Source organism: Aphelocoma coerulescens, chromosome 2, assembly GCF_041296385.1.
Source record: "Aphelocoma coerulescens isolate FSJ_1873_10779 chromosome 2, UR_Acoe_1.0, whole genome shotgun sequence".
Classification (NCBI taxonomy): Eukaryota; Metazoa; Chordata; class Aves; order Passeriformes; family Corvidae; genus Aphelocoma; species Aphelocoma coerulescens.
This window is the reverse complement of record NC_091015.1, coordinates 105,653,491-105,796,362: the sequence shown is the minus strand read 5'-3', so window position 1 is coordinate 105,796,362 and position 142,872 is coordinate 105,653,491. Positions and strand designations below refer to the sequence as shown.

The window sequence follows — 142,872 nt, the reverse complement described above, 5'->3', positions numbered from 1 at the left end:
TAATCTCTTTAATCCTTTCCTCAGCCACCTGTTGGAACCACAGAGAACAAAGCACCTTTTCTTTTTGCTGCATGCTGATGAAGCATGGTGTCTTCATTACAAACATCTATCCCAGAGGGAGACAGATTACCTCTCCAGCCCCACTTCAGCATGGAAGAGCTAGCTGAGCTCCAATCACATTGATCCCTGTCCAGAAACCATATTCACCTATGCTGCCCTTAGTTTTCTGCTTGTCTTTTAAGCTGAAGAATACATAGATACAGCACTTCATTAAAAAAACCCAAACAAACCAAACCCAACAAACACAACACAAAAAACCTGATTGTGTAAATGTTATTTGAAAAAATCTATATATTATATTTTTCCCGCTGCCATATCTTTTCTCTGATTTCCTTCAACACTCCATTCATTCATTTACATACTACATGTAAGTCGGTATGGTACCAGCTGGTACAGATATGGATTAATGTTTTAAACTGTCCATTTGTAGTGGGTGCAGCTTTCTTGAAAAACAGCTCTGTTTAATTGCATTTGGACAGTGGACATTAAGACAGTACTCTCCGGTATCCGGTTCAGGCTCAAGTATGATGTGAGTGGGGGCACTCTTCCTCAAAAATCCTCTTTAGTAAATTGAACTGCTTCTAGGGCTTTTTTTTATACATACTGTTGGGCAATTCAGTTCTTTACACTGAATGTGTGACTAAAGGCACAGCAGAGTACTCTGGTACCTGAGACTGGGATCTGTTCCAAATGGCAGGAGGTGGAAGATGGCTTGCCCTGACCTGGAAGAGTTTAAAGTACAAGGCAGATGTGGGGGTTTTAGAGTTTAAAAAAATGTATACGTGGATGGACTTCATAAGAAAATCTTAATTTTGAAATAAGGTTAGAGGAGACCCAATAGGTCATAATAACAGTTTCTAAGTTTACCTTCCTGTTTGTCATAAGACCACACACAAAGATGAATGACAGGCAGCGGCCTCATGCTGACAGTTCGATAAACCAAGGCTTTGTGTGTCTTATCACGTTTAATTAAGGCCTGAAAAACTTGTGGCCAACAACACTTGTTGTGGCTGTGTTCATTTGTAATTAGCATGTCAATCCCTTCCACTTAGCTGGCTGCCAGTCTGAAAGTCCATAGCAGGCCACCATCCAAAACACGGACTTGTGGGTGGTGTTGGCTGCTAAGTCTTTTATGTCCCTGCTTGAAAGGAGAGGTGCCCTCTATGGTGTTCTTCATAAATATCCCTGACTCTCCCTGCCTCTGTTATTGTGTCTTGCTCATGTAGGATTTGATTGTTCATTTCTGAAGGCAATTTTAAAACATCTGGAAGCAATTACTTTGCTTTCAGGACTTTTTTTACACTCACCCTTTTTTTTGCACTTCAATCAACTTCATTCGGCCACTGGGGACTCCAAAGAGCCCTTTTCTGAGCACATCCCAGCACGTGTGAAATAAAACATCATACTTTGCTTACTGCCACAGGGTAGGTTTTGTTTCAGCTTAATCCTTAACTGATGTTCTGAGGCCTAATCCTGCTTCCCCTGTGTGCTCCTGTGCAGGGAATATTGTCCGGAGCAGGCTGCAAAAGCCTGGTGGATGTCTGTGCACTCATCCAACAAGACCCATGTGCCCAGAACCAAAAAGGACTGTGTTCATTCATGTTTTCTCAATACCTCCTTCCAAATAGGTGGCCCCAAGGACTTCCACAGTGACCTCCTCCCCAGGTCTTCTGAGAATTTCCCCATTACAGCCCACTGTCCCAGCACAGTATCTCCCATTGATGCAGGGATCTTTTCAGTTGCATCTGTGCAGATTCACCCATAACTTCTCTCCTGGTCTCCTGGAGCTGGTGCTAGTAAAAAAGCTGAGGGAAAAAATGCCACCGGCCACTTGTGACCTCTGAGCTTTTTGACTAGGGTTCCTGAGCACAATCACAGGGTAGCCAGTGAAAGGTCCCATACTTCTTTTCCTGCCTGTAGGCACCATCAGGAGTTCCAGATGGAAGTGAAGGACATGCCACCACTCCCCGTGAGAGGCAGTTTCCAAAGGTGCTGCATGCTTTGTGTTGTATGCCAATACAAGAGTGCTTGTGGCCCTCTTCACAGGACTCTTCATCCTTGGCTGCTTGATTCTTCAAAAATCCTCTTGTGTGAGCCCAGCCTGGCCAATGTGCCCTGTTTGCAAAACCTCTGGTCCTGTGTGACTCCTTGTGCACCAGGGCACAGAAAGGCAACAGCACATTGCACTGGAGCCCCAGATGTAGGGAGCATTCTTGACACCTGTATGTGTTTTCAGTAACTATTCTCATTCTTATTGTTCTCTTATGTTTTGATGTTTATTTTAACTCTTATTTAACACATCCAATAGCAATTATTAAATCTTGTAAGAAACATACACAAATTTGCTGTATTACGGGAACATTTCATTTGTTCCCATTGAAGAGATTAGTCTGGAGAAAGGGAAGAATATTTCTGTATACAAGATTGCAAACACTTCTAACTTTCAACCATATAAATAACAAAAAAAGAGTAATGTATGATACACAACTCATTCTCTGAAAAAACTGCATCTGTTTGAAAAAATAACTGATTCTGCATAGTTTGGGATTCTTACTTAGTTCTTCGAATCATCTAATTCAATGGGGCTTTTTACATCTTACTACTAATTTTTGAAAGTTTTAAAATATGCTCATTCTGACCCATGGAAAAGGCATCTCAAAGCATCACATTGTTACATATAAGTGTATGTGTACACACACACATACACAGTAAGTCCATCTATTATAACACATATATACATATATTTCAATATACTTCCAGAAGCAAAACCGCCAGGAAAATCTTCTTGTCTTCTTGACAGCTCTTCATCTTTGACAGATGTTTCTAATAAAGCAAATGCAAAGGGTTAAACAATAGTTCTGTTGAAGTCAGTGTGGCTTCTGCCATTCATTCCTTGTAGGGCCAGTACTGCACTCCAGTCTCTGCCCAGACCGAATTAACAGAAATGTTAACACCACAAGCTTTCCACGTGGGTTTAGATTCAGTGTGAATATCAAATCGTCTGTGACACACCCCCCCCCCACGAGTGCTGCTAACAGCTTGAAAGGATCATCTCTAATGTTATAAGAAAAAGAGGAAATATTTGAATAATGTAATTTGCTGTTGCTTATGCATTTGTCATATTTTCTGCTATTGCAATATAAAGAATAAGAAGATACACTTTTGTATTCGCATATTATGTCAATTGAACACTTTTATACAACACATTAAATATGTTTCTCTAGCTTTATCTCCAGGAGACAGAGCAAATATCCCCAGATTGAGGGTAACATAGGGCACTTGGCAAAGTGTCTGAATTCAGAAATAATTTGGAGAAGCGCTGCTGCAGAATGTAATTCTCTTACTGCCTGCTTTTTGCTCCTTTCCCTCCATGGGGAAAGAAATGGGGGGGTATTAGAAATGTTTCTGTTACCCATTTCTGAAATAGTTCTGTGTTAAAGCTAAAGGGAGACAGGAGATGTTTCTCTCCTCATTACCTTCAGAGTGACCTCGGCATTGGTTTTGCCTGTGGAATGCAGGGGTACATCTGCTCCACATCAAAGTTCATTCCACATTTTTCTGTCCTCTGTCATTCCATATTTGCAGTACATTCCCCTCTCTTTCCTTAATTTTCTTTTGCTTTTCCCCATTCTTGGCAGACTTCAAGGACACTGGAAAATTCACCATAGCATGTGTTACAAAAACAAAGAAGAATAAGCCTTTGTTATTTGAGGATCATCAGAACCATTTCTGATGAATTCTCAGCACTCTTGCATGTGGCCTGCTTTTCTAATGCTGTTATTGATATAATTTCCAATATAAACTTTTTCCATCCACTGTTTATTTTATTAGGTTTTGGTGAGCTCTGCTGCGCATGGGTTGCAGTTTGGATTGCAAAGGTAACTTTAACCCTGCAACAGCAAACTTTGCTCTGTAAAACATGAGTTTTTCTTTTATTTATGGTGCAGAGGTGCTAAAATCAACACACAAAAAAAAGAAAGTATGACAAACCTCAATAAAGGTTGACTCCTCAGCATAGCACACAAGCACACATTTGCTAAAATGAGATGCTGCTGTGCTCTCTGCTAGCATATATGCTCCTCATATGTTCCAAGAAGTGTAGAGGCAGATCTCTGCAGTATTTTCCCCACAAGGATGGAGCCAGAAGATTACTTGACTCTGGCCTAACTAACCTATGAACAAGTAATGGTCAGAGTAAATTTAAAATGCCAGACTATTTTGTTGTCTGGTCTGCAACTTTTAACCATCTGCACTGCACAGGGGATACGGAGCTTCTTGGGTTTCCTTTTTAGCAAGTTTTCCGATTTCCTGTAGGACAAAGTCTGGAGCTCATCTTCTAAAGGACCAAATGATTCATGTTCTAAAGAACAACATTGGAACTACACAGGTTTTAGTCCCACTCACCACCACAACATTTTGTACTCTCAGGCCCCTGTGCCACAAGTTAGTGCATGCAATGTGCAAACTTCAGCCTCCTGCTATTAAAACCCCCACTCTGCTGCAATATATCCATTTCAGATGCACTGAAATCAAAGGTATTTTCAAGGTGCCACATTGGGCATAATAGAACCAGCCCACATAACTTGCAGGGCTGCCTGGGGGTGGCTACCATGAGCAGCATGGATAGCACCTTCTCTGTGCCACTTGGCCTGGCCACACAAGTGCTTCATGTCCTGCCATAGATTCTGTTGTGGCTGCAGAGATGCATCTGAAGATACTGAAAACTGCTCCACCAGTGATGACAAGAAGCATTATTCCTTCTTACTGCACAGTGAAATACATAACATCCTCGAGCATCAATTTTGCTGAGCTAGAAGTGAATTTGGCTTCTATGATGGGCATATGGGTAATCAGAAAAGTTTTAGGCATCCTCCCTATCCCTTCTACCCCAGACTACTCCTGCTGAAGGCTGGGTTGGTTTATCCCATGTGTACATGTGAGCCTCTCAGTACCCGAACACAGCACTAATGGTCACAGCAGGCCAATAATTAGGTCTGCTTGTAAAATGCTTTGAGAGAATAAGATCTTTTCCTTCTCTTCACACAAATCATCTTACTCATCCATAACTAATTCCCAAATTACTTCACTATTTGTCCCCAGCTACCTAAGCCTCTGTACAGAATCTGCATGCATAATTTGCATGGATTTGAGACAGGAGAGGAAGATACAATTTTAGTTTTACTCAAACTCTTGGATTTGACTTTGGTATAGGAAGCTCAAAACCAAAGGCCCGGAAGGGTCGGCTGGGTCCTACTTCATTTGCACATCTTTTATCCTCTTCGGGCCTTTTAACAGATATCTCTCTTAGAGAACAAACTTGAGTCCTTTTTCTTTCCCTTGTGTTGCATTTTTTGTCCAGGAAGGCCACTCACTGGTGTAACACTGGATCAGAGATCAGTTTTCAACAGCTTCACCAGTGTGACGAGGACCATTGCAGTGCTGAGATCACTATAAAGCAGGCATGGAAGAGAGTCTGTGGCTCTTCCCAAATTCATTGGTGTGCTTTTTTTTGTAGTTCCCATCTGCATTACATTTAGTGCCTCATTTTCCAGTCGCTTTTGTTTCTGAAAACAGAAACAATTTGTGCCATCACATTGCATTTCTTGTCTATAGTTAGACAAAGGGTAAATGGAGAGAATCCATTGTGAGCATTCACTGAGTCTTGTCTGAGCTCCTCACTTCTCTGCCTTTGAATTCCAGGGAAAAAAACCCTGCTATTCTCTTTTGACTGTGAAGAAACATTTCAGTTTCAATCTTGCCTTTTAGGTTGTTCTGCTCTCCAGCCCACTGCTGGTTTCACAGAACACAAATAGTTGGAATATGCCATCTATGGGCCTGAGGAAGGCTTGCAAGCTTTAATAATGGGTTACAGAGCTATTTAAAGAGGGAGGCAAGCTGTATATTCCATTAAAGAAGTAATGGCAATGTTTGGAGGCAGCGCCCATCCCTCATCTTAAACCACTCCAATTCTAAATATAAACCTGCCTGGCCACACAAGTGCTTCCTGTTAGGAAGCAAATGTTGTTTGTGTCTGATTCAATACCACTTTACAGTGGTGATAGAAAGGAGAAACAGAGGGAACAAAACTCTCCTGATGTTGTTTTGGTGTTTGGTTGGGTTTTTTTAAAGTAAAATATAATTGTGTTATTTATGTGGATTAATGTCCTACTTCACACAGCTCCTACCCAAGTCCCAGCTGCTGAGCTGGCCTAAGGTTGTCTAAGACTAGAGCTGGACTTTCTGTTACTCCTATCAAAGTCATATTTGGGGATAAATAAGGCTTATTTGGCTGGCAGCACCTTTGTAAGTGAAACATCATTTCAGCCAATAAAAGGCCACAAGGTGAAAACTTCAGATAGATCTAACTGACTGAGCAAAGGAAGCTTGTCCTGAAAGTGCACAGCATGACAAATCGTGAGAAATCTCCATGTAACCAAACCTCAGCAGCAGCAGTGAGAGGTACTTAGGAAGGGAATAGACTAATGTTCTTATTCACAAGGCTGGAATCACTGCTTTTCACACTGGAGCTGCTCAAGTGTCAGTAGAGCCAAAATTCAGCCCTGGTCTGTGGCGTGCTCCTCAGTGACACACTGGAGGAGGAGAGAGGATTCAAGGTACACAAAGTAGTCATTGTTCCATGTAATTTGTGGTAATTGCTCATGTGCATGCTCTAGCCCAAAGTTGATTGAATTACCCCTCAATGAGAGACAGTTAGCTGATCAACTCAAATCACCTGAAATTTATCTTGACCTTAGAGCATGCACAGGGACACTCATCATGAGCAAGCACAACCTGTGGCCGGGGTTAACTTCCCCTCACCACCCAGTGGTGCAAATTCTGCTCTGTGTTACACGTGCCTGTAGAACCAGACATATCAGGGACTGAGATGAGTGAAAAGAGGTTCATGTCCCAGTTTAAGTCATGGCCACCAGGAACTAACCCAGTGAGACAACAACAGTATCAGCCAGCACTTTCAAATCTGGAGTCTTTGGTGCAGACCCTGAGACCTGTATTTAGCATCTTTTGACAAATTAAGGGACATTGTCTGTCTAGCACCTCTCAAAAGAAAGCAACTTTGGTTTTTAAATATTCTAGGCATTTAAGTCAGAGGACAGCTGTTATTCAGAGCTTGCCTATTAACTGCATGTCAAGTCAAGTCTTTACTGGAATGAACCTGTTGCTTTGTGCTAAGAGTTTGCATTAAACCTGTGTAAACCTGCTTGTTCATTGATGGCCAGAAAGGTTGTGTCCAGAGCAAAATCAAACATAAAAGTCCCCAAATTGTCATGGGGATAGTGCTCAGAATCTATTTCCTGAAAAATATTACAAGGGCATACAGTAGAAAAGGCAACCTAGTCAAGAGACAGCCACTAGCAGGCACTTTACAGTGGACACTAAGAACAAGCAAAGAAAGAGGCCTCTGGCCAGAGACACTGAAGCTGCTCATGCCACAGGCAGAAGCAACCTCTGAATTAAATCTGCTGCCACCTTCTTGAGTAAGGCTGACTTTCACTGATGTGTTGGTGTGGTTCACTAGATGCTCCCTCAGAGTAGAAGTGATGCAAAGCCCAGATATTCTCCTCAGCCAGCCTCCAAGTGATTCTTGGTTATGCCTCCCAGTGATGTTATCTTGAGGTTAGTGGCCTTGAGAAATAGTGACCAAGTCAATTACACTCATTAAAGAGAATGGCAAGGCTGAAAGCAGAAGGTTTTAAGGGTGTGTGAGCGGTTTCTATAAACAGTGAGCTAATCTAGAAGGGGCAGCTGCTCTGCACTCTCATTTAATTGTTTCTGAGTAAACATGTTCTTCAGCAAAGTGTGATATCAATTCTCTCGCTTGCTGCAGACACCACTGCAATTAGGTTCCTCTCATACATCTCCAGCTTATCCATGAACTGCTACTTTGACCTGCTACTCCTTCTTCATATCCTCAGACACTGACAGCATCTAAATCATGCCAATTTTCTGCACAGCTTCTTGCTCAGTTCATACACATATCTAAATATTCATCTTTCTCTAATCTCCTAAAGTTCTCCTCCAGGCTTCTTTGCATCCCTACCACGGCTCCCACTTCTCGACAGCATCAAATATATCCATTTTCAAAGCTCTTCATAAGTGAACTAAGGATCTGGTCTCCCTTTCTGGATATAGACAGGACTCTTGAAGACCTTCAGTGATGGCCAGAGAGGACTGTGGGTGTCCACTTCTTGTAAGTCAAAAACATAAAACAATAAAATGATAGTTGCTAGCTGTACTCAAATGAGTGCCAGTAGTCTTCCTTATCACATAGCTCCACAAGGAGCTCCAGGAATTACTGGGGGGGAGACTCCTCTGAGGAGCACAACTGCATGTCTTCCCTCCTTGTCTTTCTCTGAGTGTAACTCATAAAAGAAAGTGAATGCCAGGAGGATGTGAGGATCTGTCACAGCAGTTTCTAGTGCTCTGTTTGGCTTGAAACACGTCACTGCTGGTGTCATGGCATTATGAGATTTGTGCTCTGGTGAAGCACCAACATGTGCTCATGCAGAAGTCCACAGTTAAGTGGGAAAACAGATTCCAGAGGCATCAGCCGCAGTTTCCCGTTTGTTATTCACAGTTTGTTAGATGGGACAGGTAGTTCACTGCGGAGTTCTGCTTTTCAAATCCGTACAGTTGCTGAAAGTGATGGTTACATTATTATGCCAGGTGCAGAGGGATGAGTAGGAGTACTTAGCTTTTCATCCACAAATAAACATTTTTCCAAAACTTTTTTGAAGTAGCCATCCCAGCATTTAGCTTTCCTTGTGCTTAATTCCGTTGTTTGTCCTGTGGGTTTGTTTAAAAACAGGAGAGAAAAAGGAGAGGAAGTTCATAATGTAGTAACTACTGTAACTTTTTCAAGGACAAAAAGGAGATCTGAGCATGTGTGTGTGCTTTTTGGTGGGACACAGGAAGGCAAAAGAATAGATTAGTCTAGACTAGACTAGAAGCTCAGTTTGGAGACATAGTGGCTCACCTTTATCCACTATAAATGCTTTCTTCCAGATACATGCCCTAAGTCTGATATGTGTAAACCACATGCTGTGAACCGCTGGGCCTAACAGTCCAAAATATCTAAGAAACCACAGAATACATCTCATTATGGCCTGGTGGCTGTTGTGCAAAGCTTTAAATTCATGTTTTGTTCTTACCTTAGTGTTTGCTGGCTTCGGATGGGGAGCAGAATGTTAGTATTTCCTTCACTTGGCAGGAGATGGCTGCACACCCCACACCATCCAGCGCTTGCAGGTTTTGTTGCTCGATTTGTTGGCTGGCTCTCTTCTTCCACTGCATTGGCACAAACACCAGTGAAATCCAGCGTTTCCAGCTGGCTGAGTGAATGAAGCCTCTAAAAGAGCTTACTAAAAGAGCAGCCCTTGGAAGGGTGAAGCAATTAACAGCTTCACGAGGGTGATAAAAGAAATAATGGTGATGGGGACAAAGAGGTTTCCCAAGGTCACAGCAGGGTCGGGGCAATGCCAGTGGCAAAGCCTATGGCTCTCCCTTCCAGAACTTGGCTTCAGTCACCTCTGCCCCGGCTCAGCAGTGCTCCCACTGGCCAGAGCACAGGGTACATGATGCTCTGTGTAACACGGCCACCTTGGTTCAGAAACAAGAACTTTGGGGTTTAATTCTGCTTTCTTTGACTGGCCCAGATTCATGCAGCAGTTCCGGCACATCAATACTGTAAATAAAAGGGAGACATGAAACTGAGGGGGTTTTAGGCTGCTACCACAAATGGTTATTTATTTTCCTTTGCTTTGTGGTCTCACTGGCATGCTGCCTGTCTCATTTTACAGTTAAGAAATGTGGACCTCCATCACATGGTACTTGTCACTTAACTCCAGACAAGCTCTGACATCTCCTTTTGTTATTTATAGATGAATAAAACAGAAGAAACAGCTGATGTATATGGAGAAATTACACATGTGATTTCAAAAGAAATCTTCATCTGGTCTTTATGGGGAAGGTTTTGCTGCTTCAGGAATCCTTGGACATCTTCCATTTGAGTCTCAGTGATACCAGGTGCACCCAGTGCCTCCCTGCTTCCCTGTGCTGAGCTCTCTATCGGCTCAGTAAGTTTTACCAGTGCCAGAAATTCAGAAATGGTAATTTATGCTTACTCATGGGAACAAGCATTGCCTGCAACAAGAGCTCCTGCTCCCATGTAAGGGACTTTCCACTTTGCAAGGTGATCAGTCCTGCCCATCCTTCCTTCCTACACTATAGTACCTGATTTGGTGTTGCCCCAGAAATCCTGGTTTAAAAGCTTGCACTGTGCTGGAGGATGGACCACTCTGAGCCCTTCAACATACCACTGTAAGCCAAAGAAAAAGGATTAAGGCTTGTGCTCCAGGTGTGCAATAACTCTACTCATGAGAGGCTGAAAGTCCAAACAAAGTCAAGGCATGTGCTTCCATACATTACATACATTGCATAGTGAAGCACCAATCTTCACTCTCATGTAACAAAGTGCAGCAAGTGTTTCATGGACATAACCTGGGAGCAGTGAAAATGGGGATAGAAAGTACTGGAGCAGGCAAAACAGGGTAATGTCAGTCTCAGGGAACAAGTTCTAAGAAAGTGGGACTAGAATAACACTAGGTTGTTCTTTAAATTGCTATTTACCAGATAGGATGTATGTCTATTTGAAATTAACAGCAGCATTAGTCAAAAAAATCTATTTAAATCTGCTGGAGACAACAGGAAGGACAGTTGGCCACTGAAATATCTCCAGATCACAATTCATGTCTGAATAGGAAGGTAGATTTGGGATTTTAAAGGATGGTCCATACCAAAACAGGGAAGTCCAAATGCCATGTTAAATGCTTGTTAAATAGAATTTTCTTTCCTTCCTGTTCCCACTTGTGCAAAAAATTGGTAGGTGGAAAAAATAGTGTATGGCTCTTTTCTCCCTTGGATACCTCTGCTGCTGGCTGGAGACAGCACAGCACTCTTCAGATGGCAAAAGCAGGAGAAATTCCTTTCATAACATCTGCCTACGTGAGGGTCCTGGAATTTGCATCTTCCCTGAGCCTGCTTTAGCTCACCTCCCTGCCTTCTTGACATTCCCCTCTTGCCCAGCAGATAAGAGCACATTTTCAGAACCAGTTTTGCAATTACCCATCTTCTCAGTTTTCTTTCCTGACCTTTAAAGGGGATGCACCGAATAAATGCCTTTGTACAAGCGCCAGACTTTCTGCAGGGTGGCTGTTTCAAAGGAGTAAATATGATCTTTTCATAAATACCATGTCAGGCCCACGTAACTCACAACTTATTTATTACAGTCCTAATGCACACCGTGGAAGCCGGGGCTAGTGTTGCACAAGAACATCCATCTAAAGCATTTCAGAACTGCAGAGCAAGGTAGACAGCTGAATTCTTGTGCAAGCTGCTTGGCTGTTGTTGAATCTAGCTTTTACCTGAGTTTCATGAAGCGTTTAAAGCTGCTCAGAGTTTAGAAGAAAATGATAAAAATATTGCAGCCTGTGAATTGTTTGTTATGCATGTGGTCTTGGCATTCAAAATCCAAACTAGTGACCTAGGTATAAGGACAGAAAACTCTTCTGTGACATTGAGTGTATCAGTTTGTCCCCTCTGACGAAGCCTCCTTCAAAGCCTTTTGGTGTCTACACATCCCCACAGGGCTCACCTGAACTGGACAGAAAGCAGCTTTAATGAAAAGCTTTCCCACACTTTGCTGGCTGTCATGGTATTCTCGGGAGGGAAAAATGGCACCTGTCTTTGGCATGTATCAGTTCCACACTTGTGTCCCCAAACCTGGGCAGCAGGAAGACAAGAGGAAGTCCTTGTTTTGCTGAGAAGCTCAGCATGGACCTGGGGTGCCTTTACCCAGATGGCAATCAAAAAGCAAAATTTATTGGGAAGCATGGCAGGGCCACAAGTGTCACTGCTTTGATTTAACCCCTTCATTTCCCAAACACGGCAGCATATGGGAGGATTTCACCCAGTATGGAAGAGCCATGGGTTCAGAGCATCACACCCTGTGGCTGGCTTTCCTGCCACACATGTGTAGCATAAATAGCTAAATCTTCCTTCACTTCTCTGTCTTCCCCTGGTGCACACATGCTTGGCAGACTGTGAACCTTGAGGAGGCGGTGGGTCCCTGTGCTTCAATGCAGTGTAGACAATGTGTTTTTGTGCCTGTGCTCGCAGTTTCTGCTGTGGAAACTTCGTGTGTAGCTCTAACAGATCAGGGACAAATATTTTATACTTAGCAAAAGCAGAGAAACCAGCCGAGGGGTTTTTTTAGTCCCAAGTATGCCTTGGCATTTTTACACGGCTGTATGCTTCTTGAAAATGTGGTTTTAAGACCTTTGGTGGAAGCAATTTATCCTTAAAGATGCAAAAATTTTCAAGGCCCGTTCTGTCTGCTGTCATCCTGCACAAAATCAATAGCATTTGATACTTGCTGAGACAAAGGCTGCCATACCAATAGTAAATGAACGAGATAAAAACAGTTAATGAGCAAACTGCACTTGCTTTGCTCTGTGCTTTATGGTAAGTCACAGACATAGTCATAGACAGATCTTAACCTAAAAAGCTCCGATGTAGCATACACTGCTGCTGAGGTGAAAACACTGGCATACTCCTTATCTCACACAGTCTGTTTTTGTTTATCAAGACACAAGTAGGTATCAGCACTGGATGCTTAGCTTTCACCTCCAAATCTGGCTTTCAGAACTAGTGGCCAGATTGCTTCCATTTTTGGGGGGTTTGAATTAAACATCAATTTTTTTCTGGTGGTGAAAGTGCTGTAAAAGCAGCAACTCCTCCAAGAGGTTTTGAGAGTCAGCTTGCTTGAGAGCAAGTATAATGAAATTGTGAGTAACTGTGCTTTTTTACTGTAATTTTCAGATGGGAAGAATAAATCAGAACCACGAAAGGGATGTTAGCAGAGCCAAAGTCATTTAGAGTTTAGGTTTCATTAAGCCATTGGCAAGATAAAGTCTTTTGTGGCTCTATATCAACCTTCTTACAAATAATCCAGAAAGCTCTACTATCTGCTGAGCCCAGGGGTAATTTCATTAGTACTCACCACATCTTATTTGAATTACACATACAGTTGGGTGTTTAAATTACAGGAAGACTTTGTGTTTAAGAGTTTCCGCATCATGCCGAGGCTTGGGAAAAAAAGTCAGGTTTGACACATAATAGGGATTGATGTGCTACTTCAAATGCTGGTTATTACTGGAAAGGAAGGAACTTCCACAGGAAGAGCAAAGGAAATTATACAGGAATCAATAAAGGATGCTAAAAATAGTGCTTGACTTATCTTCCATGTGAGTCAAAATACCCTACTAAAGGGATACACACGCTATGACTTGGCTGGTATACCCAAACTGCTCTTACTGGTGTACAGGCTGTCAGGATTTCCTCATAAGTCAATGGAGAGAGGTAAGAGTCTCTAGAGCATGGTTCATCCCACTTACCTAAGGAATTGCCAGCAAAAAGAGAGTGCTGTAGAACCTGCCATTTTCCTAATTGCCATCAGCTTCACATGCTTAAAGTCAAGCATGTGCTTAATTAATTTCCTGGGGGGAGCTCAGGGAGCTGAGCACCTGGAAGGAATGAACAGCTAGCTTGGAGGAAAACGAAGAAATTTGCAAATATTCTGGATGAACCTGATGAACAAAACTGGGAAATGAGGAGAGCTTGCCTGCAAGGATGACTAAGTTGCAAGCTTGGAAGCGTAATAGGTTCCAGGAGAGAGACTATGATTAGTCAGGTAATTTACAGGTAATATGCTTTCATCGTTTTCTACTTAGCATTAATTTTCTACAACACCAGGCAGGGGCTTGCTCAGAGGGGAGGAGGGAAGTAGCGGTGGAGCAAGGGGCTGGGGTGGCATTGTCCTGGGGGCTGCCATGCCATGCAGGGAGCAGAGCTCTGGTCCCTGAATCCCCCCATGCCTTGTCTGGCTATGCTTTTGCTTAGACAGAAGCTCTCTGGCAGCATCCACAAGCATCCTCTTTCCATCCACCGGGCCCTTCCGACAGCATCAGCACAGGGCGGTCATGCTCGGAAAGGGGAACCACCAGCCACAGCCATTTGTCTACACACACCGGAAAAGACTTGGTATTTTGGGATTTGAAGCAGAAGCTTCAGCTCAGGAGTTCACAGGGATTTTAGCTGTGCAAAGCAGAAGCAAAACTGAGCAATGTGAGTTGGGAGATGGTGTTGTTAACCAAGGTACTAACAAACAGTGGAGAATGCAACAAGGAAAATGACGGGTGCACGGAGAATTCCCACGGGGAGAGAGGATATCACTTGTCTTAATTCACATTTGGGATTAACCTTTTTATGCTGTAGTGGCTGTTACATCTGACTAGGCAGCTGGTCAGATCTGTTAATTAGATCTATTTTAAGCCCACTTTAGATGAGTGTTCTTTAAGAACAACAGATTATATGAAGGACAAATACACTAGTACCCAAGGTCCTTCTGCAAAATGTGAGAAAAGATGGTTTGGGCAAAATTAAGGAGGAGATTTTTGTTTCTTAGATGCTATTAAAGCCTATTACACAAATTCCTCAGGGCTCTTTACACTCCTTAGTGGGGAGTCTGTGACTAGATTGAGAGCAATACAGGGCCCTAAATTTAAAGATTATGGCCTGTAATATGTCACAGAAAGTTTTTAACATCGCCCCTGTTAATCAGCACCAGACAAACATGTGCAAGGAATAATACCCTCCCTACATGCCTCCCACCTCCAACCTCCCCATCCTGCAAACAAAAAACTACAAGAGCCAGCAGATCTGTTCTGGCTTGTTTTAGTTCACTTTGAGCTTATTAAAATGCTGTGTTTGCAGTTTACATTTCTTGGCACACTGTTATTTCAACGACATTTTAACAAGAACTGCATAAGCAACAGGCAGATCAAGAGAGTAGCTTGTTTCATTCTGTGTTTTGGAGGGATCCTATGTAGTCTTATAATCACCAATTACATTATCTGTGCTACTTACTTGCTTTTGATTTACTTACTTCAGAGGATGAACACAAACTCATCTGTTTCTCTCTGTTCTCTACTCGTTTCCACTTTCAGTTTCTTGAGTACCAGTATGACAAATAGAACAACAACCAAATTAATCTACCAAAAGCAAGTGTTTACAACCCTAAAGGATTGTCTGTGTGGAGGTTTAAATTAAATAGGAAAAAAAACCCCTTTATTAAAAACAGTGTTTATAATGTGTGTCTTCACTCCCTTCTCCTCTACAAATCCAGACCTTGGTATCCAAAGTCCCTGGCACGGAGCGAGTACTGCTTCCATGGCTGGCTGCTCCCCAGCTGATAGGTGCTCTCTTACTGGTGTGAGGTTTGGACAGGGCAGCAGCAAAGACTGCCTGCAGCCCTTCATGGGTTGGTATAATCCAGAGCATTGCTGCAGGCCTTTTTTTTGGCTTGGTAAACACCCTTTTAAAAATCATTGCTGGTTCCCAAATAGGTTGTTCAGGAGCACTCAAATCAAGCTGTTACCTTCTCTGTGCAAGCTGTATCTGTGTCTGTACAAGTAAATTCACTGTGCCCTGCTCCACTCCCTGGCACCAAGGGCCCCATGACCACATGTTTAAGCTCTGCTACCCACCAAAGAGTGTGCCTATACTCAAGCTGCCTTTTGGGAACAGTTTCTGGGTCTGGAGATCTTTGGAAGATGCTCTTTCGCAGGAGCTATGCTAACAATTTAACAATACTTTGCAATTGTTCAACAATTGGAACAAAATTGTTTAACAACAGAGCAAGCAAGTTCTGCCTCCTGGGAATAGTCCCATGCATTGTTAGTGGTTGTGTGCTTGGAGTAGTAAATTAACGTTTGCATGTGACTCCTCTTCCTGCTGCTCAGCAAAGCTTGATTTGGTCCCACCCCAAGTTCCAGCCTTGTACTCCTTCATCCCAGAACTGAATGTCCATAGCCAGGCAGCACAAACGTGATGCCATCCACAAACTGCCTGAACTTCACCCCCTTGTTGTGTCTCTCAAACGATCAGCCCATCCCTTGGGAATCTAATTTGATGTCCTTAAAAAATGTGAGTCTTTTTAATTATGTCCTGAGCTCATGTAATTCTCAGGCAATCCATACAACTTTTTCCTAAATTCTGGAACCAAAATTCAACTGACTTCAGTAGTACAGAGCTAGTATCACAGCTCTGTGGATGCTCTGCTTCCCTGGATACGCCGGTGCCTTCAGATGGTGAGGAGTTGGGCTTCAGCTGAAAACTTTTAAGATAAATTCATCTTCTGTGAGCTGCACAAGGCAGCTTTAGCTCTACCTCCTGAAACCAAGCCAAGATGACAAGGCAAAATGTTCCTTTCCCATAGTCCAACAATGATAACATTTTTCATATCAGGTTCTTTTAAGGAAAAAATATACTATGCCTGAGTATATGGGAAATAAGTTCATCTGACTATTTCATCTCCATAATTTCTTCCCTTTCTTGTCAGCTTCATTTTTTCCATAGGCTCTGAGAAATGAGCAATGCTTCCCTCTTTGTCCCTGAAAATAAACAACTATTCCGTGTGAGCGTTACCATCAGGAAGCAAAGCTGAATCTGCTATTCCCCTACACACTGATTATTGATTGTTTGGTCTCTTGGCTGTAATGGTGCTTTCTCTGTCCTGTCAAGGGTGATATCAATGGTGACACCTCTGACAAAGGTCAGTGAAAATCTGAATGCTGTTATATATATACAACCCAGAATAATTCTGGATCAGGCTTCACTGTCTACCAAGACCTCTCTCATCCTCACTGGGAGCCCTGAATGCCTTTCCTGTTCTCCACTGGGAAATACAAGCTAGTCATCTTCTAAAGGTTAAGGAAGCTGGAGTGACAGTCAATCACTCTGCAGCGGACCTACTGTAGCTTAGCATAAAAGTGCCAAAATGAGTCAACACTTTAACCACAGGGGAGCTTTGCCTTCCTCTTAGAAAGAGAATTGAGAATGGTTTACACCAGATTACCCAAATAGGCAGGGAAATGGGGAAAATAGTCAGAAATTATTAGGGTTTGGTGAAACGAACACAAGGCATTTGGACAGAAAGTGGTCCATGGCCTGAAGGAAAGAAAGTCCTGTATCAGGAAATGACAAGATGATGTGCAAATGCAGATGAAGAAGGGATGGTAAATTTGTGGCAGTATGTTCTTAAAAGTTGGAGGAAAATCTCATCATGATGCGGGGTCTGGTATCAAAGGCTCATTCTGAAACCTGAGGAGGTGAATACAAGTCCAATCTGATGTCCTGACACTGAAAAGGCAGAAGAAAACATTTCCCACAGCTTTCTTTTCTAGGAGAAGGAAGTCTTACTGATATCACAAAGCCACTGGGTTATCCCCAGCTGGGGAAACAGGAGGTGAATCAAAATTTCCCAGGCTTCCATATGGAGAAGAACAATGGTGGGGAATGCCAAGGTAAAAGCAAGGAGCTGCTCCATTCTGTGTCAGGCTGTGCCCAGCCATGGCAGTCATTTCAGTGCCATCAGCAACCTCACAACAAAGTGATGCTGGGCAGTAGAGGAGGCAAAATGTGGGGTATCTGGAAGGCAAAGTTGCCTAAAGCCACCTATTTCCACTGGCAACAGGTTTGAGGTCCCTTATTCAGAGATAGGATGATCTAGTTGAATCCAGAAGGCAGTGTTCTAAGGAGCTTCAGACAAATTCCTACAGGAAGAAATAAGCAAACAAGAAGGACTCCTGGCCTGTTTTTGATGTTCTTTCACTCATACAGGTTCATTAGCAGACAAAATTGTCTTACAGGCAGCACAGGCTCTTCTTCCTCACACTGCTTTTCCAGCTTCTCTGACAGGAGATAATGACTTGTCAACTGTCTGAGGCTCATTAGCAGCATAATTTCACATTTTAACTTTCCTGCTGCTATGTTTGAGGCCCAAATCCTGGCTTCCCTGTCCCTGTGAACTAACTCTTCCTGTTATAGAGAAAACCCTTGGCAGTGTATTAAAGGGAAAAGATACCTTTGGAAATTTTCTTTTTCCCTGGATCACTCTTCAGTCATTCACTCTGAAGATTATTTAAACTGGGAGACCTGCTTATGCAATCTGGTGGCTGGGTTAAAAACTCACAGGTTCCAAGGTACTGCTTATCTTCTCAGGAGTACTCAAATTGCACACGACGAGCTCAGTGACACAGGGTTCACCATTATTTTTTTATGTTTATGTCTGTCACCTACTCCTTTACTTAGTCTATTTCCAGAACACCTAACTGGTAGCACATTTTTCAAAAAACAATTTTAAATAGCAAACCTAGACATTTCCCATGAGAATCCCCAGGAAGAAATATTTAGGTTTTATCTGTATTAATTCTTAGCTGGCACTTCCTCCCAAGAATTATTGTTCCACTAGGAAATGGTTTTGAGGCAACTACACAACGTAACTTAAAACATGGTGCCATTACTCCAATCTCATCCTTTTCATGAATAGAGAAGACCAGCAGCCAGCCAAGCACTCTTTGTACTTGTCTTGCTTATGGCTTTTTTATAGACTGTAACCTTCCTAAAGAAACACAATCCACCAAACCTAGCTGGAAGGGACTAATGCTCCTAGCAGCTGCTTGTAGTAGAAAATGAACAGTACAAATTGACGCCTGACATAGCCCTGCTGCTGGGGTGTTAATGAACTTCCAGCCCAGAGAACCCTGTCTCAGACATGTTTTCCATTTACCTCAAATGATAGATGGTGCATTTCCCCAGTTGTTGCACTGTAAGTAGAACAACCACCTTATGTGTAATGCCACTCAGCCTGTAGCCTCAGAAAAATGTTAGGATTGGATACAAAAGGAAGAAATAAATAAAAAATAAACGAAGGATTGGGACCAGCATACAGTACTGCTCCTCATGATGTGTTGTTCTGGCTTCTAGCAGCTGGCAGACAGAGGTTTTTAGAGCCAAAGAACATATCTGCAGCTCTGTGTTTATTAGCCCTGATAGCATGTCTTCCATAAGTCTAAGTGCTTTAGAACTAATTTAATCTTTCAACCTTCACAGCATCCTACAGCATCCCACTGTTTAATGAAGTGCCATGGGGGAAAAATACTTTCTCTCTGTGCTTTAAACTTCCATCTGAAGCTTCCTGATTTTTGTCTTATGAGCAAGTGCCAATAATTACTCCTTATTCACCTTCCTGTCCCCAGCACAGGAAGGACATCAACCTCTTGAAGTGAGTCCAGGGCCACCAAGATGACTGGAGAGATAGAGCACCTCTCCTACAAGGAAAGGCTGAGAGAATTTGTTTTGTTCAGCCTGGAAAAGAGAAGGCCTAGGGGTGACCTAATTGCGTCCTTCCAGTAACCTGAAGGGAGCCCACAAGAAAGATGGAGAGGGACTATTTACAAGAGCATGCAGTAACAGCACAGAGAGTAGGTTTAGATTAGATATTAGGAAAAAATTCTTTACTGTGAGGGCAGTGAGACACTGGAACAGGTTGCCCAGAGAAGCTGTGGATGTCCCATTCCTGGAAGTGTTCCAAGACCAGGTTGGATGGCGCTCTGAGCAACCTGTTCTAGTGAAGGATGTCCCTGCCCATGGCAGGAGGCTGGAATTTGATGATCTTTAAGGTCTCTTCCAACCCAAAGCATTCTGTGATTCATTCACTTAATGATATTATAACCTCTCCAGTTTTTCCTCTCAGTCCTCTTTTTTCCCAGACTGTGGAACTTCAGGTTCATCTTCTGTATTAGAGAGGCTGTATCACACCTCAGGCCAGATTTTTTGGCCCTTTATGCACTTTTCAAATTCTGCCATGCCACTTTTGAGAGATGGGGCTGGGACCAGACCCCAGATAATTCAGACCAATATTCACTGTGGGTTTATATAATGACATTGCTGAAGCTTTGCCCTTCCCCTCCTAATGAACCCAAGAGTCCATTTGTGTTTTCCGCTAACACTGAATCAATGTCCCAGGAAACTGCTGATTTTAGAAACCAGTTACCAAATCTCTGCACAGTTACTACCCAAACAGCCTCACGTAGTCCTTACTACTTCACATGCTTCAAACTATTTTTCATTTTAAAAAAAAGCTGCTGTACTGCTTTTCAGGTGCAGGCTTGCCAGCAGGAACTCATAATAGAGGCTACCTGCCACACACAGCCAAGGCACCTGGAGTGGGGTGCCAAGTGTCCAGGCCAGCTCAGCGGGCAAGATGAGCAGCCTGCCTCAGGTTCAGGTTGCCTGGCATTTCCTGGCATGAGATCCCGCCTTTGCTTCCTTATGGCCCTGCCAAAAGTGAGCAAGCTGAAATCTTCCCCAGGTGCCTACCTCAGGCTAGTTTAGTCTTGTTGGAAGTTGATTTCAGTTTGGGATTTTTGTGGTTTGGAGGGGGTTGTTTGGGATTATTTTGTATTGTTTCTCCCAGGCAAAACAGCTCCACCATTGCCAAGGAAGAAGCTAGGGAAGGTACCTCTTACCCATATTTAAAAGAATCAAATTGTGGGATCTTTCATTTGGAAATTACTAACACTAGCAGTACTTGAGAGAAATATTGTATTCATCCCGATGACATTTATGCAGCGTTTTGCTGAGTACACTGAGTAGGAGATTGATGGCATTGCCACTGACATGTAACTAATTTTTCCCAAACATGTGAGGAGTCCTAGTTTGAACAACTTTCAGAGATCTGAGTGGTTACATTTTCAGAAAACCTTTCCTGGTTAGCCACTCACAGATCCTGCAGGTCATGCTAGGCCAGGGCACCCTAGTGGGGTAAAAGCCCCATCAGTCCTGTGATCAGCAAGGACCCCAGGCTTGGTGGGAAACAGCTCCAGGCTGCAACAGAAGAAACAAACATCCAGCTAAGGAGGAGGATCAGTGAAGCAAAGCAGGCAGGGAACTTCAAAAAAGCAGTAGGGGAAGAGCAGGAGAACCAAGATTTACCTTGATGGTAAGGAGTGACTTGCTCTGGAGAGGAAGGAGAAAAATGAGGGAAGTTGTTATTTACAGGATCCTGTTTTATCTCTGTCCTCCAGCCTAGATCCAGACCATCGAGCTTCCAGCCCTTACCTAGCGTTGGTACATTCACCTCCCTCCTGTCCATGTGTGTCACTACCTCAAGCAGCACAGGTACCAACAGACTGGATCCCTGCTCTGCAGACAGGCTTTTTTTCTAACAAGTTTCAAGTTTGAAACATGGAGCAGGCTAAAAGCAAGTATCATCACTTCCCCCTGAAAATCAGCTGGGGCCCATCAACATTTCGCTGACTCCTCCCAAACACCCACCCTCCAGGGACTGCTTTCTCCTGGCACTCGGGGGAATAATGTCAGATCCCAGCCAGCTGCACGGCGCCAGTGCAAAGGGAACAAAAGCCAAGGCAGTTGTGGGAAAAAGGCCATTGTTCCAAAAAATTTAAATGATGTCACTCTGCTTCCTAACAATGACAGTAAAGCATGCTTTCCAATAGCGAGTGCCTCTCTCTGCAGTTGCCTGCAGTGCGGGTACAAGGCACGGAACAAATTAATCTGCTTTGCAGAGGCTTCATGATTATCATAAACCACCATTTTTCAGCATAGTCTCCCTTTCCCCCTGGACACAGAGCTGAGCAGCACCGTGGTGTGGGCCTGGATCCCTTGAAGGGAGCTCACCCAAGATGAGGATGTGTGGGCAGCAGCGATGGCGTGAGCGTACCTGTCCTCAGAGGCAGGAGAGCTGCTCGTGCTCCTCGTTACTGTACTCCCACTTAACAAGTCATCGCCATTTGCATTGTGACATCTGCTAGAAATCTTAATCATGGGTTGTGGCCCCGGTGGAGTAGTCCTGAACAGATGTAAGAGTCATGTTTCTAATGATCTTAACACCTTTCCTGCAGGGTGGCATCAACATAAGTTAATTAAGCCTCGTGCTAAGCCTGTGATGCAGAGTTACAGCTATTTCTCTTCATTCTGATTTACAAAAGAAGATGAGGGACCAGCTTATACCTGCTGCTCAGTCCTAAACCCCAAACCCTCTGCTGGCCTCTCCACTTTAGCCACAAGGTGCTCTCCCACCTGCCAGGTCATCAAGTTTTGACCTGTTGCTGATAAAATTAACAGACTACATCCAGTGTCCCTGCAAAATCATAACAAAGTTTTATTACAAAGATGAAAATCATGAAAAATATCAATGTTTGTTATTCTCCCTACATCACTGCCCTGGAAGTGCCTTCCCCCTTTCAAAAACCTGGGAGCTCACACTCATACCCATATGAATCATTAGGCAGGTGAGGGATGACTCTCAATTGTCCATGGGTTGTTTCTCTCTGCCACTGCCCAGCATGTGGCCCTCATGACACCTGCACCTACAGATGAATCCAAAGAGTGAAAGCCAGACATATCTCCATTGCATGCTACAGTCCACTCACGCCGAGCTGCCTGCATTGGGGTAAAACCCAGCCAGCATGAAAATCTGTGCCATGGGTGACAGCTGTAATACTTATGTTTTGTGGGAAATATCTTGGGAGATCAGGATGCTGGCACCCTCAGGTGATGCATCCCAGAGTTGTGTGCATAGGAGGACTACAGGAAAGAGGTGGCTCTGCTGAACCAGATGTGCTCAGGTGGACTTTGGGCAGGAAGGGATGGAATAAAGCTTGATAGATATCCTGCCTGCCCTCTGAATCTTTACAGAAAAGGAGAAAACACTTCAGCCACTCTCTTGACATCTCCCTTCAGCCCTCTTGCTACTCTCCATGAGCTGAGTACAAGTATTTCCAGGCTCCTCTAGCCTGGAAACAAGGGAGGCTGGGATGAACTGGGCTTGGTGGGCATCACTCTTTGCCCACAGGCAAAGCATGTGTACCAGCAAGGCTGACTCCCCAGACTAACAACAATCCCTTTCCACAGGCAAGCATTGAAATTGCATTTATTTCTCAGATCAGATTCTCTAAGGAAAAACACAAGCAGAGCTGTCAAGAGAACCTCAGTCAGATGGAGTAACTGACTGAGGTGACTGACTGGAGTGACTTTAAAGTAACTCAAAGCAGACACTTAGAAATGGAGATATGCAGAATTAAACAACTAAAAACTCTAACCTGGAGTTTCCATAAGTTCTTCATTGCACTTGCTGAGCAAAACTTGCTGATGTTCATGGTGATGGCAAAAATCCCAGACAACAGTCCTCAGTTAGAGGAACCTCATAAATTAAATCCTCTCTCTTTTATTTCATAATCTTTTTATTGCAGAATCACTCTAGTAAACTAGCCTAAAACTAGAGTGCTGCAATCAGGCACCCTTCATTCAAAACTTTTCGAGTTGTCAAGGGAAAAAATAAAGAAGTCTATTTTAACCCAATTTTAATCCATCAGTTCTGAGATTAATGTTTTGTTTTGTTTTTTTTTTTTTTTTTTTTTTTTTTTATTCATTTATTGTGGATTTGGAAGAATTGGCAAAACTGATCACAGGGAAGGCTTGATTTATGAGTGAGTGCTCTAGTGCTCTACTACTCTGCAGTGCCCTTAGCAGTCAAAACAGTATTTAAGAAAATACATCTTGGCAAATGTGCAAATTATTATGAAGCCTTTCCTACTGGTGTCTTGTATTTTGAAGAAAACATTATCATTGAAAACTGAGGCCCCTTTGTTGAGCTGCTTATGCTGGTGAGCTACAGGCAGAACTGTACTTAGTGGGAATGCTGTTGAACAGATGGGATCCCTGTTTTGCACATGATTCTGGAATGCAATAAAATTGTTTGGTTCTGGGAAACAGTTTTTTCCTCCCATGACACTGTCAAAATGACCAAAAGGTCTGATTCTGAAATCCATACTCCCATGAGTAATTCTCATTCATGCTCAGGAAGATGCAAGTTATGAAGGGAAAAAAACTACAGGAACATCACCTCTACTTAGAAATATTCTCATTTCCTGATCTTAAGAGGGCAGAAAAGTGAACTTGCTTTGGGAGTAAACAGATATGAAGAACCCACATACACTGCTAGCAGCAGAAGCACGGGAAGGAAAATATGTAAATGCATCACAACCAAAAACCTGTGCTTACTTCAGCAATCTGGCCTGGAGAAGAGGTGTCAGGAATCTGAGAGATTTCTCTTTTCAGCACCTTTGGCCAGCAATCCCGAACACTTCCCATCCCTTCTCACCTCACAAAATCATGCTCTTCAGTAGCAGAGGTTGGGGAAGTCAATTGGCTAAAACACAAAGGGCCAGATTCTTGGCTGGAATAAATCATCGTGGCCCCCCAAAAAAGCCACACTGAGGCTCTGTTGCTTTACACCCACTGAACATCTGGCCCTCAGCCTGTGGGAAGAGAATATAATGTGCCTCATGCTTCATGCATTTCTAAACAGCTGCTCTGAAGGACTTCTTCAAGCCTCACACGAGGCTGTTTGCCTTCACTGAAAGCTCTGGAAAGGATTGATTATGCACAAATGACTTAAATTTCAGTGTTTGCAGGGCACAAAGGCATGCTGAAGGGCATCTCCAATGTAGTAAGCTGCTTCTTGGCAAATCTCTTTGCAAATCAGGTAGGTGAAAAAGAGATTATGTCCAGTCCCAGCCAATTAGAGCTTCACAGTGCCCTTCCATACAGGAGTTTGCTTCAGTTGTTCTGACAGGATCAGGTGATTTCAGCCTGGTAGAGCTATGTGCAGTAAGCATCAGATGGAGTTTGCTATGTGAATATGTGACCTTTACCTCTAACATTTTTTTATTATTATTTTTAATCAGGAATGACATCTTTGAATCCATCTTTATCTTAACACTGCCGCTGGTCCAGCAAATCTGCCAAAGAAATTTTGCAAAGAGCAGACTTAAAAAATCATCTGACACTTTATCTTTTTTTTTCTAAGAAGCTTTCAGCTGCAGCATGTTACATTTTTCAGGAATTCAAGTCAGTAAGCAAACAGACAAGATTTGTTTGTTGTATGCTCACATGGCTAGGACAATTTCTTATTATTTTCCTTTATTAGCAGGTGAGACCACAAACCACCACTTCTGAGAGGGCTTGACTTTCTAGTTAGACATAGTGCCTTACAAATTGCCTAAAGCTGCAATGCAGGAATATTGAGGTTGCTTCTTTAAGGTGACAGTCAGTCACTTCCCAAATGGAAGTTCTCAATAAATTATATTCTCATGAAGATTCTGGTCGCTCCTTGCAGTAAATTGCATTCCATGCAAAGCTAAAAACCTCTCTGTGCTCTTGGTGAGGGACTGAGTCAGTCTGGGCAAAATTCATACTCTCTTACCCTGTTACCAGACCCTACACTTCAGCTGCCAGGAAACAAAGATGGTAGACAGCATTCAGATAAGTTAAATTGTTACCCAAAAGAGATTAAAAGCAGTTTGTGATTGAGAAGAATGGCAGAAAGGTTCCACAGACAGGATTCTCTGTTCACTGAGCAAGTTAGATAAGCACTTCAAAGGAAGATGTGATTATATCTTCATGATAGCAGTTTTCTCTTACAGACTTTAACTTTGAAAATTAACAATACTAATTTTCTTTCCAGATCTGGTCAGCTTAACTCCATTAGAAAATTTGGTAACTACTGCAGAAAAATTACTCCAGTGTCATAGTGTGTTTCAATATTCATAGTTTCACACAGAAAAAGTGCTTGGGAAGATAAAGATGATGCCATCTGCATAAATTATTTGATAGCATTGGACTAATTAGAAGATGTGTGCTGCACTTGCCAACTCCCAATTATGCTTCAGTTTCCTGTAGAAGTAGGACCAACAACAAAGGGAGAAGAGAACCAGGCAGACCCTTGCACACCCTAGGCCTGTGATCAGCAGTACTGCCTTTAAATCAATTCTATTTTTAAAGTGTTTGCAGTAATCATTCTAACATCATGAGTAGCTGCTATCTGCAGAGCAGCACATCGTAAACAATGTTTTTAACCCACAGGAAGTAGAAGAACCTACTTCTGGACACTGGCAGAGGATGATATCTATTTTTCTGCTGCAATAAATGACATCTGGGAAACATTACTGATTTTTCCTGTTTTTCTCCTTGGTAAAGAACAGAAAATCAAGAACCAAAGCAATTGAAAGGGAGGTAAAGATCATTAAATTCAGCAGATTCATGTACAGAACAAACACAGTTTGAATATTTCTGTATTTCGTGGGAAATGTCGAATCCTGGCGAGTCATGTAGGTAAAGCATACTATGGATGCAGAACAAGGAGCATGATCCTCTCTCTTCCTTCCTCCCAATCCTAAACTCATCTCTGGCAATGAAACTCACCTTTCCCATCCTTGTAAAGTACTGTTGCTTTTAATCCCAGTAGAGGTGTAGTTTGGAAAGAGGACAAATGATCTCATAACCCACCTTACTCCCTCTCTTGTGATGCTCAGAGTTTGGCTGCTGGGATTGTGGAATCCCAGCAGCTTTGGTTCCTGAATTATTTTCACGCTGATACTAAAGCATAACTGGTTTTATAATATTCACCAGTAAAGCCAAATGGGAAAATTTTCAGCATGTTGGTCTGATCTGCTGAAGCCAGAGTACTGGTGTGCAGACACCCTGGGGACCTCAATCCACTCTCCCCAGCACATCTCTCTGGATAAATAGTGGGAGCTGCAACGGCAAATGCTCATCCTCCTGCTTGCTTGTGAGCTCTGTATGCAGCTCAGCAGGTGCCATTCCCTCAACTACTGCTCTGGTCTCCCCTCTTCAAGTGTTTTGTAGTAAAGTCACATAAGATGTTTCCTCAATGCTTCATCATCCTTGGTAGAAAAGAAGCATCAAGTTCCCTACCCGTTGAGAACAACCCCCCTCTCTGCTCTTTCTCCTCTTGAATGCACACACATCTCTTGTAGGCCTGAAGGCAAAAGCTCTTAAAAGAAAAGAAAAAGAAGACATTTCACTACCACAAGGGATAGAACAATGGAAAACCATTGGAGCAGCCGGTCTCTTGTCCTGGAGCATCCATTACTGCTGTGGCTGGTGGCATTATTCTTCTCACTGCCCTCTAGGTAACTCCTGCACTAGGGCAATGGATGTTCCCTGGCATTGTAGTGTGAGTTTGATGAAGAGAAACCATCTTCACTGTGGCAGGAACATTGCTCGCTATGAGCAAAACAATACTTGTCATCCCCCCTCTTCCCTTCTTCGTGCTATGCTTCATTTTGGTTCACATTTAAAGAAACCAAAACCAGTCTGTCGTTGCAGCAGTTTCCCCAAGCCCTTAGGATGTGCTCTTTGTAACTCTTGCAAATTCAGTGCAGGGAGTAGAGTTAGAAAAATAACTCCTCGGATGTGAGTCTGGGTATCTTTTCCTCTCAGAGCATGTAGATGACTTGTTAATACTGATGAGGCATGCAGCAAGTCAGAGGGAAGTCCCTTGCATGCTGAAAAACATGATTGCAGGAATGTGAGTCTGGCACGTGTTGCAGCACTTTTTGTTGGTCTGATAAATAAAAAGCAGTGAAAACAGGAAAATCTGAGTATTTTTTTAATGGCCTGTTAGGATCCCTGGGCTGTGGCATCCCTGTCCAGTTTAAGGCAAGAAACAAGAGTATTTGGTGAGGTGCTGTAGGCAGAAAGGGGTTGACAGCAAATGTACCCCCACGTTCCACATGCATCTGGGAACAAGGCTGCAAGGAAGGGCTGAGAGACGGGCACCCGGGAAGAAATGGTGACTTAAAAGCTCTGCAGGTCAGAAACGGGGTAAAGTAACCACAGATTACTAAAACAGATGAAGATTTATAGAAATTGTCAAAGGAATGCTGTGCCCTTGGCAAGCGATGAGAAAAAAAAACCCTGAAAGGTGGCTGAGCAAAAGCAGTTAAATTAAAACCATCTTTGTGACCCAGTCTGAGGAGGAAAACAGCTGGCAGGGGCTGCAGCGCCTCGTGCAGCCCGGGCTGGGGCGGCCTGGGAGCACACCCAGCGCTTTGGCTCCTGCTGGTGCGTGGAGCCGAAGTCACTGCTCATTACAGCGCAGCACGGGCATGCAAAGGGGAGGCAAGAGAAAAAGGAATTTTCTCAAGCTGTCCCAGTCGTCCCTCAGCTCTGCTCTGGAGGAAAGGGACTAAAGCTGCAACTAATTTGGAAATAGGGAAAAGAAAAGTGTATCCCAGAGAATTTACAGGAATGGACTGAATTGGATTTCAGTGAAGCTTTGTTGAGAAGCATTCACTTTTGGTAAATTATTACATGTCATTAAATAGTATTGATAAACCATACATAATTTATAAATACTTATGTAATATTCTATTTCTCTACTAACAAAAGAATACAGCCAGTTTTTCATACTGTGACCCCCTACTTTAGTCTAAATAATAATCTCTCGAGAAATAGATCACTTCTCAGATCAGAGTGGGTTAAAGATGTCTGCACTGATCTACAAAAGGATGGATATTTAACTCAGATTGAGAAAAAACAGCAGAAACCAGATTTTACTGAAGTAATTTGAAAGGAACCTTTCCTGGCAGTAGTCTCTTCGGAGGTATAAAAAGCGTATTTCCTCATATCAGTGTATTCACCTTGTTTCCTGTAATAATTATTTAATGCAAGGTTGAAAAATTGGGAAGGAATGGAACAGCCAAAAAGCAGCTTTTCTTATACGTGAATTTAAAAAAAAGGAAAAAAAAAAAAAAAAGGAGAGGCAGTAATCCACCATTTCTAAACTCTTGTAGAAGAAATAGAAAAAAAATACTAGCTCCACTCCTCAAATAAAGTAATTTTTGTCCTCAATATACCTGTTAGCTTCAAAGACAGGGTAGATGAGAAGAAGAGGATTGTCTATTCATGTGGCAGTGGAAATATGAACAGGATCTGCAATTGCTGGGGAAGGGAGAGTGGAAGTCCCTTTAGCTCTGCTGGTAAATAAACCCCTGTTTTATTCTTTGAAACATATATCTTCATTCTTTATGAATTCAGTATGGCTTACCAGCTTTTATCTCACCCAAAAATATTTATTTTTTATTCATTTTCATTGTGTCCTCATTCTGGTTACATACAGCTTGGTAGGCATTATTAGTTTGAAGAGTCTTTATTAATATAAAAGAGATGGTAATGAAACATTTGCACTCCCTGAAGTAAACATAAAATAAAAGAAGAGCGAGTTTAATCTGTACTTCTCAAATGGGCATCACAAATACAACAAGTACCAAATTTAAAATTAATACTAAAATCACTTTGTTTCTTAAAAAACACCAAAAAAAAAAACCCCAAACAAAAAACAACAACAAAAAAAACCCCAAAGAAACTGAAACAAAAAATTAATACAGCTCTTCCTCCTCTGTGCTTGTGACTCTAAATTCAGCCACATCATCACATGAGTAAAGTGTAAGTCCCAGGACTGTTTCCTGACCGGGGAGGTAATGCAAGCAGCAGGGTCCCTTTCCAAGGGTCAGCTGGAGGACAGGCAGGCTGGAATACCATCCCACCCGACGTCCCTCTGCTGCTCCCGATGATGTGAGCAACACCAGCACTAGATCAGTCCTTCAGCTCTTGATTAACTTCATGCCAGTGCTGGCCTTGTTGCTCCAGATGTTGAACCCCTGAGCCACATAGATCCAGCTGGATTTCAAGATCCATCTTTACATAGAAACATCCCAAAAGGGGTGTTCAGCCTCTGAGCAACCCGGGGATGCTGTATCTCCACAGCTTGGCCTTGGCTATCACAGCAGGAAAGCAAAGCTGCTGCATTGCTCATGCTAAGATGAAAAGAGGAAAAGATCAAGTTCATACAAACATTTCTTTTCTCAGCTCTCTAGACTTTATTTTTCCAGTTTAACTTACAGCAAGCCTTCCAAACACATTGCAAGCCAAAAAATGTGGCAAATGTTCATTTCAGGTTCATTTTCCAATAAGATGAAGCTGGTTTGTATCTGGGGCATGTGCTTTGATCCTCCTACTTGGAGTCACATGAAACGTCAACTCAGTTCCTGTTTTTTGCCCCTAAATTCGTGAGTATTCCCATCAGTGCCATTGACACCTGCGAGTCTGGAGAAGAGATGGGTGGCTTGTGATGTCTATTAGGACTTTATGCTCCTTGCTTAGATGGGCAGACGATCCTAGGAGATGTCAAGCAGCAGAAAACTGGTTGCACAGGTCTGTGCCGTGTCCTGAGCTTCTGTACATCACGACTGATGTTTTGGGCAGGATTGTGTAGGAAAAAAATACCACTTTCAAAGGCTCTTAGTGGCTAAAAGAAGTTGACTGAAGGAAAAAGATCTGTTAAAATTAAAAATATCCTTGGCAGGAGATGGAAAGAAGTTAAGTTCCTTCGAGATTCTCAAATTAATAACCTACCTAATTAGAAAGAGCTGCTAGCAGAGGGAGGCAGTCCACCGATTTATTTCAAGGAGGGCGTGGTGGAAACTCTCCTCCCAAACCTGGTGATCTGTGGTCTCAAATTAATGACTCGCAGCACTTCTCAGATCCCAACCCTCTTTAAAGATTAATCAGCGTTGTCTGGAAAAGTTTGTGCGGGTCTCCTTTGTGGCACACAACCCGCACCTCCGAGCGCGGGGGGCCGCCGTCCGGCGGTACCGCGGGTGCGCTTTGTGCTCCGTGCGCGGCTGCGGCAGCGGGACCCTCCGGCCGCCCGAGACGCCGATTCCCGCACCGATTCCCACACCGATCCCCGCAGCGCGGCAGCTCCGCCGGGAGCGCCCGAGCCCCGCGGCCGCCGAGGGGCGTGTCCGGGCGGCGCGGGGGCGTGTCCGGGGCGTGTCCGGGGCGTGTCCCGCAGCCCAAGGCGCCCGCCCGCCGCCGGCCCAGCCGGAGCGCGAGCCCCGCGCGGATCCTGCGGCCGCCGCCGCTGCCGTTGGCGCGCGCGCGCCGGGAACAAAGTGGCCGGAGGAGCGGAGCGGAGCGCGAGCGGGGCCGGCGGCTCGTGCGGGCGGCCCGCGGCGGGCGGGCGGGAGACGGCGGCGGCGCGGGAAGGGGAGGCAGCGGGGCCGGGAAGATGAACCGGAGTTTCAACAAATCTCAGACTCTGCGGTATCTGGAGTGCAGCGCGGTGGAAGTGAAGAGTAAGGTGAGCAGACCGCGGCGCGGCCTCGGCCGGGAGCGCCCCTGCCCGGTGGTGCTCTCGAAAATGAATGGAGCCCCCCCCCCTCCTTTCCCCGTATCTCCGCTCCCCGCCCGGTGCGGCCGGAGCCGCGTCCCAGGCGCAGCCCGCAGAGCGGTGACGGGCTGGCGGCGGCTGGCGGAGAGGCGGGATCACCGCTCCGGGCGCAGCTCCCGGCGAGCCGCCCCTGCCCGGCCGGAGGCGGCGGCGCGACCCTTCCCCGCCCTCCCCCGGCGCGGCGCCCGCCGCTCCTGCTCCATCTTTTGTTTCGCCGCGGGGACTCCGGCGGTAACTTCGTGGGGCGGCTCGGGAAGCGCCGCTGGCCTCGCCTGGCGGGCGGGCTGGGGCTCGGCCCGGGGGCAGCGGGAGGCGCGGCGGCGGTGCCGCTCCCGCCCCAGCCCGGGACGTTTCACCCCTCGGTGCTCCGACCGGCTCCCGCTGGGCGGGATGGGTGCCCCGACGCGTTCTGAGGAGAGGGGCGGAGGACCGGGAGGGAGATGGGCCGGGTCTCCCCTCCAGTCCCGCTGTAGGTCCGAGCCGGAGGAGCCAGAGAGAGACCTGCGGAAAGCTTCCCCCTTCCTGCGGCGGCTGTGCCGGGATGCCGGCACCGGCATCAGCTTGTGCACGCCGGTGGTGTTGGGGAAGGAGCCGAGATCGGCAGGGTTGCCGGAGCTGGCCGCCTCGAAGGATGGTGTCGGGTGGCTGTGCCTCACGTTGGTCTTGCTGAGCTCTCGTCTATAAGCTTTGGTCGCTCTCGGTTGAACCAGCACGTCAAAATCTTGCCCGCGCCTCTGAGGTTAAAAATAAGTAGCATTTAAGCAAAAGTGAGAAATCTCCCTGGAAGCCCGCGTTTTATACACATATAACAGGCAAGGTGTAGGTAGTGCATAAGTTGAAAAGAGTATGGATAACGTTAGCCTTTCCTGGAGTCCCAATCACCTGCTGAGATGGTGTTGAGGGTGATGTCTTTGGGACTCTGTGTTTGATGCTGCTCATTTTTGTCCATTGCTGCTGTTAGAATTTGCATTCAGATCAAATGGCCTTGAGCAATGCGTAGAGCAGAGATGGCTTCAGCGGGAGAAGTACCTTGTGTGCAAGGGAGCCTCCAATCATTTCTAAACATGACACCTGAAATGTGGGTTCAGGCCCTTATTTCCTAACCTTCTGTTGCTGCTTCAAATGGTGCAACTGGCCTAGAAAGTTCCATTTTGCTTCCGTAGCAGGAAAGTTTTGGTTCGGCTTCTACTGGTTCTAAGATGTAACCCACCCACGGCATTCCTTGTGGCTCCCAAAAGCTCCAGATCCTGTCTCTGTCTACTGAATTATACCCCTTACATTCTGTTGGCTTTAAACTAAAGCCTTGACCACATACGAGAACTTTTAAGTTCATCCTCTCTCTTCTATTTCAATATTGCCATAGCTTGAGTTTGTTCTATTAACAGAAAGCAACCTTATAGTTAGCTTCCCTTACAGCTGCAGGAATTCTGTAAGTGAATCCTACCTGGTTCTATAGGCACAGAGTGATATATAGGGAGGTTGTAAGCCTGTGAATGATTGTGGATTTTTAGAGGGAAGGAAAATAAACTGGTATGGGTGGGAGGGGTTGTCACTGCTGATAGCCCAGAAGTTCCTATAGAGAACTCTACTGCATTGGAAGAAAACTTCATATAGAGGCTAAATTCAAAATACCCTCTTGAGGGCCTACACCCAGTGATGATCCATGAACCTGCAGTGTGTGTCAGTGGAAGCTGTGCTGCTGAATTTCCTGGTGCTGGTGGGTTTTACTGTTAGCATGCCTTGGGCACAGTAACAGCTAGGCTGTTGATGCAGCAGGCTGTTGGTGCTGACATTGCAAGATGGTTTTATTTTGCCTGTAAAGCTCGTAGGTTCCCTGTCACAGAGTTACTCTTCAGTGGTCTGAAGGAGGTGCAGTGCAAAGCTCTGGCCAATGGTACCTGGCAAGGTACTGTATAAAGACCTTATACCTGTTACAAAAACACGGTGATCTTGGAGGGTCAGTTGTGATGCTGGCACCCTTTCCCTGTGGGTCACTGTGGTGTTGTGCTGTGATCATCTAGAAATAGGGGTTGTGGAGTTTTTTTGTTTGCGGGAACTATCTAAAGCTGGGGAAACAGAAAGATTCAGTAATGCTACTTTTGGTAGCCGTACGTAGTCACCCTTTTAAACACTTAGTTGCTTGGGTTTTGTAAATGTGAGGCCTGTCTGGGCTTGCCTGAGAACTTGAAAGTTGAGTCTGAGAACTCATGATTTTGCAGCTATCGCCTGCGAGCGCAGGCTGCCAGGTGAGCGGAGGTGGGTGCAGCTCAGCCTCTGCGCCAGGGCATGCTGCTGGCCACGGATCAAGGGATTCTTGGTGGCTTTTCAAAGGCTGGGGAAGTGGCAGTCCGTGGGCAGGTGGAATCCCTTTTAGCGGAGGAGCTGAGTGTGAGAGAGTGCTGCTTTTACACAATGGTGTGAAATAGCTTTTCTCCTCTGAAGATCGAGTTTGATCAGAGGGAGCTCTGGAAAAAATGGTTGTGGGGAGTTGGATGGGAGATAGTTTGCAGATGCTGGGGTTTTGATATCCCTGCCTCTGTTACGATAACCAGGTGGTTCCTTCCTTAAGGATAAACCAGCATCCAGCTGGTATCTTGCATTAGTCATAACTCAGAAATAGCTCCTGTGAAATCTGATTTTCCTGGATTTTCTGATTTTCTTTCCTTTTCTCCAAAAACAAGTTCTTGAAAGCCAGTTTATGCCTTGATTATTGGAAGGGGAGAGTTTGTCAGCACTGAGTATCGTACTGGGTAAGACATTTCTGGAAATCCCCAAGTATCCTCAAGTTATAAGATTCCTGATGTGTGCCAGAGGGTTGTTAAAAACAAAGCAGGATGGGGGCTGGGGAGGAGAAGGAGGGACCATCTTGGTGTCTGAACTCACTCTAGTTTTCAACATCCTTCTTGTGCCAAACGGCCAAAAACTGCAGGCGGTATTCCTCTTTTCTTGTCCAGTAGACCTGTGAGGTTTGTGGGTGATCGGATTTCAGTGGGTCCGAACCAGCCTGCACCTCTGCTGAACCTAGCTTGACCCATCCCCCCTGCTGGGAACGTGGCCCAAAGCATGCTTCAGCTCACGATTCTTGTGTCCATGGATTTTTAATGTCTGTGACTACGTGGTGGGGACACTGGCAGCAATATGTTCTCTGGCTATGTGTTACTGCAGAAGGATGAGCTTTGTGGCACTGTGTTGTACTTTTGGTGTATGTCAGGTCACTTTTTCTCTGTGTGACTGTAAGGTGCTGCAAAAGCTTCATGGATCTCTGTGCTGCAGGAAATACTGAAGGGGAAAACCCTCTGCCATCCGTGCACACCTCTGTTTTCAGACATGGCAGTGGTGGAAATTGCTGCAGTCTTCTGCTTTAAGAAGTCCCCTTCTGTCCGGCTCCCTGCTTTCTCGCTTCCTCTGCCTCATTCTCAGAGAGCTGGCCTTAAAATCAAAACACTTCAAAGCTTATTGCTAGATAGAAAAGAGGAAGGGTAAAGAGAAACCTGCTTAGAAGTTGGCACATATCATAGGAAAATATTAAGTGAATTGTGATTACACCTTAGCCCTTCTGTCCTGTCTTTCACGACAAAATAAATTAGAAGCTGCGTTCTTATCTAGGTGTTGTCTCTGTAGCTCAGGATTAATGTTTCAGCCCTTTTAGACAGGATCTGAAAACACATTATCTTGCTGGCTTAGAACAACTGTGTATTCTCATGTGTCTAGTACTCACTGGCTCCTTTCCTCTGTTGGGTGACAAGTGAAGTATCTGTCCCCTCTCAAGAAACTGCCTCTAATCTCTGAAAAAGGTTTCCAGATGACCCTTTCTCTCCCCTTTTTTCCCTTTTACCAAGAGCTCCAGTGCAATGTGTGGGGCTTTTTCTGTTTGTTTTGTTTGGGATCTCGTGGCCACAGGCAGAGTTCTTAACCTATTTTTCATTTTCTGGCTTTAGCTCTACAGAGAGGTTACAGGCTTCTTTGCTCGTCAGTGTAAGCCTACAGAAGAACAAATGCTTTTAAAATAGGAATTCCTACGTTAGGGGTGGGACTTCTCTTTGATTATAACTCCATGTAGCCAGTCTTCTTTCATCTTGCTGAGTGAAAAGAGATTTTATTTTTTGTTCCCTTGAATTGTATGCACAGCATTTCAAACAGGAGGGTAGCTATCAGCCCAAATGTGTATTTCTTTTCCAGTCTCTTAGATATGTTGGAATAGTAGAAGTATAAGATTGCCTCAGGCCTTTAAATGATAGCACTTTGAATTGTTTGTGAAAGTGTGTGTTGGGTTTTTTTTCCCTTTGAAACTGACTGCTCCATGCTTCTGGCTGAAAAGCAGCAGAGTACTGTTTTTCTGTTACTGCTATATGAATTCTTGTAAACTATATGTACTAGTAAGAATTAATTTTCATGATTTCAAAAATGGCTAAATGTACTCATTGTTCCCTGATAAAAGTCCTTTGCAAAAGAACCCTTTGTTGTTGATGAACCCTCTGGGACAATGGAACTTTTGATAGTGGCTGAGGAGTGTAAAAGCACAGCTACCTGACTCACGTGCTGACTGTGGCATTTCTGCCTTATTAATAGCGTCATGTTTTCTTGCATTGCAAACTGATTTACAAATCAACAATAATGTGACTAACATCCTACTACTATAAACAAACTCATTAAGATAAATAGAACCATTTAATTATAACCATATTTTTTTATACTCTCTTCTCCTATCCTGTTTCAGCTCTCATTAAATGTTGGTGTTTAGATGGGTGCTGCAAATGGATTTTTAATACATTTTCAATAATTTTCTGATTATCCTGAGTAGACGTGATACTGTTACGGTGTTCGAAGACAAAAAGCGTGTTTGGGATCAGCTGTGCTCTTACAAAGTCACTAGCAGCTGAAAGACTGTGTTTTGGTCTGAGGCACGTGTAGCCAGCCTGCCCAGCTGCCAGGTAGGTGTAGCATTCGAACAGCTTGTGCGTGCTTTGTCCTGCTCAAGTGCTGTCTCCCCGTCTTAGAAGAAGTGTGCCTGTGCTGTTACATACAGATAGCTGGTTTAAACCTTTCGCATCTTCCCCTCGCCCCTGCCAAAGCTGCTGGTACTGCCTGTCCACATGACTGTTCAACTGTGGCAGTGCATGGTATTTGAAAGGTATGAAGTATAACACGAAGCAGTGCTAAAACTGCAGCAATAGCAGTAGAGCAAGTTTACTTTTAATAGGCCCCTCTAAAGAGATTTTAAAGGTCTGGTTCTCCACTGTCTGGTGTTAACTGAGACAGGTCCACAAATTGTGTTTTCCAGCCTTTTGTACTTTGATTTCACTCTAACCCTGAAGCTGTACAGGCCTTCTGAAGTTTCAAGAAAAGTTTTCCATGTGTAGCACACTTCAGAATAGATCAAAAAGCAGCACTCTTAAAATGCTACAGAATGTTAAAACAGACTTTAAGTCTGCTTAAAGTTTTTAAGCAGTACTTTAGATTCTTCCAAGTTAAGGTCATACTTGTCATACCTGGAGTAAAACCAAAACAAGTGCAGTAAAAAGCCCTGTAACCAGCTGATTTAACTTCTGTTTTTGAGCTTGAAAACATATTCGATTATATGCAAACCAAATGTGGCACGGACTCAGAAAACCGCAGTACTTCCCCCTCTCAAATGAAGACAGTGTGCCACAGTAATAGCAACTTGAGATGGTCTGGATTGTTGCAAAACATGTCAAGAGAGAGACTGTAAACATTAATCTCTTAAGAAGGGTTGCCTCTGTTCCTTTCCCTCCCATTTTGCTGGGCTTCTCACAGCAGCTATTGTGCTTATTCTGATGTGCTAAATAGCACCTACTAAACTCCCGGTTCCCCTCTCATTACAAATATTTGTTTTTCATGGTAGGATAGCTTTCTGAAGTGGTCATACCTAGTAACCTTAAGTCTGTCTGCTAGGTGCCATGAGAGAAAGTGACCACAGCTTTCAGATGAGCCACAACAGTGCATTCTGTGCATGCTTGCTGCCCTTCACGGATGAGAGGCCAAACCTTTCAGCTGATAAGTGTTGCACAGACAAGTCATCTTGTGATAGTTCTGTTCAGGAGTCAGCTGCAGTAAGCACCAGTGCAGTGTTACTCTCTTCTCTAACCTGTACTCTGGCACTGTGGGAGCAGTAGTGCCTGTAGGAGATACAGGGAAGGCTGGAACACACGCTTTGAGCTACCTGGTGTCACAGAGCATTTCTGTGTGTAGTGGAGGATATGCTCTGGTGCTCAGGCTTGTGTAGTCTCAGGTCTGTCTAGTCACGGAAAGATGGTAGTTCCTCCAACAGTATTCCTGAAGCAAGTATATTGGTATTGGCTTGGGTGCTAGCTGTGCTAACTGGATGGTTGGTACTGACCAGAAGGGCAAAGACTGCTACCTCGTGTTCCAGTATTCCCATACTCTCCCATTCTTGATCCTGCCTCCAGCTTCTCTCCTGTTTGTAATACTTTTTAGTCTAGTAACCTGGGAATTTCTGATCTGCTTAAAACTTCGTCCAGCCAGTCTGTCTTATGTGAGTAGTCTTCTCAAATTTAGTCTCGCCACACTGAAACTGTCCTAAAGGACACGGAACAATGGACCTTTCAACTTTAAAGAGCTCCTCAGAAAATTAAATATTGTTTACAGCCAAGTCAGAAAGGAATGTCTCCTGTGTGAGGTTAAAGTACCTGTGGAGGCTCTGTCTAACAGGCTCCAGGACTAGCCACCTCCAAGGAGTTCTTCAGAGGTGCAATTAATAGTGCCTTCCTCTGTAGTCCCTTATCATTCCCTTTGTGAGAGACTTTGTGTGCACTTAATCGGAGCTTTTAGGAACTAGGAAAGGTTTTCCAAGGATTGACCGCTTGCCCCTAATTATCTTTACAATGGCAGGCCAGGAGTTAAAAGATGAAATGTACCTCGGGAGACATTGCCTCCCTCTAAGTGAAGGCAAGATCTCCCGGTAAGAGGTAGTCCCGTTCCCATTGGAAATGCCTGAAGTTAATTCAGGCAGAAATGTCTGGGGAAGGGTGTGGTGCACCAGCCCCAGGGCCACCCAGCCCTGTGCCATCCCTCCTGCTTCTGCCCTGCACAGCTGTTCCCAGTCCCCCTGCAGGTCTGGCCAGGGGTGTTCGTGCATGTGCATCAAATTACTTCTCTGCAGCTGTTGCTGGCACCGAGCTCATGGGGAAACCTCTGGCGGCAGCTAAAAGAGTCTTAAATGAGTTTGTAACCAGCCAGAGCCCTTACTGGTTACAGGTTTCCTGTATCCATGTAGATAGCTCTCAGCAAACGTTCCAAAAGTGGTTTGCTCTTGCTAGAGACCTGTAGCAGGGCAGGGCTGCCTTTCTGCAGGAAGCTAGGTTCACGGGCTTATCTCAGTGTTGACCAGACCTGATTCCTTTGTCCCTCTGGGTGGCAAGAATCTTCCTTTTCCCCCTCATGCTGGTGGTGGCATGCCGTGGATGTATGCATGCTGTGCTGTATTTGTGCTTAAGCTCTGTGGTGTGATAGAGCGTATGTCGCTTGACAATACAGGACCACCTCGGTCTATATCATTTGCAGACAGACTTTGGTTTGTTCCCAGAGATGCAGGGGACTGGAATAAAAAACGAAAGAGATTTACTTTTGGAAAGGTAGACTTGGCACTTAAATCACAGATTTATTTTAAGGGCTTTGCTTTCCTGTGAATGATTGTTTCTTGAAGGAGAATGGCACTGGGGGTTTAAATATCAAGAGGTGAGGCAGTGAGGAAGGCTGGCAGTGTGCTGCTTGGAGGCAGTGCTGGCAGAGATGGCAGGCATAAAACAGCTGTATGGGTGACCTGATAAGAGAGGAACTCCTGGAGCAAGGGTGGCAAAGAAAGGGATGATGGGTTCAAACAAACAGGCTGATAAAATTGTTTTTGTGGATAACTTACTTTCACAGGCTGCCGTGTGGCAGTGAGTCAAAATAGGCAGTGTAGTGGTCTAGTTCCGAAAAATTGTGAAATAAGGTAACTGAGGCAGGGGAAAGGGTAACCTTGGCTTTAAGTTGCCCTTGAGCTGACAGCTGAGCACCTGTGAAGAGATCTATGTGAGAATGAATGAGAGGTGCATCTCATGAGCAGAAGATGATCTGAGGGTGGTGGGAATAGAGAAAGAAGAATTTCTAAGTACAGGCCACTGGAGAGGGTTGAAGGAGTTACGATGGTTGTTCTTCCAACGAAAAACAGAGATGTGAAGCATTGTGTCAAAGAAGCATGAAAAAGAAGGGGAACCACTGGTTTTCTCTGGTAAGAGAAACTATTCTAAGCATTTAAGATACTAAAGCATGGCTGTGTTTTTCTGGGAGAGTAAAAGGAGGGAGTAGAAGGGAGAAGGGTAGAAGTATGGCATGATGTCAATCAGGAAAAATGTTTGGGGGAGAAGGTAATGAAATTGTGTCTCTGATGGGATTTCTGTGAAGGGTGAATAGAAGACAGGCTGTCTTGCTCCTGTGACTCTCTATTGAAAGAAGTAGTGAGATGTGAGCAGGGGACTGAGCAGAACATGAAATTCCACCAGCTCGATCATTTTAGTGAAGCAGAGCTGCTGTGGAGCAAGCCATTGAAGAGAGAACTTGTTGCAGAGACCATCTGCTTGTTTGGTGGCATCTTGCCACTAATGACAACCACTCTGACCCTGGGAGCAGAGCAAGAGAATGCTGTGTGAGCTGGGGAAGATGTAACTGTGGGAGAAAAAGGGGACAGAGAAACAGAGACATGAATGTGACAGCAGAGCTCTGAAGTCCCTGCTGAAGTCAGCAAGTGCAAAAACATTTACATTGTCTTCCCTCCTCCTCTTTCTTGCCCTCTGCTCATTCTCACTGATAATGCATCCCTGACTAGGCCTTCCTAGTTTTGAAAATTTCACATGTAAGCAGAAATTACAGTCTGTGCAAGGATGAAAGTGTTTAGTTTTCTTTCTGTTCTTGAGTTTTTTATTCCATAAGAGAAGTAGGTGGCTAATGTAATTCATGTTTATTGCTAAATGTTGTTCTTTGATGTCTTCTTATTACAATAGCCTGATTTCAAAGCCAGCAATAAACTAGAGGGATGGCACCTCATAAACACAGGCCTTCATTTTTGGCCCTGTAAACATCTTGAAACTTAAAATTTAAAGAAAAAAAAATACTTGCTTTCTTTTGCTTGCAAATAACTCTTTCATTTCACAAAATAACAGCTTTTTAAGTAAACAAACCTCAAAATTCTGCTCTCTCCTCTCCTCTGACCTCTTGTACCCTTTAGCCAGAAAAAAAGCCAAAGAAAGCAGTTGATTGCTCTTGATCACCCTGTGTAAGTTTTGATCAGCTAGCTGTGTCTTCCTTCCTCTTTAACAAAACTTTTATCAGAACACTTTTCTGGGCATCTGTTTTTGCTTGGGGTTCCTGCCTGATGTGTTGTATTTTGTTGTGTGCTTTTTGTCATGAAACTGCAGACAACAAATATAGTGGTTGGCTGATACTTTGAGGATCTTGGGACAGAAGTTATTTTTGTGAAACAAAATGTACAATTTTTTCTAAGTTGGATTTTTCAGTCATAATAAGCTCTGTCAGATTAAATTTCTTTTAAGTGAAATAGGCCTGAGTAATTTACTTCATTATGGAAAACTAATCTGCTTGTTAAAACTGTTAGTTTATCAAACAGTGTGGTACAGTATTGTTCTGGCAGAGACTTTGCTGGCAGACACCAGTCCTTGTGTATCTTTCTGTGAAGGGATATGATAAGATGAACTTTGTGACTTCGAGAAGCAGGCAGTCGTTTTGGCTACCAGAATGTGTAGTTTCTGTAAGATACACGGTGGATGTTACCTTGAAATCCTGGCTGAATACAATGCAGAGCACCCGATCTCCAAGCTGAGTGGTACTGCAAATCCCATTGTTACTGTGATACTCTCTATCAGCCTCATTAGGGATGATGAATGAGCTGAAACATTTTTTTTCCCCTCTTCTGAAAAGACCTGCTGACAGTGGTTGCTGTCTGTGTATATGCACAGGGTGAATAAATCGGCTAAACTATTACTACAGTAATACTAACCTTTAAACAAAAAGTCATTCTCATTATCTGCTTAAATCTCTTGACTCTTCCCTTCTCCTTACAGAATCACCTTCTAGCTCCCTTGCCTCAAAAAGCTGGGTCATGCAGAAAGCACAAGTGAAATCTCTTGCATTTGTTTACCATTGTGCTGTTCCCAGGCAAATGAAATTGACTCTTGGGCTTTCCTAAGGCTGAACATGTGAACAAGTCAATTTGACTGTACAGCATTCCTGTCTGACCTCAGTGCCCCAAGCCTGCAGTGGCATTCCCACATGTCAGGCTCCACTGATCCAGTAGTTTCCAGTGTGCCTGCAGGGGCTAGGCTGGGAGGCTTGGCCCTTTTGCCAGTTGTCTTCTCATGTGGCAGCTTAAGCTGAGCTTTGGGTCATACCAGCCAAGTGCTAGTAACCATCCTTAGTTCTTTCCTCTGTCCTTTTCCGTGTCACTTTCCTGCTGGATGCAATGTCCCTGCACAGGACCTGACCTCTGCCTTGGCTGTGTGTTTGGCAGAGCAGGATGGATGGGTTCCCCCAGCAGACCATGGGTCTGAGGGGGCTGTGTAGGATGGGTGTTGTACTGCCTGGGGTCAGACTGCACAGCAGCTGCTTCCTCGAAGGTACCATGCGCGCTAATGGTCCTAAACAAGCTGTCCAGTAAACAAATGGTTACTGCCATTGGCATCTGAGCACCCTGGCGTTTTGGCTAGAGGAATCCCAAGGAATCCTGGGTTTCTGTTCAGGTGTGTAGAGCAGTAGATGCAGCTCTAAGCAAAACCTTCAAAGACCTTGTTCCTGCCCCTTTTGTTTATCATGTAGATAGATATTAAACTTGACAGTTGAAGATGCCTTTTTCTAGCTTGAATCTAGGAAAAAGAAAACTTTAAGATACTTACTAAATAAAAAGACTTAAGCTTTTTCTTACTTGGTTTGAAGTGTGTCCACAGAAGTAAGATTCCACTTGGATTTTTCTGGGGAGGAGCAGGGGGTGGAGGACAAAGGAGGAACGTTTTTTCCTCCATTGGAACCAGCTGTGGTTTGTTCGCCTTTTGTGCGTTTGGATGGGCACTCTGGAATCCAAACTGGAACTAGCAGTTAATATTACAAACAAGCAGCATAATTTGACTAAACAAGCTTTCAGATGATCACAACTGGGCTTTGATGCTCAAGAGTGGGATTTTCATAACTGCGGAAGTAATTTGAGAACATGCTTGTGCCCAAAGCCAGTAGGTTATGTTGGCTTCTTTTTTTTCTTTTTGCTTGAAGATGATTATGGTGATGATTCATACTTTTGTTAGTCTCAGCAGAAGAGTGGCTTGCATATATGGTTGATTTAACAGCTGAGAACCTCTAAGCAAGTCATTCTCCATTTTGAGGAAGAATTTGTCTGGAGAGGATTCTCCCCCTTTTTATTTCTTTTTGTGCTTGTTAGTTTTGTGTCTTTGGTTTCTAGCCCTGGTATTGGCTGCCTTTGCAAATAAGAACTTCCATGAGGTCCTAGTTACAGCCTTACTTGTTCTTGGATATGTGGCTGTGGTTCCATATGTGCAAGAGTGAGTTAGGATGGTTTTAGAGGTTTGGTTGATGAACAGTAGTTTACTCATATTCTACAATCTGAAATATTGAATGTACCAGAAAGGTGGTTTAAGCTGCTTAGTCTGACTAGATTCCTGTTTTCATTATTTTAATTTTCTGAAATAGAGGATCAGATTTTTCCCTCCTTAATAGCATATTTTGTTTCTAATATCAGTCCTTTGAAATTGTCTTCCCAATCACTTTGACTTACTTAAAACAGCTGCATGGATTTATAACATTTTCTATTCTCTTGCGCCAAATCGCACCCTCCTCCTCCCATTTTTTTTTTTTTTTTTTGACAACCACTTAATGGTCTATAAAGCTTTAAAAATAAAAACCAGTGGAGTGACAAAAAAACTAAAGCCATGAAAACTAACTTTCCTTCTGCTGCATGGATTGCCAGGAAATTCAGGGGTCATGTAGAGTGAGTGTATTTTCTAATAACAAGCTGTGCGCTCACATACCATGCTTCTTTAAAGGTCTTGTGGTTGGGATCCCAGTGGTATTGATGGGAAACGTGCAAAGAATTTTTATAAGGTTGTTTGAATAGCTGAGTAACTTCTTTTGAAAGCAGTAGAGTGAATACTTCTGCTTTGGAGAAGAATGGCTCTGTGGATGCCTGAGATGATGATAATGAATGATGGACCTTCAAAGTTAAATCCTACAAATGCAGTTAACCTCTAGAGGATTTAATGAAAACTTAATATTTTAAAAATGTGATTTCTTTTAAGATGGAACACTTGAGTATACCTGTAGTATCTTGGTAGCCATAGTTATATTCTAATGGGAGGACCTAAAAGGCCATTAGTAGACTTGTAAGCACCATGTGTCTGTATTCAACATGGAATAGGTTTGAATGGTAGAAGTTGGACTCAGTGATCTCAGGAGTTTTTTCCAACCTGATTGATTCTGTGGCTCTCTAATTCTGTGAAAAGAGAGGTGATGTATGCCACATTCAAATGCCAAACTGGAACATTGGCCTGTGGTGACACATCTGCTGACGCTGTGTTTGCTTTCTCTTGCAGTTTGGGGCAGAGTTCAGAAGGTTCTCTCTGGATCGCTACAAGCCAGGAAAGTTTGAAGACTTCTACAAACTAATTCTTCACATTCATCACATAGCCAACCTGGAAGTGATGATTGGATATGCTGACGTGCATGGAGACCTTCTCCCTATTAATAATGATGACAACTTCTTCAAGGCTGTTTCAAGTGCTCATCCACTGCTCAGGGTTTTTATCCAAAGACAAGGTAAGATGCAGTTTCATTTCAGTGCCTCAGAGTGTGCTGTGGCAAGGGGAAGAGTGGGTTTGTGGCACCCATTTAAAGGCTGAAATTACGTAAGAGGCCTCTAGGAGCCATCTTGCTCTTCCTCACAGGCACTTCATTGCAGCTGTCAGGAATGTCATGGCTTCATAGCAGGTAGAGGGACTGCATTGCTGCCTGTAAGGTGTTTGAAAGATACCATGCTGAGAATCACCATGAGCCCCTTTATTTTCTGAGGGGAATGTGCCTTCTGCTGCTGGTACTATGTCATCACTTGAGCATGCCAAGTGCACCATTCCACTTGGTGGAGGGAGGGGATCTTGGTACTACTACTACACATTTAGAAATCTTATGTGTCCATCTTGATAGTCAGTGTCATACCCAAGTTTTTCATGCCTGGGTAGTGTGTGAATGCAAACAGATGTGTAAGTTCTGAAAGGAAAAAAAATTGTCACAAATGACATCTTGTTTGACTTAGTTAACCTGGCAAACAGGCAAATGATGACTTTTTTTCCCTCTGTCCTTACACTAAGGAGTGCTGATTATTCCCATTTTGAATCATCAAGCAAACTTTGGGCAGAATTGCCTGAATGTCAAGATGACATCAGGTTTAAGTGGCCTGTGTGTTGTTCTCCCTAAGGACCATGTTTGGCAGTTGCTTCAGAAGAGGATTTGCTTTTATAGCAAGGTGTCTTCTCACAGAGCTCCTTAAATCCCAGGGGAAGCTAACACTGTATTAACACTTCCTCCAGTTTTGGTTTTTTTTTTCAGCCATGTAGTGATTTATAGCACAGGGCTTTTGGAATTAAAGTCTCATCAGCAACAGATTCAGAAACAAGACTTGATTTGAGACTTAGAGCAGTCATGTAGCTTTTCTTGGCCTGGACTCTTGCTGTGTACTGATAAGGATTTAGCAGGAGGCTCCAGCCGGCTCATTAGTGTGAACTGGTGTAGTGTGTGGTTTGATTTGGTGTTATCAAATACATCCAGGGCTGTGTGGCTCCTGTCTGTTCAGAGCATATTGTCTGCCACTTTTTAGATGTGATTTTTTTTTAGATGCGCTCTTTTTAGATGCTCAAGGAGGCAATTAAGAGGACTTAGAGCAGTTTAGTTGGTGTGTCTATTAGGTGAGTGGAAAAGTCTATGGGAGAAAGCTTGCTCCTCCTTCTTGTGCAGAAAGTGCAAATGTGGATCACAAATCCAATTAGGTCTTCCTTCAGTGCCTGTTAGGGCTTGTGAATGTTCATGGTGGGTCAAGTCATGAGAAATCCTTTGTGTGACTTTGTCATGCCTACTTCAGTTCAAGTTTATTCATGTCTCTGGATCAGTGCTGTTCAGAATACAGTTGTCCCTGCTCTGCTTTGGACAGACTGCTGAAACTGAGTATTCCTAACCCTGCGCTGGGAGGGGGTTGCCACTGAAATGCTAATCACAGAAGTAGGCAAATCAGAGAGCTGTTGTCTACATACAGAAAAAATTCTCCCTCTTCTTCTAGGAGCAGTGTGCTGGTTATGAAGGTTTCTAACTTGTAACCTTAATGGAAAAGGGCATTATTTCCTTTTTTTAAAAGCTTTTCTTTTACCTGTTGCTCAGTGAGATGGATCATGCTGGCAAGTGAAGGAAGACAGGCCTGTTCTTCCTCACGTGTGGCAAAGCCTGAAAGCTTTCCCAACACACCTTCTCCCTCTGTAAAGCTGAAGGGAACAGTAAATTCTGGCCCATCCCTTTGCTTAGTGCTAGTTTTCATAAGGGACTCCTGAGGTTAACATTTGAGATTCATACTTGTGAATGGTCCCTAACAGTCATGCTCATTTCCTTTGCTTAGACAAAGCTTTTAGAAATTCTTCCCTTCCAGAATGAAGGCAAAATCTTCATCTCTTTTTCCTTTGCTCTGCTGCTCTCTTTGTCTTCAGACTGGGGTGACAGAGCAGTGCTAGTCCTTCTGTTGGAGGCCTGCATAAGAGAATGAGGTGACTAGCACCAAAAAATCGTTGTGCCATTGTGGGGAACGTGGTGTGCCTGCAGAGCTTCAGCTCACACCCTAAATTCTGACTTCAGAGGCAGGAAATCAGGGTGACAGGGATGCTAGTAAAATATGTGAGGAGTGCTCTCTTGGGACTTCGAAGGAGACTGCAGAGCCGAGGCTCTCTATAGACTCTCTAAGATATGGGATCGCTGCTTTGCCATGGGAGTAGTCCTGGGAGCTGGCTGCCAGAGGTTGTTCTCGCAGTGTTGTAGAGTAGGGAGGGTTTCAGGGAACATGGCAGAAATATGCAGGCATAGAAGGACTGAATAGTTGAAGGTCAGGTCTCTTTTTCTAGTGAAGCAAACTGTTTATCAACTGCATGATTAGTCATCCTGTCTGTTTTCCCTGTTTATAGCTGAGTTATCCTTTCTCTTGTCAGGTCAATTTTACAACCATGTTAAAACACTTAAAACATTCTCAGAGGGGCAAAACAGGTAACTTAGTCTTTGCACAGTAATAGAGCAACAACTTCCTAGTTTGATGTTTCTGTTTGCCTAGGTGTTTTTCATCTGAGCTTAGTCTTGCACTTTTTCAGTTCAAAAGCCTTTCTCTCGCTTGTCCCCAGAGGCAAACATTGTGCTCGTTGCTTGGACTCTTCATGCCCGGTTGGTGTCCAGGTATAGGATGGTTGTTGTATCCCCTTTTTTTTTTCCCCCCAAAAGTCTCCTGAGTGCCAGATTTTTCAGGATCACAGTAGTCCCACGCAGGGGATGTTAGTGCTTATGAGCCAGCCATTTTAATAAGGACTAGAATTGGTGTTCCCAGTATGCTTGCAACAATTACTGTTGCTAGTTTTCGGGTCTTGAAGAATCTGGGACATTTGCAGGTTATGTTTGAGTAAATTCAGCTATAGCAAGTTTTTATAGCTCATAGTGATTTGTCTGCTGAAAGTGTATGGTGCTCTTTTTTTTTTTTTTTTTCCTTCAATACCAAATTACAGTGCAGACAAAAATCCTGATTAGAGAACCAGGCTATAAAAAGAAAAAGCAGTTTTCCTTTGACTTGCTTTCCCAGGCTGCAAGTGTGGGTCATGTCCTGTGTTGCAAACTGATGTGGCTCTTTTGGCTTCGTTAGTACAGTAGTGATTTACATCAATTGATGCTTTGAGCATGAGGATTTGTTCACTCAGCTGTAACTGCTACCAGACATACACAGAACTCCCTACGGAAGGTGCCTGCTGGTGTGGAAGGGATGGATGTCCCAAGGACCCCAGAACAATGCAGGAACTCTTAAGGATGTGTTTGACTTGCTCCATAATAACTGACCTCTTGCATTTTAGCCAAGAACTGCATCAAGGAAGAACTTATCTGATGATGCTGATCATGTTTTTCAAGACTGTTTGGTCTGTGTCTAAACTACAGCATTTGAGACAATCTCTTGTATACTGCAAAAATATTTAGGTGTAAGCTATGAATTCAAGCAGAAATATAAAACAGAAAAACTGAAAGGAGTTAGGATTGCATACTGTGAATGCATTACGTTATTTCTTGTGTGATTAAATGGAATGAAATTATCATCAAATCTTGCTTTAATGCCTCTCAGGCACAGTATGTGTTCAAACTGATCTGTGTTGGAGCATCTTAAATAGAGTGGAATAAATAGCAGAATTATAATGAGTTCTTCATGGTAAACCTGCCTCAAACGACTCCTTGAACTTTGCAGGGGAGGTATAAGGATGTAAATGGAAGTCTACCAAGTAAAAGAGATTTCAGAATTTCTCCTCTTTTGCTTTGGTTACCTACTGAGGTGTGTTCAACCTAGAAAGTTCAGAAACTCAGGGAAGTGTGGCAAAATGAACAAGCTGATCACCCTGTAAGTACTCTGTGCAGTGCTTTTTTCCCAAGGTTTATTTTTTTCCAAGTGGTGTGTCCAGGACCAAGTACAGCAAGCAGAATGAATGGAGTGGTTAACTGAGCACACTGCTCTAAATCCAGGCTAACAATTCTGATTCTGGGAGAACTGATGCAGGCTGCTGCTGACCAGACCTTCACTTCCTACCAGTCGTCAGGGTTTGCATGGGCAGTAACAGAAAATCTGCTGTAGCTCAAGTTGCAAAGGAGGTGGGAGAGGTGGTGCACAGCCTGTCTGGTCTCATCTTGATCCCAGACTGAGGTCAAATGAACTTGCCTGAGAAGCCGTTTTGTCCCCATCACAACAGGAGGTATGTTCTGATTCTATAAAAGTAACAATAAATTAATGAATGTGAGGGCACTTTGTCAATCATAAAGCAAATTCTTGACCAAATTCATAATCTTCCATCAGTAAAGTTAATTTTAAAGCTTTGTAAAGGCTTAAATGATTTCATTGTAAGTGTCCTGCAAGTAGGAGACAGATGAAGCACTGAAGCGTCAGGTGACAAATTTGTATGTCAGGTTAATTTTGTCAAGTATTATTCAGGAACATGAAAGGCAAAAAAAATCCAAACAAACCTGAAGAGCATTCTAATAGCCAAAACCCTAAACCACACTCCACAGCTAAATGGAGCAGGGCCTTACATCATAAATTAGTAAATACCACAGACTGGAGCTGTTAATTGACGTGTATGGAAGTTAGAGAAGGCTGATGATTTCTGATACCTGTGTTGTCTTGCATTCTGCAGTCTGGAAAACCGAGTGTGTAAAAAGCCATCAAGTATCATCTTCAGAAACTTGGTATAAGTCTATTTTCTCTTGTAGTTAAGTCCATTACTGTTACAGTAACCCAGTACTGAACACCAGCCATTGCTTTCCTCCTTGAGTGGTTAGAACTGCTGTCTACCATCAGTTCTCACTTAAAGGTTGATCCAAAATCAACAGGGGAAAAATGTGCGTTTACCTGGTTGGGTTTTGGATTTGGCTTGTTTTAATGTAAAGATTGGAAGATACTGTTTTTCTTCAACTGCATATAGTGACTGATGTATTTAAACTGCTGTGCCATGCAATATATTTGTGCATGTTCAGAAGCAGTTCATAATTCTGCAATTTGTTATTTACCTGGCAAAGTTTTGTTCAGCTCTAAGTACCAACATCTGTGCTTAGCTTTCTTGTATTATAAAATCAGAGCAATCACAGTCAGTTTTAAAGTAAAAATGTGCTAATGGGAATCATGCCCAGGTCTGCCTGAAAAACTGATGGTGGGTTGTTTTATTGTCTTTCATACTCTGAGCAGATAATCCCTAGGAATGGTTGTTGGCTGTCTAACCACATGTGTTAAACACAAAAACTGGCTTTGAGGCAGCAGCTACCTAAAACTTTTAACTCTCTGCTCAGCCTTCTGGAGTGGGTACAGTTATGAAAGTTTGAGTTCAGTTCTTTCACATCATCTTTTTGGTTCTTCAGTAACCCTCCTATTTGTTTTGCAGCACAGGCATTGACTACGCTTTCTCAAAATGTTTTATTTCCAAACAAGAACAATGTGATTTTACTGCTCTTGTCAAAGGTATTTGATATACTAAATAATAAAGCAGGTTGCAGCACGTACGGAGGGAGAATACTGAACTCCTTCTGGTCTTCCTTGTGGTTGAGCTGAGCAGATTTTCACAATGGTCTGCTAGGAGTCTGAGGGAATAAAATAAATTTTAAGTGCACAGATGGTGATGAGGTCTTCAGTTTGTCTGCTCCTGTATAAGGAGGGTGTGAAGGTGAAGAAGAAACTCTGCTGACACTCGGTAGCTCATGGGTGCACTGGAGGGATGTGGCTCTGCTGTTGGTCAGGCTGTCCCCAGGCTGCTACCCTTTGGCCTCTGCCCTGGCACTAATGTGACCCAGTGGCTGAGCTCCCTGAGCCAGCTCTTCAGCAGAAAACAAGTTGCTTGAGTGAGGAGCTAGCATGGGATGGGCAGATTTAGAGCAGCTTAACACTGCCATGAAAAGCGAGTTCTGTCCTGGGAGGAAGAACTTGCCTGCTTTGGAAGTGGGCAATTCCACTGGATTTGGAAAGGAGGCAAAGCATCTTGTCTTAGCTTTGACAAGATTAGAGGATGGTGGTAAATTTTGTGTTTGTATAATAGGAATTGCTGCTAGGCTTATATTAAATCCTTTTATGATTTTCTTCAGAAACATCTCTGGTTTTGAGCTGGAGGGGTCTTTGAAAGCTTGTCAAGCCAAGTAATCTTTGTCCCATTCAAGTCCTTTGATATTTGAAGATAAGTAAAATGCAGCTGTTTGTTCCAGTGAAGTCTGGCAACAAATTACTGTAACTTCTCTGTTCTACCTTTCATGTGCAAATGATGAGACTGGGTAATCATTATGTTTCTACGGGTTTATTAAGCAACTTTAAAAACATAAAGTTTTTAATCTGGCTTGTCAGACATAAACAAAAGCAGGCTTGGATTTTGTTGCTGGCATGGTTAGTGATACCTGGTGGCTGAGCAGAGCCATTGCGGGTCTGCTTCCTCCCTTCTCCCCAAAAACTCAATTTCTAGAGTATGAGGATATTTGATTTTCATCACCAGTTACTTTTAATTGCAAGCAGAACAGCTGCTAAGGAAGAATTTTCAGTGAAAGAGGGGTGGAAGTAGCACAGCCTACAGCTAAGCTTTGTGGGGTCGGTCGATAGCTGATAGTGGGAGCTGTCACAGAAATATGCACTGCATAAATATTTGCAGTTGCAGTGTACAGTAAGCACAGAACAGAAGCCTGGCAAAAACAGCAAACATTTTTTGCACTTCCATGTTAGAGCTACATGGGATTTGTTTTCAGTTTCAAGGTTTAATAACTTAATAATAAATACACATAACCAGCTATATTAAGAATAAAAATAGACTTTCACAGTCTTAAAAATTGCATCAAGCTCATACCAGCACCACAGACTGTGCTGAATTTAGGCTAAAGAAACTTGTTTTGAGTGGGAACTTGTGCAGCCTTTAATAGGAGCCTCTCCTCAACTCCATGCCTATCTTCAGTTCATAACCCACATAAGAACAAGCAAATAAAGGCTCTTCCATCCCTCCAAACTTCTGTTTGTTGTCATATAGGTGTGGATTGCTGCCCTGAAGGTACTTAAAAAAAAAAAAAAACAAAATACAAGAACTCCCCAATTATGTATACTCACAGATAGTCTCAAGTAATGCTATTTCTTGTTTCCTTCCTTGGTCTGATGCTTTTTATTTAAGATAGTGAAGCTACTCTAATAGGTGGCTTGGCTGTATAAAAACAGTGGTGAGGAAGACTTGTCAAATGATCCACCTCTGTTATGGTCCCTGTATGAGGGGAATTTTCCACTATTTACCTTTTCTTACCTTAGTAGTCAAAACAAGAGATTCTGTTTCCTGCTCATGGCTCAGGTTTTTTCCTGTTGTGCCTAGCTGTCATTTCCCTTCTGTGAGTGATGGAAACAAGTATAATATGCAGATAATAATGAGAACGGACAGTCCCTTCTTTGACACCAGATTTTACCTGACAAGACCTCACAAGTTTGAAGTAGCTTTCATGTAGTGAATTAAGGTAGATAGCACAATAAAAATATTAACTCAAGATTCAGGCCTTCAGGAGCAGATTTTCTGCTAAATTTTTGAAGTATTCTAAACTCCCAAGTACATTAAAGGTCTTGGGATGACTTAATTGGTAGACTCTTGCACTGAAAACAAGCATGCAGTGAAGGATATTTCTGCTAGGTGTTTGTAGTAGGCATTGAAAAATTAACTCCAACTATAGTTCAACAAATATAGCCCCACTCAAACTATTTTTTTAAGTAAACGAAACCTTCTCTTTTGTCTTCAGTCTACCTGTGTTGTTGGGATTGCATGTTTCAAATTTAAATGTGTCAGTATTAATACTGCATAAGAACTCTGGATATTTTTCAGCACCAAGAGAGAAAGCAGTTTGCAGGAGGTTGAAAGAACCCTTTCTTGAACCTGCCCCTGATGATGATCTCCTTGGATCTTATTTTTTCCTCTGTGCTATGTTTAGAGTAGTAAAGAATCCTGTGGGAATATTAAGGAAACTATTAACCTAGAAAACTTCACTGTTGTTCTTGCTCTTCAGGCCCCTGCCATATGCTGATATTAAGTAACCTCTAAAAGCTCCATGAATAACTTCTGCACCACTTATTTCCTCCACCACCCCCAATTTTTTTGCAGTTTTTCTCTTCTTTTTCTTCCTCTCAGCTGTCAGCTTTCTACTCCTTGCCTCAGCTTTTTAATTGCTCTGCAATGCTGTTGCTCCCTGGGCAGGAGAGTGTGTTAGGTGAAAGTACACAAGTGCTGGTGCTGTTTTACTCCCATCACTAGAAAAAGACACCGAGAGCAGTGACAGAACAGGTATGGAACTAACACTTAGTGGGGAGAATTGGCCTTTTTCTGTGACTCTTGGACCAGTTAGTTTTCTTCTCTGATTATCCCTTTGCATTAGAAACAATACATTACTTGGGAATTAAAAAAAAAAGGTAAAGTTTTGAAGGAAAACGATTATTTAATTTGATTTGATACATAAATAATAAATTCCATACTGTTTAGTGTCTTTGGAAATCAGCTGGGGTTCAGTGGAGTTGGGGAAAAGCTCCATCTCTGCATGGGCACTGCAGGGCTGCCTGGCTGCCGGCAGTGGCGAGCTCTGAGCAAGCCTTTCTGCCTCTTCAGCTGCTGTAGGTGAACACAACTGTTTCCTTTAAAGCTGAGTTACCAGCTGAGGATTTGAAAAGGGCTAAAGCTGTTTCCCTCATCCCTGCATGCCATGGAGGTGTCCTAAGAGGAGGTCTGTTAGTTATGACCTCAGGATGGACGCTGGTGGCAACCCATTTGTTCACTTTATTAGCCTGGTTTATCGTGGCTTTGTTTTCATTCTGACAAGCAATTTGGTAGTTTTAGTAGTATTATGCAGTGATTTTGTTTACAAAATAATGTAATCTCTACATTTTTGCTTTTGTGTGCTTACTAAGGTCTAGTTTTAAATGCAGCTGACATGAGTAAAGGGGAGGAAAACCTGGTGCATTAACAAAATGTGTTGTGTTAATCAGAAAACCATAAAGTTTCTTGCCGTTTGGGAGAAATTCTTTCTGACACTGAGTGAATAAATGAATGCTTTATAACAGAGCCCATAAATAAGTCCAAGGGTAGTGCCTTTGTGGCTAATAAAAATTAAGAATGGGAGGTTCCTAAGCTTGTATTTCTTGAAATAGCATAACTCCAACATGCCTTATCCTTTGTGGAGGGGGGCGGGGTGAAGTATAGCATGTTTGGAGTACAACATGCAACAAGAAATGTTAAAAATTTTGTTTCAAAACAATTCTTAGCTGAGACGAAGAATATCAGTAGCAGGCAGTGTCTGTATCTGCATTATTCTTCAGTCACTTAAAAGCGCACTGAACACTGGTTCAGTGTACTCACTGCATTTTAAAGTTCCCTGCATGTTAGAGAGGAGAAGGTAGGACATAGGCAGTCAGCCTTTATGCATCAAATTCTGGTACAGGATTTATGTGTACTGCTTACAGAACGTGGGATCCTTGTTTCCAGTGTTAGACTGAACTTGGGTCATACAGTGCTATGGTTCAAAAGTTGCTTCTTCATCCATGAGGTTCTTTAATGAAGGAGTTACTTTTCTGTAGGGGTAACCACATGATGTCTCCATTTATCAGCTTGTACCCAAAAGTATCCCAAATGTTTGCCCTGGACAGACAATAATTGAGGCCAAACAGTGCTGACAATGATCTGCTAGTGAGCTTAACATGTGCATGGGTGACTGAAAATGCTAATACTGGTCCTGACGCTAGATCTGGCTGACACTTCTTGTGTAAATAGACCAAGCCCAGAGGCACATCAGATGATGTTTTTTTAGTTGATTTCAGTAGTTGTGTGGCTGGTGCTTTTCTGACCTCATTGAGGTATCTGTGCTTGTAATGGGCTGTGACTGGAAAAAAAGGAAACTTTTAAATTTAACTTAGTTTTCTGTTCACATCTCTTGCCTTTTGCTTGTGGATGCAAAGGTGCTGGTGATAGTGTTGTGGAATTTCCCTTTCTCTGTTCTTTTGGCTGACTTCAAAGGCAATGTGACAGCATTACCTGGCAGCTTTTGTCACCCATGTGTAGAGTTAACATTTCTTGCCCTGAAAGAGAGGAATTGAATAGCTGTCTTCAGGCTGTCCTGAGGGTCCCAGCTTCCCCCTAGAAGAACACTAGTTCCCTGTGCTGTATTTTGCTTAAAGTGGGATTTAAAGTGGGACTTAATTTCTCCTTCCTTGGCCACCATACCATAGTACACCTTCCCCTGCCACATGCAGTTTCCAGTCCCCTGGCAGGGGACATGCTGAGTAACACAGGAGCATGGTACCTGTGGGTGTAATAGAGGGTCTGTGTTACAGGTTGTTCTTTGCTGTATGCTGCTCTCTGTTGTACAGAGCGCTGCTGGGCACTCTGGGGTGCAGGGAGGTTTATAAGCTCATCTCACAGGCACGCCATGTCATCTAGAAGGGATGGAGGGAAGAGGAGAGGGGGAGCTCTGGGAGAAGCGGCAGACTGGGTATCTGTTGTGATTTAACATGTGCTGCTGTGGGCAGAGTGGCTTGGCAGTACATCAGAACCCATCTCCTGTCTCTGAAACATTCCCAGAAGCAGCTGGCCACAGGAGCCAGCACATGGGGTGCAGATCACAGGAAACAGCTTGCCACAACAAACTCGTCTTCCTTTGCTCAGATGACCCCTCAGCAAGGGTACGTGTCATCTGCATCAACTCTGGCAAGTGCACAGTGATGGTGAGCAAGAGGAAGGATGTTGTTGGAGGTGTGCATAAAGCCCTGTCTTACAGTGGACTTCACTAGTGTTGATCACCTGACCATGTGGAGAGCATCCCTGCAATTAGCTTGTCCTGCCTCTGGATGCCTGGAATAATAATTTCCCTGGTGTTTTTTTTAGTGCTGTACCTCATTTGGTCCCAGTTCAGCTAGTAAGTGGCGGCGATGTCCCACACCCTTCCTCTCACCAGTTGCATCCTGAGATCCCAGAGCTGTATTGCATCATGAGGAAGTACTGGAGCTACAGAGTGTGGTGCAGGTGCCTTTCTACCGTGATGGGTGTCATACGGTGTGTGGGTAGCACCCTCCTGAGTCTTGTTGATCTGGTTTATGGGTGTGTGCTTATCTTGGAAAATCGGAGTTACTAGCTCCATCTGTCTGCAGAAATGTTATTGCCTCTGTTTTAGACCACTTCAGTTCCATGTGGATGTCCCAAGAGAGCTGAAAAAGATCAGTGTGATGAAGGTGCTTAATGGATGTGCATCAGCAGCAGCTGTGAGAGGGAACCTGCTAGTGTAACCTAGGTTAGCTAGGCTGCTTGCCAGCATCTTGCTGAATGGTACCTTTCCTTGGTGGGGTCTCACAACTGGTGTGAACTGGGCAATTCCAGCAAACCAGGTCTCCCTGCCTTAGAGGCCTCCTGGCCCTACGAGGCACATCAGTGTCAGTAGCATAAATTGCTGGCTAGCTGCTTGCACACGGAAGTAACACGCAGAGGTTGCATCCCTGCTGAGGAGGGATCACTGTGCAGGGAATGCTGCTGGAGGTATTTCAGGGGTTGTGCTGAGATCCAAAGGTCTGAAAAGATGGCTTGCTACAGTCCCATGTCTGTAAGGTGCACAAAGGCTCTGGCATGGCTTTGCATCCCTCCTGCATGATAAGGCTGTGTCAGCTCTGTGCCATGCAGTTATGGCATCTCTGTCCCTGCTTGTTGCAGGGGGGTTGGACTAGATGACCTTTAAAGCTACCTTCCAACTCAAACTCTTCTGTGATTACTCACATTTGATTCCTGCTGTCTTGCTGAGACATTGTTCCCTGACTCTTAGTGTTTGTACTGTTTGAAGGCAAACATAAGATTTGCTTATGTTATTAGCTTTCATGCAGCCTAAAATAAATCAGGAATGCTTGTTATTGCATGCAGTGAACCCTGTCCTGTTGAACACGGTGTTTGGCTACAGTGCGCGTGGATGGGCTTTGTGAGGTGACCCAGAGGTTGGTGCACTTTGGTGCAGAGCACTAGGGCAGAGTTCAGGATCAAAGGGAAAGTGCTGTCCCTGTTCAGATGCAGTCTGGGCCTCTTTGGGCTCACATGGCACCTGACTTCTGACTGTGCACTTGGCTGCTGCATCAGCTTGCAGGAGGTCTGATGGTTCTGAGATTGCATCTTCATATCTCTGAGGTTTCCTCCAGAATCTACCTCCCACAAACACAAAGTTTTAGTAAAATTCGAAGTGCAGGGGAAGAGAGAATGCATAGGAAATATCTATGAGAAAGGGGGGGGGGGGGGTGGGAAAACTGGAGGGGGGAAAAAAAAAGGCAAAACCTCACTGGTTTTAGAAAGACTTCAGTTCCAAATTCACACAGATTTTATCTGCAAAACCTTGCTTCCTAGATCTTTTGCCTAAAGACTTTTCCTTAAATGTAGTTAAAACATGAATAATTTTAAAACAAATAATCAGTTTAACTCTATAGCACTTACCATTCTCAACCAGCTGGCTTGAAAATACAAGTGCAGAAACAGTAGCTGTTCTGAACAGCAATTTGAGAGCCTTAGGTAGCTGATATCCCACAGTCTGGCTAGAATGGCTCTGGAGAAACCCTACCAGGGAGGACATCACAAGGAGGGTGGATGCTGAATTTGGATGGTAAAGTGCAGTATACAGTACAAGCATTTTATCAGTGTCAATGGCACTGAGAATATTGGCATTTGGAAGAAACAGAGTGGTTGTAATATTTGTCTACACTTCTTGTGTTTATCTGAATCTCGACTCAATCTTTGGCAGCTTGAATGTCAGTAAAATAAAGTTCTGTTGTAAGGCATGGAAGAGTAGAGTGACTGAAGCACAGCCCCCCAAGTTGCTTGCAGTGTAAAGCTTCTGTGGGTGGGGGAGCTTTGCTTTTCACTCTTCAGAGTGGTGCCTTTTTGGAAACAGACCAATGATTGCCAAGCTGCCAGTTCACACAGGTGGTGTGTCTGCCAGGGTGGTGGCACAGTCACTGCCACCAGCCACTCCTGAATAATGTAATCATTTCCATGATAAATCAGATGAGATTTTGCAACTTGCAGAATCCTGCTTTCCCAACAGCCAGAGGTGGGTAAGCTTTTTTTTTTTTCCTCTTGTGATGTGCAAGTTGTATACCTAACTCTTTATCATCCCACTAGGAGCTAGGTGAACAGCTTTTGCACTGCTCTGATAAGCTTTTATTGAGGACAACAATCATCAGGTGTTTTAACGACTCTTAGATCCTATGCTACTTAGTTGTTTTTAATGATGAGGAAAAAAAACTGAGTTTGGGTGTGTTGTCTAGTGCATCTTCAATTGGGAATCCAATCAGCTAGAAAATAATTGCCAGCTAATAGTTTAAAAATTGTTATGATGAGTAATCTGCTCAGAACACGTGTATACATTTCTGAGTGGTTTACTTTGATTTAAAAAACTGTCAAAATCACAGTTGCAGTATTTTTAAAACGTTGTTTGCTGTCTGACATTTTCTCTCTGTCTCCAAACACCAGCACGATACCACTGCTACACTGTGCTGCTCTTTATTTGTACCCTGATTCCCAGCCCTCCCAAGGGGGCAATGACCAGTAACAATCTGAATAAGCAGCAGCCCAGGACTTTGGAGGAAGGTGAGGTTCAAAGCTGACGATGGGCCAGGTTCAATTAAAGCCCTATAAAGACTCCAGGGAGAAGAATTGTTTCTCCAAATTGGTTTTGGTTCCTCCAAATTGATTCTGACTCCTCATAGATGAAGGTGGTTGTGTCTGACAGCTCAGAGGATCTGATGTGACCAATGCAAGACAAAAACTCTCATGTCTGTGGGAACTCTCCTGCCCAACAGATATGTAAATTGGGCACTGTTAAACAGCTTCTTCTCTTCAGACATGGTCTGTTTGTTTTCAAAGCTAAAGATGGGGTTTAAAGGGAAATCTACAACCACAGCCATCTTCCTCATGGTCATCTCTGTGTGCATTCCTCTGGAAATGCTAAATATGGTACCTTATGCCTGAAATTTAAGTACCGGTTTATAGGGAGGAAGGGAGTCTTATTTCTGTTTTGAAACGGTGTGGTACAACCTTTTTTGTACTGAAATATATTTACAGGAAGTCTTGGGCATATGTTAGTCCCTGTGCTCTTTGTGTGGCAAAAACTGGAGAAAAACGTCACTTCATACATCCATTCCGTAACTTTTTGAGCCAGGTCCGCTTTTTATTTTTTTAAAAAAACCAACCAGACAAACCTAACAGTTGTTTTTTTATTTTGTATGTTGACTACCTTCTGCAGCTGTGGGAGGTGTTACATGTCCAGTTTTATTATCTCAGCAGAAGCTGGGTAAACAACTCCCGTGCTAGCGTGACACATTTAAAGCAGGCAAAAGCCGCTTCAGAACGCATCACTTCTGTAGGTAAAGAGAGGAGCTGTGCTGTGGGTGTGTTGTCTCGTGTACCTGCATTATCTTTGAGAGGCAGGTGAGATACTGGCTCCTTAAATAACAACTCTGGTCTTAAGCAAGTGTTTCATAATGAAGTTATTTGACTCATCAGCTACTGGGAATAGCGCAGGTCCACTTTGCTTGTGGGGAAGCAGGGCTCCATGGGAAAGGCTTTGTGAAGGCTTAGCACGATTCTCTGCCTGCAACTGCATTAGTCTGTGTTTTCTCTTGTGGCTGGAATGCAGTGTGGTGGTAAATTGGTTAAGGTTGGGGCATGAGGTCCTCTCCTAAGCTGCTTGTGCAGTTCCCCAGTCCTTTTGCACTAAAAGGAGAAAGAGACCTTATTTTGGAGTGCTGCCACTGTGTCTGCTGAATCATGACCATGAAAACTGCTGAAGGGGGTCTGTGCTAAATAACAAGTGTTGTATGCCAATGGTTATTTTTGGTGGTTTCAATTACAATCCTCCTTTCTCCAAGAACCACACTGGTGTTTGTATAAATGGATGCTGAACAGCAACAGCAAAGCCATTGAGTACCAGAGCCAAATCTGAAGAAGAGTGGACACGTTTGCAGCAATGTGCCTGCTCTTCTCAGCTGTTCCACCCTGTGACCCTCGTCCTCTTTCTTGTGTAAACATAAATGGAAGCAGTCAGGGACATCTGTATTTAGGAGCAATATCAGGAGCTTAGCTGGGAAGAGGGAGCACAGAGGATGGAGCAGTTGTTAGGCTATTCAGGCTTTGTCTCAGTGGGAAAGTATGAATGCATTTAATACTGTATTTGCACTCTTGGCTGGCTGGGACCCAGCACTGACCACGGTGCCTGCTGATGCTGCAGGGATTGCTTTGGCTTTTAGTACATGGATGAAGGAAAAACACTTAGGGAGCTTATTAGTAGGTTGAGAAGAGCAACCTTCTTTCTTTCCTTTCACTTTTCTAATTTTGTTTTTATTTTTTTTTCCGTTCTTTCAGCAAGACTCACTGTTTAGACATCTTGTGAATAAATGGAGGAAACTTTTTGACTTCTGTTTTGAGGGGAAGCCAGGAGTGACTAACATTCCTTAATCTGATTTTATTGCACATTCTTGTCTTGGATATGTTTTCTCTTTTTTCCCTAACCAGATGAAGAAAACAATCCCTGATGCAAGTGGCTTCTAAGCTCTGTCTTCCTGTAGCTCCACATGTAGCTCTCTGTATCCGTTTGGGAACTGACTTCACATATTGTTTTTCTTTTCATGCTAAAAATCTTTCTGCAAAATGTGGCTTGAATAAAAGCAGGAGGGAGTTCAGATACTGGGAGTCCCTAGTGTCAGCTGAGGCAGGCAGCAGATAATCCCTGCTCTGTTCTGTACATTCATTAGCATTCTAGAAATACCTGATGTGTCTGTTTCCTGATTAGGAGATCTCTAGTCAAATGCTTATTTTCTCACATGAAACAAAGTATTCAGAATTTGTCTGGAAAAAATTAGGAATGCCTTTCCATGTACATAACTGGCTTTTTTCATTTGCACGTGTTGCTGGCCCCTGTTTATCAGGGACCTCTCTGCATCCTGGTAAAGTTTTTGGCACACAAACAAAGCACACTAGCTTGCTCCCTGCACCCCCTTTAATTTCAATTTCTGCTTCTTCCTTTAATTGGCAGATGTGGGACATAGGCTTGACAGGAGTTGAGAGAATTGAAAGTTATTTGAAGGGGAGGGTTATCCTAAAGAAATGTGATCTAAGCAGGCAATTATCACTGAAATATGATTGTTGCTATTGACACTTGTTTACAGCTTGTTAAGTCTTTCGTGTGTGTACAGTTTTCATTTTGTAGGCAGATGGCTTTTAAGTCAAATAACGAGTTCTGAGTGTGCTCTCCTAAAGTGAAACACTGCTTCCTTCCTTTCCCTCTGCCCTCCCCCAAAGTGAAGCTTAAAGTCTGCAGCTAACCAGGAGTGCTCCATTCTACCAAAGACAAAATGTGTCCTGTTTGTTTAATAAATAATCAGGTGGCTTTGATTTTTTGGCTTAATTTAGTCCAAGTGCTTGGGGGTGGCTAGATGGGAATGTGGTGTTGGGGGTGGAGACTTCCAAGGAAAAATTCAAGGAGTAGAAAACTAAAGTAGCCAAGTGTATCCTCTGTGCAGGCTGGGGAGACAGCCCTGCAGCACACACTGTTGCTCATAGTTTCAGAGAATGAAACAGCGATTTCCAAGAAAGTATGTTATAGTTAACATGCTCTTAGCTAGGTAAACTTCAGCTGCTTTATTTAGCTCTGTCAGTGCAGGGTGTTTTTATTTGCAAAGCTCTTGCATCCTAGAGCCTGTGGTCAACTTCTGAGACACTTCTGCAAGTTGTCTAGTTTTCATAGTTACCAAGGAAAAAAAATTGACCTGAAAACACAAGCAGTGCAAGTATCTAAGGGCATAGTGGTACAGGCAGCTGCATTTTGGCTGCTCTGCTTTCTTGGCTGAACATGAACTGGTTTTGCTCCAGAAGCCACATAGCTGGGTTAGTGTGGTGCCAGGTTTGTACTCCTGTGCCTTGTGTCCGGAGTGGGCTGGGAGAGCAGCCATTCACTGTGGACGGGAGAGTAATGCCTTTGGCCTTGGTCTTTTGTGGGGAATTTAACAGAACTATGTATATTTGTTTTATTTTCGCTGTGCTGTGCCCTCTTTCTGGGTGAGGAAGTGGAGGAGGGGAATTTACGATGTGTGGCTCACACCAGTTATTCACTATACTACAAACAGATATTTTCTTTACTGCACCTCAGTTTTTGTAGTGTATGTGGTGTGAACAGTTCTTTACCAGCATTAAAATAAGCACCTATGCAGCCAAAAGGGTCATTGGGTGACAGTGATCAAATGCATTGCCCTCAGGGCAGATTTTTCCTGAAAGTTTGTGTGGTCTCTATCACCACACATTACAGGAAGGAAGAAAATTGGCGGTTTCCAGAGGCTAACCTCAGTCCTTTGATGGTGACTCACAGCAATGGGGACTAGAAGGAAAGGTGGCCTGAGCGAGGAGTGGGACTGATGGAGGCTGCTGTTTGAGGGCAGAGTCAAACTCTCCTGAAAGCACAGGGGTCTGGCTTTGCTACTCACACTGTTTCCTAGCTTGATTTGAATCCCCCTTTGCATGCACCAAGTTACCCTGGTCATCGCTTCCTGAACCAGCTGGGGAGAGCGATGCAGACGAGTGCTGTCAGCCTTGAGAGCATCAGTGACTGTGGCGATGGAGGGAGGAAATGAAATGCCAGTGTGTTGTTGTAAAACTCCTTTGGAAAAGGAGGAAACCTTACTTGATGTAGTTTTTCCACTTACACTCAGGTTTTTGCCATTCTTTGCCTGGCAGTGTTTTTCAGGTTGCTGTTGCACAGAAGCTCATAAGACTTTGCATTATAGTATGCACACTAATAAGAATTTATTGTTTTTTTCCCTTGAAATGAACAAAAACACTCCCACTTGGTCTCTCCTAGCTGGAGAAAAGCACACTGTTCCCCTTGTGTTTTCCTCTTCTCTATCTCAAGCGCTCTTTTGTGCTGTGAGAAGTTGCTGCAGATCTGCTGTGTGGATTGTGCAGCTTTGTTCGCCCAGCTGCCAGAAGTGTAACCCCTGTCTGTCTTCATGTGGGCAAAGGTGGATCTCTGGAAACCTGGGGAAGACGTGCATGTGGGAAGAGGGAAAAATATATGGTCCTGTATTAAGCTATTAAGCTGAGACAGCAACTGGAAGTCTTGGGAGAGTTTCGAGTATTGCTTGAAGCTCTTCAAGGCATGTAAGGGTGTGTGTATATGTGTGTTTATGTGTAATTTACATTCTCTGCAAAGTCTCCCAGAAGTGACAGTCTCTTTTTAAAATAAGTCAGGTTATTATATTGCACCAAGTTGTGCTTTCAGACTCTGCAGCCTAGCAAAGCGTCAACCTTTTCTTGGCCCATGGCCCTGCACAGCACTGCCCATAAGCCTGGTGCAACTGGTGGTGATGCCCATTTTCTGGAGGAGGTTCCTCAGCCAAGGAACTCTTGAGTGGCTGCTGATACCCCTCCCACTCCACCAGTAAGTGCTCTCAGCTGGATTCTTTGTGCCAGGGTCCCTGTCCTGGCTGCTTCTTCCCTGCTACTGGCTCCCTCCGTGCTCCAGCAGCAGCCCAGCGCCTGGCCCAGGCAATGGACTTGTCAGTGCGGTGTCATCTTCCTCCTTCACCACTCCCAGCCATGAGCCATTTTGTAAGCAATGCTGCAAGTGGTGGGGGAGCACTTCAAAAATAGTTGTAAAAGCTGTTCTTCAAGTAAGTGGCTTCATCCAGCATTGTCAATGACAGACTAGAGAGCAAGAGTGAAAAACATGTTGCAAAGACTGCATTCATCAATAAACTAACACACTGGCATCTGAGAAGCAATTTGGCATTGGGGGGAGCCTTTATTTAATGTGCTGTGTCCTTTTTTCGCTGTTAAGGGCCCAGAAGTATGCAGCAAGAAGGCAAAGAGGCTTAGGCAACTTTTTTCTTTCTTGTTTCCCTGAGTGAGCAGATGAATTGAGGGGGGAGAACAAGTGTCTGATACTGGTGTGGGGTAAAGGCATGGAAAGTTTGGTATGCCTGCCTTTTATATTTTCATTTGGATGAGGAAGGCACTTCTGAAGGCACTTCTGAAGTGAACTTCTTACCCCACTTCTTGCCCTGTGTGCTGGCTGGCATTGCTGAGCAGTGTCAGGAGATGAAAGCTAGATTCCTTCTACCTAAAACAAAACCAGAGGCTGCATTTTCAAAGCCCACCTGACTTGCCTGATATGCTGGGTGTTTGATCAGGGGCAGGAGACCTGGTCTGAAATAGAAGCCTCATAGACCTTTAATAATCTGGCTGTTGCTTGCTATTTTCTCTTCCTGAGAAAGAATTGATTTTTTTTCTTTCTGTAGAGAATTGAACTAAATGGTCTCTTGAGGAGCTTTCTCAGTCCCTGCATATCAAACAGGTGGTGTATGGTAGGAGTTTTCCTTGGCTGCTGTGTGCTCCTGTAGAGATACTTAGAGATGCCTGTGTGCCTTTCACAATAAGTGTATGATTTCATTGCAGTCTTAGCATATTTTGGCCAGATTGAAATAATGGTTAGGAGAGTGAATAAGACAAAAATCGAACATAAAGTGGGGGAAGCAAACCCATGCTTTTCCCCAGAAGAGGGTTACAAAATGTAGCTAGCATGAGACAGATGGGTCCCACTAGAAGTGAAGTACTATCTTTCCTCATGGGAAACACTGGAACAGATTTCCCAGGGAAGCTGGGCATGCCCCATCCCTGGAAGTATTTAAGGCTGGGTTGGATGGAGCTCTGAGCAGCCTGGTCTAGTGGAAAGCGTCCCTGCCCATGGCATGGGGGTTGGAACTGGTTGATTTTTAAGGTCCCTTCCAACCCAGGCCATTCTATGATTTTATGATGTTGCTTGCTCTTCCTTCTTCCCCTCTCCTTCTCCCCCACAACATTTGAAATTGCCTGAGATGGAAGAGGAGGGAACATTATTGACTGACATAAATAGTAAATAAATAAAACCTAATCTGAATGAAGGATGCTGTGTCCTGCATGGCACACACCTTGCATAAGCTCATTATGCTGTATGTTTAAATTTGGCCAGCTCAGGAAGCAATTCTAACCATTAGCCACCATTAATTGCCTTGCGACTGGATGGTTGGGATGCGCTCCTGGCACAGGAGAGAGAAATGCATTAAAGGCTCTCCAGTTGTCTTGTTTTGAAGCTCCAAGGCAGATATATGTCAGTGTTCTTAAACCCTCATCAGTAACGCAGCGTAGTGACCCTCATCAGTAGCGGAGAGCAGTTCCACACCTTAGCAACTTGGTCTTTCACGGGGCTCTCCATTACTGAATTGTAGCTTGTGCTCTGTGTCTTGCCTCTTCTTGGGGAGCTTGCTGCTTGCTGTGACTGTTGGCTGTGCTCTGCCCCATTCAAGTGTACCAGATGTTTGCTGTAAGTAGCTGACTGTGAGAAAAGCCTGTCTTTGGTGGCTGGACTGGTTTTTGCCCTGACGATGACTTCATCTTTTGACTATGCAATGTGTCTCAGACTAGGTCTGCTGGAGACACACCTGAGTAACTTCAGTTGTGGAGATTATTAAAGAAAAATGTTCCCCCTCTAGTTATAATAAAACTTCTGCCATCCATTTCCTGAGTCTTAGTGCAAATGCAGTCTCTGAGTGAACTATTATGTTAATTATTTTTTTAAATAATTTCTCCCTTGTTGTTTGATCAGCATTCAGTGCCAGCATTGCTGGATCAAGTTAAGTCCAGAAGACCTAGTTTTGCTGCTTTTATATGAGGGAAGGAAATGGTATGCTACTCTGTCCTAGAAAAGGAAATCCTCCCTGGATCGAGGCATAAAAACTTGATTCCATTTAAACATGGCATGTTATAGCAGGAAAGGGCTGGAGTGCCTTGAACCTGCTTAGGTTTAGGCTTTTTGCTGTCCAGCCCTGTTTCTGTTAACTTCTTAAAACAGTCTCTGCTGGAATTCACATATGTTGGAAGCTGCTGTTCACCTCCTTGATCTTCCTATGTAAATTGGCAATCGTAAGATGAGAGGAATTCACAGCAGACTCTTGACTGCTTGGTCTCTTCTATTTAGTAAGTAGAAGAGACTTCAATGATGTACTGTGAACCTCTGGACTCAGAATTAATTCAATCTAAAATTAAGTTTGCATTACATTACAACCTTCTGCCATCTGCACTGGGCTGTACCTAATTTATAGCATATGCTTCTGCCCCCACTTCTAAAGAAGCATTTCCTGGCTGCTGCTTCCATCTCAGGGCCTGTGGGATCTGGCATCAAACATTGTTTGTGTTCATTGATGGGGATAGAAAAAGGAAAGATATGGAACTCCTCCTGCTTAACAGTATCTTTTTTTCTGCTCCTGAGCCAGATGCTTTTGGATGTGGCCTTGGGTGCAAAATCGTGTTCCAGCAGGTTGAATGGAGGATTAGTAAGAGCCAGCTGTTGGCAGGAAGGTGTCTTACTGTCAGTGTTGTGGCATGAAATCGACTGGATCACTACAGCTCTTGTATCTTACTGGGGGACTTTTTAAAAATGCGTTAATCACTTTGGGAAATCTGGAATCAAATACCAAACACTTCCCCCAACCTCCTAAACTGAGGTGAAAATTCTGGGAATTCTTGGTTTTGTTTTTGATGACTGCTATATGGCATGAACAAGGACCTGGCCTTTATGCGGTGGGCTTCTGTCCTGCTGCGTCTTGACTAAAGAAAGCTTCCCAAAATTTCCTCCTTCAGAGTCTGAAACAAAGTTGCAGTCTTGCTGGGTGAAAATCAATCACCTCATAAACAGCAAGATTTTGAAGAATCTGAGATGTCCCCAGGGAACTGCTTACAGTGAGAAAATTCACTCTCTACAAGTGTTGTGGGGTGGCTGCTGGCACATGTGAGGAGTTCTGTGTTTCTCCTGCCTGATAAAATCATAGAGCACAGTGTTGCAGAACTCTTGACCTTAGCTAGCAGGCAACATGACTGTGATTCATTTGGTACTGGCCAGTCTTTTGGAGATAAGAGATTAAAAGACTTTTAAGATGGCTCTTCAGATGCCATTTCAGTAGATGTTTTTTTGTCCTGATGATTTTAGACTATAAATTTGGCAGTGTGCCTTCCAGGGTAACTTGTTCTTAAGTCTGTGTGTGCTCTGTAAACCAAATATTTTTATATCTGAGTTTGAATAGGCTGATCACTAAGATATGACTATGGTAGAGGTAGTGGCTGAGGTGGAAAAGCAATGGGTCATTAATGTGTGGGCTCTCTTTGAAAGAGTATATTGTTTTTCAGAGTTCTTCCATTGCGCACATCAGGGGTGTTTATCTTGGTTTGCAGTCATCAGTGATTTTCTCCTTAGATAAGTGACCAGTAGCTGAGCTGTCAGGCAAATGATTTCATGCCTGCACCACCCTGGCTGGGCACCTAAATGAGAACCAAAAACACAAACCTAGGGCTGCATATTGTGTGGCTGCTGCATTTCATAACTGCTGCGAAACAATCACAGTGGGGCTTTTCCTTTCCAAAATGCCAAGACAATAGAGATATTTCTTCTAAAGAAAGAACAAATGGAGGAGGAAGGCTCTAATTGCCCTTTAAAAACAAAATCCCTATCTTGCTGTGCTGCTTGTGGTCTAAAATTAAAATGTTAGATTAATCTTTGAAGCAATGCAAGAATCTCCAAGTGGTTTTCCTCTATCCACCCAGCACATGCCTGGGTTTCCCACTTGATTTAGGAGCAAACCTTTTGTAGGGATGAGCTGAATTTTGTCTGTTGTTGCCACGAGCAGTGAGATGGATTCAAAATTGAGGAGGCAAGAGGAGCAGTACACTGATCTCCCTTCTCCTCCTCCAAAACAAATAAGGGTTGGATTTTTATTAAAACCACAGTTAAGTTTTGTTTCTTAAATGAAAACACACGCTTTATTGACTTTTTAAATCAGGTCTAGCCCTTCCAGTCATGTTTTGTTATTAAATGTGCCCTTCTCCTAGTCTCTCTGAAATCACTTGCAAGTGGAGTTTAATAAAGAATATGTTTTGATGTTTTTATAGTAAAGAGGGAGGAGATCAGGCTCTAGTTGATCTGCTAATGAGACTCTTCTAGGAAATCTATCCCCAGTGTTCATCTCTGTTTGAATTACTTCTTGATGGCTGACCTTCCCCTGTGCCTTGGCAGAAAGGCATCTGCTTTGCCAGCAGGCAGGGGATGAGATGCTTGCTGAAGCTGTTCCGATGTTTGTCATGCTGATTTTGCCAATACTGCTCCTTCTGCCCTCTGCCTCATTCAGCCGCTGCTGAATGAGGAATGCAGCTTTCCCCTGTCCTGCTATGTATGAAGAAGGGAGAGTTCATTTTTTGGTTTTATCCTATTTCTGGCTTCGCTGAAAATGCCTGTGCTGTCTTATTGGGGAGAAGAAATGAACAGGTTTTCGTGCTTGAAACATCCAAGATGAATGGTTTTCTATCCTTGCTGCAGAGATTGGTTAAACCTAGTATATGGCTTTGAAAAACTGTTTTCTGGAACCTCACTTGCTTACAGGTCTGACTTAAGAGCAGCAGGTGTTAACCACTGGTTTCCCTCCGATGCTGATGCCACTTCGGTTTGCTGGTTTTGGCAACTGGTTCTGCTTGCCAGCATTCCATAGGTCTCCTCAGCACACGGAGCCAAGCTGTGACTTCGCAAGATGCGTAGGAGGCCGTGCAGTGTGTTGCTAAAGCTGCTTTAATTTCTTCACAAATATTCAAGCTGACTGTCACAGCAGTCTCACAACACCACGGCTGTATGGCACAGCTGACTTCTTATCCCCTTGCTCCCGTGAAGTAAAGGAGTTTCTGCTGACTAGAAAGGCTTGAACTGTTGAAATCTGGAGGAGGCGAGTGGCAGATATCAGGAAATGTCTTGTCCACACTACTTGCTGCTGAAGAAGCATTACATTTTGCTGATGTGAAACTGTGACTTGGTTATTTTGTTTTTGTTTGGTTTTTTCTTTCATTCCTGGAGTCTCAGCAGACTGTCCTTGCTGGGAATCCGCAGGAAATGGGTGGCTGGAGGTGTCTCACTACCTTATGAAAACATGTCAGTTGTGGGATGTCTGCTCTTTCAGCAGGTGGTGCTTATACAATGAATAGCCTTACATGGGGTGTGGGAGGGCAGGTTGAGTGAGGAGTGGTAATGCTGATTTGACATACTTGAAAGTGCTCAAGCAACTTGTTGGAGTCTTTCATGATCAGGTCTAGTGTGATATGGAATGTCAGGGGAGCCAAGGGGAGAGAAACAGATGCCAAAGTCTGGATTACATTCCCTTCCTGCCCAGAAAAAAGCAAACATAAGCAACATTAGCAAATGCAATAAACAAAGGACTTAATTATCTTCTGTTAACTCTGGTGAAAGTGAAGGGTGAAGTTTTAAATATAGGTAAAAACCATGAATGTTTTCTCAATAAGTTGCTCATAAAACTCTGAGAATTATGCTATTTTTTTTACTTGACATGCCCTCATGCTCTTATTTTCAAGCCTCAACTTGTCAAAATTAACATGCCTGTTCCTATTCTGTTCTTGTAAATTCCTGAGTTTGCCATAGGTGAAATAATGAAGCAGCAGCTCTGAAATGCTTCTGCTTGCAGTCCAGGCCCTTGCAGGCAGATGCCTTCATCATTCAGAGCTAGAAAGATAGAAGCTGGGAACTCGTGAGATGACAAAGACCTGGCTATACCAATCCAAAGGTGACTGCTCCTGGCCAGAGAATCGTGTAAGGAGGAGTTCCACAGATGTCAATATATGAAGTACTGATGGATGATACTGGGAAAGGGAAAGGAGGTGAAGAAGCTGAAGGCTTGTTTTGGCATGAGAATAAATGCTTATGAACTGATAGAAGTATACCTGTGCTGCAGCTTAAATGGTCTCTAATCAATTGAGCACATGATTTCAGAGAGCCTTCCCATGACACAAAGTGAAAAAAAAAAAGCATTTAACTGGCTTCAGGAGACCACTCTATGAAATTGAGTGTGGTAGTGAGGGATTGGACACGTGTACTTTGTGTAATTCCTCCAAACCAGAAAGCTTACAAATACCTTACTCTGCCCTTCTAGGGCTCTTGTTTCTGGGTTGAGGAGGAGCTGTGTGAGAGAGACTTGTGCTGTGCTATTTTGGAGAGTTGTTAGAGAACTATATATTCAAACAGGAATGATCTATGACAAACACCAAATCAGTTTGGTGATCTGGCAGCACTGAATACTGACAGCTATACTGCATTGTGTTGGACTTAAAATCCATGTTAAAACCTGCTCTGGTTGAGGACAGAGTAATTTTGCCAGAAATATCAGTTGGAGTGTGTACTCCTGGAGTAATGTGGCTGCACTGTGCAGACACTCACTGCAGGAGATGGGTCAGTCTGGTGGTGCTGACTCAGGAAAGGCTTGGCGATAATCTTAAGTCCTGACCATATTTATCATGTGACAAAGCTTTATAAATTGAATGGCTTTCATAGTGAATCCTTTCAACCTTTGGCTACAGGGACAGTGAGACAGGAGTGAAATGGCTGATTAACTCTAATCATCCAGCTGTTAATGAAGTATATGCTCAGTTTTTCAAGTTATGCAGAAGAATTTTCAGGTGGGTTGAATCCAGTATCCAAACTTGAATGGGCATGTTTTCAGGCTAAGTGTTGGGTACAGTTGTACTGGAATACCTTATAGCAAAGGCAGGGTGGAAGATCTTTTGTCTTAATTACCTAAACAAGCTTAGGCTGGAATATGTTTTCACAAGGCGGTGTCATGTTTTGTGGGATTAAGTCTGTAACCTGGTGTTATCCAGCTTGCTATTTTTTTCCCTAGGAAGAAAGTTGACCACCTCTTCTGGATTGCTAAAGTTGTGGACAAACATGCTTAGTAAACTAATGGTGATAGTTCAGTATCTAATTCTCATCATCCTATTCCACAGAGTGGGTCTGTGAATTATTCTCATTTGGCAGAGTTGCATGACTAGTAAGTTGACTGAAAACTCACTGCATCCTTCCTTCAGCAGCTGTTTGTTTCATAGGTTGCAGCATAGCAGTCACCACTCCTGAAAAACAAATTATGTTTTGGGAGAATCTGATGTAAGTGAGAATATGAAGAAGGTCAGCAATGTGCCACTGGTTATTCAAAGGAGGTGAGATAGGAATTGTTCTAGGCACATACGGCACAGGGGCATTTTGTATGTCCTGGCTTTTCCAACACAATATTTGCACTGCTTCTTATGCTCTGCCCTCTGCCCATGTCTGCTCTTCTCTTCCTTTTGAGAGCCTGTTAGAGTCATCCTTCAATTCCCATCTTTTATTCCTCAGGAGTTCAGTAGAGCATACACATACAAGTGATTGATAAGCCTTCAGTTGCAGAACTGCTTTTACTTCCACAACTCCCAAGAGACTGGTGTGGTTTTGGGCCAGCCTTGTTCTTGTTCAGACATCTCTTAACATGTCTGTCAGGTGTGCTTTCTTTCCTCTCCCTCTCCTGTTTTTCTTGATAGCTGTGTGAGATCATCTTTTACCACCACCCCCATCACCCTTATCCCTCCTCCCAACACCTAGCATTACTTGAGAGAACAGAGTTGGAGGAGTTAGAGATTTTTTTCTGTGGTCTCATCTGTTCAGGGAACAAGAATTCTCTGCTGAGTGCAGTGCAGCAGCTGGACCAACCTCCTGTCTTCTCTGCCCTTAGTTCTGTTTTTGTGCTCTGCTGTAGAAGTGGAGCTGTGCAAGTCCATGGCTTCAGCAGCTGAAAGGGGAAGCATGGGGAGTAGGCAGGAAATAACATTAGGGTAGGGTCAAAATTTATCTTGCATAATGTGTTGCTGGATTAGAAATGCCATGTCTTTTCCTAGTTTTAAGCAATGCTCCTGTCATTCAGCAGCACTGAAGTGGAATGGTGTGACTCCTGCCCACTTGCAAATTAAGCTTAGTCTTCGTAGAGAAGTCACCCAGACATGTGATAGATCTATCCCTGTAGGCTAAAGAGCTTACAAAGTACTATTCATTGACCACCTGTGCAGACTTTGGGCGATGCAATCCACCTGTCTGCATGTTGCCAGGAGTAAGTCTTCAGAGGACACCTCAACACTCGTTTCTGCAAAAGGCCAAACGCTGTTAGGCTGCAAATGTTGGTGCCAAGTTCTGAACAGTTGAGGCAGGCGCTGGCTTTGATGGTCTCCAGAAGACTAGACCTTGAACACTTGACCAAAACCAGAAGTCAGGATTCACTGTCTTGGTAGAAAATAGATAAGTCTATGAAAGATAGATAATATTTTTTTTCTGCAACTTGACAGCGCATCAGGCTGATGCTTAAACAGTGAAGTTGATGAAGCAGATCCAGCTGCATCTCCACTGACTTCAGTGGAGTGATAGTGATACATGACAGCTGATGATGCAGCCCTGTAAATCTAATCACAGCACGTGAATGCCTTACCAAGTAGAGTTCTTAATGTATATTTTGACAATAAAAGCTACAGCTTTCTTTTTCTAGAGGTGAAAATGAAAGATTTTGGTGTGAGTTTGGAATAGGGTTTTCTTCCTGTAAACTGTCTTCAGTGGAAAGAAAAGAGGATACAAATAAATTAGCACTTTGTATCTACGTGGGGTGAATTGCAAACTTTTTCTTCATCTGCCTCCTGGAATCTGTATTAAGAAAAGCATATCTCAGACTTAAGTGAGGTGTTTGAGGAAATCTGTGTAGATCTATTGATTTATTGTAGATCTATAGTAGACCTAAAAAGGTTTTTTCAGTCTTTAGCACTGGTTTTAGTTCCATCCTCTCCCAAGTATTGAGTCTCGTCATTACTCAGTGCTGGCCAGAGTGTTCTTTCTACCTCATGACCTGATGTCTTATGCTCTAGTTTTCTTACCTTCTTTAGTTGTGGCCAGCCTTCTAGGACTATACAGACTTTGACTTTTGTAAATGCTCTCAGTGCTTCTTTTTTGTAGTAAGTGCTCCTTGTAATGTAGTCATTAGCTCAGCACTAGCCCCTTTCACACCCCACTTTTCTTCCTCTCACCTCTGTTCCTGTTCATTTTTATTATTTCTCTTTCTCAACTGTGTTCCTCTAAATATCTCTGTAACTGAGTGTCCATGACAGCCTTTGGCTCTCTGTGGGTACACTGGGTTTCTGCCTTGTATGCCTGTGCTGTAAAATCCAGATTCTTAGAGTGGATGTCTATAAGCTTGACTGTCTGAAGAACAAGCTATGCTTGCTTTTGTTTTTCTGGAAGTTAATTTTTTCACTTAAGTAGCCACAGTTTCAGTGAGCTCAGCAGATGGTCACATGCTTTCTGCTCCCGCCACAGTAGCACTTAACACTGCTTTCCATCTGCTGGCATATCACCTTAGCTCTGCTGGCCTTCATTAGTGATGCTGACCAGACCCTAAGTATTGCTTTAAGATCCTGTCAGAACCTCCTAGGACAAACAACCCTGGTTTTTATCTGCTCTTACTCCAAATCTCACTCAACATCAGATGCAACCCTTTCCTTTCATTAGATGTTCAACCCACTATAATGTCCCTTCAGAATTTAACCAGATTGTCAACATGAGCCGTGGCACTGTCCCTTCTCCAGGTTCCTCTGCTCATACTGAAGTAACTTTCTGTCAGTTCTCTGCAGCTTGGGCTGGGAGGATGTCTGGCATTTAGAACAGAATCTGGGTTATAGCCCTGTGTTTAGGAACTTGGAGGTTACATTCATGAGTGGTAAATCCACAGGTCAGCTTCTCTTTTGCACTGCAAGGCAATGAGCAGCCATACAGACAGCAGTCATCATTTTGGAGCCAGTTGTTGGCTGGTAACGGTGGGAGCAGCACATCATGCAGTCAGCAATCTGACTTTAAAGGCCTTTTCTATGCAGATATATTCACACAGAGTTTATCCACCCCTCTGATGTTGGCCACATGGCCTAGCTTCAGGGAGTGCTCTGCAGGGCTTATCATCATCTGTGCTCCAGCGCATGTGTGCACGTACATGTCTTTGTTCCAGAAGGAGCTTGATGAGGGCAGGGGTTCTTCCCTGTCCTTTTGATCCTGGGGCTGCTTGAGGACTGGTAGACAAATTTCAAGGATTTATTCTAAAGCCAGGACAGATGAACAGCCAGTTACTAGCTTGCTATCACTGATTTTTGTTAATGGTCCTTTAAGTGCTTCCCTTATCTCCAAAGCAGAAGTCATGGCTTTATTTCCTGCCTGCTTTCCTCAGTAGCTGCTTCAGAGGTGGTGTCTGTATAGTCAGGTGATAACATGCATAAGATTGCTGATTACTGCTATAAAGGCATCCATAAATAGCTGATACAGAGCTATCATGTGTATTTCACTTTATTTAACAGGCCTCTCTCGACTTGAAAAGAATCCCTTCCAAAGCAAAGTCTGCAAATCAAACTTGGAGCAGGCAGGGCTCAGGCTTTTGAGCTAAGACAGCATAGGAAACATTTACCTCCAAGGAGCATTGTTTTCAATGTGTGATGTAGCTTACTGATCCTAAGTTGGTAGCTTTCTACTACAAAATTGCACATAAACTGCATTAAATAATTTGGTACTCCCAGAAAATGTATGTGATGGGGTTTTTTTTGTCATCCTGGGAATTTCTTAGGAAGGGAGCAAGAAGACAATGAAGTGAAAACTTTTTAATTAGGGTAGAAATTCTAGGAGAGAGCTGGGTAAATTGACTTGGCCTGGAAACTTCTCATTGTTTAGCTAGGAGGACTCAGAACAAACAGTTAATGCACTCGATATCCCACAGTCAAGAAAAGGTTACTGTAAAAATCATCTTGTTAATACTGGTCTGTGCAACTGCTGGCAGCATTACTGCTACTTCATTAACCTGATGAATTCCAAACCTCTAGTCTCCCATGGAGAGAGACTAAAAGCCATAGCTGGTGACCTGCAGGAACTAGCAGTGACTTCCTCCTGATGGCTCGGAGACTGTCAGGGAGGAAACGCTCTTACCTGGCCGCAAAACCCAGTGACCTGGGAAAGGGGAGAAAGATAGTGGGTTTGGCTTGCTGTAGCAATCCTGAGATCAGGCTCCAGTCATACCATGCCACAGCTTACGGCAGCCTGAGAAGATAGAGTCAGGGACCAGTTGAATTAGCCACAAAAGCTAGGTGGAAGTATGGCAAGAAGTCGACCCAAATCCAAGCTTGAGTACAGTGGGTTTAAAATTCTTAGTCTGAGACCTAAACTTGTAGCCTTGAACTGTGGAGGTATGCTGGAATTGAATTCATGGATTGAATTTGTCCTTTCTGCAAAACTACCAACAGGCTGGATGTGGTCCTCATTATTCACATGTCTGTTCATAGCCCTTCAGAATGTAACAGTATCAATACTTCTTTCCTCCTGCCTTTCAAATGTGTCTTCCATACTGCTTTTTACCTTTCATGGTGTAAACAGAGAAAAGCTTTCACACTGAAGTCTCTCTGTGACTGGAGTGTAACACTGACAGAAGCCTTCCCTTCTCTTAGGTTGCCTCTTCACACTCTTCACAAGCAGTATTGCCAATAAAGTTCAATTGAGGCAAAGTTGCTTTTTGGGTAGAATCCAGTTTGTCTTCAGGCCTGTTCTGTCTAAACTTGGAAACTGTGGAATGTTCAATACAGTGTGGCTGTCTTCCAGACAGCAGTGGGCCAAAGCAAATGAAAATGTGTGATTGAAAATTGTGAAATGCTTGTTCATATGTATGTACAAACGTAATTTTCGTGTGTATATATCTATATATATCTATATATATATAGATATATATATGGAAGATATTGCGTTCTTTTTACAGGAAATTTTTGAGGGTTGTTTACAAACCAGTGCTTTCTCTGCTTGCATTTTCTCTTCCACAAGCTTCAATGATCTCCATATTCTGTTTAGAATTTGAAGACTTAGCGTACCAAAAGTGTGGATCCAGTCCTGCCCTGAAAAAAGTCTGTCAGGAGAGACTAGACAGAGTTGCTGCATGAGCAGAGTGAAGCAAGCCAATGGCTGACAAATTATTTGCTTCTCCAAGTGGTTTATCTGTCAATGGCCCTGTTTTTTATTGGTGTGGTGATTGGGTTTTTGTCTCCTCAAGCTTTCTGTTATGTGGAGCCAGCTGCTGGAGTGTTGCCTGTAGTATGAGCAGCAGTAATCAAAAAGGAGTTTGCTTATCAGCCAGGAGCATCCTGGACAACCTAGTCTCTTGTCAGGATGAAAGAGCTGAGGGTGGAGTTTAGTTAGCAAAGATCAGGTATGTCCATGGGAAGCTGGCAGCATTGGCAGGTTCAGACTGGACCTGTTGGGTGAGTTTGGCAGAGCTGCACTATTGGTACGAATCAGCCATCCGTGAATATGCAGAAACGAGAGCTGCTGTCTGTGTGTTACAGTTCAGTAATGAGCCAGTTGGTGTTCTGAGGGCCTCACTGCCCTTAATCAGGAGAGATGTGGTGATACTCAGAGCAGGTGTGTTCTTTCCTAACATTGGGCAGGAATCTGGCTTTTATTTGGGGTAGGAGTGTTCATGAGAAGACCCACAGTGTGTCTACTTCCCCTCTCCCCATTTTGCAGTGATTAATTGGGTAAGAGTAGGACAGAGCTGTGCTCAGCCCTGGCTGGAGCAGGTGGCATCCACTTGTGCATGCTGCAGGTATGTTCTCCTTGCGGTGGCAGTCCCAGCTTTGCCAGCTTTATTTGACTCTCATGCTTGGAAACTAGGGGCTCTTTGCCTGCATTTTGTGGTCAGGTTTGAGTTTCAAGTCTAAGGTACCTTTTAGCGAGCCAACTCCAGCTAACAGCTTGTGGCTTAACTTTTAAGGGACCTGTAAAAGTAATACAGCATCTAAAACATAAAACATCACAAAGTCAAGCCTATCCTAAAACAAAATTACAGATCATAGCTTTTGGAAGCTGAAGTCTGTGCGTGCCTGGCAGCTCAGTGTCAGAATCCATCTGAGCCCTGACAGTGGCATTTGGGAGTGCAATAGCATGACACAGTGTACACCTTTTTTGCACGGACATCCTCTGAGAGGACAGGGCCACATCTCTCCTCTGGTGTCACTTCCTACCCTAAGAGGCATTGAGCAATAATGTTTTTCTGCATGTCCGATTCCTCTCATGTTAGTTGCTGGTCACCTTCTGCAATGATTCTTCATCCACAAACTTCATGTTGATCTTCTAGATAAACATCTGTGCTAATGACACAAATCGGTATTTCGGGTATTAGCTTTTAACTGGAAGTCCTTTCCCAAGTAAGTTTTCAAGTCTTAACAGTAAACAGGAATTCCTCCACTTTCTGCACGCCACTGACAGCATGACTTCTTCTGATGAAAAATGTTTGAAGGATGTGATCTGGCATATCTTTTTATTTTAGAGATGCTGACAGGTGATAATATGGTCTGTAAATTTTAGAGCTAGAATCTCTTGGCTGTGTTGCTGGCAGAGAGAGACAGCAGAGGGACAGCTTTCATACTCCATGAGACATGTGAAGGGGGAAAATAAAAATGTTGGAGGAGGAAAGAAGTCTGATACAGTAGTCCGTCTTCTTTTTTTCAAAATGGCTTTCCCTGCTAGAGCAATTGAGAGAAATTTATCAGTATTGATCTTGTGTAAATTCCTAGAAACAAAAGAACTAACTTCTCCCTTGTTCTGAATCAAGCCGTGCTTGGCTGCCTTACCTTGCCCCTAGACTGCAAGGCTTGATACAAAAGTTGAATTTGGAAGCAGTTTTGTCAGGTGGTGGTGTTGGCTGCTGCTGAGCTGATGAAAACTGGCAGTAGGCAGCAGAGCTGGCAAAGCCCCCTGTGAGAGGAACTGTGGTTCAGAGTTTTAGCCAGTTTCAGTGACAGCTTAGTCATCTAAAGAGAACTTGCTGTGCAAACATTCTGCCTAAACCAAGTTCTCAAACTTTACAAGTTACTCTGATTGTAAATGCTTTATCAAGATGGTCACTTAGATCTGTTTATCTCCACTGTAATGTGAGTAATTTCTTGAAACAAGTGTAATGAGAACGCTGTTATGGAAAGGCAGGCTTTTTTTTGAAGAGTCTGCAAATAATTTTGGTTGGTGATAAGTGTGTGCTGACCACTAATATCTGTATGAGCAACTAATACAACCTGCAATAACTGCAAATGCCAGTTGGGGACATTTTGAGTGTGCTGCTGCCCCATGTGCTGATAACCTCAAAAAATGGAAACCTGAAAGTGAATTTCAGAAAACTATTTCCTCATAAGAAGAAATGAACATAGGTCTTGTAAGGCTACCTTCCTTGAGTTTGCAAAGACACAGTTTCTGTTGGCTTAGTAATAAGAATGTTTGAAGTGCCCTCACAAGTGGGCAGCAGAAGCTTAGTATTTTAATAAAGAAAATGAGGCTCTTGCAAGGCTTTTATTTTGTGGGTTTGGGGTTACAGTGTTAAAAGCTTATGACACCCACATTTCTGCCTGTTAACCATTGACAGCTGATAGGGCATAGTGTATATACAGTGAAGGAGACAAAACCTGGGGATTTAAGCATCTTGGTGAAACTGTTGTGCCTTACTTTAAGTCTTACTTAAGGCGTCTATAAATTCCAGAGAGGAATAGGGAAGAGTTTGTACTCATGGTTGCTTTCTTCCACTTGGTGGCCTTAAGGAAAGCATCCTAGAGACTTGCAATAATACACACAAATAAAAAGGCTTGAAAGGATGTTTATGTAGTCTATTGTCAGATAGTTTTAAAACTTCTTAGGGTGGGGCAAAGGTGACAAGATATGTCTCCTGATTTCTGAATCAATGTAGTGGAAGGGATTTGCATCCTCTTTTTTTTGCAGACCATTTTGAAAACATGCAATTGGTGCATGTGATACTTGCTCATACAAGTGTCCAGCTTTTTATAAAGCATTTCTGGTAATGAAGGCAGTTGGCATGCTTTGGAAAGAATAAATCCTCTGAGGATAATAGATCTGTTAGAAGTAGACAAAAACGAGCTTAAGGGTCTTGCTTCATTAATACACTTTCTCTCAAGTGGCTGCTTAGTGGTATTCTCACAGCTTCCTAGCCAGCCTTTGGTCTGACATTCATCTTAACTTTACCATGCTATAAACTTGGCTCTGTGCTGTTCCCTCACTGTCTGCTTCAAAGGTACAGTCGATGCATCTCCATTAGCCCTTTTTAGAAGTAAACTTTTAGCTCAAAATGTGAGTAAGTCATGTGCAGAGTGTATTTGCCATGAAGTACGGAAGAATTCCTTAAGTGCAGCGCCGAGTGCCTTTAGCACTGCTCATCAGGTAGCACGGGTGTAAATTGGTAGAGGTTATGGAGTCAACTGATGTGTTGAGAGCCCCTAATTCCTCAGTTTATTCTTAGCCATGGCTAGTAAATTGGTGCCACCTTGTACAGTATTAACCATTTCATTTGACACATAAGCAGTCCTCTTAATTATTCAGTGCCTTGCTTATTGATATCTCCCTCAAAACTCAGTTTGACCAGTACCAAATGGGTTGGGTTGGGGTGGGGGGTTGGTTTGTTTGTTTTTTCCTAACTAGCTGGGTCACGCCTTGCAAATTCTGGATGATGATCAACTGTAGCTGCTGAAAGCTAAACCTTCCTTAGACTGTCAGAATCAATCAGGTTGACAGCTCCCCACCCTGTTCCTGGCTGTGCTGAGCTGCTCTGGTTACTGTCCTGTGGGTACCCTGTGCCACCATGTCTGGCTCCTGTTTGTGAAGGTTCCTCCTGCTTCCCAGAGATAGGACAAGGTGGCAGCCGCTCTGGCCTTCTGCATTTCCAGTGTAGGAACCTCCTGCTCTGCTGAAGGCCTTGCAGAGATCAGGCAAGGACAATATGGTATTCAAAAGAATTCACCACTTGGTGTAATTCTAATATCTAGTATTCTTCTTCAGTGATGGGGATAACTCTAATTTTCAGGCATATTAAGTTTTAAATTACTTCTGAACTGAAAGTTTTATCACCTGTGAATTGGAGATTCGCTGTTGGCCACACTTAACTAAAAGTACTGAGACACGAGCTTGTGTAGGCTGGTAAACATAGCTGCTGCCTCACCAATTGGTGACATTATTTCCTTCTGGATATTCCCTGTTGGCCTACAAGTCACTGCCAAGGTATATGAGTGACTCACTCCTTGTAGTGCTTCCAGGATTGAAATTCTAAAGTCTAAGCTTGGAGGGGACAATAGTAATATTTTTTTACATGTCAGGCTAGGCAATGGGGTGAGCCCAAAGGGGACACATCCATATCCAGTAACTCCCTACCTAGCAACTACCTTTTGCTTACTGAGTAGATTTTTGTGAGGCTGGTTTTCTGTTTGGGAGATTCACTCTGATGGGCTTGTAGTTTTAGGGAGGATTTTATGTTGCTCTTTGGCAGAAAACTCCCATTGTGAAGGAGCTTGGGCTGACGCTGCATAACGTGACGAGTCTCCTACGCAGCATCCTCCCACAGCCTGTCAGCCCGAGAGCACAGCGCTGGTGCTCTGCAGAGCAGCAGGGAGAGAGTGCTGGGAGCTATTGGCTAATGTGATTATGAAGTTAGGAATCTCCTCCTCACTTCCTGTGGGCTGTGTAACACAAGAGCAAGACTTTTTAATTAACACAACAATCTGAAGCGAGCAAAAGAGCAGAGCTCAGCTAAAACAGTTTTCCCGGCTGTTTGGGAGAGCAGATGATGTGAAATCTGGCATGTTAACTTTACATTGGCCTTTGACTGATCTGACATGAGAGGCATAAAACCAAACAGGACAGTGGTGCTTTCCCAGGAAAAATGTGTTACAGATGAGATTCTCTCTTCTATTGACTGGCTTTTTGATCTCTATGATGCCTAATTGGTCTTGAATGCCTCACCACTCTTTCAGTATACTTCAGGTACTCTTAGTATCAGGATTTTCCAGATATTTTTTTTTTACTAGACAAGCAAGTAATTCATAGCCACAACCCTTTTCCTCTTCCCAGTATTTTTTCTTAAACTTTCAGTACTGTGTCTGTGTATTAAAAAGTGGAGACTAAGAGTTCAAGTGGATTCCTTTCAACTAATATATTTGATTTGCCATGGTTGAAGGCCTGCCTTGTGTGAAATGAGCTGATACAGACAATATCAAGATGAGCTGTCTTGTGTAGAGTTTTAGTGTGGTGATGTGGATGTTAAATTGCATCCATGCAGAAGGAAAATCTGGAGCTGAGCAGATAAATACAATCTGCCTGGGTAAGGAAAAGAAGCCCAGAAAAAAAAAATTGTACTTTTCTGTTTTATTTTATTTTTTTCTCACTGCAGCTCCCTGAATTAATGTGGTGTTAGCTGCTAAGCTATGGAGAGGTGTTGTTAGCTTTGGAACTTGTTTAACCTGTCTTTTTGATGCTCTCTATCTGTCCTTCAGCATGCGAGGAAGCTCTGGGATCTTCTTGGTTTCTGCAGGAGGTGCCCTGCACTGATGCTTGTGTAGAACAAAAGGATGCTGCACTTTGGTTCTTGGCCACCTTTAAAATGTGTCCATAACGCTTAACATAAGCACAAAGAAAACTTCCTTAACCCTGGGACTGAGTTGTTGGCTCTTAATGTTGATCTCTACACTGCAGCTGCAAAATTTTGTCAAGCTGGTAGACTGTAAATAAGATGTTCCATTAGCTAGAATGCTAATGGGCACATGTTAAAATACAGCAAAGTTTGTGCTGAGTGTTTGTATCCCCCCCAAAGAGCATCTTCAAGAAGACATTTTAATCACATCAACCTCTGAGCCATTGTTTTTGTTTTATATAGCTATTTGTCTTCACTTTTCATGTCCTTGGAATGTTTTTCTTAAGATGGAAAGCATCATCAAATAAAAATTCTTGTCTTGGTCACCATTTGGCTCCTGTTGTGTGAATTTAGTATGGAGTTAGTAATACTGCCTGATCTTTAATAACAAGATCTTGCCAATTCCTGATGCTGTCTAGCAATTTAAGTGAGGTGAGGAAAGACATGGAAAAGGGAGACTGGGCTTTTGTCTAAAGAAAGCAGAAGGTGTTTTTAATTCCTTCTTGTTTCAAACGGGAGGTGAGGATGTGAACTGGCTGCTCACAGTAGAGCCCCCGAGGGACTGAAGGTGGAGAAAGGTCTCAGAAGCAGACACAAGAAGTGGTGAGCCGAGGTTACTGGTAGAAGTTCAGTGTCTCTGGGCTGGGACACAGCTTGTATCAAAGCTTGTCAGCTTAACAAGCCTTTTGTATTGTGAGGATGCTTCTGTTGAAAGCATTCTTGGAAACAAACTATGCAGTGTAATGAAAATAAGTCCTAACATACCTCATCTGTTCTTTCCTGCCTTTGAACCCTGCAAATCCCTCCTCTTTCCTTTAAAGCTGCTGGGCTTTGCGTAACCTCTGATGTATTCTCCAGGTTTTTAGTTTAACCATTTTAATGGGAGCTTAGTCTTCCATGAACAGTAAATTTTTATTTTTAGCACTTCAGGATTCACAGATGAAAAGGACTATATGTAATTAGCTGTCTTGTGTGGGATGCTTTTCTTTAAGGTGTCTTTTCAAGAACTCAAAATGGTAGTAAATCAGGAGGAGCGATTCCACACTAAGGAGTTGCACAGCAGTAGTCTGACCACAACTTAATTTTCCAGCTCCAGTAATATTCATGTCCTAACATAGTTTGTGCACTTACAGCAGGGATGAGGCTGTGAAGGCTGTATGTTCTGTCAGGTAGATGTCTGCCCCTACCCCCCAACAATTAATAGGCAAATGGGCTGATGACTCAGTGTTGTTATCTCTTGTGTAACAGGAAAACTGAGATCATTAAGGGAATTCCCAGTGGCATGAATACTGGGTGTACCCGTGGCATTGGGAACCTCCGTTCATTGTGGCAGGAGATTGTTGGCAACAGAGATGAGGGCTGGACTTGAGCAGTGTCTGTGTTTAGCATCTCTGGAGCAGCCGTGCCATCACTTGCTGCTGCTACTGGCAGAGTTATGCCTCTGTTTGAAAAATCTTGTTTGGGTAGAAGCTGTAGGTCTGTATTTTGGTATTTGGTACAACTTTGCTGGTGAAATACGTGGAGTAACTTGTGGTCCCGGGAGACATGTCGATGCTTGCAGCTGCCAACACTGATACTCCTAAAGGAGGCAAAATGCTTGCATGAGACCTGAACTATATTTAGTAAATAAAGAAAACGTTTTCTTACTTTTGAGCCAGTAAATGTCAGCTTCACTTGCCATGTGTCATGTTTTGTTCTGATATCGTGGAACCTGATCTAATTCTGTAATTTCTGAATAATCACTTCCTGTCTGCCACTCCCTTGTTTGTATCATGTGCTCATAGGAAGAAGCACTTTTTAAAAGGAAAAAGTGCACCAGCCATGAGCACCACCAGTGCACCACCACACTCACATAATGATGGAGCATCTCAAAAGTTGTTGGAAGAAGGAAGCCAGGTTTTAAGTGGTGTAAACATAGGTGGTGTATTTGGGATTTTTTCCCTGTTTGTTTTTTCCGTATTGCAGATCAGTGCCGAATGTTCTATGAAAAGAGAAACTTTACAGTCCAGATAGTGGTCAGCTGTGGGCTAAGTGTCTCAAGTATGCAGGTGCTGTGAGTGCCCACAGATCTTGGGGAGTCTCCTCAGGTGCAAAGTTTGCCCAGACTGCAGCCTTTAATTACTTTGTGTACATAATTGGGTATGGAACTGTAGCCAGTGATGGAGAAAGGAATACAGCATTATAAAAATGTTAGGGAAATCACTTAGCCAGTAACTCTATGCAGCTGATCCTTCTGCCTGAATCACCATGATCCTTTAAGCTGCTTCTAAGTAAAATATGCAGTTTGTACTGACAGAATTGGGGATAAGAGTTAAGGGCCTCTTGCTTTCTGATGATGGCCAGGAAAGGTTATTGCTAATCTAACATCAAAAGTTGGTTTTGTTTTAAGCAGTGGAAGCCATGGTTATTGTATGTTAGGTTTCATTTCTGTTTTGAGGAAGAGAGGTGAGGACATTGCTGTAACCTTGCTTCGTGGTGTTAGGGCAGCAAAGGAAACAAGGAGGTAAGGTGCTGCTGTAGCCCAGGTAAGGGGCACTATTGCAGCAGGAGTTATGGGAGCCACATAGTAATGTGCCATATATGTGTATGCCATATATGTATATGAGTGTGAAGACCACAGGGATTATGATAAATATCACACTGAGATATTTAGTAAGATAAAGTTTTTACTCTTTAAATATCTACTGTTGTACTGGAGAAAAAAAAGATGTATTGTGGAGCTTCACCCTCCACCGAGATGGCCAGCGTGTCCTTGGCTCTGTAGGGAGGCTGTGCACAGGGCAAATCCCAGACCAGCAGTCCTCCTCGGACTGACTTTTTTTCATCCCTTCCTTAGCTTGTGGGCAGGGGCTCGGGGTACACCAGTAGCAGTGTTCAGCTGGGGGCAGCTGGGATGGCGTTGGCATTTTATTTCTTCTCAAGTGGGACGTTCTTCCCAGCCTCTCTGTGTAGAGCAGATCAGCTCTGCACTTCCTGGCACAGGGCTGGGCCTCTGCAGGGGGGGCTGAGCTCTCAAGAGAAGTATCCTTTGCTTCTGCCCTCATAATCATTCAGGGAAATTCTGACTTTGCACTCTGCAGGCAGCTTTTACTGCTTTTCAACCTGTCCTCAGGAAAGAGGGCTTCCTGGCTCTTACTTTGTTTATAACTGGGAAGATGATTTCCATTTGTGAGGTGAGCAGCCATGTCCTCTGAAGGGGGAAGAGTGCCCGCAACATGGGGAAATGTTACAGATGCAGTTTGAATTGTAATGGACTGGGCTCTTGACCTTGCTTCTCCTCAGCATTAGAAAACAGAACATTAAATATATTTATATAGTTGGCGTTTGCAACTTTTCTGCTTTGCACCAGCAGCAGTTTGAGGTTGCTGCTCCCTCATCCCCCACCACCTGAGGGGCTTGTGATTTTGCTTCACTTGCTGCTGCTCCTTTCCAGTGCCATCATCTCTGTGTGGGACGCGCAGGGTTGCTCTGGCCAGACTCCTTGTTGCGGATGATGACTGGCTCAGACCTGCTCGTGCCACGGCGTGGTGCCTCTCCTTCTCCTCCTGCCTGCGGGCTCGCTCCTGCCCGCCCCGGCCTGCTCCAGCCTGGGGAGCAAGGGGCTGGAAAACGTGTCTCTGCAGGGGCAGTGCCTCCTGTTCCTGCCCCAGCAGAACACAGGAGATAAGCTGTCTGGGATTCCCCCAGCTCCCCAGTCCCACCAGCCAGGAGGGCATCCCGGTGCATCCGGGAGGCCACAGGTGGAGGCAGGAGCCTGCCAGCGCCGTAGGGCCCGGGGCATCCGGGCCAGCGGCTGTGTGGGGCTGATGAGAGGGTGCAGCTGTCAGGGCTGGCCACGACCGGTGTTTATCTTGTGACTAACCTGGCTCCAGCCAGCAAAGTTTGGGAGACTCCCAGAGGTCGTGACTTGAAAGACAAGTGTTGTAATTAATTTCTTATGCCACACTTGTTTTGAAGCCTTTTTAATTCCATGATAAGAGGCAGAATCTGGACTTCATTTACAATCCTCTGGGTTGGAGGCAGGAACCAGAAAAGTGCTTTGTGAAGCACTGCAAATGTTTTTTACTCCCTCCTCCCTCTTTGCAGGATGTATGTGGTATTATCACACCACAACAGTGAAGCTATAAAAACATTACTGTGTCCATTTTTTTTGAAGAGAGGAAACACAACCTTAGAAGAATTTTAACTGCGTAAAAGCACATCTTTCTCTGAGAAGGTCTGGTAGCAACTTCAGAACACTCCAGGATAAAGAGTGTGGAAGAGATCGCCATTTATTTCTTTGAGACTTATATTTTCATTAAATATGAACTTCTTCACAATTCAGTGATTTTTTTTTAAATTATTTTTACTGGTAATTTAGAAGAATAAGTGAAAAGGCACTTCCTAGCCTGCCTGTTGGAACTAGCTTAGGATGAATAAGGTGTTACTCAGCAAAAGAATGTGTGAGAAAGAATTACTTCAGAACAGAAAACAGTCTTTTTTAGTAGTATCCTTGTATCTCACAGATTTAATGTTTGCAGCAACTGAATGTCTCTATTGCCACCTTTGAATACGTGCTGCCAGTTCTGGGATATCTTTTCCTTCCAAGAAGGAAAACTGCTTGTATGCTACAGAAACATGATTAGCAGTTACCTGCGCACGGGGTAATAAAAAGATTCTTGATCACTATCAGTTTTAGCTATGGAGGGAGGATCACCCTAGACTGGAGAGAAGGAGAGCACCTGGCAGAGAAGGCGAGCCTAAGTGGCAGACAGTAGCAGAAGGGAGTGTGAAGTACCACACTGGATTCAGGTTCCCTCGGGTGAACCACAAGCTGTGTTAGCTGGGTACTAGAGGTCCTGCCTTCCTGGCATGGCTCACCTCTGTTGGCTGTTGAAATGATCTTTGATGCTGATCAAGTTACCTCTGAACAGAGGAAAAGGCTGTGCTTTAATATTGTCATCTATAGGATGATGGTTCTGATCAGATTCAGTATTGCAGCCCTTAAAAATAATTTCCTTTTACCTATGGCTGTGTAAATACTCTTGTTGTGCAAATACACCAGCTTTATTTTGTACTGCCTAATTTTGTGCTGCTTTTCCAAGCTTCATTTGAAACTTCTCCTGAGGCTAGTATGAGACAAACATTTTGTTTCTTGTCAGAGGTATGAAATTCGTATTCTGAATTCATATGATCCTGAGGTGATTTTTTTTTATTACTTGTGGGTTTTCCAAATATTGCAGCTATGAAAAATAAAATTATATTCTCCTGAATTTGCTCTTTGGCTCAATGCATAAGCATTTCATGCCTTCCACACTTTAGACTTGTGCAAGAAGTAACAATTTTCTACTGTCAGTTGGGAAACAGTTAAATTCAGTATTTTCTTGGTAAAATTTGCCACTTTTTGAGTCATTAATAAGATTTTTATTGTACCCGCACTGTCTAATAAGAGTTATCGCAGTTTCATCTCTTGTTTTGCTTTGTGTTACACGTACACATTTTCTGTTGGAAAAACAGATTCCTTTTGTGCCTCTTTGGGGGAGCAAATGGTGCTCCCCTCAACTGCCTGATCTGAATGAATAGGAGAGCGTGTGTGCAGGTCAAAAATGGAGTGGTTGAAATAGGCTAATTAAAGGGTTGCTTTTTAATAACTTTACATCTTAAAGTTTATAATGTTGACTTGCTGAATAGATTGAATGAAATTATTGGAGAGGGTGGTTTTGAGAGCGATTTTTTATTTTCCCCAAACATCTTTGAATAGGATCGACAGCCCTTCCTTTTTGATACCATCAGGTGAGTGAATAGAGTTGCTGATGTTTGCTGGGAGTTGTTGGATACATGGTGATAGGCTTTTGTCAGGCCAGCAGGAGAGCTGTTCACAGGTGATGCTTTTGCTCTCTGCATGCACCACCGATCCATTACTGCTGCTGGGTGTCCTCAGTGCTGATTGTCCTGGGAAACCATTTCACCATCAAAATCTCCAGGACAGCAGCGGTGATCTGGGATGAAGATAATAATGATTGATATCTGAGAAGTGCAGCATAAACATGAATTCTTCCAACTGACCTCCTGCAGGAAGTGGGAAAGATTAACTAATACTTTAAAAAAACCTGGCAATGAAGCCAAAGCTCAAACCCTACAATTTTCTAGTGCTGCAATAACATAATCTCAGCATAATGTGGTTTGTGGAAAGCAACAAGGGGAGAAGGCTGTTTCTGTCATGTTTTATGATGGAAGAGAAGTCACATGTGAAACTTAGAGGAAGAAAACCTTGACAATCTTAATAAACACTATCTGCACTTCCACTGTAAAATTTGGAATCCTATAGTTGGCTTATGGGACAGTTTGGAGATCTGGGTTTTGATATTTCTGAGGGCAAGGATAACTTTGGGAGGTACATGCCTGGGTGCTTACTTATATTTGGTAGCACTCATCTCTTCCAAAGGTGTCACTTCTTTCATGGGGCAGACTTGCAGGCCGTGCTGCTGCATTGGAGCGGGTCTGGGAGTCAAAACCAAAGGCTCCTGCTGGGAAAGGAAGAGGTTCAGCAAGGGAACAGTGGCCTCTGATGACAAGCAATGAGAAGTGCAGGAGGCCACACCAACAGCGCAGGCTAAAGTCCCAAGGAATTGATTGTCTCCATCCTCAAGGCAACCAGCTTAAAAATGTTTTTATACATGTCTGACACTGTAAAGACACTAAGATTAATGCAATTCTAGTTTTGACTGCTGTAACGTGCTGAACCAAAGAACAAAATAACATTTACCTTCTTGAAAGAAGGTAGGATATTACGAGTTTATAAACGTGTTGGAAGTAAAGATAGATTTGTGTTAGACATCTGTGTTAGAATTTAATCCTAACCTACTAATGGACATTCCCTAAGTAGGAAGGCAGATTTATCTCTCTAGTCCTGACTGAATCAATGGAGAAAGAAGGTTGCCTTTTGCAAAACTGCAGTTTACTAGGCCTAGTTTGTGCTTCAAAAGTCCTGTTGAATGTTAAACTATAACATTTAGGTAGTTTTCTAAAAGTTGATAGATCGTGTCCAGTTTCTTCTGTTACGGTGCTATGAGGAGAGAGAGAGGAATGAGTATCTCTGTGTGGGATTGTGCATGTGTGGGATCCATTACTTGATTTCTGACAGAATAGCAGCTACAACTACTTTACGTACAGTGTGTTTTTTTGGGTTGGTTTACCCAGAGGTTGCTGGCAGCAGTATGGCTGGATTTATTTTTTTTTAGTATTCCTGCAACACATACAGTGCAATGTTAGCATTCAGATAACCTTATTTTTCCCGCCATTAAATACTCCTTGATGAGCAGTATTGGCACTGGTCCTCCCCCCAAGTCACAGTTCATTTCATATCTGTTTCCTCTTAAATCCCTTTGCATGCAGTCAGCCTTACAGGTTCATAAATGAGAGACTGCCAGCTTATTTGCTGTCTGATTGCTTTCACAAATGCTTCTGGTGTTGATCTTTCTGAGAAAATAGAAAGTGATGGCAATTTCTGTCAAACATGGACAGTGTTTTGTAGCCGGGACACAAAAAGGTAGAAGGGGTAAACATGACACGTTCCCTGGAAATGGCTTTATGACTGCTGCTAATTTGAATGCTCAGTAATAGAGATCTGTTGGATGGAGGGGTTACTCTTCACTATTAATGACTCATTGGCCTCCTTCCCAAGCTGCCTGAAGTGCCGCTCTCCCTAGTGGAAGTAATTTTGTCTTTGAAGTACTTTCCAGAGCTGTCAACTAATGTTCCACAATTCCCAGAGGAAATAATAAGCCATGAGTGCATGTACACTGAAAATGTAGTCTGAAATGAACTGTTCCTATAGGAGCCTGGCAGTCTGCTTCTCTGTGGAATTTGGCTTGTTTATACAATCTTATCTGGCTAAGCTTTGGTATTTTATCTGGCAGGCAGTTCCTATGAAAAGCAGCTGTCCAAGCAGTGGGAGTGGTGCTCCTGGTGGTTTTTTCAGAAGGTCTATAATTTCTTGTTTCATGTAAATTACAGAAATACAATACTCTCTTGGCTACAACCAAATGCTCTAAGCAGTTTTCTTAGCCTTATAAATAGCCCTTAAAGTGTGCTCTGCTGTTGTGTCTTGTGTGACTTAACAATCGGATTCGTGATGCCCACCAGGAAGATGTAAGGTGTTCTGTAAAGTCACAGGCTGACTACAGAATTGTTAAAAGAGCACCTCAAAGGTTACAGATTTTACAGATACGTTTTTAGCTACCACCATCACCGTTGTCAAGAAAGTGAGTCCTTCTCTGCGTGAAGAGATCTGTACATGTATCTTCTCTAACAGAAAGGTCCTTAGGGGTAAGTAGGTAGTGATAATGTTATTAAAAAACCCCAAAACCACCCCACCAACCAAACACATAGTAACAGAAATGATGCACCCAAAATACTTCAGATTTTGTGTAACTCATTAATAGAGAAAATGTTTCTTAAAATGTACTGAAAGCTGAAGCTTTTGGGGGAAACAGGGCTATTCAGTGCCTACAGAAGAACTCAAGGTATTTTTTGTGTAGCTTTGGCTTGCAGATTCAAGTAAGAGAGAATTTAAATGCTCAGGAGTTCTCCAGCTGGTAAATTATGTTCCTCATCTCTTTTTACAGGAAGAGTATTTTCAGTCGGAAGCAAATTATGGGCACAAGTAGAATTCAGGTCCAAGTCATTTAAAGTTTAGTGGTTATCCAGGATTATCCATCCAGTTCATAGTACATCTTATCTGAAAGCATTGCATCTTGAAGATTAGAATGGTCCATATAATCTGGCCTGTTCTGAGAAATGATGGACATATTCTAGGCCTAAAAGACTAATTCTCTCTGTGTCACAATACAATGTATGTAAGCAACATTTAACTCTGGCCTCATTTGACACATAAGAAAACATGATACCCTGTAAGATTCAGGGCTTTAAGCATTGTTCAGATGTGCCATTTGATGACATTTCTCATGCTAGTATACATGCAGAGTTCTATAGATCCCTTTTGCTCTACAAAAGGGGAATTTGATATTGCAGCAAATGAAAAATGAGCTCTGTCTGGTTCCATATAGTATATTCTGGTCTTGCCTGAGACCTGGCATCAAGCACACTCCATTTCTTTAGCTGAAGTGACATTCCTGCTTGAAATCCTATATGGTGAGAAACTCAAAACCTAACAAGTTGCTGACCTTCATTAAAAGCGTGTCATCATAAATTATGCACTGATAGAGTTTCCATTTCAGTCTGACACATGCCACCTGAGAAGTTTAGTAGTGGAAGGGGGCAGTGCACCATTGTGTGTCCACCCTGTAGTTGATAAAAGTGAATGATGTTGGATAGCTTCTCCCAGTTCCCTTGTGAAGAAGATTTTATTTTCATTGTGGTAGGGATTGATGACTCTGCTCCCACAGCAACAGCTGATGTTAAACTTCAGTTGAGATACTTTGCTTTATTCCTTCAGCAAGATTAGTGGTTCTAAATAACATTGAGGGTGTAGCTGTTTTGTTCTACTGGATTTTTTTTGGGCTTTTTTTTTGTTTGTTTAGGTGTTTTGGGGGTTTGTTTGTTGTTCTTTTGGGTTTTTTTGGTTTTTTTTATTTTAAAGTGATGTCTCAAGTGAATGTAATTACTGTAGAGCAGGTTATCTTGAATTCAAGTAATGTAATAATTCCCGTATTGTCAAAGAGCATGTATTCCAAACTTCAATTTTTTTCAAGAAAATAAAGCTAATTAGTATTTTTTTTCTTAAAAGCTCTTCAAATGAGCTCTCATTTCCCCAACCTGTAATAGCTTTTAACAGTTTTTACCTATTAAAATTAGGATTTCCTCTTCCTCATATAGAATTCCATTTAGAGTCAGAGTTTGAAACTAGTGCTTGGCACTGTTTTAAAAACAAAAACTCCAGTCATCAACAAGGCGTAGACTTCATTTTTTTTAACATGGTCCAGCCCTGTAATAGTAAATCCTAGAACAGTCAGTGGTCCTACACTGAAGGTAACCTGCATTACTTGTAATGTAATCCGTGCTCATGTCTGGCTCATGTTTGGAGGAAAAAGTTTGCATTTTTGTGGTGAGATGGGCTTTTTGTTATTAAAGGAGGTGGTTGTTTTGAAGCTGTTCACAGGTTAGGAATGCTGGCAATCATCTGGGGAGACTCGTTAGTGGGCTGAGCACAGATGAGGAGGTCACAGGCACAAAACAACCGCTTCTTTTGTGCCGTTGTCCTACTGGTGGGTCAGCTCAAGGGACGTGCTTCAGAAATGATTTGTGTGTGTTAGGAGGGCCATCATACTGTGAATTTGCTACTTCATCACCACAAACTTGCATCTTGTGAGAATTAACTCTTCTAGGTTGTTGCTAATTAAGGGAAAGAAAACAGTTTTGTCACCAAATATTTTGCAAGTTTGCCCTAAAGTAATTAAGTATTAATGTACTAACATAGAGAGAGAGAGGGAGATAACAGTTACCTGGGTGCTTCCAGGGGATAGATGCCTAACTGGGGTATGTGTTTTATTTTACAGTGCAATTAACTGTACTCACTTGCCTAATTTTCTGAGTCTTTAAGGGATGCAGGTTTTGTTTTCAGGTTTTTTGTCAGTACTGCAAGAGACAGTCTTAAACGCATAAACTCACGTGTAATTTTAATTGGCATCTTAAGCTGAAAATTTGTGATAAAGGTTTTCTTGGACCTTGAAGCACAGCACTACTATTCTACAGCACTGTATTTCAAGCAAGGAAGAATTTGGATTCTAAATCTGAAGCCCCAAGTTGCTTTCATAGGACTGTCACAGAAATTTATCAGTGAATTGTGGGGGTGAGCTGGGTACAGTGTTGGAGACTGTGGTGATGAAAGATATCTCTTGTACACCCATACTTTACAAGGAAAGTATCAGAATTAGCTGAATGTAGATGGTGATCCTGTTGGTGGAAGAAGAGGAATAATACGTAGCTTTGGCTGCAGTAATTGGCTACTGTACCCAAAAGAGTAGACACTGCACTGACTGTCCACCAGGAGGACTTGAGAAGGTGCCATTTCTTCCACAGTCACTGTTTTGGCTGTGCATACACTTCCAGAAACCAGTTAGGAGCTTCTTGTGTTTGGGTGATTTTAAGGACTTCCAATCCTGTGCCTCACCAGTCTAAGTAACGCAGAGCTGGTACAGCTCTGAACATCCTGGGAGGAGAGAGAAGAGGTGAGTGTGAAGTTAAACACAACAGACTTGTCCAAGGAATATCTTCATTTCACAGAAACTTCTCCCTCAGGATGACCTTTCAGATGCCTTGTGATGTCCTCAGGGTTACTATAGCCAGTGTAAATAAGTTATAGGAGAATGCAGAAATAGTCTTTCTGAAGTCTTCAAACGATTTTTTTCCAGCCCAAAGGACTTTGTAGGATGACTGTATAACTTTGGCTGGAAGGGACCACGTCTGAAGCCCAGCTAATCTAACACCCTGTTCTGAGGAGGCTCGTTTAGATCAGGTTGCTACTGCCCCCTTTTTTCTAGGGTCCTTTAATTAGTGTAACTTAGTTTCCCTTAATTGAAGTCTGTCAATAATACATCTTGAAAGTGGGCTTGAAAATGACACCTTGCAAGACATAAAAATGCAATTATAAGCTTCACTAACAGCCTTTTTTCCCCCTCCAACCTTCATCAGGTAGAGGTCTTACTTTCTCAAACATTGCTATGCAAAGTTAATTTGTCAGAGAAGCGGTTTTCTTAGTGGCAGTTCTGTAACTGTACTTTTGTATTTTACTGCTCGTCTTCAACAGAAGAATAAACTGAAAGTCTGTTAGTTTATCCTGAAAAGTGTTACTATGCTTAAACTCCTGGTGAAAAAACTTTCCAGCCAGTGCATGGTTCACATTTAAAATACACATAGTATTTTTATTGTGAGATGCAGTGACGAAATTTGTACACTACCAACTTCATGACTTAAGTATTTTTTATGCAAAGCACAGCATGAACTTCTTATGTGGAATAACTTAGTTTACTTGGATGCATTAAAGGTGATCACTTTACACTGCTACAGAGACTGAAGTATTTAAACAATTCCTTAAACTGCAGACCCAAAAAAGGCATTTTCCTGTGAATCTTGCACTCAAACGCAAGAGTGTGTGTGTAAATCCATGTCCATTCTGTGATCCTTAGCATACAGACTAAGCAGAGGAGTTTTCTTCTCCCTGCTTCTCTTTCTGCCAGGCTGCTTGCTTATGCAGTACCTTTTGTTATCTGGCACTTTTTGAACTTTTTATTGCTGTCAAGTTCAGCTGAAATTAAGTGAAATATTCCAAAGAGAAGAGTGATGTACAAAGAGATGCATATTAACAAAAATCCCTTACTAGAAAAGCCGAGGCTGAAAACATATCCAACTACTCTCCTGCACTCTTGCTTTCATGTTTTGTACCTAAGGTTAAGGCTGTGTATTGGGTGTTAAAATACTCCCCAATTCAGACTTCTAGGCTAGGAATGTGTATATATATGCACCTTGCCCACTTGAGATGTATGTGTAAAATTACAATCCAACCCTGAAAATACAGTCTTGTGTCCAAGACAGTATATCAGGCTTGCAGCAAGTAATTGCCTTCTGTACAGCTGACAACAGGAGTTAAGAATCAGAAATCTCTCTTCTCCAAAACATGGAAGAAGTATGGGGAGTCATTGTAAACTCAGTTCGTTCTGAGTGTTGTGCTGATGGACGTAAAGTGAAACAAAGATTAGAGTAAACTGAAGAATTAATTTGATTTTTTCCCATATTAGTATTATTTTTTTCATATTATTATTTCCATATTACATATGCCTTCACTGAACCAGTTTGAGGAGGAAAATGCCCTGCAGATTGAATTATTCTGTTTGATTGATACATCAGTACTTTTTCTCTTTCAGATGAAGTGGACTACAGCAATTTCGGGACCAATACGCTGTCGAGAAAGAAGAAAGCTCTGGTGACGCTCCGCAATGACAACCTCCGCCGGCGTCCCCACATCAACATTAGCATGCCTCATGATTTTAGACCAGTGTCTTCCATAATCGATGTGGACATTCTTCCCGAAACACACAGGAGAGTGAGGCTGTACCGACACGGGTGTGAGAAACCCTTGGGATTTTACATTCGCGATGGCACCAGCGTAAGGGTTACTCCTCATGGACTGGAGAAAGTACCCGGTATCTTCATCTCCCGTATGGTTCCTGGTGGCTTGGCAGAGAGCACAGGCTTGCTGGCTGTGAATGACGAAGTCCTGGAAGTTAATGGCATTGAAGTAGCAGGAAAGACTCTTGACCAAGTCACAGACATGATGATTGCCAACAGCCATAATCTCATTATCACGGTCAAGCCAGCAAACCAGAGGAACAATATTATTCGGAGCAGCAGGATGTCTGGTAGCTCTGGCCAGTCTACAGACAGCACTGCGAGTCACCATAGCTTGCCTACATCCCACGTGCTGCAGAACTTCCACCCTGATGAAATGGAGAGTGATGAAGAGGCTGACATTGTCATCGAGGGTGGTCTGGAGCCACAACACATTCCTAAACTGCATAGCCTTACTTCCAGTAGCCTCTCTCGAATCAATGGCAGCAGCCTTAGCCACAGACTTCAAAGGGACCTGGTGCTCAACAACAACTCTGGCCGAGAAAGCAACGGCAACATCCACAAATTACTCAGTTCCTTAAAAACTGATCCCCGCCACAGTCTGGTTATCCCCAGAGGAGGTATTGAGGAGGACGGAACAGTCATTACACTTTAGTAGCAATTTCTGCCATTCTGCTTACAGTCTTAAGTGCCAATTAGGACAATCGACTCGTGCAACACGTGCACAAAACGGAGCTGATATTCTCATAGACCTCACGGGTGCAGAAAATTGTTGCTTTCTAGGAAACGTGGCATCTGGAGTTAGGCATAAAACTGTCATGCACTGCCAAATCTGTCAGGAGAAAGCCAGAGTGCAAAACCTGGTTTATGTCCCAGCCCTGAAGTTTGTTTTAGTTGGTGTAAACCTAAGCAGTCTTACAGGCTACCCATGGCAGTGTTACATACTCGGGGTTGAAAGCATGGGTAGATGTATTTATACATGCATGTATATGAATTAGATTTTAATAGTAACAGACATGTCTATTTGAAGTGGAACCTGGTTTTCTTCTAATACCAGCTAAGGAGAGAGTGCTTCTTAATAGCCATCCCGTCTTCTGCTGTTACACACAGCCCTTCCGCCGACTTGTTTACACCGTATTCTCAGCGTTATGTCTAATCCAGACAAGCTCTGTGAAAGCAGCCGTTTCCTATTCTGGTGGTTACAGCGTTCGGGAGATGCTGCAGATGTATTTTCCAAAGGAAACTGTAGATACCTAAATCCACATCCATGTAAACCCGCGCACTTCCCGCGGCCCGAGGGGCGGTGCGGGACGAGGCCGTGGCTGCCGGGCCATGGGCGCCACCTGCCGGCCGGCGGGGGCAGCGCGCTGCGTTCTTGTACTCTTACCATATTTATTAGATAATACCTCCTTTTTTTGTTTGTGGTTTTTTTTCCCTCGCCCCATCATCTCTGTTTTTTCAAAATCATGATTCGTGTGAGTTTTTAGGCGTGCAGGTCTCAGAGCTGACACAGGTCCTTGCTGTACCTTTGGGGCACCCTGAATCCACAAGGTCTTTCCTTGACAAAAGATTGCCCTGCAGAATGGAGGGGTGCTGACTGACTCTCAAGCCTAACTTAGAATGGTTCTGTTATTTTTGGGCTCCTCTAGTAATAAGGCTTAATCTCTACACAGGACTTCTAGAAAGTTAAAATATACTGGATGTTTGTGAAGGTCAGATACCTTTGCTGGGTGGCCAGCTGGCTAGTGAGTGACCAGTGACTGTTGAGTCAGTACCTGTCTGCTTCTGGAAATGCCATGAGTTTTATGAAAGTGGTCTAATCTAAAATATTTTGTTATATCTTGATCAGTGTAAGGAACAAAATATAAATGTTTTAAAATGTATTTTTCTACTTTTAGCTTGTGTCATTTGCTCCTTGTTTTTAACTTTGTAGTACATTAAAGCTTTTTTTATATGGTGGAATAGACATTTCTTAAATATTTTATGAATATGAAAATTCAGGAGTCTTGGTTTGGAAAAATTGCATTCTGTTTTGGAATCTGTAATGGCTGGAAAAAGGATGTGTGGACTAATTCATTGTTGCTAATTTAGAATACCTGTGGAACAACCAGTCTTCTGCTCATAGTTAAATATCTTTGGGACATTGAGCTTAGTTTATTTCTTTTAGATTTGCTTTAAGAGTTTATTTTAAAATCCTTTCACTTACTCTAACTAAAACTTTACTAGGTATCAAAGCAGCTATAGAGCTGTACTTAGTTTTCCCAGCACAGTAAGAATAGAACATTGATCCTGTTCGTCTTAAAACTGTGTTTGTACTTTACCAAAGGTTTTCATTTTTTTAAAAAAAACCTGATTATTGGTGCAGTAAAAAAAAATGAATAGCTGGATATGCTTCAGGCAATCAGACCATCTTATCAGGAAAAATTTGTTACACCTTAAATAAGACTACTTTTATGAATAAGTGGATTTGTCTGGCTGAAGTTACTCATTTTACTTTAGTTAACAGATGAAAATGTGACCTGTCTGCAATAAAATGTGCACTGTCTTACTTCTACTCTATATTTTTTCCCTGTGCCGCAAGCATTTTATGTGGAAGTATCTGCCTTTCCTGTGACAACAAGGTATCCGGTTTGGGTGGCTCTTCAGCTATGTAATCATGTTCATGCAGTGCTTTTCTCTGTACCAGTACAGACTTTGATCCCTTTCTTTAAGCTCAGTGATACCGAGTTTCTTTCCATAGTGTTTTTTCTCACTGCTGCTTTTACTAAAGGCTCCTGTTATTCTGATTTCCATTGGAACCAGCTAGCTTCCTACCCTCCTCATAGCATGGCCTGCTGCAGACCTCAGGGCTTTGAGGGGTAATTCTGGCTCCTTGGAAAAAAGCCAGGGGCATACCCCTCTGCCTGCCACTGCACACTTTTCTCCGGAGCCTCTGGCTGTCAGTGCCCATAGAAAGCGTGCTACTACACTCTGTCCAAGCTTTTCCACCCCGTTCATCGCAGCAGGGAGGAAGCTTAAGTTGTTTCACACACACGTACAAATTACAGACTGAGAACAGCCAGCTGTTGATGTGTTGGCTTTGGATCCAACACCTAGTGAAATAACTTTTAAGGCTTGCAAACGTATTGTGCAACGTCGTCGTAGGGAAAACAAACACACACACACACACACACACACACAACCCAGCTTCTGTTTTGAGTGCCCCATAACGATAAGTGAGGCTGTGTTACAGTGTCCTCTCACAGTGACCTCCCTTCCCAACTCAGGCCGTAACCGGAGCAATCGGCCTGGAAACGCGGTTCAGCCGCTCGGGTTTCACACACCGGGGCCCCTTCGGCTCTGGGATTAAATTACAGAACGGACATTTAAGGGTGTGTGGCTGAGGGAGCAGCGGCACGCCAGCCCTCGGTAGAGGGCACATCCTGCACAAACGCTCCCGCAGACGGAGCAGCGTTCCTGTCCCAGCGAGCGGCGGGGGCGGCGGAGCCTGAGCTTCCTCCAGCCGGGAGCGCTTCCCTGCCCGGGGACCGGCGATGCGTGCGCTCCGCCCGCTCCCAGGCCGGGCCGCAGGGGCCGGGCCGATCCCGCCCCGCCCGCCGGGAGCGCGGCTGCGCCGGCCCGCCCGGTCATGTGAGGGGCGGTGCGGCCCGGCGGGAGCGGGCGGTGGGATGGCGGCGGCCGCCGGCGCCGGCGAGCCCGCTGGAGCCGAGCTGCCGGACGCCTGCCCCGGCGCGGACAGCGGGAACGTGTCCCAGAGCCAAAGCAGAGCCTCCGGCCTCGGGGAGGCGGAGGACGAGGCCGCCTCGGAGGCGTCGCTCAGCGCCACCGCCGCCGCCTACTCCGCGTACCTGCTCGCCGACCGCAGCCTCTTCAGCGAGCAGGTGGGCGAGGGGCCGGGCCGGGCCGGGCCGGGGGCTCCTGCGCAGCTCCCGGGCACAGCTCCCGGGCACAGGGGCATGCGGCGGGCCCGGAGCCGGGAAGGGCTGTCGTGGGAGCGCAGCCCTCTGGAGCTGGACGCTCCTGGTCTGGCGCTGTGCAGGACAGGACGTACCGGGGGTCGCGTCCCTTGCGCTGAACGAAGCCGAGAGAGGGAAAAGCCGTGGGATTCCTGGGAGGCTGGCTGTAGTCTGACCGGTGTCCATATTCGGTGGTCTTGTTTGTGAGACTGGCTGGGGTTTTGTGTGTGCGTGTGTTTTCAAGTACTTCAAGTGACCTCTGTTTTGCAGATAGAAAGCTTAGACAAGAGTCTAGAAGACTTACTGACCAGGGTGGATGAATTCGTGGGAATGCTAGACATGGTACGTATAACTTGCACGTGGTTGTGTTTTCGAAGTCAGAACACAGTTTAATCCGTGTTTGTAAGTAAGACATAGATAGGAAGTAGCCTTTAGTCTAGGCAGATTCCAGTATTTAAACACATTTGATAATTTGATGACTTACTTTGGTAATTAGGTAACTCATGGATGAAAGCTACCAAACTTTCACATCAGAGCAAAATATGTCCATATAGCTATAGAATCATAGAATATTTTAGGTTGGAAAAGACAGTAAGATCATCAAATCCAACCATTATCCCAGTACTACCATGTTCATCCCTAAAGCATGTCCCAAAGTGCCACATCTTCTAAATACCTTCAGGGATGAGGATTCCACCACTTCCCTGGGCAGCCTGCTTCCATGCTTGACAACCCATTCAGTGAAGAAATTTTTCCTAACTGCATATTTATGTAGTTGTATTCTTGTCCACGTACATGCACGGAATCCCATTTTGAATGGTGCAATGACAGAGGTTTAAAAGAACAGTATGATATTCTGCTTCTCCTTTAAAATACATAAAGACATCCTTTGTGGGTTTTTTTAATGAAAGTATCTAATCAGAGTTTCCAAACCACTAAAGCTAGATTTGTCTTCAGGGGAGGGGACCTTCTTTTCCGAGAGGCAGCTTTGTTTTCACTTTTCTCATAGGGTTAGATGGGGGAACTGAATGGAAAGTTCCTGTAAGCTGACACTGGTAGACAGGCTGTCTTTTAAAGCATAGCACATATGGTTCTCCTGCACAACTCTAAGGGAAACTTTATTGTAGGTCTGGAAGTTTTTTTAATATCAGTAAACTAAGATTTTTGTGGCCTGACTTTTTTAACAAACATGAGGAAAAGTACAGGTAGTAAGACTTAAGTGAAAATTTTAGTTTAATATATTTAATTCTTTAGTATGTCTTGGAAAATCTCAGTTCAGAAAAGATTGTAGTCGCCTATTTTTAATATAATTATGAAGGTAAATATTAGTCTCTGCAAAATACATTTTCTTCAAAGTTTCTTAGAAACTATACAGAAAAGCTGTAGTGTATTGATTTTAATCTAGTGTTTTTATACTACTTTTAGTCTGGTATTTTTAAACTCTAAATTTTAGTCTGTTCATTGGAGCATAGGTCTAGCTTCCAGAAAAAAATCTAGTACACATTTTGTTTCATTCATTGACTTTTGTATCATTTCTTTGAATTGTCTTTAGATTCGAAGTGATTCCTCTCAAGTTGTCAATGAAAGTATACCTCAAATTTACACAAAAGCTACAGAAATGAGGCAGATATATAGGAAGATTGACAAACTAGAGGTATGTATTTGATATTTTCTAGATGCATTCTGTTTCCTAACGGGAGGAAGAGTCAATGTCTGCATATTTGTGTGTGCATGCACACACATGGAGTGAGCTCAGGTCAGTTGTGTTCTCCATGTCCACTCTGGGTTCCATACTTCAGGGTTAATAAAGAGGACTAAATTTGTTAAGAATTTCTGGGTGCTGTGCGAATCCCATACATGTTTTAGATCTTTTTTTAACAAAAAAGAAAAATGTCCATTGACTGGTTGAAGCAAGGGAGTTTTTTGTACTAGCTTTCAAAATTTCAGAATCAACTAGAATGAGAGGTCTCTTGATCCCCAATAAAGCCTCAAAGTCTTGATTCACATCCTTGGTTTTTCTTTTGATAGTAGAAAGGTAGGTAGAAGTCAAGATTCTGAAAGATCCAGGTTAGTTTTTTGAAAGGTACATGGGAAAAGGAAGATTGTTTTATTAGATTTAACCTGGTTTTAAGCCTTTTAAGTATCTCAGGCAATTTCTAGCATTAAAATGGACTTGTAGGCAGAAGGGAAATAGAGCAGGAAGCTTTTGACTCCTCATTTAAGCAACGGATCTTTCACCACTGTTTTGCAATACACAATCCTGTTTTATTTTGTTAGTGAAAATGTCGTATTTATTTTGGGGGGTTTTTTCACACTAGGCTTTTGTGAAAATGATTGGGAATAGCGTAGCTGGACTGGAAGAACGGGTCATAAAGGCAGAAACAGACCTTGGAGCTTTTCCGAGCACGTTCAGGAAAATCTTGCACACAATCAGCATGCCATCCTTCCTTAATGTAAGTAAAGTTTTGCTGCCATGTGACCAGCTTAGTTGCTCTGCTTACTAGAGCAGATGATTAAAATAAGTTTGTTACACATGTATCTGAATGTAGCTGTACCTTTTTTATATACTTTATTAGGATTTTTACAGAGTTCTCAGGCTTCTTTAAAAAAAAAAAGATAACAACCCGACTTAAAAATATAATTTCTTACAAGGATTTGTGTAATGTTGCAAAACAAGGCCAAGCACACAAAGAAATGAATGTGAAGCACACAAACAAGCACATAATGCACAAGCCTTTATACTAAAGCACCCCTGATCTCTCCTGGTATGCAAAACGAGTAGGAAGAGCCTGTGCAGACAACACTGCCAAAGAATCCTACTGCATTGATAACATCACTGCACAAATGTTACCAAAACAGAAAATGAAAGCTAATCTGCACAGTATTTTTAAAATAAAGGTCATATTTATATTCAATCCACACAGTTTCATGCTACCACCTTGGTAAACTTTCTAAGGATGCAGTTTTCTCTGTCTTTACAAAAAACTTGAACTGCTCTCTCTGGTGTATTTCAGAGATGTCTTACCTAACACTGAACTGGCATTATGCCTCGGGTTTAAAATAACCTTCTGGTTAAAAAAAAAATCACCTGAATACCTGATGCTTCTTGACATCACCTGCCAGTACTCCATTTATAAGTTTTGCTCTTTTGCATCTTGTCAGCTCACAGATTATTTTATCTTTTTGTATATTCATCCTGTATTCTGGTAAGAAAGGTGGAAAAAATAGCTTCGTCAAGGGGGAGAGGAAGAAGGTTGTGGCTTTTTGAGGTATTTTTGTTCCTACAAATTCCAAGCATATGTGGCAGTAGAGAAAAGTACATCTAAAAAGAACATGTGTTGTCTTGTTAAGGCTCAGTTCAAGGAACTTTTTCTTCACTACAGTTTACTGTGAAGTGTTTAAGTTAGTTAATTTCTCATCTCATTCCTTCATGTTCCTTGCTGTTTAAGTTTAGGGTTCTGTCATTTTTTCTTTAAAAAAACCCAAAAACTAAACTAAAACAACACAAAGCTGCTCTTTATGGGCCAGTTACAAAACTAAAAAACTGCTTAAGTTGCCTTGAATAATGTTCAACAGTATTCCATTTTTTTGCTAAAAGCAGTTATCAACGATGGAATTATAATCTTCAGTTGAAAAGTTTGATAGTTCTAGGAAAGTGCTTTTTTTTTAGTGTTGTATGGGAATACTTCATCAAGTAAGCAGTTTTTCCACAATTGAAAAGGTAGAAAATCTTTGAAAGTGTCAGGAAGGTGAACCTGGCACCTCCAGTGGTTTCTTAAGAGTATGGATAGCAATAAAGTAACATTCAGAACTTACTGGCATTATTTGATTCACTAAAAGGCAGGTTACTGTTCCTCAGTGGTTCTGGGTACTGCATAGTAAAATACCTATTTTCAGTAGTAAACACAAGTGTATCAGAATGAAAATGCCTATAGAGATTTCTCCACATGCCTGACATTTATCTGGCTCAATACATCAGTGCTAAAATACATGGTTTGGAAAAGAAGGTTATTCTGATGTCATGATTTTCACTGTAGCTGTAGTTCACATTTCGTTGCTAATTTTAATTTAGTCAAGTTCCCTCATTCTCTTCTCATTTAAATGTATGTTTCCTTACACCGAGGCTGTATTTTCTATTTCTCAAGATGTGTGTTTATAATCTCCCTTTCAGACTTTGCCCAAAGTTCTTCCCTTATGAATACCAGCCAGTGTAAAGAACAGTACTATACAACTTCTAATATCACTAAGAATGTAGACTCTCAAAAGGTAAAAATGTCTGTTAAGCAACTGCAAAAACCACTAATCATAAATGTGTGCTTAGGCAATTGTGGGTACTGTGCCTGCCTATAAATTTCCTCACTGGATTGAAATTATCCCCTTGCACAGAGGCAAATACAGCACCTCTTAAATCAGTGTCAGGAGTTGCAGAAAACCTTAGTTTCCCTTGCTTGTAGGGTGTTATCTCATAGTACAGAGTAGGAAATTATTTTGAAAATTACAACTTTGATTTTGAAGGTTGCTTTTACATTTGGCAAAATTTGTGATACAGAGAACACTGATAATATACACTGTTTATAGATTAGATCTTTGTTTATATTTTTTAATTTCATCACAACTTGAATGGCAAAACAAACTTAGACAAATTAATGGTATTGTAAAGTTAAAGACAATTTAGTATATCAGCAATTTTGTATATAGCAGGAGAATGTGTGCTTATTTCATATGGAGTACAAGTACACAGCTCAACTGAATATTGGGAAATTTCCACTTTGTTGTTTTGTACGTATGGTTACTTATATATTCATTTTGGTGCTGTCAAAGCATTCTAAACTCCAAGGGTACTGATGATATTTGGTATGCTTTTAACTTTATTATTGGTGAAGACTAATTTCCTCATTCCAGACTGAGGGCTCTACAAAATAGTTCATCAAAATCTTTTTATTAGTTTAAAACAATTTTTAATGAATGAAATCTTGATTTCAAGCACTCTATTTAATGCCATGTGTTGAAAACAGACCCTGGGGCTGTGTTGCATTGCAGCATTATTTGCATGCAGCAAGGCTGACAGAGTAGTCACTAGTGGTCTTTGATGTTGTCTCTTCCAATGAGCCATTAGATACAGCAAAACCACGTACAGTTAATATTTAAAAGAAACATGTACACCTTTCCTGAAAAAGTGTAACAGCTCTTTTCCAGTCCACTACCAGATTACTTTTAACAGTGTGTCATATGAAGAAGCTCAGGAGGAGCAGCAACCTTCTAGAAAGAAACATTTGCTAGGTGTGTTTCCATAGGAAGACTTTGTGAGTAACTAAATGACAACACAGGCCTAGAGTTGAGTCAAAAGAAGCGGCTGAGGAGAATTCAAAGGCTGGAGCAGAGAAGGTAAAGGTGTGTGGCTTGTTAAGGATGAAGGTTACAATGACTCTGCCATCAGCTGGATGGTACAATTTGGTTCCTGCAGTGCTGGCATCTCATACATACACATTCCAGGACTGAGCCTGGTTAGGTGCTGGAATGGCAAAGATCAAAGGCTGTGTTTCTTCAGTAATATTAGGAATATGCCAGACTCATCTGAGATATGATTAAGAATTCATTCAACTAAGGAGATACGCCTCAAAACCTTTTCTTGTTTTGCATTTTAGCTCTGCAGGCTTTGTTTTAAAATGCTTTATGAAAAAGGCGAAAAATAAACTTATTTAATTTGCAGAAATCGTCTTCCTCACGACAGCAGCAGAGCCTCTATGAACCTCCAGTCCTCTTCAAGACTGAAGACTATTTTCCATGTCTTAATGAAGCACCTTATTGATGATTTTTGCTTTGGGATTGATATGAATCAGCCAGAATAGAGAGAGCCAAGTGAACAAAAGAAATGCCAACCTCAGAACAGCTGCATTTTCTCAGCACTACTGATGGCATATTGCCGTTCTGATTCTCATTGTCTTCCTTCAGGCAATATTTTCAGGTAATCTTTGTTTGTGCACATTATTTCAAAAGCCTTCCTAAAACACCATCCATGTAAGTTTTCAAATTATTTGGGGGAAGGAACTTAAGAATATTTTTGCATTACATTTTTTAAATACGGAAATAATAGGAAGTGTACTACTGTATATAAGTTTTTTAACACATAAATATCTGTGCTGCTGCAGGTGTAAATAGCTATACCACAAGGATAAGGGGGTTTTGTCTTTTTTCATAATGTACTGATTGAGGCGAAAGAAAAACCATGCATAAAATCATCTATTCCAAGGTTTTAAGCCTGGTCCCCGCAGTTTGTACAGAGAAATGCACCACATTGGGACGTACTTGTTGCAGGACTTGGAAGGACTTGGAAGATTATCAAGGAACCAAGGACATGGCTCAATGCATGTGATGTAGTCCCAGTTCACAAAGCAAACATCCTGCCCCCACTGGTGATCCTCACAGTGACCCAAGCTTCTAATTATTGCATGATTGTATTGTTTGATGTGTAGCCAGGTGGGCATGAAGTAGATTTATATAGAGAGAGATATATAGATCTATAAAATCTGCTGCCAAAAGGAACAAGTCTCTAAGTTGAGGGAGGGATGACCCTGGACTGAACCTCAATCAGGCACCTGACCAGACTGTTTTTGCTTCACAACTCTCTGTGGTACTGAGGCTTCCCATGCTGGTTGCAATTTATATTATCAATAAACTAACAGCTGGCTAACCCCTGTTGTGGTCTTGCATTTCACTGGACAGTATTGACCCACCTAGCAGGTGTTAATCATAAATTGTATTAATCTGAACAAGTTTTACCACTGCTGCTCTATTGCCAGTGTAACTCACTAGAAATACTCAAAATTCGAGTCTGGGAGGAATGCTTTAGAGAAACAATATTTCTCTAGATTTCATGTTGCATGCACAAAACGGGTATGGAGTTGCAGAGCAGAGATTGTATATTAATAGATCCTGTCTCCAAAGAGCAGCAGGGATTGGGTTCTAAACATCTTCAGTATCTGAAGCAACATTTTTAAAAAATTAGAACAAAGATTTTGAAGTCCAAAAGCAGTTCTGATGTAAAACTTACCTGAATTTTAACATCAAGACTCTAGAAAAATAATTACATGTAAACATGCAGAAAGAAACAGCCATGACTTTGAAGAAGGGCTCCCCTCCTATCCTCCTTGCTATCATAAATAATTCATTATTCAGATGTTCCTCTGGAGCAACACTTGCATTTCTAAAAGGTGCAGTACCTTTCAGTGTATGCATAAATAATGCTTGAAGGTCTATCCCTCCTCTGTGAGATCTAATAAAAGTACATACTTAGTGTAGCAGCACACTCATAGTGTAGTAGCAATACTCTTAAGCATACTAACGCTGGTGTGAAAAAACCCAAGTTATCTTTAGAACAGCTTTCTAATTAAATGAATCACCTGCTCAAATAACTTTGCCCTCTGCTGAGTGGAACCAAAATGCAGTTTCTTTTAAACAGATGATGTTTAAAATATTAATAAAGATTTCAGCAAGTTTATACAGCTGCGTATTTTTCACACAATATTGTTCATATTAATAACAGTGAAATTTCCTATATTCTGAAGTGGCATTTATGTTGAACTGTTGTATGGGAAAAAAAGGGTTGTATGTATCTTCAAGGCACACCACAAACAAAAATTAGGCAGTTCCTATAATTAGTATATTTCTATGTTGGAAATGCTCCAAAATATTTTTATTACTGAAAATAATGGACAAGACATGGAAAAGTTTTTAAGGAAATGCTATAAAAGTACAGACAATAAATAAATTGTGGCTTTTAAAAATACATGGTACAAAATACCAAGGTCACAGTTCATCTGTTAAGAAATTAAGCTCCCAGTTATGAAATTAAGGCATTCTCATAATAATGACAAAATGCACTCTGCTGTTGAGTTTGTACCACCTGTGCTGTCTCCTTATTCATGGTCAGTCTCACCAAGCAGGAATAGCATAAAAAACATCCCAAGAGTTCACACTCAGTAAAGAAAGACTCAGAATATTCCTTTATTCTGTCTGTTACTACCTTGCATTAGTGTAAACCCAGTAATAACTACATCATGAGTTATGTTCAGTATTTACCAGGTTTGCCAGCTGTAAATAAAATCTGAATCTCAAAATCCACTGGTATCATTTTTCACAGACCCAGAAAGCTGTACTTGCATCTTTGCTTACACAATGTTTGTCCTCTTGCTTGAGTTCCAAGATACAAGCCAGTAACAATGGGGCTACATCAGCTGTTTTTAGCATGAAGAGCTCTTCATCCAGAGCTGGTGTAAAGCAAGATGTGATTACTCTGCTGAGCTGCTAAAGGTTGGGTATCAGGCACGTGAAATGAGCTAATGTTTAATATCAACAAAGAAGTCTACATGCAAATCTTACTTTTCTTCTATGACATTAGGCAAACATTTCAAAGCAATTGTAGCAAAAGTAATGCTAAAAGTTTTTATATTCTTATAGTTACGTACATTTTAGGCCAATGTTAACTAGCGTTAGCCTAATGCTAATTGAAACGAATGCTGCAGCTTTCTAAAGATTATCTGTTTGCTGTACAATGTATGTCAATATGTAACAGAAGCTCCATTCACAAGATTTACTGGTTGAACTGAATGTTAGAGGTCTACATTTTTCATAGCTCCTGGACAAAAATCAGCATGATCTGTCTTATATAGATATTTAGTTATATGATAAACTATGCCTGAAGTAGGCACATAAAGATTGATACTTGTATTTAATTTTTTTTGGACCAGCGTATTTTGTTCCACTTGAGCAGTTGCATTGCAACAGTGCTGCTGCAACTGCAGTAAAGCCCAAAGAAATTACAACAGGGTGCAGATGACTGCTATGAAAAGAAACAGGTTTGTTGATTTATCTGACCAAATAAAAGAATAAATTACTTAAAGATGCACTGGATTACACTGACATCAAAACCTGTGGCATTTCATTGCTTCTGACAATAACCTTCAAGGTTAAGTAGTTTTACATGCAATACTAAGAGTTAAGTAGCAAGCTTAAGCTGTAAAGAGTGATCCTGAGTGACAGACCTCCCAGAATGAAAAAGAGCAAGATAGCTTGTACCTTCATCTGTGAAAAGAACTTTATATTTGAAATTGGTAAAAAATGTTCCCTTAAAAAAAAAGAAAAAAGAAAAGAGGAAAATGTTTTTTAAGTGATTACTTTTTAAAACTCCCTCACCTTTCATAGAAAAGAAATCTAGTCTTGGACCAACTACCAACAAAATCCTTGAAAAGCCAAAATCCGTGTCAGATATAGCTGTGATCAAAGAGGACCATAATGGGGGTCTGTATCTTTCTAGCCACTGCAGCTAAATCCATCAGGGATGTGGAGTTTCCCACTGCTGGGATTCACATCCCTGTAGGAGCTGAGCTGTTGTGGCAGGCTGTGCTGCAGTGGCAGAGTAGAGGCTTTGTCCACTCAGCTGCTTTTGTTGGTTCTACTTCAGGCCGATGGGTGGTAGTACAGCCTAAAGATGGTAGTACAGACCCCAGCTCCAGCTGATCTCGGCGATCTTGGGAGTTTTCTTGACTTTCTTGCTTGATGTTATCTACTCACAAACTCTTTCAATGCTGGTCATTTTTATGATTTGAAAAACTTTTAAGTGGTATGCAAATGATGCATGATGTCTTAAAAGTGGTGAGGAACAAGCAAAGCAGAAAAAAGGGGAGCAGAGGGTACTTCTCATGGGCAGTACAGTACAATGCTGGGGAGACAGAATGCAATCACCTATAGATACAGTGTGAAAAGGAAAATTTGAAATAATGCCTTTGGAATTATGTCAGAGTAAAGGATATGGTAGGAAAACCAAAATATCCTGTCTAAAATCCACATAGAAGACTCAAAACAATATTTCATTTTGTCAAATATTGGCTGTACGTTCTTTGGTGGACTATTGAAAGTAATAAAAAAATACATTAAAATTGCATAATCATTCCAATGTGCTATCTATACGGGATCTTAAAAATTCTTTTGAAAAAGTATATTGAAAATACAGATATATAAATGTGCTGACAGAGCTAAGAAAATTAACTGAATGTTAGCAAGAATTTCATCAGAGGGTTCTGAGTGAAAAGACAAAGGGACAGAATTCATGGGGAGAAAGAGCACTCACTGAGAAAAGAAGGATAAGTATCCAATTCGATTTCTCATCTCCCACTGTTTCAGAAGCTGTAGGTTTCATGAGAGCAGCTCGATGCCTACATTATTTAAAAATAAATTAATTGCCATCTGTTCCTTACAGGTGACAGTGTCAGGAGTTTCTTTACAAGCAAGAGATCTAGAAAGCAACCTTTAACAAAAAACAGAAGCAGAAATTTCCACAATCCTAGGACTTTAAAACTGAGGGCTGGCACTAAATATGACAGAAGCACCTGAATTATTTCTCTGTGAGTGAATTTAAAAGGTTTGTAGAGAACTGCAGACTGGCAAAAAAGCTGGTTCTGATTGATTCATTAGAAAAAGATAAAAGGAATGGTAAGAGCCTTATGCAGGAATGGAAGAGGCAGAAAACAGCATAGCCAGGAGATAAACCAGGGTAGGTGCCAAGGTGTGAACTTGTGGTGACAGAGCAATGAGCGGCATCAACAGATGAGGGCAAGATCCCTGAACTGGGAGGTATGAATGGAGATCCACAACAGACATGACATACAAATGTGATATTGATGCTTTTTTTTTTCCCTCCAGTGTGCACTACTCCCAAGTACACATACATAGTTTTAGGAGGGGCTTTAACTGTACCAGAACTGTGGACCAGTTCTAGTGTGTGTGTCTGGACCAGGCTGCTGTTACTGCCTCTGGTTACTGCCTCTTTCTCAAAAGCAGTAGGACTGGCAGGTAGTTAGCCAGACCATTGGGCTGTTCTGGCTAAAAATCAGTCCTGCCAAGCCAAACAGTCCAGCCCCAGCATTGCTATCCTGGCAGAAGGGTGAGGGGTCACACTTCTCTGCTCCCAGCCATCCCCCTGAGAAGGCAAGCAGAGCACTTTCCCTGGCAGTGTCTCTCCATGTACTGCTGGGGAAATGCCTGCTGTGGAATTAGCATCTGTTTCCCTCATGTTTCTTTGATTAGCCCTTTTCTCTACAGGGATGGCTTTGCAATTTGATTGGAAACACAGAGGGAAAGAAGAGAAAAGAAATAGGGTATTAGGAATAACCTTCTTGTTGTCGTTACAGAGATGTCTGTGTCCTGCTCAGATGCCTGCTTCCAGCAATATTTTATCAACTCAAATGTGGTGGTTCAACTGCTAGTGATAAGCAGTGCTCTTATTCTTGGTGTCAGAGGTTGCTGGGAACTTTTTTGGAAGTGTGCCTGGTGCATCTAAAATCCAGTGTATTATTAAGCAAAAAAATATTTGGGAGGAAAAATACAAAACAATATAATTGAACAGAAATTATGTTTTCTTTCTGGATTTATTAGCTTGACTTCTGAATTTGTGTTTCTGTAGTTGAAGGACAACACAAAGCAGTAATGCCAGAGGAATCTTGCCTAAGGAAAATCAACTATGATGTTGTTAGCTGACAAGGTAGATGAGCAGTGCCATTGCAAACTCATTACATGTGCCAGTGAGATAAGTCAAGATTCTGCCAAGTGAGTTGGATGAAATTATGAGGACACAGAGTCAATAATAGAGGTCAGCAGAATCAGGGTTGTACGAGATACCAGTGCCCATCTTGAATAGATAGCATTCTGTCTCTCATTAGTTAGCACCATGGGACTGCCTCTGGGTGTAAAATGGATTCTTTTGGGATTGAATACAGCCAGAGACTTGCTCAGGAGTTTAGCTGACATGCTGCAACTGCTGTTGGGTATTCATTCCATGCTGCTGGCCATGCACTAGTTTTAGGCCGAGATGAAACTCAGTGAAACATTAAGCTACGAACTGCCTGAACTGCTGTGCTGAAGTACTTGCTAGGACAGGCATAGCCCCAGGGTGGCAAACAGCGCTCTGGGGGGGTAAAAACACTGAACCAAAGCTCTGCGATGAATACAGATGTGATGGTGCTTGAATGTGGACATTGTGGGAGTTGTGCAAAGCATGATGTAAATGTCAGGTAGGAAAGCTGCTGGGGAGGAGATGATGGAGGGATTGACATAGATCTTCTAACTGGAGTGAGTTCAGTTCAATTCAGGTCCACAAAGACAATTAAGGGACCGGAACATCTCCTATGAGGAATGTCAGAGAGAACTGGGATGGTTCATCCTGAAGAAGACTCAGGGGCAATCTCATCAATGTGTATAAATACCTGAAGGAAGGGAGTGAAGGAGGGGGAGACAAGCACTTCTCAGCAGTTAGGACAAGAGGCAATGCGTACAAAAATAGAATCTCCTTGCCAAAGCACCTTCTCTGTTGCATCCCACATCCATATTTTTGAACTGTCTTCCCACAAGCTTCTTTTAATATCCTCTAATTCTTTTATTGGAGGACACAATCAACAGTCATGAGCCATCTGTGTTGCTCATCCTCTTGTAGTAATGTCTGTAATTTCCTTTTCCATGATCTCTTCCATTGGCTAAAGAATCATAGAATGGCATGGGTTTGAAGGGAGAGATCATCTGGTTCCCCACCATGGGGAGGGATACTTTCCTGTAGAACAGGTTGCTTAAAGCCCTTTTACTTTGTGTATGAAGCTTCCATGACCTTGCTGCCTTTCTGAGATCCTTCTCCACTTCTGCTGGTTCTATCTGATCCTATTTGAGATCAGAAAACTAGGACTACCCATGTAATTTAAGGCAGAAGGAAATCAGAGGTTTAAACAGTACCACAACCTGCCTTTTTCTTGTTTCTTCTCTAGTTATTTCCCAATATCAAATGTGCTTTCTTGTCTTATTCTGAATGTTTAAACTGATGGTTTCCAGGACCTCAGAGTTGTGTGATCTCATTCATGAGTAACTGCTCAGATTAACTTTCTGACTCATAAAATGGTTCATGTACAAGGATATTCTAATGTAATAGCTAAATTTGTGGCTGTTAAGCAGGAGCTACTTCCAATCAGTAGGATGAAGTTTTGCTAAAACAAAGGTTTATCAAAATCGGGTATAAAAAGTAGTAGATTGTGGGGCAATGCACAAGAAGGCAAAATACAGGTGCTGCGTTGGTCAGTGGGTTTGTGTGGATACCCCACTACTGGAGGTCAGCAACTGGCCTAGTTGTCCCCTTTGTGCTCATCTGGGCTGTCATTTGCCTTTTCTTATCAAAGCTACAGAGCAGTGATCTTGGTAAAATGGCATTTAAACTCAAACTGAGGAACTGTGCTGAAGCAGAGAGCCCATGAAGTGTGCTCCACATACTGTTCAATCCACTGCAGCCTTGGAGGAGAGAGGTAACACTTTAAGGAAATGACAGAAACTCTTTCTTTTCAGTGCTCCCAAATCCTTCTTTGTGTCACAAGTCTGTCCAGGGTACCTTCTTCTCCCCCTCTTTCCCTTAACTGCTCTGTATCCTGAGACTGAGCTGCCTCTTACACAGCCTCTTCTCTTCCTGGTAGGGTGGAGGGGAAGCATTCTGAGCATCTGGACAGATGGGAAGTGGCATTTCCTATGGAGGCTCCTGCTTTGAACTAGCTGAGAGCAACCACACTGACAGTTTTACTCTGATTCTTTTGTGAAGCAAGAACCCCCGTAGTTTGAGCCATGTTGAGGAACATCCCAAGTCTGAAGCAGGCATTTCACTGCCCTGCTCTGGCAAGATTTGTGTCCTTTCACTCTCAGACATTTAGAAGAACCTGAAGGACATCAGCTGGGTGTGTGCTGGGCCTCTTGAGAGAATGGCAGTGCTCGTGCCACCCTCCTTTGAACTCTCCAAACCTTTGCTTGGAACCCAGCTCTTGAGACTGTTGTTGGTTCCAACCCCCACCATGACAGGAGGATTGGAACTAGATGATCTTTAAGGTCCCTTCCAACCCAAACCATTCGGTAATTCTGTGATGATGATTAATCACACGCTGCTTCTATCTTGCAGTGTGTAGGAAGATGTTGAAGTCAATGACTATTCTGCAATCATAGTCTGCTGTTTTCTGTGTGAGGGTTTTGTGGATGTGGCCATCTGATAACAGCACAGTGCTGATAAAAGAGGTATAGCCTTGCTTTTGCGCTCTTCCTCTTTTCAGCTCAGTTATTTTCATTTTGTTCAGCAACTGGGCATTATGGTCAAACTAAAAAGCAGTATCTTTTCTTACAAGAAAAATTAACATCTCCAACTGTGTTCAAGTTGACTTTTTGTGATCTGCTACACAACCTGGCTTAATTCACAGGTGAAATGGCAATACCAATAGAGAGCCCAGAAGCAAAGCCTAGCAAAACTGTAAGAGGAGGAATATTCTCAAATATTCTACCACCATTTTTTGCCCCATTTTCCTTTTCCATTTTTAAAAATAAGCAATTTTCTTATTGCCTGATACAGCTTTGTGCATAGTTTTACAGTTCACTCATGGTTCTTGTCACTATACATGATGTTATTCCTATGTGATGTTTTTATAGTCATATAAATACTGTTGGTCCTTAGGGTTGCTTGTTAAGGGTGTCTGGGGAAAACAGATTTGTTACATTTAGAATTTCTCACAAACTTTTTTTCTTCATGGTTTGACTTGTGGAGAGACTGTTCAGTGTTGCATTTAAAAGAAGGATGGGATGCATCCACACCTCCCTGGCAGGGCCTGCATGTGACAGTGTTGTCATATGTCTGTCCCAGTCTGTGTGGACAGCTAATTGTACCTGATAGATGCCAACTGAAGGAATGAATTAATGACTCAAAACATTGATGGTGACAGGTATTTGCATCAGCTGGGCCCATCAGAGCGTGCACATGTGAAAAGGTTCATCTCAGGCTTTCTTAAATGTGTCTGAACTTGCCTATGAGCAATTGGGGATCTGCACAGGCAGCAGCTGGCGGGCTCTTACTTCCTCACTTGCACTGCTGCTGGAACAGAAATCTGCTGAAAGGCTGAAATCCATGATGCTACCGGGGCCCTCGCAACAGGCACACAGCTGCTGTGGAGCCCTGCTGAGGGGGGTGCCCTTGCCAGATGGAAGAGGGTATTTAGCTGTGTGCAGGCAGACCTCTGGGAAGACAACAGGTAACCTGGGATCTGCCTGGGGCTCCTTGCTCTATCAAAAAGACATCTGTTTAGTCCTGAGTTTCTACAGATTTTGCCATATATGGCTGGCTGGTAGAAGGTCCTGGAGGAATATTGAAGGCTGTTGGCACGGGGCTGTGAAGACAAGCTGTATGAGACAGCAGGCAGCAGCAGCAGCAACACAATCCCAGCTGGGCCCAGAAATCCACACTGCCACTTCCACCACTGGCCTTGCCAGGTCCACAGCCCTGGGGCAACCTGTGGGGCACTGCAGGACTGCCTGTGGCTACCAAGGGCTGGTCACAATGCAAACAGCAGGTCACACGGGGCAGGCTGGGCACAGGAGAAAGAAAGAGAGGTACAGGAAGCTTCCAGAAGAGACAAAAAAGCAAAGAAGGGAATTATCTGGTGGCACCAGAGGAGGTTATGAGACTGTGAACATTAGGATCAGTCACATCGAGGTAAAGAGAAGGGGCTGATGTGAGTGGGTGAAATGGATTTGCTTTGTTAGGAGAAAAGGGAAGATAGGATAGAAGGAGGAATATTTTGTCATCTGAATGGCCCAGAGTCAGTCTGACACCAAAATTTTAGCCACAGATTTTTCAGGATGTTGATGAAATAGCTCTACTGCACATGAGTTATCACTAACCCCCTGGTTGTAATGATTCATGCACTTCCTTTCAAATTCCATTTTTCCTTCTCGTGTGCTCTATAACCTATTTCCAGAAAGAGTATTGGTTACACCAGTCTTTACTAGTTAAATGTTACTTTTTCTAGCCAACTGTTTTTGTTCTGCTTTCCTTTTAACAGGAAGATGAAACAACTGAAAATTAGTCCACATTGTACCCTTTTTTCTGCACCTTTTGCAGAAACATTTAGTAGGTGTTGCCATAAGAGGCAGAATGCTGAACTCATCTGACTGCACAGGGCATTTCTGTATCTGTAAGATAGTTTCCAATGCCTACTATTGGATAGTACTAATGTCATCCTAATATTTTCTCTGTGTAAAGGAATCATGCAGTAATTAAACAAACATGCATTTGGAAGTGCTTTGATACATTATAAAGCAAATGGAAAATCCTGTTTGTTATCATTCACATTTGTTTGATACTGCCTGAAACTGGTAAAAGGATATTAATGGCTTACAGCTTGAAAATTTCATTAGCGACGGCTTTTATTTAATCATTCTCATTATTTTCAAAGGCTTGTTTGCATTCTTAATTATTAGTGTACATACCTCCTCCAAATTCCCATCTGGTAATGTTCTTCAGTATTATTCTTTAGTGTGAAACTTCCAGCAGGTGATGTTAAAATACTAAAAAATCCCAGCTCTCTCCGTCCTCTTGGCTTTTGTGTGTCTCAGCTTACGCTGCTTTCCTATCTTTGATGAGTCATTGCATTTACTTTGCACTGATACTTTCACATTTGAGACCTGAGCAGTAATTCTGATTTCCTTTTCTGATCAGAAAAAGCTCCATTTTTTTTGCCCCTGTAGGTATCACTGGATTTTTGTCAGATCAGAGAAACCCTCTTTTCCAAGTTGTGACTTCACAGGATGTTGTGTCAATGGCATGCAGGTGTACCTGATCGCTTTTGGAGGTACTTGGTGCTTGGTTAGCAGTCCAGGTCCCAAAGGGATGTTGCTTTATAATTCAGCTGAATATTATAAAGATCTAAAACATAAACGGTATAAAATATAACAATCAAGTATGAGAATATAAATGAACATTTCAAATACCAGAGACTCACAACTATACAAATATAAAATTGCTTTTACGCCTTGTCACGGCCATACGGTAGCACTGGCTATTGCTGAGTATTGATGCATGTCCTAAGAGTAGTACAGGCCAGTATTTCAAGTTTAGCAGAGCATTTTAAGAGAGTAGGAATCACAGACTGGCCCATGGTTTGATCACTCCTGCAAGCAAATAAAACAGCACCTTTTTCCTGATAGGGCTCTGATAGTACCAGCTCCAGCTATCCACCCTGCTCCTCAGCCAATTACTGCCACTTGCAGCAGAGAGACTGGGAAGAGATTTCCTTCGAAGAGATTTCCTTCTGCACCTCCTCTAACCTCTTCCTCCTGCTCTGCTGCCTGCCTTGCTACCAGCAAAGGAAAATGTCAGGCAGCTGTGAAGATGAACATGGTCTCACACCCTGCGGTTTCTGCCGCTGCGTGGTGGTCACTTGCCCTCATGCCTCTTCTCAGTGAACCCATCAGCTGTCAGTGACACTCCCTCAACTTGTGTTTCAGCCCTGCCAGTGAAGAAGGGAAGAGGAGCAGTGCATTGGTGAAGGGATGTTGCCTTTCCCCACCTGCTGCTGCTACTTGGTTAAGAAGAAAAAAACCCTATCCCTGCATTTTTTTTTCTTTTCTTATCATGGAGCTGAGCCTACAGAGGTGGACAAAGGATGATTAAAACCTGCTGAGCCAGCAGACTTGGCACAAAACCAAGAAGAACCTTGAAATATTGAAAGGCATTGTAAAAAACTGGTAACCTCACATGATTTTTCGTGATGATGAGAAGATGAAAGCTGGAAACACGTAACTGAATTATTGTTTGTAGATATGCAGCACTTCTGAAGTTAAATCAAAGTATCCTGTTCGCTGCAGTTAAAGTAGTTAATATTTGCCAGATTAGCTTGAGGCATTTGATGTCATGTGAAGATAACAGTGGCACAGCGTGCTTACACAGATAAAATGAGACATACTCACATCCAACCCTTTTCACAGAAACACACCATCAGCACGGTTCCTCTTTAACCTGCAAAACCTTATTTTACTAATACCTTCCACGGATTATGTTGTAACAGTGCAGGAAGTGATTCATTTTAGACATGAAAATGTAGTTATACTTCAAAGTACTTTATCACTTTTTTGTTTCCACTTTATGTACAGCAAGTGGGTAAAACTTCAAAAGCATTTAGCTGTATGAATTCACCCCATGTATTCTACCCACTGTGGCAGGAGAACTATTTGTCAGCAGAATTTCTTCTCACAGCCTACTCTTATCAATAAGACACATGTGATTACTAAGCTAAAATGGTATGTAAAAACATATGGTGTTTTGGAGCTGCTTGGTTACTGTGGAGGATAAATAGCTCCTGACCCTAACCAGGATCTTTTCATGAAAAAAGAGCGGGGTTCCCATGCCTTATAAAGGCATGGGCAGGCTTATTCCAGCGCTCAAGAAGGGGCGGTAGCGGGTTCGTGCTGCTGAGTTTTTTCCAGCAGCGGTCGCAGGCGAATGAAGAAGTTGAGCTGAAACTGCGAACACTTCATCCCGGCACTTAGCGGCAAAACTCAGTCAAGGGAGGAGGAAGCAGGTGAAATTAAAAAAAAAAACAAAACCAAAAACCGAAACCCACTTGGTCATGGGAAAATCAGGTGAGCAAATGCCTTCGTGCAGTTGGCTGTGTGTTCGCACGAAGTCCGTGCCTGGTTTTGTGCTTGGAAAGCATTGCTAAAGCGTTCAGTGGCTTTCCCCGGAGAAAGCTGCTTTCATTTGTGCATGGTACAGCCTGGGAGGAGCTTTCTCTCTGACAAAGGGTTAGACTGGGGAAAAAAGGAAAGAAAAGCGACCCCCCTCCTCAGCCTGCACAGTTTAGAGGTAGTTGTATTTCATATACAGTTTATATTTTGTAGCTTAAAGTACTTTTGATTTGCTGTTAAAAATGACAATGAGCCCTGTAGCTTTAAAGTTATTTCGTGTCTTGCTGTCTGACGAAACTTACCAGCCTTGCAGATAAGCAGCAGGATGCTTCGAGGGGGGTAAGCTTTATCACCCTTCCTGTTGGAAGGATTTAGGTTTAAGATTTGGTAACCATTTAACTGAGGACAGCCTTGCTCAGCTCCTAAGTCTCTCCCCAGCTGTGCAAATATTCTTCAAGACTTTTCCTGCTGCTGCTGCCTGTGCTGTTGGTTCTTTCCCCACTGCTGCTGGCTGTCTGTGTGCCCTGCTCAGTTTGGGTTGGGAAAGACTTCTCTGAAGCTGCCAAGGCGCCAGAGACCTTAAGAAGGGAATGCTCATGCCCCGGGTATTCTCCACTTTTGTCCTGTTAAAGCCATGAGTGAAAATCTGCCCCCAGTTTCTGAAACAGCTGTGAAACTGAATGGGATTTTTTGTTCTTGTGCTTAGGGCATAGTTTCTGTGACAAATCAGAGCCTGGTGGCATGTTGTCTGTCTGTCTTGTGTGTAAACAGCACATATGGGGATGTGCTCAGCAACACCTAGTACTTGATTGACTCAAAACTATAGGCCTCTTCAGAGAAACTTAGGGAAAATCTTTGTGTGAGTAACACTTTAAAGGGCCTCAGCATGGGTGTATTGGGATTTTTTTCCTTTTTCTTTATTTTTAAAGGTCAGCTTCGTAGATGAGATCAGAGCTGTTTGCAAATGTGACTGTAAAGGGCTTACTAGTGACTGTAAAGGGCTTACTGGTATGATGCCCAGTCCAGGAAAACCACCTGCTTTTTTTTTTTGCAAAGTCCAGCTGCCAGTGGGTGGGTTTGGCCTCATATCCTGGCAGCTGGATTGGGATAAATAACCTTATAACAATTTAAGTAAGTGTAGTTGCTGTGAAGTATCAAGTTAAGCACTTCCCATGCTAACAGCATAAAAAGTACAAATACCAAGTAAGCGTAGTGCCTGTACATTACATTAACAAAACACATTGGGCAGAAGCAGTAGAGATACTCCATTGTGCACCTCCCAATCCCCAAAGGAATAAAAATCTCCTTTTGTTTTAATATATGCAAATTGCTAAAACAGTCATAAGGCAAAAACCATTTTGGTTTTTTGCCCTGCACATTTATTGCTGTGCATTAGTTGATTTTTACAAACTTAGGAACAATGACAGACCAGAAATTCCCTTTGCCAAGGTTTGGGTAATGTTTGCACCCCTGAGTGGTTATGCAAATAGAGCTTGAGATTTAGGTACCTGTTAAAAATGTTTTGTCACTTGTGCCGCACTTTTAAAATCAATGTTAAACTGGGTCCAGATTACTGTCTTTGAGCTGTGTGCAGTATTTTTAGATGAATCATAAAACTGAGATCCTGTCCTGAAAATTGGTTTATTTGACTAAATCCCATCTGCCCTTTCTAGTGCACTGAAGTCTTCAAATTCCTGTCTGAGATCATTCAGTGTGGTTTGCCTTTGAATGGGGAGAGCAGCTGTTTTACAGAGTACTTCTTCCTCTGTGTTTTGTGTGAAATACCTCGTGTTCCCTCTGTAGTACTCTTAAGGTGTGATGCAGGGAAGTTTCTGTGTACTAGGGTACATGAACATGTAATGGGTTGTGATCTGTCTGACCTCAGAACAAACTCATTTCTCCTCTCCTCAGTCAGAAAGATTACAATAAGGCAGAGATTACCTGAAGGTTTAATTTAAGGATGTTCTAAGTCATAACAAGTGGGGACACTATAATATAAATGAGCAGTTTCTTTAACTTTTTGTTTTTGCTAAATCTGTCTTGAGGTCTAAATATCCCCATGCAAAGAAAACCTGCTATTTAAAATCTCGGTTCTTCAATAAAAACTCTCCAACAATGTTGTATTACTAGTCGTTAGATTATATTTGAAGCAATGTTCATTCCAAGTGTCAGAGCTGGAGACTTAGCATTGCTTTGCTTCGTTGAATAGAGCTGAGTGTCGAAAGCATCGTCACCTCTGACTCAGCTTTTTTCCTTGGAAGCTGCAGGCTGCTGAAACCAAATTCATACTGCAACTTCCTTGTCAGGATTAGAAAAATGCCTCCCGTGGTCGTAACTCCTGCAAATACTTACAAACACAGAGACCCCATCTGCCCTCCCCCAGGCCTTCTCTTTTCAGACTCCATTTGGATAGTGGGGGCTGCAGGCAGCCGTTCTCACAGGTCCCAGAGCGCCCTAACCAAAAAGCCAGGGATAAGTATTTGTGCAGGAAAGGAGGGAAGGTGAGCTGGCAGCTCTTCGTTGCCCTGTTGCTAAGAGTGCCGTGCTGGCAGGGCTCTGACCCCGCTGCAGCTGTGCGCGGCCGGAGGCCGGGGTCCTGCGGGCAGCCCGCGCCCCACAGGGGATATCCATCCCTTCGAGCAGCTGCCGGCCATGCTCAGGAAAGCAGCTGGCTGCGAGCTCCACTCCTCCGCTTTGGAGCACGGGGATTTCTGCTGAGCAGTGGGAGTCTCTGAAAAGGCTGGGATGGTGGTAGGAAAAGGCTGCTAAAAGCCTCATTTCTTCCACTTCCCCCCGGGTTCAGCCTCGTGGGGGAAGGGAGCTGCCCTGTGGGGGAATAGCCTTCTTTATTCTGGCAAGTGGATGCAGACGGTGTCAAAGACAAGGTCAAGCTCAGTAAATACTGCTTTCCTTTTACAGAGTTTGGCTTTCTTTTTATAGTTTAGTTATATTTTTCTGCTGTTTTTTTCTTTTTTTTTCCTCTTCTACAAATGTGGGTGGGACTCCAGAGAAAGGGCAGGGAGTTACCCACTGCTCTGCATGTTGATTCAGTACAAAAAAATAGAGGCTGAGAAAGGGTTTTGACGAAAGGAAAAGAGACAGGAACCAGACTCAATGCAGTTTTCCATGCTGGTTTTAATCTCATTTAGAAGCATGTGCTGTTTATTAACTCTTAAGATGCATCTTCAGAGTACAGTAAAAAGGATTGTTGTGTTTTCTGCAGAGCGAGCTACATCTTCAGCTGAAGTTCTGACTTGTACTTCAGCATCCCAGTAAGAGACAGCTGTGGCAGGTCATGACAAAAGTACAGGCATACTAGAGAATGCTTTCTGAGAAATTAGATACTCCTAAACTGCCAAAATGACAAAAAGTTGTGCTGGCTGGTTTTACAGGACCAGTGGGGATCGGGAAGATGGATTGTGCTGAACTGCTAGCAACTGAGCTTTTGCATTTGATAACACTGGGACATTTGTAGAAATTGTCAACACAAGTTACTGTCTTTTTCTTTACACCAGAACTGAACTGGAGGTGTGGTGGGAAAATGACCTTTCAAAAACAAAGTTAATTCAATTCATAACCCCACACCTCCAGTTTTTGTACGCAGAAGCCACTGATTACTGGGTTCAAGTTCAATAAGTGGAAAATAAATAAAAGTTCTTTATGATTCCAAGAATGCATCAGGCTTTGGCAAAAAGTATTCTGGCCAAATTTTTGCCTATCTGTTGAACCATCAGAGTTTTGTGGGAGAGAAGAGGAGAATGCGGCAGCCATCCCATGCAACAGTGGTGGCTCCTGTTGGCTGTTAGATTATACCCTTAGCTCCTCATGTTCAAGGCAGATAAATACCAAAACAAGTGGGAAGGGCTCAGGAAAAATAAGCTAGAATGTGATGGTCTGTAGTAGCCGAGACACCTACCAAGGTTTCCCATGCTATTGCTTTTACATTAGAAAAAAAAAAGTTGGGCATGAAGAAAGCTTTTATTACTGGAAACATTCAAACCCTGCATTTTTTATCAGTACAGTTGGTAGTGTCTATCTTACCGGGGTTTGAATTTACTTCTGTTGCTGTTGTATGTGCAGGAACAAAAAGTATGAGAAAACAAGTATTTTAACTGTTTTGTTGTTTATTACTCATCCCAACAGGCCAGAAGGCTATGTCTGATCTCTCTTTCTGTAGAGGCTGTGCTGTTCTCTGGAAGATAAGTTGGGGCATATCTCTGTTCTGTTTTTATAGGCAGATGTAGGCAAGTTCTGCCCAGTCTGTGAAGGTCTGAACAGCAGCCAGAGCTGGGCTGGGTGGCCCTGCAGAGGGGGATGAGGTGAGGCTGTACAGGTGCCCAGTCTCCCTGGTGCAGAACTGGCCCCTGTGCAAGTAGGTGTGAGGAGGTGGTAGTAGGAGTCTGGGGTGTTGTGTAGGAAGACAATATGGGCCTGCTTAGGCCACTGCAAACATCATTTAATGTATCCCTGGAAATGTTCAAGGTCAGGTCGGACGGGGCTCTGAGCAACCCAGTATAGTTGAAGGTGTCCCTGCTCATTGCAGGAGGGTTGGACTAGATGACCTTCAAAGGTCCCTTTCAACACAAGCCATTCTATTATTCTATGATTTTATGAAATAAATATAGTTTTTCCTAGATTTTGAGTTGTGAGAACTGGAGTTTAACCTGTTGAGCAGTGAGATGAGAAAGAGATGATGTAATTGATAGTAAATGTGAGTAAAGAAAGATTTCTGTGTTTCCCTGCCTGACTTTGGCTACTGTATACGTGAGTTCACACACATCAGTGATCAGAAGAAATGTGCATGGCCATATTTCCATGCCTCAGGGAGGTGCATAAGTAAACATACTTTGAGCATTGCCCCAGCTATCTTGGATGTCCTTGGCAGAAAAGCAAGGTGGGAGGATATTGGAGCTGATGAGATTAAAGCTGGTTCAGGTATGCCTACCCCAAACCATGACAGAACATGAATGGTAGGGGTGTAAAATGAAGGAGCATATCCCAGGAGACATGAGATAATTCTTCTGTCTCTCTTTGGTTCTTGTTTGCAAAATTCTTCACTTTGCAAAGGCATTGGTTGGCACCAGACAACTAGAAGTGCTATGTCAAATGAACTTGGCACTGGGTAAAAACAAGGTTCTGTCTATTGCTGCCCATCCCCAGAGTATAAGAACATGCAGCATCCAAAATATGAATAGGTGACCACAAAAAATTTACTCAATTTCAATTCAATTACTTGTTTTCAATTACTCAAAACAACTGATTTCTGTTGTTACTCATTAGTGAATACAATTGTGCCTTATTTTCTCCTTAAATGACTGTAATTATAAACTCTAAGCAGATACGATGCTGGGGAGAGAAGATTGCTTGAATTACTTCTCCTGCAAAGTGTGGTTCTAACACATGCAGGTCATTTGTGGCTTTGTATTTGGAAGTGCATGTGCCCTAGGAATTCTGTGGCAGTTAGATTTAAGAATAGAAGGCCTTTCTGATGGGAGAGTCTCCTTAGTCTTTTTGAAAGGGATAGCAGCATACACATTAGCTGCCTACAAAGGTTGTCTCTGTGGGGGTGGTGCATGAGTACAATAGTCAGGTGTCTTTCCTGGCAGAATAGTAATAAAAACAATACTTTTGATTGCCTTTCATGCAAAGCCAGGACTGGCTGCTCTGGAGATGATGAGCAATCAGTTCCAACCTTATGTAAGATGAACACTCTGTGGAAGTGACTGCTTGCTGTTCTGATTGTTGGTCAGTTTGGAGGTGACAGGGGCTACAAGCCAAGGACTTCTCCTCACACCCCTGTCTCCATTGAAAGTGAAAACTTGGTTCTGTCAGTTCTCGAGACCTCAAGATTGCTGATTAGTGCTGCTTGGTTTTTAAATGCATGTATCACAGAAGGCTCTGCTGCTTCTCAGAGCCTTCTGTGCAGCCTCCAGTTTACCAGGTGTTCCTTTTTAATCAGGGCAGTCAATTGCCTTACTGTTTATAAAAGGCCTTAAGTGAGGAAGTAATCAGCACTGTCTATTATAGCAAGAATGGGATTTACAATCAATAGTGACATGACGAATGTCATTGAAATATTACTGCATTGGCAGCTTCATATTCTCAGGCTACATGCCTCAAATTGTGTATTGTGGAAAAGACTGTGCTACGTCATGTGGCACAGGTAATGCAAGGTTAATAATTTGGCAGTTTGCCATAGAACAAGACCAGATACTAAAATAAGTGGGATCTTTGTCCATCAGGTCCAGTTAACTCGGACATCTCACTGTTGTCCTGAAGCTCACCCCAGTGATAAGCAGGTATGTGAGCAAAGTTCCAGCAAAACTGGATGCTCAGAATCATCACAGAAACTCCTCGCTGAAGAAGGATCTCCTGAGCTGAAGGGAAAGCTATTTTGAGCAGCAAACATAAGAATGTTCCAGGAAACCACTCTAATTCAAACTAGTATCTAATTATAACTCCCAATTCCTTTCACTTCCATAAGCAATACTTTCTCTTCTAACTTTTTGTAGGGCTATAACATAATCCAGGTTGGAAGGGAAATAATGACCAACAGTTATGGTATCTCTCATAAATGCCTATTGTATGGGAGGGAGACCTTGCCCCTTTATTGAATCCTTGATTGTGTAAAAGGAGACAAGGAAACCCCACCCAGGATACAATACTTTCTAAACATAGTATGATTTTATCTTTCCTTTCCTCCAGGATGTATACATGGTTTCATTTCTTCTGTGTATTTCCAAGCAATCAGCCAGCTTTGTGAGAGAAAAGGGAAGTTTAATACTGAGCGAGACCAGCTTTTACGGTTCGAAGTGATTAATGAATTGGAGTATCAGATCCATGCTCCCAAATGACGTATTTAGGAATAGCATTGAGGGCCAGTCTTGGAAGATGTTACAGTCCCAAATGGGGGGCAAAAATTTCTCCATGCAGTTAAATGCATGGAGAAGGAAACATGGAACATTCACTCCCTGTGTTGCTGCAGACACCAGCCAGCATGAGACCACCCTGAAGCGTTTATGACTTCAAACCAAAGTGCTGAGTCAAAGTGCAGTAGAACATAAATGTCTTCTTAAAATGTCTCATATCAATTAGACATTCATCATTTCTCCATAGAAGGAATGCTAGTCTCACAGTGTGAAAAGCTCAGCTAGGGCTGGTTTCCAGAGAGTTACATTTCAAGTGAGGAAAGATATTAATAAGAAATGTCAGTTCTCTTAGAAGAGTCTAGGTGCAAATGTGGTCTTCGGAAGCTGGGATGTCTTTTACTCAATAATTTTGTTTGTTTCCAGTCTGTAAATATACTTTGAGAAGTTTGTCACAATACAAATATCAGTTAACTGGGACAGTAACAAAGGACTTTTTGTTGTAATTACAGTTTACAGTTCCCTAAAGCTTCTAATAAATTTTTTCCACAAACCTGTTGGGCATACTAAAAGCTGTATTTGCTGCATTCTTATTCCCCAACCCACTTCTGCTTTCAGAGTAGAGCAATTCTGCAGAATCAAGGGAGACTGAAGCTGTTTCAGTTTTAAAGCAAAGCTTTAAACTCAGTGTTTAAACAGTTACTTGATTACCTTTTATGTGTTTTCTATCTACTTTGCCTGTGTCTTCTCCATGTATTCTGGCACTTGGCTTCTGTTGTGGTTTAGCCATGGTGTTCTCCAATTTCGTGTTCCCACTGAAACCACCCCAAATGACGCACTGCTCTCTGACTCCCCTCTCTCCCTCCCTGTGGGTGGCTGGAGAGGAGAATTGGAGAAACAAAAAGTAAAGATATGTTGAGATAAGAACAATTTGCTGGAAACAGCGATGAGAAACAATTTACTGGAAACAGGAGGAAAACAAAGCGTAACAGCAACAATACTAATAGAAAAATGTACAAGACAGGTGAGCGATTCATATGCAAATGTTCACCACCACTTGGAGCCTACAATACCTGATGGTGCCACACTACCTTGACATGGAAGACATCCCTTTTCCCACTCCTGGAAAATGATGTGAGGTGGTACAGAATAATCTCCAGGTCCTAGCCATGCCTCCTCCTGGCTACTGCAAAAATTAGCCCTGTCCTGGCTGAAAGGAGGACAGTTTCTTTCTGCCCGGGTTCTGGGCCCAAAAGAGTAACATGGAAGTAATGTGCAGTGTCCTGTTGTTATATGACCACACTTCTAGTGATTTATTTTTAGGGGAAGATTGAAAGGTGGGGTCATTGTCTCAATTTACCTCTAACGCACACCTTGGGTAGAGAGCTTGAGGCCTCTGTCACAGTTCAAAGAGAGATTGAGACAGACATAATGGTACCCTTCTGTGTAGGATGAGGTTTGGTTCATAGAAACATAGGGCAATTTGAGTTGGAAGGGACTGTTGAAGGTCCTCTGATACAACCTCCAGAGCAGGTGTATCTTCAACTACATCAGGTTGCTCAGAGCCCATCCAACCTGACCTTGAATGTTTCCAGGGATGGGTTATTCACCACCTCTCTGAGCAGCCTGTGCCAGAGTTTCACCACCCTCATCATAAAAAAAAATTCTTCCTTACATCTAGCCTGAATCGGCTTTCTTTTATTTTAAACCTGTTACCCCTTGTCCTGTCACTACAGGCCCTAATAAATTGTCTGCCTCTTTCTTATAAGCCCCCTTTAAGCAGAGGTCACAATAAAGTCTCCCCAAAGCTTTGTCTTCTCCAGACTGAACACTCCCAACTCTCTCTTGTTGATTGCATTATATATTAATTATCTGAAGGCTAAATAGGAAAACATAGACTTTATGGAAAGTAAAACATTGCCGGTGAAGATTAATCCATGAACAACAGGGCAAAAAGCACTGAGAAGAAATGATACCTCTAGAGATTGATACAGGGCTCTTTCTTGAGTCACTGGTGTGGATAGTTAACCATAGAAAAGTATGCCTGTTTTGCTAGTCATGTGTGTGCCTGGTATAATGTTGTGTGTCCTGAGTGCTGAGGTGAAGGCTTCCCACAGCATTTCTGTTGTGTCGGGATTTGGTGCTTTGTGGAACAATTCACTGGTGCTCTGTTGCCACTTCGTCTTGTGGCTCTGCATGATCAGTGGAGTAGGTGCAGTTGACAGCTGCAAAGGTGCTGCAGGGCAGCTCGTGTTGTGGAACATGTGTTTGGGTAACTCGACTCTCTTTTGATGTCCAAATTAAGGGAGAAGTGGCAGGAGCAGGCAGGGCTCTAAGTGATGCCATGAAGATTTTTTGCCTTTTCTTTTATACCCCTGTTATACCTTTTTTACAACTTCTGTATTCTTAGTGCTTTTTCCCTACATTCTTGGACTTGTTTGTCAAGCTAAGAGACTAAACATTTTAGAAGCTTCGTAGCTAGGGATCAGTGTGCCCCAGACCCCAAGGTCCTCTCCAGAACACATTCTGTAAACCAAGATAGAACCATCCAGGGGAAGGTTCCTTCGGGAGGGGGGCTCACTCGAGCCTCTAATTGGGGACTCTTTGATAGATATGCTAATTAGTAAAACCTATAATGTTACACCCCATCTTTTGGGGGGGCATTTTTGCAGGGTGCATTTCGATGCATATGACCTGGACATGTGCACCTAAGGATCCTTAAAATAAATACCAAGGCAAAATCCCTTTTCCCCTTCTAACCGTGTATGATTTTAAGACCAGGAAAAGGCATCATAAGAAGAGGCAATATGGATTCAGGCATGAAGAGCTCTTCACTCAAGAAAGACTGAGTAGATCAGCACTGTTTAGAGACAATAAAAGTAGAGAAATAGAATACTCTAAAAAACAAATGTGATGGGAAAAGGCAACCTAGATTCCTCTACTTATTTTTCCCTAATCACACAAAGTTGATCAATGAAACTGGAAGTCCAAGAGTGTAACAGCTGTAAGGTGTGCTCTGTACCACATCATAGCCTAGAAATTAATTGTCACATGCTGCCATTATCTTAGCCAGTGTTCCAGAAGAATACAAAATAGAGGTAAATAATTGATAATGAGGAACAAGCAACTGTATCTAATAGCTTTAGTTGTTTTACTTATTAAGCTGTGTAATGATTCATGACCAAACTTCCTGGCAGTAGAAAATAATTTTTTGTCTAGCAGCTTAAGCAGCTTACATGAAGGGAAAGAAGTACGTCTCCACAGCTGTTTGGGAAGCTGTTCCCATTTGGGTGGGAGCCTGAAAACTCCCATTAACTCTCACTTTTAATGTCTGGCTTCTCGGTGTATGGAACACTGGTAAAATGGAAAAACTTAACGTGCCTTCTGAAACAAATCTGAAATATATCTGGCAGCTGAGCGTCCCTCTCCACACATCATCAGGCATGGGAGAAGCTGTACAGAGGGAGGTGGTTAGCACATGAGCTTGAGTCACAGGAGATAAGCATTTCTATAGCAGCCACCTTTGAGGGAAGGGGAGGATGGAGCTTCTCCAGAGACAGCATAGCAGTGCCTGCTGTAGCTAGAAGCAGTTCAGTTTTGTCCATGACTTGTTACTCTTTGTAAGTCAGAAAGTCGGTACAGAACTGCATTATGCAGTATTTCTGTCAGTGGATGGACTGAGCACTGACAAAATCTGTATTTCAGTTGACTTTTTTTTTTCAATTAGAATTTCAATTTGCTGTTGTCATTGAGAGCAAATAATTTGAATACAAACTTCCATTCTTGCAGGTCAGACTGATTATCTTCTATTCAGTGGTGAGCAGATGGGATATTAAGTCCAGGTGATAACAGCCACAAGTTTAGCATGGTCTTGAGCAAAAAACCCGTAGCCAGGAGTATGTGGTGCAACTTTTAAAACTGTGTTTTTCCATGTCTTTAATTTGTAGGTTTTTTTAACATTTCCTTGCTGTAAGCTTGGACCCCTGCATCAGGGAAGGTGGTGAATTGGCTGTAGGCTTGCTTTCCTCAGTGGCTTGTGATAGATGCTGTAGAAATCAGGTACCCCTATGACACAGTAGGTCAGAGGTTTAGGACTCTGGCCTGGCAGAATCAGTGAGCTGTGGTAACAAGAGTGATGGGACAGGTTCATTAGCAAAAAGGTGTTTGTGTGCTTGAATACCAGAACGAAGGTGCCTGTTTTGTTTGATGATGTGCAACTTGTGATACACAAAACTGAGGGTGAACTGAAGAGGAGGAAGATGGTGGGCAGATGTCACCTTGCTCAACAGGGCTGCTGTGTTATGCCAACAAATTGATACCAAAAAAGAGAGCCTGAAAGCATGTTATGGAGAATATATTAGATATATGTCCATAATGACACTGTGGTCAGGAAAGAGTCAACCCAACTTCAAACTGTGTTCAAAAGGTTTAAGGTACTGCATGAAACTGTAAGGGCTTTCTTATGTGCATTGGATACTGAGATTATTTTAGGCTGCTGTATTATCCCAGCACTGTTGAGGAAACTGGAGAGAAGTCCAAGAACAGCTTAAAGCATGGGAGTGAGCTGGGTAATGACCTTAGGAAAAATTTCTGAGAGCAGTGCATGCAAACTGACAGCTCTGTTGAGGGGAAAGTGCATCATTACAAACAGCAGAAGAGAATAATGCTAATACAGCAGAGAATGATTGATTTTAGTTGTTAGGATTGAGTAGTGAGAGGGAGTTGAGAAATCTAAGGTTAATAACAGGAAATACTTTCTAGTCATGAGGCCTGTTTGGGTTTCCGAAGTGTCTTACAAGGAAAATGATGGTAGTCGTGCTAGTTGGGATATTCAGAAATGAAGCTGATGAATCATAAATAAATATAAAAACCTGTGTCACAGTAAAGGCAGAGTTAAATTCTTAAAGATTTCTCTTGCCCTGTTCAGATGCTTCAGGAAGATAAAGTGAAAATTGCGTTTCTGTTTTGAAGATGCTATCTATAACTCTCTAACTGTCCCAATACCCCATTTCAGGTTCCAAATTCCTCATTAAGCAGCAAATTCCACAAGCTGACCAATGGAAAGACTTTTTCCCCTCTCTGAATCTTGGGGAAAATGAACAAAGTCATAAAAGGAGGTAACATGAAATTGGTGTCAAAGTGAACTGCACTGTGACTGATTGCTTGTCCTCTGTCTTGTGGTGCTTAAAGCCCCAAGTTCACCGGAGTACAAACATGAGCTCTTTTAAAGCTTTGCAGTAATTTTGCAACTCAGATGTTTACTGAATACACTCTAGCACAGGAGAAGAAGTCATCCCTAGTAGTCATTTCTTTCCTTACTACTTGCTGTTTGTGAACATTTATTTGTCTTGAGCCAAATAAAGATGCATTTTGAGATTTCTATGAATTTGTACTATGAAATGAGTAAGAAGAATGGTGCATGTTTCAAAGTACTTGCAGAGATCTAAACATTTTATTATATTCATTCTCTTTAGGTGGTGCCCTGACTAATACAGATAATTCTTGCATACAGGGACAGTCATTTGCATTTTTAATGCATCTCCTTGAAGGACTTATTTGTTGCTTACGCTGAGATTGGAATGGTGATAGATTAAAATGAAAGTCAGTCAAACTGACTTCTGTTTTAAACTGACAAATTGATTCACTAACCTTAAATCACCTTGCTGCTGTGGAAAGCAATCACAGTTTTCTTCAGAAAGGATCACAGTTTTCTTCAACCTTTGGTGAGTCTGTAGCTTCCCGATGGGAGTGTCTGTTAGATTTTGTTTCTGGATGGAAGTCATTGGTGGTTCATTTGATCCTGCTCCCAGGTAATGTGGGTGGTACTCTTGTGTTCTTCTGTCCAGCCTGCATCAGTGTCTTTAGGTACAGGGAATGCTTTTTCTCTCTTCACTAATGTCTGTATTTGACAGACCTTTCAATTTTTTTTAATGTGATTTCAGCTTCCAAACAATTTGCTGAAGAAGTCTTGAAAGCACACAATGACTACAGGAAGAAACATGGAGTCCCTCCTTTAAAACTCTGCAAGAAGTTAAACAGAGGAGCCCAACTGTGAGTTCAGTCCTTTATTTTCTCTAATGAGATTTGTGACACTTTTGTCTGTTAGGTTTGACTGTGTTTACTGCAAAAATATTTGCCTTTTGACATGCTGTTAACCCAATGAAGACTTACTGAGTAGAAAGTGAGGGACTCCACTCTTTCGTCCCCTCTTTCTCCATCACACAGCATTAGCTGGTCACACGGACACTTCTGTGGTCACAACAGTATAAATCTTTCTTGGAGCCTTTTTCACATGTGGGCTACATCTGTCTGCACTGGTAGGTGTCCTCTGCAGAGGGTAGTTGTCTAAAACATGCTTCACCATGAAGTGCTAAAACAGCACTTCTGTCAGATGAGGGATTGTCATCTGCAGAATAGCCAGTGCTGCTGAAATAGTGAGAAAATAACTTTTTCATGTAAGAAGTGGTAACTGGTCTAAGATCAGTAGAATCAGGAGGAAGTAATTTCAGATCAAATTATCTACCTCCTGGCCCAAAAAGCAAAAGCATTAAATGTTCTCTATTCTATCAGGAAGGAAACATCTTGTCTCTTCTCCAGTGTTGAAGACTGCACAACTTCTTCTCAGTCTAACATACAGTGAATCTATCTTCCTGCTCTCTGACTTGAGTCTTCCTTACAGAAATTTGAGTCCAATACTGCTTGTCCTCTTTACTGTGCTTACAATGACCAGATTAACTTCCTTCCCTTTACAGCAACCTTTTTCAAAAAGTAGATTTAAAAATCTTCTTTTTTTCTTTTTTATGCTAATCCTCACAGTACAAAAGAGATAACTGAAGGAGTAAATGCTGATTAAACTCTTAAGAAGATAAATAAGACTAAATGGTGGCCAGTTTGATCCCTACTCTAGTCATAAGATCTCCTCCCATTAGGCTTTCTACCATAACTATGCAGATTTCTCTGTACCAGGTGACAGGGAGACAGAGATGCTGTAGTCTTTCCAGAATGTGATTTACTGTCCCAGCATAATGGGACACAGATGTCACACAGATGTGCTGGCTCCTGACTCCTAGATCTCTCCCAGTTGTTGTGCTGTACAGCACACCATGTACATGGCACGTGGACAGGACCTCTGGCAGCAAATAAAATCTTGGTGTTTCTACTTTTTTTTTTTTTTTTTCTCTTGAGACATTACTATAACTGGACACAGTATCTCTAAGAGATGGAATGCCAGTGACTCATTCATCAGCCTTTGTAATCTGCTGGGGCTTTCCTTCAGTTCTTCTAAGGGATTTTTTGTTTCTGTTTTTCATGCTCACAGTGAGGAAGAGATTTCATTGACTTGTCAGTAGCACTTGTTGTGTCTCCAAAGTACAACACTTAGTTTGAACAAGTTGGCTTTTATGAATAGTTTAGATTATTCTATCAAATATGCATTGCTCCACATTTATCTCTAAGTGTGCTGTTGCCCTTGCTGGGTATTTTTAGATCCTTCAGAAATTCCTCCCAGCAATCTCTGGACTCAGCTGACGCCCTGCTATGATGAATAACAATAGGAAACCTTTATTTGGTTATGGTCTGTAACTTAACTTGTAAGAATTAAGAGACACATGTACAGAGACTGGTAAAACTGGTTGATAGCAAGAACCAGAAATGTTCTGATCTGAACAAAAGATATGAAATTAAAGAAATCTCATATTTGTCACAACAGGTTCTGTATATTCTTAAATTCAAAGAGGAACTTCACCTTTTCTTTGGGTATATCCTACATACATACCTTTGTTGGTATGTATTTGGTGTATCTCTGGGTACTTTTCTGTGCTTCTCTATCTGTTTTGAAAAAGGTATATTTCCTACTATTTTCAGGTCCAATTATTGTGACAGGTGAACTGACTATTGGATCCCTGCTTTAACATGAGATGAGTCAGCCTCAGCAGGTGTCTGTTTATCTCTGACTGTAATGAAGCATAGGGTGATGATCTCAGATGAAAATCTCATGCTTTCAACTTCCTGAGCTGGAGTGGATAAATCACCCTTTGTCTGAAATCCCTGGCAGCTTCATCCATCTGCAATGTGTACTTTCTCCCAGTCTTGCCTCTAACTTGGGATATGAGGATCCTGAGAAAAATTACAGGACTGTAGTGATAGCATCTAAAGATCCTCTAGTCCAGGATCTAGCAAACTGACAACACACAAGTTTTCATTATTTCTAAATTAATGGATGTAGCTAAATACTCCTTTTTTTTTGTTTTGGTGGGAAGATTAGGGCAGAAGGAAATTAGAACCTAATGACTGAAGTACTAGCTTGGGTCAAAATGTTCAGCTGGACAAAATTTGTGTCTCTGGAGATGCCAGTAGCTCATGATTAGGGAAGGAGTAAGAGGACAAAACAAATGTGATCCTTCCCCCTTTATCTTCTCCATGAAATTACAGATTTATCCTGGAAATTATGGTTTTCCTAAGAAGTAAGTTGTATCCTCATTTATTTGTTTCTTTTGTTTAATATGCCGTGAAGATTCCTCCCCACATCCCTACAGTGTGAATTTGCCTCTCTCTTTTTCAAACCAACATGTGCTTTGGTGTCCGCATTGTCCTGTGGCACTGACTTCTGCTGCAGTGTGGAATAAGTGCTTTGTCTCACTTGAGTTCTAAATCTACAACCTGATGACTCTCTGTGTTGCCACTGTAAGAAATAACAAATGGTCTTTCCAATTTCCCTGTCTCTGCACTGAAGCCTTTCCAGTGTTGAATAAAGAGAGTAATTGTTTTATCCATGATGTTCTTCTTAACCCTATTGTTCTAAGAAAATAAAATACGTCCCACACTCTCACACGTCAACTTCTATAGAAACAGTGCTGCTTATGCCTGTGTTGGTTTACACAGTTGTTGCCTCAGAGTGTCCATGTGGTCCCCTTCTCTTCCATCCTGTTGCCTGGTACATTGCTCTTTTTTAGCATTTGATTTTTTCTTTTTCATTTGTAAATGTAGGGGGTTTATGCTTGCTTTAACTGAATCCCCACTTCTGGTTTTTTTCCAGTCTCACTGAGAACATTTAATTTACTCCTGTGAGGGACCTAGAAATGCCAGGAGATGACACCTGTAACAATTGCTGTAGGTACTTCCCTTTCCACCACCAGCTGTGGCTAAGGATGGCCAGTGGATTTCCAGGTGCTAGTCACAATGTGGTGGAAGGGGATCTACCCTTTGATTTCTTCTAGGCTCTTCTCAGAAGTGATACAGATGCTCATGAAAGACAGAGAAAATATATTTTCCCTTTGCCTAACTTGTAGATCTATGTAAGCTTAAAGCATCTCTGGCTTCAGGGCTTTGCAACTTGACTTAAACCCATCATCTTCCAGCACAATTCCTTGTTTGCATATCCTTCTCTTCCTCCTGTTCCTCCTCCTCTCTGCTCATTGCAACTGTGGTCCCTGACCCAATGTGTGGATTCCTTTGCTAGGTATGCAGAAGAACTGGCTACCACGAGGGTCCTCAAGCACAGCTCCGAGTCTGCTAATGGGAAATGTGGAGAAAACCTAGCATGGGCATCCTATGACCAATCAGGTGAGCTCTCTTCTCTTGTTGTCTCACGGACACCTGATAAATGCCTTATCTCAAGTACTTTGGGCTCAGAGCATTTGGTTGCAAGAGTGCTGGAGTTTCCTCTACCTCAGAAATGTATCCACCATAGCCCAGCCCATGCTCCCTGGAGACAGGATGGTGGTTTGCAGTCACCTGTGTGTCCTGAGAGCAAGAAGCATATCTAGGTACAGAGGGAGTAGGGTTTGTGGTGGTGTGTTCTGCCCCTTTGGAGGCAGGGCTTGGCAGCTAGGCTGCTCCATATGTCCCTGCTGTGGAGCTGTCTTTAGCGTGTGTCCATGGCAGGAGAGAAGGAAGCTGTCAATGCCCTGTACTTCACCTTTATCCTTAGTTTGTCCCAGCCAAGGAGAGGTCTGTCCACAGCACAGCTGTGGTGAGGGAAGTGGAAAAATGTGTCTTGCACACTGCACAGCAGTTCCTGTTTGAGGGGGCTAGAGCGGGGAACGGGACACCAAAGTGACAGTGGCTGGATGTCCTTCCACTAGTATCTTCCACTCTGTCAGCAAAGAGGCTTTAAGCCCTTTTCTGTGCTTACATTTTTGAAGACAAATTACTCCGTGTATTTTCTGATTGTAAATGTAACATGTAACTGGGAGCCTCTGGTTCGGGTGCCCCAGGAGCTGCATTTTGGTCAGGCTGCCAGCCTGTACTGAGCCCTCAGCTGGAGAGAGATTCAGCAGGCTCTTCCCTCCTGCCTCCTCCAGTGAGCAGGGCTCATGCCTCAGCCTGCTGGGACAGCAGGTGGGGTGTATTAAAAGCGGCCACTTGCTTTCTTTATTCCAATCTACCCCTGGAATTTGCAGCACAGCCCCAAGGAAACAGAAGCTCATTTCTACAGGCTGGAGGCTCTATTTGAAGGACCTGCAAATTTTAGTGAGTTTTAGTCTCAGGGACGCTGTTTGATTCAAGTGCCAGCTCTAGTCCCAACTTGGGTACATTTTCATGTTGAAAAAGAAACCTATGGTGGAAAAATACAATTTGATTTGCTCATATTTGGCATTCTGTCCTTTGCAAGGGTGTGAGGAAGGGATTTGGAGCAGTATGGGAAAACACAGATGTACAGCAGAGTTTGCATAGTTGCTATGACTCACTGACTGAGTTTAGTTCTTTCTTCATTGTGTTAATGGCCTGTGCTCCTTCCCCCGAGGTTAAAGCCACAGAATTCCCATTTAGAGAGCTGGAAACATAACACACAAATCCTTCTACATAATGTCTGCCTTTTCTCTGGATCCAGTCTGTTTTCTTTAGTGAACTTTAGTTTCCATACATAACTTTCCAGTTTTGAGAAGTTTTGCTGGTTTTTATGCACAGGATTAAATGCCATGTTGAGAAAATTAAGCTACATCCTCTTTTGTTCTGTGAAACATTTCTATATTTCCAATGCAGCAGGATTACTCGAAGTACCAGAATGAGAAAGCTAGTTCTTCAAAGGAACTTATTTTCTCGTCTAGGCTTAGTCTTCATCTCTGTGGAGTTGGTTCATTCTTTCTCTTTTTCTCATATAGTTCCCTCTGGATGGTTAATTTGTACCCTGCTCAATGAGGCTGCAATTTGGATTAAGACATCCATTCAGGGGCTTAACAAAGGCAGGCAGTGTCTTCTGGTTTCTTTCCCAGATAAAGCAAGACTCAATAAACCTCTAGAATACTCTGTAGTCTCTCTCAAAAAGTGATGCTGTTGTTTATTTTGGCTCTTACTGAGTTCTGTAATAATGCCAGAAGATGCATTTCTTGTTTCAGAGAAGATTTAAGCTTTCAACTGTAAAGCCTTCTAATATTACTCATCTCCTGGTAAAGAATACCTTGAATTCTATTCAGGATTTCAGAGTTACATAGCCTAAAGCTGTTGCTAGAAATATGTTTATCCCTGTAATCCAAGAAATAGTTGACAGCTGTTTCCTCCCTCTAGTCCTGCAGGAACTGCTCCATGGCAGACTTTTCTTTGTCTGTGTTCAAATAAGTGAGCTGTCATCTGCCACTGATGCAAGAGACCACAGCCTGCCTTGGCAGCTGTGCTGTGTCAGGCTTCTCAGGATGCCTCGTCTCATTTCTCATGTGTCAGGAGGCTGAAGGCAAGCACTGGATGTCAATTCTGTTTGGGATGGCCAGTGTGCCTGTGGAGAACATGCTGTGTTGCTGGTGGAAACACTGCAGCTTATGAACTCTCTAGAGAGTTTGTAAGAGAAGTCCATGTTGTGCTATCACCCACATCTGTTATGGGAGAAATCTGGGTCTCCTAAGGTTGGGGCTAGCGGGCAGAACAGCACAAGCACTGTCTGCCCAAGCTCTGGAGGGGTGTGCTCTGACTGAGGGCCTGCCTTGATGTATCTCTTGCTGTCTAAAACCAGGCTCATACAGTACTGTTAATTAAAGTCAAATAAAATAAGGACCTGCATGAGGGATGTTGAAAGTAGAGAATTACTTCCAAAAGCCATTGGTATGACTTTAGTCCAGGTAGATATTTTATTTTGGCGGCAATGTTAAATCTACCCCCTTTCCCCTCAGACTGGTGGGAGGAATGTTGTGAAAACGTAGTTTTTAAGTAGATCACCAAGGTGCTTCCCATTTGCAGAGGAATATACTCTGTGTGAGTCTATTAGAATGTTTTTAGCAACTTAGTGGGATTACTTGAAGATTTAAGCACTCTTTGTTTTGAGGAGAAACTGTAAGGCTGCGCCCAGAGAAATTAAATGTTGAGGCGAGCTGAATAGAGGAATAGGGCTGCCACAGCTTTGTGTTGCCAATGGTGAGGCTGAGAATGTGTGTCCAGTCTTGCACAGGCTGGGAATGTGTTTCCAATCTTACACACACAAGCACACATATACAGTGTGGACACATGTACATGTGCAGAGCAGCACAAACAGGTGCAGTCAGCATTAAAATGAAGAGCACCAGTGGCTCTTCCTCCTTCCTTTTTCAGCTGATTCCAATGATATATGTTACTGGAGTGTATATATAAGTAAATTAATATAGTATATAAAAATAAAAACATATATGTCTCAGTAAATTATTTAGAAGTAGAGATAATGTATATTTTATACTGTTAAAATATATAGAATTATATATATATATATGAAAATAATAGAATAGAAATAGAATTCCAGAGTGAATCCCAGCAGTAACTAAGCTCAGACACGCAGTCTGCCCAGTAGGTGTCCCTGGATCCTGATCTCACCAGTAGCTTGCACCTGGACATACCGATTCCTGAGGCTGCAGTTCCACTCCAGTTGCCAGTACAGTGCATCTCACACACATGGGTCCCTGGCTGCTGACCAGAACTCACCCTGCAATGGTCATACCGTTGTGTAGCAACTCCTACCAGAGCACTTCACCTGCTCACCACCAAGTTCCCCTTGTGCTTTGCTGGTGCTCCGGTTGCTGGCACTGCAGACACAGAGGTCCCTGAAACCCTTGGTCTGGTACCAGCTGTTGGCACTCTCTTCCCCCACATCCACACAGAACAGAGCTCCTCGCCCAGGAGAATAACTAGAAATGACATTTAATGAGACAACAGCACAACTGATGAGGTGCAGAGCACAGCCAGGCAGGAGTGATGGCACCTGTTTACATGCAGTGGCCCCTTGATAGTAAGGGGGACATAATTTACACTGTTAGTCCTACATATGGACGGACCCCACATGGTCACACCTCTGACGCTGTGAGGAAGCTTGAGGCACAGTCAGTGTGGCCACATTGCAGGCTTGTATCTCATGTAAAATCAAATCACTGTGCTGGTTCTGGTCCTAGTCTTGGGCAAAACTATAATTGGATGCTAGTTCAAGGATTGTTGCACTAAGTTTTCATGTGAGGAAGATTGTCCATCATAACTGAAACTCATTAGAGTGAGATTCAGCCTGTTCTGCAGTGAACATCTGGTAAGCCTAGCTGAGCAGATCATCAGTGAACTCTCTCTCACTGGGAGAAGGGTGGAGTCAAACTGTGTTTCTATAGTGAAAGTGTTTGTTGAAACTCTGAGTATGGTTTACAGCAGTGCAAACAGGAAGGGTGTTAAAAACGCCCAGCAGAATATTTATTAATCAGTTCTGCAAGCAGAGCAATGGAAGAGAAGCTGCAGCTCTGACTGCAGGGCAGATCCACGTGCTTCTTGAGAGGAGTAAACTTTATCATTTCTGCTCTGGTCAGGAATGAGGGATGTGAGCAATTTCTTTTCTGTGTTTTTTTCCTTCTGACCGAAAAGCATTTTAAACATCAACCAACTTCCCCTGTTTTGTGGGAACTTTGGGAGCAGGGGGAGCTGTTTCCCATGAAACATTGAAAAGCAATCAGAACAGACCCTAAATATGACTGCATATTTATTCCATAATACCTTTAAATGGAAATATTGTGGTCAGTTTTCTGAACCAGTAACTCTGAGGATACAAGCTGCTGCTAAAGCAGGTAGGCCCAGTGCACTCCTGATTTTTGTGCTGTTTTCTCTCTGGAAGTCTGGGGGTCACTGGGCTCAAAACAGGGGTTTTCCTTAGTCCCCTGTGTGCCAGCTGTCACTTTCAACACTGGTTTGGCTTGTGTCCCACCAGGGCATTGTTTACTGTTCCACAAAGGGCAAAGAATTAGAAGAAAAGTATTTCAGAGGAAAGAGAGACTGTTTAATCACTAGGTACCTACCTGTCTTCTCACATGGCAATAACTTCCACACTGGACTCCCCCTCACTTCCTGTGCCATGTGACAGATACAATCCATTCTCTTCACTTACAGGACACTGCTTTAACATGATTTCAAGATGGAATTTGTCAAAAAGTTGCCTAGTCCTTTGGTCACCTTCTCTTTTGCTGGAAAAAAGTCATTTTCCTACAGCTTATGAGGCCATGACTCTTTTAATTCAAGGATGATGACAGCAAGGCCATATAAGGAAAACTTGATCCTGCATGTGAAAAATGGAGAACAGTGATCAGCTTCTAGGCTTTAACTTCCTGGCCTCAGTCTGTTGAAAGGTTTCATCCTTGAAAAATCTGGGAATTAACACATGATAGACTGTGCTGCCCAACTATGCTCATTGTCTTTCAGGTACAGGATTGAGGGAGTTTTACCTGATGCCATTGCTATCTTCCTTGAATTAAAAAGTAAACTTTTTTTTTTGCATTATAGTCTTCTTTAAATTAAAAGCAAATTAATTATGAAGAGGTGTTGTGTTTGTCAAAGCTTCCATGTGCCCTGCAATACTGCCATTATGGAGATTTTAAGTTCTGTCACGTGCAGCCTAGGCACACTTCTTAGAGCTCCAGTAAGCAGAGTGGAGGTGACTTTCTCTTCAAATACTCTATATACTGTTTCACACCAATACATTAACAGAAGGAATAAAATGCTGGCAGCAGTGAGAATGCAGTCCTACATCTGCTAAAATCCAACTTATGTACTATAGTCACTTCAGCACTTGTACACATAAAATACATGGGCTTCATAAGGCCTGATATGTCAGCAGTCATATTCTGTACTTCTGTTACACCCAGCTTACCACAAACACATCTAAATCCTTCATAGATATGAAATCTAGAGTGGGACAGGATGATCTGATTGGTTTGTTGTGTGGTTTTTTACTATGTGCTTTTTCTTTTCCCCTTGTATTGCATAAAGGTCACTATTTGCACTTTTTTTCAGTTTTCATTTCCGCTTTAGTGTGAGTAAGAAATGAACAAATAAATATGTGTTACATACTTCAACCACACTACAGGTCTACTGCACTTGTTTTTTTGGTGCAAGGAGAGCAGGAAAAGAAGAAACCAATAGTTATTCCTGAAACTTTTACTTTGGGAGGCAAGAGAGGTTTTGCTCCCTTTTTATGTAGAAAAAATTATTTGACTCTACTAAGCACTCTTCCTAACAAGCAGTGTGGCATAAAAGTTCATAGTACTTCCAGTTCACAAACCTCTCTAGAGATGGCATTTCATTGAATATTTGCTTATCAATTATGGCTCTGACAACCAGCTTGCCAGGCTAACAGCATCATCCTTTTAGCCAACTTCAGTCATAATAAACTGAAGTTTAAAGACAGTTAATGCAGTGTCTGACTTCTTGAAGTGTGCAAGTTTAAGACTTTGCTGCAAAATAGCAAAGCATGAGTCATTGCTCTTCTGCAGCCAACAGTCCACCAGGGACCAGCATTCTTCATGATGGCAGGCTTAACAGCTTTGGCAGCTTGCTTTGAAATCTCCTGGCCTTGCATCGATGATACATCCTGGAATGCGAAGCAGAAATTTCATTATCGATGTTGCTCAGGGAAAAACTTGACCCCTCTCATCCCCCTGGTGTTTGACACAAGATTTTCCTAACAACCAGTAATGGAAAACAAGTAACATTTGACATTTTTCTGCATAGCATCTGTAGATTCTGGTCTGAGCTACATCCCTGGCTATAGTCATAGTCCTGATACAGCTGTTGTCAGTGAAAGCCTTGGATGGGATGAAACAGTGCTAGACATGCAGACTTCCACATGGAAGCAGCTCCTAAGTATGAGTATTTGAGGTTTCTGTAGTACCCCAGATTAGAGTGCCTCAAAATGGACCTTCACAATGGCTTTAGTGGTAGGTAGAAACCACTAAAAAAAAAATGCACTGAGAAATCTGAAATATTGAATGCTGATGAGAACATGGGAAACTAAAAGATGTCAGAAATGTAATTTTTCTTTGGTTTACCTGGAGCTGGAAGGTGTGGCTTTTTGCTTAGAAAACCTGGCACACTTAGGCATTTCCAAACACGTTTCAAGAGGAAGGAGCTGGTGAAAGCTGTGTGTATAAGCCTGATGACAGGAGCACTTATCCAAGATGAGGGAGATGTGTCTTCGTTATCTTCCAAGCTGAAAGTTACAGAAGATCTTGCTGGGCAGGCTGTAAGTGAGCTACACTTTTGTGTTTATGTCACAATTTTGCAGCACATTTCTTTTGTCTTTCAGGAAAAGATGTGGCTGACAGATGGTACAGTGAAATAAAAAATTACAGCTTTCAAAACCCAGGGTTTTCTTCTGGGACAGGTAAGTTCAGACTGGGAACTGTCTCTTCAAAAACACATCTTCTATTATTATGCTAAAAACTGACAACAGTGTAAAACAACCTCAGAAATGAGAAACTAAGCAAAATCTGTAGGGGTTTTTTAGTACTCCATTTTCCCTCCAACTCCAAAATTTTGAACAGGCAACTTTTTCTTTAAGGCAAATTAATTTGTAAGAAATACTAAATTGGAATCATATAGAAGTCTTACTAAGTTACTCTGTTGTTGTTTACGTTGACATGTGACTTCTGCTGAATTGTATCACTCCACTCACGGAGATCACTTCAGCTAAAATTTGGAGATTGGGAACAGGTCATTGGCTGCATATTGACAAGCTAGTGCAGAATGAACTTAAGAACATTGTTCCTCAAATAATGCTCAGCAAGAGACGTATCTGACCTTGTTTCAGATTAAGAAAATCACGCTTTTCTCCCTGATTTGGGGATTTGTCTATGCATAGAGGGAACAACTGATGGAGCAGCACAATGCAGGGGTGGCTATTAAACTAGGCAGAAGAAGCCACAAAAACAGTGTTTTTTTGAACAGTGGCACATGCAAACACATGGGGGAGTATGAAATGGTTAAAGCAAATGAATAATAGTCACTCTCAGAACTGCTGTTCTCACTGCAGGGAGTAAAGGCTGTGATGTCTTTGCCAAATTTTATGTCAGATACTATCAAACTACTTCTTTCATGACTCTCCTGCTACGTATTCTTATTTGGATATAGGACATGGAAATGGGAATAGTAGTATGAAAACAGATCAGATTATGGTTTTTCAAGAAATGCTGGACATAGGGTTCTTTTTCATGTCCTTAGTTTGTTCTCATGTTAGACAAAGAAGCAGCTTCGTATTGTTCTTTCTTTCCCCAGCACCTCACGTGTTAAAGGGAATGTTACAGATTTAGTATCTAAAGTCCTTTTGTATGTTTCTCTCTCTTTCTTTAGGTCACTTCACAGCCATGGTTTGGAAGAACACAAAAAAGATGGGAGTTGGAAAAGCATCTGCTAGTGATGGCTCAACGTTTGTGGTGGCTAGATATGATCCAGCTGGAAATGTAGTAAACCCAGGCTATTATGAAGAAAATGTTCTTCCTCCAAGAAAATAACTTTTTTTTTCTTAAGGTAGTCTTAATGCTTAGTGACAAATGAACCTGGATTTGGACCTAACAGTGTTTGAAATGAAGCACGATTCAATGAAATTTCCTGTTTGATACTGCTGTTCACTTCTCATTGTGGAGGAAGCAATTACATGTTGCTGAAGTCAATCTGCACATTAGGCCCCTGTTGCTTCTGAGGGGTCCTCAGTTTATTTCAGGATGAACTTTATGCAGCATTTCTGAAGAGTAAAATGGGTAAGATTTATTTTAATCGCTTGCATGAGCTCTGTGTCAGCATGTGAGTAAGCACATGTTGAATGTCTTTTTTTTTTAAACACAAAACTTTATAGCTTTCTGTAAACTGAAGATACCAGCTTGTAATTATATTATGTACTCCCAGTTGTCCAGTACTTTTTAATAACTGTACCTTTGTTGCTCTGTCGCTACCTCCTGCTGTTGTGGGACCTTCTCGCTGCAAATGGAACATATGCAAAACTTCCTGTCTGAAAGGTACATGTGTAAAATGTAGTGGCATTCAGACCTGTGTGTTAATTTATTAAGAGGATCTCATGGAACACTAAAAGGCTGCTGGCAAAACTGTGTCCATCAAGCAAGCCATAACTAATGCATGATCTGAAAAAAACACCTAAAATTGTTTAAATCCTATTTTAGGTGCTAATATATAAAATATGTTTGAGATGAGTATATTTCAAGTTCAAAGGGCATCCTACAGTTTACAGTATGTACCTTGTATTATAATCAAATTGTTTACTTCTGTTACAGAAAAATAAGATTCTACTTTTTGATATTTATGCACAAAAATGTTCTTTGGTGGTGCACTTTGGATTTTATTTCTCAGTAACTTATTTTTATTTTCTAAGGAATACCTTTTAAAGGTGGTGTGCTATACAGACAATAACATTCCCAAATCATCTCGTCTCCTTTAATAATGTAACAGTAGTGGTATTCACATTGTCATAATTAAGAGATGTTTGCTCTTTATTCATATTATTCAATAATAGTAATATTTCACATGCTGGATTGATGCCTTGAAAACAATGAAGATTTAAATTCCTTAAGAACAAGCCAAGAAAAATTTTGAGGGCACTCTTTTCTCTGAAACGTGGATTGGGCCATTTTGTACAGGTTCATATACTGTGCTTCAATTTGGGGTTTTGTTTTCTTTGTAAACGTGTCTTTTGACTTTTGCTGAGATTCTGTATGCCATAATTTGGTTTATGAACAGTGCCATTACAGAAGTACTTCTTTTTGTTTACACAGTTGTAATAAACTGCACTCTTATGGCTTAATTATGTCACTGTGATGCTGTTTGTTACAATTTTTTGCTGTAACCAAGAATTTGACACGTACCATGAACAACTGAAAAATAAATATTTTTGAATATGAACTCAAGCCTTTGCTGTTACCTGATTCTTTGTTGAATAATCCTCAAATTTTATTTCCAGGACATTAACATATGACATTATTACTTTTGTAACTTGGTGGGAAATAAAATCAGCAAGTATTCTAGTCCAGGAAAGAAAGAAGAGACCTTCCAAGAGAGGCTAAATCATACAGCAGATCATAAATCCTCACTGATTTATTTATTTATTTAAAGGCTGAGCTAAGAGTTGAAGCTGAAGAGGCAGAGGCGTACCTCTTTCGAGCTCCTGCTTTGTAGCTCATTTGATTCTGCTGCTCCCTCTCTCGGCTGACGTGTTGTCAGTAGAGGAAACCCACTCGACTCCCACTCAGGTGTGTGTGTTTCAGGAACTGCAGCCTCAGGGCCTTCCTCCCCTCAATCCTCAGCTGACAAGTGAGATGGGAATGAAAGCAGGACTTTCTAAAAAAAAAATAACAGGCTTGCTGCACCTACAAAAAGTTAAGAGCTGATGTTAAATAAACTGGCAGTATTAAAATACTCTGGTTTTTTCCTAATGACTTTCATGTTATTGGCCCTATAATTCCTTGAATGGTTGATGCAAAACTGTACATATTTTAGTTGAGTGAGTCAAGTCAGAATCTTTCTCTGCTGCCACCTAGGATTTATTTTAAGTTCAGAGAGAACTGGGAAGGTAGGTAAAGAGAGGACAAAACAAAACAATGCTTGCAGTTATCTTTATTTAAAATGATAATAGCAAGTGAACTTCTGGAGGTTTTTAGACAGCATTTTCAGGGGGCATCAGAGGTAGCTGGACATGAAAGAAGCACAAAGCCACTCAATTGGCCTCAAAGCTTGCTTCATGCACTCCACAAAGACAATTAACAATTAAGAAACGCCAGACTGTTAATTTAATTCTTCATGACCCAAGATTATGCTGCTGATACCTTCTGCAAATGAACTCTGGCTGTGCAGCAAACCATGGTGTATGTAGGAGTCCAAATGCAGAGGAAAGGGTAACATTGCTGATGTGACTCA

At 42.6% G+C, this 142,872-nt stretch overlaps 3 protein-coding genes and 2 long non-coding RNA genes across 7 annotated transcripts; 3 read left to right on the top strand and 2 right to left on the bottom strand.

The window, feature by feature from the left end:
• Positions 1-2,406: 2,406 nt before the first annotated feature.
• On the bottom strand, positions 2,407-13,501 carry LOC138105849 (uncharacterized). Its single transcript, XR_011148731.1, has 3 exons — positions 13,453-13,501; positions 3,537-3,710; positions 2,407-2,883 (listed from the first exon to the last, which is right to left on the bottom strand). It is a non-coding gene; the product is annotated as an uncharacterized lncRNA (long non-coding RNA).
• A 7,065-nt stretch (positions 13,502-20,566) lies between these two features.
• On the bottom strand, positions 20,567-23,133 carry LOC138105847 (uncharacterized). Its single transcript, XR_011148730.1, has 3 exons — positions 21,100-23,133; positions 20,974-20,997; positions 20,567-20,865 (listed from the first exon to the last, which is right to left on the bottom strand). It is a non-coding gene; the product is annotated as an uncharacterized lncRNA (long non-coding RNA).
• A 7,641-nt stretch (positions 23,134-30,774) lies between these two features.
• Positions 30,775-96,518, top strand: PARD6G (par-6 family cell polarity regulator gamma). The gene is made up of 3 exons (XM_069004287.1): positions 30,775-31,012; positions 43,732-43,954; positions 93,209-96,518. Exons 1-3 carry the CDS (start codon positions 30,941-30,943, stop codon positions 94,066-94,068), a joined length of 1,155 nt encoding a protein of 384 aa, XP_068860388.1. The 5' UTR covers positions 30,775-30,940; the 3' UTR covers positions 94,069-96,518.
• A 413-nt stretch (positions 96,519-96,931) lies between these two features.
• On the top strand, positions 96,932-104,060 carry BLOC1S4 (biogenesis of lysosomal organelles complex 1 subunit 4). The gene is made up of 5 exons (XM_069004286.1): positions 96,932-97,294; positions 97,640-97,711; positions 98,922-99,023; positions 99,688-99,822; positions 103,080-104,060. Exons 1-5 carry the CDS (start codon positions 96,947-96,949, stop codon positions 103,176-103,178), a joined length of 756 nt encoding a protein of 251 aa, XP_068860387.1. The 5' UTR covers positions 96,932-96,946; the 3' UTR covers positions 103,179-104,060.
• An 8,201-nt stretch (positions 104,061-112,261) lies between these two features.
• Positions 112,262-141,861, top strand: GLIPR2 (GLI pathogenesis related 2). 3 transcript variants are annotated; one of them, XM_069004282.1, is made up of 5 exons: positions 112,284-112,455; positions 128,697-128,805; positions 132,212-132,315; positions 139,259-139,336; positions 140,302-141,861. In XM_069004282.1, exons 1-5 carry the CDS (start codon positions 112,332-112,334, stop codon positions 140,460-140,462), a joined length of 576 nt encoding a protein of 191 aa, XP_068860383.1. In that variant the 5' UTR covers positions 112,284-112,331; the 3' UTR covers positions 140,463-141,861. The 3 variants fall into 3 exon arrangements, with proteins under 3 accessions (XP_068860384.1, XP_068860383.1, XP_068860386.1); XM_069004285.1 differs by lacking the exon at positions 112,284-112,455 and adding an exon at positions 114,737-115,843; XM_069004283.1 differs by lacking the exons at positions 139,259-139,336; positions 140,302-141,861 and adding an exon at positions 137,068-139,252 and having other exon boundaries at positions 112,262-112,455.
• Positions 141,862-142,872: the final 1,011 nt, after the last annotated feature.

Coding starts and splice junctions, on each gene's coding strand:
- GLIPR2 (XM_069004282.1), top strand. CDS start 112,332: ATGATGCTACCGGGGCCCTCGCAACAGGCACACAGCTGCTGTGGAGCC. Junction 112,456..128,696: donor GACCTCTGGGAAGACAACAG/GTAACCTGGGAT, acceptor ATGTGATTTCAG/CTTCCAAACAATTTGCTGAA. Junction 128,806..132,211: donor TTAAACAGAGGAGCCCAACT/GTGAGTTCAGTC, acceptor TTCCTTTGCTAG/GTATGCAGAAGAACTGGCTA.
- BLOC1S4 (XM_069004286.1), top strand. CDS start 96,947: ATGCGTGCGCTCCGCCCGCTCCCAGGCCGGGCCGCAGGGGCCGGGCCG. Junction 97,712..98,921: donor TCGTGGGAATGCTAGACATG/GTACGTATAACT, acceptor AATTGTCTTTAG/ATTCGAAGTGATTCCTCTCA. Junction 99,024..99,687: donor GGAAGATTGACAAACTAGAG/GTATGTATTTGA, acceptor TTTTCACACTAG/GCTTTTGTGAAAATGATTGG.
- PARD6G (XM_069004287.1), top strand. CDS start 30,941: ATGAACCGGAGTTTCAACAAATCTCAGACTCTGCGGTATCTGGAGTGC. Junction 31,013..43,731: donor CGGTGGAAGTGAAGAGTAAG/GTGAGCAGACCG, acceptor TTTCTCTTGCAG/TTTGGGGCAGAGTTCAGAAG. Junction 43,955..93,208: donor GGTTTTTATCCAAAGACAAG/GTAAGATGCAGT, acceptor TTTCTCTTTCAG/ATGAAGTGGACTACAGCAAT.